The 144,179-nt window shown below is 38.6% G+C and overlaps 2 protein-coding genes and 1 non-coding gene across 3 annotated transcripts; 2 read left to right on the forward strand and 1 right to left on the reverse strand.

Moving 5' to 3' along the window:
• Window positions 1-25,253: 25,253 nt before the first annotated feature.
• On the reverse strand, window positions 25,254-43,527 carry PSKH2 (protein serine kinase H2). The gene is made up of 3 exons (XM_047073897.1): window positions 43,343-43,527; window positions 38,349-39,015; window positions 25,254-25,559 (listed from the first exon to the last, which is right to left on the reverse strand). The coding sequence occupies exons 1-3, from the start codon at window positions 43,525-43,527 to the stop codon at window positions 25,254-25,256; spliced, it is 1,158 nt and encodes a 385-aa protein (XP_046929853.1).
• Window positions 43,528-70,634: 27,107 nt separating this feature from the next.
• Window positions 70,635-114,156, forward strand: ATP6V0D2 (ATPase H+ transporting V0 subunit d2). Its single transcript, XM_047073785.1, has 8 exons — window positions 70,635-70,764; window positions 82,582-82,753; window positions 101,284-101,462; window positions 102,896-102,975; window positions 104,730-104,807; window positions 110,897-111,073; window positions 112,223-112,300; window positions 113,995-114,156. Exons 1-8 carry the CDS (start codon window positions 70,635-70,637, stop codon window positions 114,154-114,156), a joined length of 1,056 nt encoding a protein of 351 aa, XP_046929741.1.
• TRNAE-CUC (transfer RNA glutamic acid (anticodon CUC)) lies at window positions 86,016-86,088 on the forward strand. The gene has a single exon. It is a non-coding gene; the product is annotated as a tRNA-Glu (tRNA).
• Window positions 114,157-144,179: the final 30,023 nt, after the last annotated feature.

Raw genomic sequence — 144,179 nt, forward strand, 5'->3', positions numbered from 1 at the left:
AAAAACAATAATAAGAGAATTATATGAGCAATTATATGCCAATAAAATGGGTAATCTGGAAGAAACGGACAAATTCCTAGAAACATACACACTACCAAACTGAAACAGGAAGAAATAGAAAATTTGAACAGACCCATAACCAGTAAGAAAATCAAATTAGTAATCAAAAATCTCCCAAAAAACAAGAGTCCAGGGCCAGATGGCTTTCCAGAGGAATTCTACCAAACATTTAAGGAAGAGTTAACACCTATTCTCTTGAAGCTGTTCCAAAAAAGAGAAATGGAAGGAAAACTTCCAAACTCTTTCTATGAGGTCAGCATTACCTTGATTCCAAAACCAGACAGAGACCCCCCTAAAAAGGAGAACTATAGACCAAATTCCCTGATGCACATGGATGCAAAAATCCTCAACAAGATATTAGCCAACCAGATCCAACAATACATTAAAAAAATTATTCACCACAACCAAGTGGGATTTATACCTGGGATGCAGGGTTGGTTCAATATCTGCAAAACAATTAACGTGATTCATCACATCAATAAAAGAAAGGACAAGAACCATATGATCCTCTCAATAGATGCAGAGAAAGCATTTGACAAAATATAGCATCCTTTCGTGATAAAAAACCTTCAAGAAAGTAGGGATAGAAGGAGCATACCTCGAGATCATAAATGCCATATATGAACGACCCAACACTAATATCATCCTCAATGGGGAAACACTGAGAGCTTTCCCCCTAAGGTCAGGAATGAGACAGGGATGTCCATTCTCGCCACTGTTATTCAACATAGTATTGGAAGTCTTAGCCTCTGCAATCAGACAACACAAAGAAATAAAAGGAATCCGAATCGGCCAGGAGGAGGTCAAACTTTCACTCTTCGCAGATGACATGATACTCTATATGGAAAACCCAAAAGATTCCACCAAAAAACTGCTAGAATTGATTCGTGAATTCAGCAAAGTTGCAGGATGTAAAATCAATGCACAGAAATCGGTTGTGTTCCTATACACCAACAATGAAGCGACAGAAAGAGAAATCAAGGAATTGATCCCGTTTATAGTTGCACCAAAAACCATAAAATACCTAGGAATAAATCTAACCAAAGAGGTGGAAATTCTATATGCTGAAAACTATAGAAAGCTTATGAAAGAAATTGAAGAAGACAAAAATAAATGGAAAAAGATTCCATGCTCCTGGATAGGAAGAAGAAATACTGTTAAAATGTCAATACTACCCAAAGCAATCTACATATTCAATGCAATACCTATCAAAATAACCGCAACATTCTTCACAGAGCTAGAACAAATAATCCTAAAATTTGTATGGAATAAGAAAAGACCCCAAATAGCCAAAGCAATCTTGAAAAAGAAAACCAAAGCAGGAGGCATCACAATCCCAGACTTCAAGCTATACTATAAAGCTGTAATCATCAAGACAGTATGGTACTGGCACAAGAACAGACACTCAGATCAATGGAACAGAATAGAGAACCCAGAAATGGACCCACAAACGTATGGCCAACTAATCTTTACAAAGCAGGAAAGAATATCCAATGGAATAAAGACAGTCTCTTCAGCAAGTGGTGCTGGGAAAAATGGACAGCAAAATGCAGAAGAATGAACCTGGACCACTTTCTTATACCATACACAAAAATAAACTCAAAATGGATGAAAGACCTCAATGTAAGACAGGAAGCCATCAAAATCCTTGAGGAGAAAGCAAGTAAAAACCTCTTTGATCTTGGCCACAGCAATTTCTTACTCAACCCGTCTCTGGAGGCAAAAGAAACAAAAGCAAAAATGAACTACTGGGACCTCATCAAAATAAAAAGCTTCTGCACAGTGAAGGAAACAATTAGCAAAACTAAAAGGCAACCGACAGAATGGGAGAAGCTATTTGCAAATGACGTATCAGATAAAGGGTTAGTATCCAAAATCTATAAAGAACTTATCAAACTCAACACCCAAAAAACAAATAATCCTGTGAAGAAATGGGCAAAAGATATGAATAGACACTTCTCCAAGGAAGGCATCCAGATGGCCAACCGACACATGAAAAAATGCTCAACATCACTCACCATCAGGGAAATACAAATCAAAACTACAATGAGATACCACCTTACACCTGTCAGAATGGCTAACATTACCAACTCAGGCAACAACAGATGTTGGCGAGGATGTGAAGAAAGAGGATCTCTTTTGCATTGTTGGTGGCAATGCAAGCTTTGCAGCCACTCTGGAAAATAGTATGGAGGTTCCTCAAAATACTAAAAATAGAAGTACCCTACGACCCAGCAAGTGCACTACTAGGCATTTATCCACAGGATACAGGTGTGCTGTTTCGAAGGGATACATCACCCCCATGTTTATAGCAGCACTGTCAATAATAGCCAAAGTATGGAAACAGCCCAAAGTATGGAAAGAGTCCATTGATGGATGAATGGATAAATAAGATGTGGTGTGTATATATATATACACATACACAAACACACACACACACAATGGAGTATTACTCGGCAATCAAAAAGAATGAAATCTTGCCATTTGAAACTACATGGATGGAACTGAAGGGTATTATGCTAAGTGAAATTAGTCAGTCAGAGAAAGACAAAAATCATATGACTTCAGTCATATGACAACTTTAAGAGAGAAAACAGATGAACATAAGGGAAGGGAAACAAAAATAATATAAAAACAGAAAAGACTCATAAATATGGAGAACAAACTGAGGGTTGCTGGAGGGGTTGTGGGATGGGGGATGGGCTAAATGGGTAAGGGGCATTAAGGAATCTACTGCTGAAATCATTGTTGCACTATATGCTAACTAATTTGGATGTAAATTTTAAAAAATAAAAAATTAAATTAAAAAAATTTTTTCAATGGAAAAAAAAAAAACTCAGAAAGTCATTCTCTTGGCCAATAAGGAAATTTTCCCTGAGCTATGTGGGTTTCAGTGGAGCCAAATAAATATTTTCAAATATTCCCCTGGTGCCAAATAACCATTTCTTTTTTAATATAACCACAGTTGTTAGCTAGCAGAACAATTTCTTTAAAGGAGTAAGATTCTGGGGCACCTGGCAGGCTCAGTTGGTAGAGCACGAAACTCTTGATCCTGGGGTTGTGAATTCAAGCTTCATGCTGGTGTAGAGATTACTTAAAAAAAGTATTTTAAAAATTAAAAAAAAAACAATAAAGGAGCAAGATTCATTAAGGCCTTCACATAATAAATGTTTAGAGTACTTGCTATGTGCCAAGCACTGTGTGAGATCCTGGGAAACAATAGCTTCATAGTTTACAGTCTAGAGTAAAAGACATGTTTAATAAACAATCACTCAAATAAGTGTACATTTCCAATTGTGGAAGCACAATAATGAATAATATGGGTTCTCTGAAAAAGAACAGCAGAGATTCTCATCAAGTGTCTCTCAGAAAAGGACATTTAAATTGAGACAGGAAAAGTGAGCAGCAGCTAACCAGTCAAAAGGTGGAAGAATGTCCCAGGATAAGGGGCCAGCAGTAGCTCAAAGATGCTAACTGTACACGGCTCACATATATATTTAGCTCTATGTATAGACATGGCCACTAAAATGCCAAGAGGTATTTCAAAGATACTGAACATAACTCATTTTTAAAAAATTTTTATTTAAAGAAAATGTTTGCTACATTTAATTACTCCTTGGTTAGGTGATTATTATTCAAGGTAAAAGATAGTTACACATAAAAGGAATGTGAGAAAGAAACGTGGGAAAAGTGACTGCAGAGGTGATAAAGTAAAGGAAATTTTCAACTTTTCATGTCTGTGGGCCCTATTCCTGGGCTCTCAGGGAAGTTATACTTAACCATTTACCAAGGTCAAAATGACTTGCCAAAACCTCAAAGCCTGGGCTCTATTTCTGCCCTGAGCCTATACTGTACATTTGCTTCTTTAAAAAAATAATAATAATGACCAAGTAGGAGAATTCCAAACATAAAAAAAGAAAAAGAAGAAAACCTCCCTGGCTCCCATAAGATTTAAATGATACAGCCTTGCACATACTATAATAAACATAAGATAAAGTCTATAACTTTCTGGAATGTCCTTTGCTATGACAATGTGTAACCCTTTATATTAAAAAAAAAAAAAGTATATAATCCTGCACCAAATCTTCCTTCCCTGGAGCAGTCTCTTCTTTGTGAAGGTTGTGTATCCTGGGCAGCTGTCCTCACTTGGACTCAAATAAAACTCCTTTTCATTTTCTTCGAAAATTTCTAAAAGCTTTATTCATTTTGTATCAACATTTCCCAACAGACTAAGACTAGTGATTCTAATCAGGTCTTGGCTGTATGAAATCTGGCAGAATCAAACAGAATCTCAGTTTCTCAGAATACCAGTGGCTAATAAATATACAGAAGACTGGTTAGTGCAGCCAAGGAGATAGGGAACCAAGAAGTTGAAGGAGAGACAGGAGCTCTCAGCAGAGAACAGCAAGAGCCAATGCACAGAGAGGAACAGCCACCAAAACGGAAGGCATATGAAAGGAAGTGGCTCCTCCGAGGTTTTTTTAAAAATCCCCCACAAAACAGAAATAAAAATAGAACTCCTAGCTTCCCACCTGAGGAACCATCAGACTCAATCCCCCACCACCCCAGCCTCCTTACTTACCAGTTCTCATCTTTTCTGTTTCCTCTGGCTCTACATGTTGGCTGTTCTCCTTGTCTGTTTAAACTGAGGACCCAACTTTGGTCCATGTGGCTCTGACCCAGTCTGTTGGGGATGTTCTAACAATTTCCCCTCAGCTGCATGCTTTGCAGTTGAGATGAGAAACCTGAGCCCTATCCATCTCCCTGGAACAACGCCTGGTCAGACCCACAGAACTGGCCATTAGGAAAGGGCACAGATGGGCTGCTATGAGTCTAGAAGGGCCTTCTCACATGCAAAGCAGGTTAGCCTTGAGCCTTTAGGTTTGGTGCCACCATCACTTCAGAGGAAGACTGCTATCAGACCTGTGTTTTAGAAAGTTGTCTGGAACTAAGCGTGAAAAACGGATTTGGGGCACCTGGGTGGCTCAGTTGGTTGAGCGTCCAACTCTTGGTTTCAGTTCATGTCATGATCTCACAGTTTGTGAGTTCGAGCCCCGCTTGGACTCTGCTCCAACAGCACAGAGCCTGCTTGGGATTCTGTCTCCTCTCTCTGCCCTTCCCCTGCTTGCTCTCTCTCTTTCAAAATAAATAAAAATAAACTTAAAAAAAGAAAGAAAGGAAAATGGATTTGAGGGGGCAAAGCTGAAACCACGGAGACTAGTTAGGGGGTACTAAGTAACCCAAGTGAGACTGATAAAGCCTGAGCCAAAGGAAAAGCAATACAACAGGAAGATACATTCGAGAGGCATTTTGGAGTTGGTGGCATGCCTTAGTGAGCCCTTAAAAATGTACAGGACAATAAGGAAAATACTGCAGATGACTCTGAGGTTCCTAGCTTGGAAAACTAGAGGACAGGGTGATATTCACAAAGCAGGAAGTACAAAGCATAATGTAAAGAGTTATCCAATCACTGTGTTGTACACGTGAAACTGCTACATTGTACATCAATTATACTTCAATTAAAAAAAAAAAGCAAGTTCAATACAAAAACAGATGCCGTATATATGAGCAGAATGGTTCTACAACTAATTATCTCCAGTACCTTCTCTCAGCAGCTTTAATGAAAGCTTTGTTTTGGTTAATCTGACACTGCTTATAGCATCCTGTGGAATTTCTACATGAATTGGGAGGGGGAAGAATATTTCTGAGGGATAGTTTTAAAATACAAATTTATGTCATTGAATTAAAGATACCTTCATTAAAATGATTCTCCTACTAGTAAATTCCCAAAGAATATACTCTTTCTTATTGAGGTTATCATTGACATGGGAAAGAAGCTGTCCACATTTAATGTATACATCTTGATGAGTTGAAGCATAAGTATACACCTGTGAAATCACCACCATAAACAATACCATAAACATAACCATGACCTCTAAAAGTTTCCTTTCCTCTATCTTTCTTTGTAAGACAATTTCTATCTTAGATTCATAACTTTTGGAGACCAGGAGATCAGGCTATAGGGAATCAGAGCACTGTGAGGAGACTGGGGTTGGGGAGCAGACTGTTGAAAAGAAGGTGTAGGTGGCCCCTTCTGCCAGGGGTCCCTGAGTGAGTGGCAATAATGGAGACCATGTTGACATTATCTGAAACAAACGCATTCTTTGTAAGCCTCTTGCAAGCTTGGCAGCCACAAAGAACACACTCTGGGGACTCACAAATAAGACTTTGCCTAAACTAAGTGGTCATATCACTAAGGATGGGAGGCAGAATCATAGGAGGAGAATGTTTGAGGAAGACAAATCCTGCATTTTCCACCAACGTGTATCCATAGATAGGGTGGGAATTTCAGGGTAATTGCTTCACGTGGAAGAAGACAAAACTGCAAAGTAGCTGTCAGAGCCAACCCTCACACCTGACAACTCCAATTGTGATAGACCAGGCTGCAGAGGCCCTGGAAACCAAAGTTCACACCACCTCCTTCTCATTTATCTTTCTCAATGGAGAGTTTCATTTTCTTTTTTTTTCAACGTTTATTTATTTTTGGGACAGAGAGAGACAGAGCATGAACGGGGGAGGGGCAGAGAGAGAGGGAGACACAGAATCGGAAACAGGCTCCAGGCTCTGAGCCATCAGCCCAGAGCCTGACGCGGGGCTCGAACCCACGGACCGCGAGATCGTGACCTGGCTGAAGTCGGACGCTTAACCGACTGCGCCACCCAGGCGCCCCGGGAGTTTCATTTTCAAATGGTAAGAACGGACTTCCAGTCTCAATGGTAGACTAAGATAGTGGGGGAAAAAATCACTCTTCTGAAAATATGAAAATTCTGGATATCGTATAAGAATGGAGTGTTTGGAACACGTGCCTGAATGCAAAGGGTGTGCATCACTCCTCAGGCACATTTTAATCAAAGCCAGAAGAGGGTGCCAGAGCGGTGAGCAGAAGCAAAGCCAGAGAGGCCATTGAGTCTTTGAGCTAAAGCGCCAGGAAGGATGGAAGCTTTGCGTTTCTGTGAGATGATGGTCTCCTCAGTACGGAGGGGATGGTGTGTTGGACCCGGGAAATCCAGGAGCCGTGCAAAGCCACCCAGTCCCAAGAGCTAAGACTAGAAACTGACCCACCCACCTTTTTTGGGCTCAGAGACATGTGTGAAAGGACTTTGGGTGGAAGGAGACTCACTCCTAAGGAATCAGCCTCCACCCGGCATGAGTGTGGGATCAGAGGTGGCACAGACCTGCACAGCAAATGTGCACCCATCCCATAAGGATACTTTCCACAGCCCAGTGCCTTGGTGGGACATCTAAAATGCCTATCTAACATGTATGTCTATAATCCATTTAGTTTTTGAAGAATATATTAAGTCTTTATGAAAGTAAAAAAAAAAAAAAAAAGGTTGACTTTATAAACTCTGCCTTTTCCTTAATAAATGTTTGCAACCTCAAGCTGGAGTTGGAATTAGTTTCACTCCGGAGAGCCAAAATACTAACATATGAATATCTTATGGCGCCATCTAGTGCCCAAGGGTTGTATATCCACACTGCTTTACCATGAATAAGCATCTCTATCATAGGTATCTAAAGATTTCATGAACCACTGTTTGGAAGGGCCATGAATGCCTGCAGTGTTAGCTTAGCAGTTCTTTATCTCTGTTAAAATAATGTTCTGTACATATTACTTGTGGAGTCCGTGTGTTTTTGCTCCACACATGCCCATTTCCACGGTCTGGACATGTAGGAATCCATTCCCATTCATGTCTGGGACTGCCATGCTGTACACAGGACCTGGAACAAGCGAGGTGCTGAGTAAATCTGGATGGATGAGAATAGAAATATCAACAATTTGGTAGAACTACACTGTCATTTAAAAGGAAAAATTTTGATGCCCAAAGTGATTGCCTTATAAGAAAAAGGTGTATCTTCACAAAAAATGGCAAGTCTCTTGTAGTAAAACTATATACAACCATTTCTTCTGTAAATTGCTTTGAGACTCAGCATTTGGAGCTTAATGGGCTGCTTGTGTTGTCAAGGGTCCTCACTCACAGAAAATGCCTCCCATTTGTGTGGCACTCTAAAGGGATGAACTGAGGTCCATGATAGCATTTGCCTAATCAGAAGTACATGCAGGGGTCAGCTCTCTCTCGATCTGCATCCTTAGGGATGGCACCCCCAGCTTCGGTGAAGAATAAACACATTCTGTTTGTTTGCCTGTGTTTTTGCTGGTTTGTTTTTCAGGGGTAGGAACTGGTTTCCTAACTGTAAATTGAACTGTCTCAGATATTTCAACAAAATAGAGTAAAAAATTGGTATTTTCACCTCTTGCCAGCTACTGATAACAAGGGTTTTTATATTTTCCACTTCTTTGGTAAGCAAGTGCCTGTTAGAGATGGACAATTTCCCCAAACTGGGTAAAGCCCCTTGACTGGAGCTTACCTGAAAGCATAAACAAAATGTCAGAGCCACAAAATTTAGTGAGAAGAGTTGCAAACACTCTAGAGTAACAATAAGGGCAAGTTCCTTTCAGCTCACAGAAATGAACAGTCTAATCCTGTCCTTACCTCAAACTGAAGGTCATAAACCATCACTGCTAATGTTCCTTCAGGCCTCACTTTAAAAAAATTTTTTTTTTCAACGTTTATTTATTTTTGGGACAGAGAGAGACAGAGCATGAACGGGGGAGGGGCAGAGAGAGAGGGAGACACAGAATCCGAAACAGGCTCCAGGCTCTGAGCTGTCAGCCCAGAGCCTGACGCGGGGCTCGAACTCACGGACCGCGAGATCGTGACCTGGCTGAAGTCGGACGCTTAACCGACTGCGCCACCCAGGCGCCCCCAGGCCTCACTTTAGACAGGCCTCAACCTTGACTAGAAAGTGTCTCCTGTGGCCCTCTCCAGGCTCTGATGTGGGCAGGACAAGGAGGTCACCAAGAATACTTCATGAAAATAAACTATGTTATGTTATTTGTCAGTAAATTATAGAACAAGTTGTTTCAGCTCTGGATTTGTCTTATTCCTGGTAGGTTAAAAGGGGTGGGGGTTGAACTTAAAAAGCTTGTCAAAGGGAGCCTGGGTGGCTCAGTTGGTTGAGCATCCAACTTCTGATTTTGGCTCAGATCATGATCCCAGGATCATGGGATTGAGTCCCATGTCAGGCTCCGTGCTAAGCATGGAGCCTGTTTAAGATTCTCTCTCTCTCTCTCTCTCTCTCTCTCTCTCTCTCTCTCTCTGTCCTTTTCTCCCACTTGCACTCTCTCTCTCTAAAAAATAAAGATAAAAAGCTTGTCAAAATAACATAACACACTATCCTTGCATACATGTTTTAGTTCTGTTCTCTACCTTCTAATTCATCTTTGAGATCATTTGCAACTGGAAAGCAAAGGAATCCAAATTAAATCAAGATATTATTTTTCATCTATTTGAGTAGGATTCTTTTTAAACTACCAATACCCAATATTTGGCAAGGGTGTGGGAGGCACAAATTTATACAAACTTTCTAGAGAGTAAAAAGTGCATGCCCTTTGACTCAGAAATTCCATTATGGGGTTTACCCCAAACACACATGTAGAAAGAACACTGCAAGAATTTTTAATATACCATTTATTCACAACAGAAAAGCTTGGGAAATAATCTGAATCCTCAAAAGTAGGTTAATGGTTAACTAAGTTATGATATTTCCACATGATTAAGCATCATGTAATCATTTAAAAAGTATATGGAAGATTATTTGAAGAGAGAAAAATTCACAATATAAAAAATGGAAGGAAAAAAAACCCTACTACCAAGCAGTGTGTACATATTTATAAACTATGGTAATGTGAGAAATAGATATCTCTAGGTGTTGTTATGGGTAATTTGATTTTTCTCTTTGGGGTTTACAGATTTGCACAATGAGCATGATTACCTACACTAACCTCAAAAATAAACAATACATTATATACAAAAAATTCAAAAGAAGAAGAGTCATGTGTTGGATAGAGTCACAAGCCTGAATGAGGAAACAAAAATAGCCATTGTTCCTCCAAAATAATCATGACTCTGTAACTGCAACTCAGCAGTCATCACAGGGGCCAGCCAAGTGTCACTGCTTTTCATCATTGATGTGATGAGATTACATGAATCTACCTCGGATTTTATTTTCATAAATTATACTAGTATGGTTCTGTAGCAGGACTCTATTCTGCACATGTATAAGATATATGCTGAGACAATAAGGGGGCTCACACATTTGCAGCGAGACTTCACAACTGGAGTGGCTGGAAGAAGATGGCAGCACACACAGGTGTCTCCATAACCAGGAAGTTTTAGCACGACCACGACACGTGGGAGGAAGTGCAAGCTGGGAAGAGGAAGGAGACTGGAAAGAGGTCGTTAAATGTCTTGGAAGACTAGAAAGATGCTGTGCAGGGACTTTAGAGTTTGGGTATGTTCGGTAGGTTAGTGGCAGAACTTTTTCCCAAGCATCTTAAGCACACTGATGTCCCAATTAAGACCTGTGTTTTAGAAGTGTGTGTGTGTGTGTGTGTGTGTGTGTGTGTGTGTGTGAGAAGAGAGAGAGAGAGAGAGAGAGAGAGAGAGAGAGAGAGAGAGAGAGAGATGGAAGATGAATTGAAAGCAAAGAAGCCAGAGGCAAAGCTACCAGTACAAAAGCTGTTAGAGAGGCATTGTGGTGGTCAAGGGACCAGGGCTTGGTGATCAAATGGAAGGAGGAAGTGACTGAGGAGACATTTAGAAGGTGACTGTGATGGTGTCATCAGTACAAACCGTGGATGTTTTGCTCAAGACTGTCTATATTACTGTCTATATGAATAGACAGCTTTCTACAGACCCCTAGCCTGTTTCTCCTTTAACAAGTGATAATGTGCCACTCCACTTCTAGTTTATTACAGCAATAAAGAGCCCCTCTGCACCTTAGAGGACATGGAGTTTGTAACATTATGGTATGATATATGTTACCATATTTGTTACAGACACATGTGTTACTATATATATATATGTACCATGTGGTCCAGCTACCTCTTCATTAAGCACAAGGTTAGAAGAGCAGTAGTATAGATAACTTAAAACTGGATCTTTTTAAAATACAATTTTAGAAAATAGGAAATAGGTATGTTCATTAAAAAAGCAAATTTTGACCTGGACAAAACAAAAAGTTTGTTACATTTATATTTATAGCTTTTGTTGTTGTTGCTGCTGCTGGGGCTGTTTTACCGTTAAGTGATGTATGTGTGAAGCAGACATTTTCAGCTCTTCCTTGAGCCTCACATCATCTCCCATTGAGGTGCAGACCCTGGATAGGCCAGACAGAAGGGAGCTGAAGGACAGGGGTGCTGGGTAGTCACCACCCAGCAGATAAGCCACAAGTGGCGAGAGGTCATATGTCTGCCTCACTGGCTCCTCATAGAAAGGACAATCAATCCTCTAAGCAAAGTGTGTATTTTCTGGCCATTAACTTTTATAGGCTGCATCTCACTTCTCATGTTCCTCTTGTATGTTTACAGTGGAAATGTTCATTGGCTGAAACAAATTTCAGAATTGGAGTATCTTTCAGAGCACAGGTTGGTAGTTGCCAGAAGTAGGGGGTAGGGGATGTGTGAAAAGGATGTAGGTGGTCAAAAGGTACAAACTTTCAGTTTGTAGATGTTATCTTTATAACATCTACAAATTTGTCCCCCCTCTCTGCAACTAAAGGTGGTCTTTCCCATTTTTAAGAAAGCAATCTGTTTCCTAAGCAGAGAACGATTAGCTTATTAGATGGTGCAAAGAAAATAGCCATTTTCCATGTTCTCTTCTTGATAAATGTTAACAAAGCTGTGTTCATAAGTTTGTTCCTTCTTTGAGGGCTTGAATGGGTAGAAATTTTGAGGACTCAGTTCTCGACAAACTTTTGTCTATTTTTCTTTCTTTTTCCACACGGCAACCACAAAGTAGTTTTTAAAGACCTCAAAGAAAGCCCTTGTTTCAGAATCACCCATATTTGAACATAGAAGGCAGTTGGTTCTATCATACTGTCTCTCATGAAAAAAAAAGCTCCCACTGGGGCAACCCACTTTCCACTAAGAAGACTGTTCTCTGCACGGTCTCTGGTGTTTGGGTGCACAGCACGTCACAGCCGGCACTTGTGCACAGTCACATTTCCAAACTGCCACCTTCTTCCCTGGCTTTCCTGCCGAAAAGCAGTGAACATGGTCCCCCCACTGTTAGTGCCTCCTGCTTTGTCTGGGAACACCAATGAGATGGGCCATCCTCTGGAGAGATGCCAGTGCCGGGCCCTTTGTCTTGGCAGGAGCCTGGATTAGTGAAAACCTCCAACCCAAGCCGGAATTCACAAATCACTCTAGGACAGTTTCCCCACTTCGGAGGGAGGCTTTGCTTCAGCTTGACTCTGGCCGGGGAAGGAGAGTCCCTTGGTTTCCTTAACAACACTGGAGTGTATGCTAAGAAGGGACCCCATCCTTGCCTCCCTCCTCTTTTACTTTCTGTTTCCATTCTGAGCGTCAATCTCTCCTAAAAGGCCATGAAACTCTCTCACACACACCATCCACACCCTTCTCACTGTTCTCCTTGTCCCCAACCCACACTGGCAGGTGTGGGTAGGTGGTATTTATTGTGGCAGGGAATGTTCTTAGCACCCCAGGGATGCTAATGCAGGGCGTCTAGCACTGAGCTTCACTAATCACTTTTAAACTGAGGCCAGCTCTGGCGCAGAGTGAAGCAGAGTTCTTCTGAAGTTACTCAAAACTGTGGCCAGAGCCGCCACTCAAAGCTCATACCATGAGAACTGCCTGGGGCATGAATCTAACTTTAGACGGTTTATGAGAACAAACAGAACTCTGCCTCTAGATCCAGAGGAGAAATACCCAACTGGACCCTCCATTGATCCCTGGACAGCTCTGCAAACATGGAACAGAATCTGCACCCCCCAGCCCCAGGCTCTCTGCCCCATTTTTTCTAATGCTAGAGGTACTGGTTCTGAAGGGGGCAGAAGATGAGTGTGGTCAAGGACCCAACATAAAAGTCTACGATCCTTCCACCCATCCCAAACCTTTGGAGCATCATGGCAAGCCAATGGAATTGGCTTTTCTGTGCACCTGCTGTGACATAAAGCATCCCAAGAAAAAGGTTCTTGCTCTTTTGCTAAAACAAGGATTTTCACTTGTCAATGAGGCATTATTTTCTATCTATAGTTAAATTGCTTATTTTATCCAGAAAATGAGTTAATAAGTGGTAAGACATCCAATAGAGAATAAAATCAGGGGCACCTGGCTGGCTCAGTGGCTGGACCACACACACCCTCTTGATATCAGGGCTGTGAGTTTGAGCCCCATGTTGAGTGTGGAGATCACTTAAAAATAAAATCTTAAAAATAAAGAAATAAAGTCATAGGTAGTCACTTTTTAAAACGTAGCTTAAAAGGCTCTGTTGTCACAAACTAGATATGATTTTAGTAGATAAATGACTGATACCTGCTGGGGGAAAAAAGCTAGTGATCTTTTAAAACCAAAGCCGTCCCTTTTGTCAGATGATCCTCAACTTTAGCATAATGATATTAATTCTATACACCATGCTAATTAATTCAGTTGCCTTACAAATAGTCCTTGATGCCATTTTATTTCAGAAGAGGGGACACTGAGAAGTGATTCTACTGTCCCTTCTCAGTAGAGAGACTAAGTAAAGGTTCTATGGAACATGCTTTTTTTTTTTTTTACATCTGAGGTAAATATCTTTCCATAGACATTAAAAGATTTTTTTAAATAGAAAATTACCCACACCATTCGGGTGGAGTTTCGGGGACTTGTGGCCCTGTCCTCAGAGTAGTGTAGCAGGCTCCAGTCTCTGAAGAAAGTCCCGGTGGCCTCCAAAGATGTGCCTTCACCCTGTCTCCACGCGGGAGGCAGGTCCTCTCTGGCATGTGTGCAGCATAGCCTGTCTGCCCAGCCCCACAGGCTGTCAGCCGGAGCATATGACTGTGCCCAGAGCTGGCACCACAGGACAGCCACCCCCTAGGCTCTTGTCATCAGCACAGCCTGGAATCACTGCTGTGTGATACAAATCAAATCCGTGTTGGGTAACAATATTTTGGTATACCCATTCCTTTAGATTTTCTAAAAATCCCTCCCTCTGGTAACTCAGACCAACAAGCTTCACATGGTTTTTGAGCTCCCTGGAGCTTTTTTCACAAATTACTCATTGGCCTCCATTGAGGGACATTATGAACAAGAAACTTGTTGAATCTCACAGTGTGTTTACCATAAAGAACTTGCTAATTGCATTGCACTTGCTAATTACATTGCACATCCTCTCCAGGATTCCCACAAGAAATTTTACTTTGAGTCTCAGAGTCAGGAATGAATATGCTTCCTCTACATAACTAATTAAAATTAATTTGTTATAATTTTATTGTCACTTTGGAGCCTGTTACCTGCTTTCTTTGAATACATTGCTGAAAAGCTGAGAGTCAAATTTGAAGCTTATCCTTAGCAAACCATCATCTACAATATACGGTTTAAATTTTTTTAATATTTTCTGCACAGTGAAGAAAATATCAACAAAACTAAAAGCCTGAATGGGAGAAGATATTTGCAAATGGCATATCCGATAAAGGGTTAGAATAAAAAATATATTAAAGCGCTGATACAACTCAACACCCAAAAAGTAATTAACCCAATTAAAAAATGGGCAGAAGAGGGGCACCTAGGTGGCTCAGATGGTTAAGCATCCAACTTCAGCTCAGGTCATGATCTCATGGTCCGTGAGTTCAAGCCCCGCATTGGGCTCTGTGCTGACAACTCAGAGCTTGGAGCCTGCTTTGAATTCTGTGTCTCCCTCTCTCTCTGCCCCTCCTTACTCCCACTCTGTCTCTCAAAAATGAATAAATGTTAAAAAAAATTTTAATGGGCAAAAGACATAAAGTCATTTCTCCAAAGAAGACATACAGATGGCCAATAGACACATGAAAACATGCTCAACATCACTCAACATCAGGGAAATATAAATCAAAACTACAATTAAAAAAAACTGAAATATCACCTCACATCTGTCAGAATGGCTAAACTCAAAAACACAAGAAACAAGTGTTGGCAAGGATGTGGAGAAAAGGAAACCCTTTTCTTGCACTGTTGGTGGGAATGCAAACTGGTGCAGCCATTCTGGAAAACAGTATGGAGTTTCCTCAAAAGATTAAAAATAGAACTACTCTATTCTCCAGTAATCACACTACTGGATATTTACCCAAAAATACAAAATACTCATTCAAAGGGATACATGCAGACCTGTGTTTATTGCAACATTATTTACTATAGCCAAACTGTGGAAGCAGCCCAAGTGTCCATCGATATATGAATGGATCAAGAAGAGGTGTATATATATACTAAAATATTGCTTAGCCACAAAAAAGAATAAAATCTTGCCATTTGCAACAACAGGAATAGAGCTATAGAGTATAATGCTAAGCAAAATAAGTCAGTCAGAGAAGGAAAAATACCATATGATTTCTCTCATATGTGGAATTTAAGAAACAAAACACATGAACAAAGGGAAAAAAGAAAGAGAGAGAAACCAAGAAACAGACTCTTAACTACAGAGAACAAACAGAGGGGAGGTGGGTGGGGGTGATGGGTGAATTAAGTGATGGGGATTAGAGTGCACTTATTACAGTAAAACATAAAAAAATAAAAATTTTAATATTTTTGCATTTTATTTATAATTTAATATAATAATCTTACCTTCTAGTTTTTTCCTATTCCTTCTACTTTCATTTTAATTTTTTCCTGCTTTTCCCTTGCAATCAATTCAAATTAATTTTTACCTCAGTTATATCTACTTGTATTAGATAACTAAAAACCTTTGAAACAGAGAAAAGAATAAATAAAGACTGGAATATCCAGGACTTTGATTTAGTTATTTCCTAGAGGCAAATAAAATATCTCTTTTTTCCTGAATTGATATACCAGGAAATAGAATGCAATTATAGAGGAGTGCCTGGGTGGCTCAATTGGTTAAGCATCCAACTCTTGATTTTGGTTCAAGTCATGATCTCATGGTGTGAGTTCGAGCCCAGTGTTGGCTTCTGGGCTTCATGCTAAACAGGCAGAGCCTGCTTGGAATCACCTCTCTCTCTCTCTCTCTCTCTCTCTCTCTCTCTCTCTATTGCTCTGTCCCTCTCCTGCACTCATTCACTCACTCTCTTTTGCTCTCTCAAAAGATATAAACTTTAAAAAAACTTTAGAATTCAATATAGAAATGTAGTGTTAGAATAATAATTTATAGAATATTGTTGCAAACAAATCTACTAGTTAATACTCAAAGCACCACCTTAGAAAGGATTGAAAGTGGACCCAAAACTGGAACAAATGCAACAGAAAGAGGAAGACAATGGTTTGTGAAGCCAGATCTAAGGTAAGACATCCAATGTTACCTCCAGAGTCACAAACCATATGTGGGTTTTTTTTAAGATTTATTTATTTTGTCATATTTTAAGTAAGCTCTATGCCCAACACAAAGTTTGAACTCATGACCCCAAGATCGAGAGTCACGTGCTCTACCGACTAAGCCAGCCAGGGGCCCCAAACCATACGTGTTCATTTCTATCTGTACTGGATTAAATAGTGACCCGTAAAAGATATGTCCAGGCAGAACCTCAGAATGTGACCTTATTTTTGTTCAAATCAAACGCAGAGACCAGACTTGAAAATTCCCTGAGCAGATCAAACCAGTTGAGTCATACAAGCAAAGCTTAATTTCACTTATGTTGAAAACCAGCGAGGCTAACTTGACCTGTGTCCCTTCTTGCCTGTGCCTGTGAAAATCATAAGTGAAACTTAAGTTGTTCCCCAAAATTGATCTGAAGTAACCACTAAGCAAGTCCCTTCCATTTAAGAAAATTCTAATATTGTAACCAGTCACTGTGAAGAAAAACAGCGACTGCTTCTGCGTTGTGTCAACTGCTTTGTAACAATATACCTCTGAGCATCATTCCATGTTTCGGTTTGGGTGCTTCTGGTGTGCAAACTGTCTTTTTGGTGTATTACACAATAAACTTGTACTAATTACTACTTCAATGATTTATTTGTTTTATTTCTGGGTTTTTTTTCCCTGAATATTTGAAATAAGCATCTTTTAAAATGTAATGAAGGAAAGGATCTAGCAAGGAGATCATCCTAAATTAACATGGGGCCTAAATCCAGTAGAAATGGAAGGAGAAGACTCAGCGGGGAAAGCCATATGAAGACGAAAGCAGCGACTGGAGGGCAGCCAGCAGCTAAGGAAAGCCAAGGATTGCCAGCAACCACCAGAAGCTGAAAGAGAGGCACAAAGCACATTGTCACTCACATCCTCCAGAAGGAATCAAACCTGTCCTTACATCCACTTTGGATGTCTGGCCTCCAGAACCATGAGAGAATGAATTTCTGTTGTTTTTAAGCCACCCTGACTATGATAGTTTATTACAATAACGCTGGAAACTAATACACCATCTTAAGTCTCCAGATTCAAATTCACACTAATTCATGTTCTAGGTTTTAGAACCTATTATCTGTGAATTAAAGTCTTGGTTAAAGTAATTTTTTCAAAGTGTAGAGGCTTAAATATTTGGAAAAAACATTCCAAATACAAATCAGTAATTATTTGTCATATTAAGTTGAAGATGTTTAAACTTTAGCCTAAGTATTTTAAGTTTCCAGAAGTTTATACACTTAAAGACCATTCACCATCACATTTGTATACAACATATTTTAATAGACATGGTAAGATATGCAATAGAATGAAAAGAATACAACTCATATGTGCACATCTTGTCAATCGAACATAAATTCCTCAAAATATAGTTATCAGTCTTGTGCTTATGTCATGGAACGTAGATCTTCTTGACAAACATTTTTTAAATATGCAAGCAAAGAAAATAGTAAGCTGTTACATAACTACCAGGAGACAGAGAGAAAGGGTAAGAGAGAATTTATTAAGACAAGAAAACCCAGGACATATAATAATACAGGACAAAATCAAAATGGATACTAGACAGTGATGAAAGATATTATTGGGGCACCTGGATGGCTCAGTCAGTTAAGTATCTGAGTTCGGTTCAGGTCATGATCTCATGGTTCACAAGTTTGAGCTCTGCCTCAGGCTCTCTGCCTAGACAACTCAGAGCCTGGAACCTGCTTTGGATTCTGTCTTCCTCTCTCTCTGCCCCTCCCCCGCTTGCACTGTCTCTTTCTCTCTCTCAAAAATAAATAAAACATCAAAAAAATTTTTTTAAGATATTATTATTGTTAAGTAAAAATCTGTTTTTCCTATTTTAGAAAAAAATAAGGGTGCCTGGGTAGCTTAGTGGGTTAAACATCCGACTCTTGGTTTAGGCTCAGGTCTTGATCTCACAGTTTGTGACTCTGAGTGCCCTAGAGGGCTCTTGATGGCAGCGTGTAGTCTGCTTGGGATCCTCTCTCTCTCCCTCTCTCTGCTCCTCCGTGCTTGTGTTCTCTCTCTCTCAGAAATAAATAAACTTAAAAAGAAAAATAGAAATGATTTCATGAAAGTTGTAAGAAGGAAAAAGAAATTTGTGAGATTTCTTGTACGTTTTCACAAAAAAAAAATCTGGGTGTTCTATTTACTCAGTTCATATTGACCTTGGTGAAGTAAAGAATATCCAAATATTTAGAAATTAGTTTGCAGTACCTAATTTCACCAGAGGATGGTAGAATAGGGTCAAAACATATGAAAAAGTCTTTGCAACTTTATATTTTTCTCTCAGGAATTCATACAACAAAGTCATCTGATATATCTAACTGGTAGAATTATCAAAACCTTTTTATTCAAAAACAAAAATTAGCAGGGCACCTGGCTGGCTCAGTCGGTGGAGCGTGCAACTCTTGATCTTGGGATTGTGAGTTCAAGCCCCAGATTGGATGTAGAGATTACTTTTTTTTTTTTTTAATTTTTTTTTAACATTTATTTTATTTTTGAGACAGAGAGAGACAGAGCATGAACGGGGGAGGGTCAGAGAGAGAGGGAGACACAGAATCTGAAGCAGGCTCCAGGCTCTGAGCTGTCAGCACAGAGCCCGACGCGGGGCTTGAACTCACGGACCGCGAGATCATGACCTGAGCCGAAGTCGGCCACTCAACCAACTGAGCCACCCAGGCGCCCCAGGATGTAGAGATTACTTTTAAAAAAATTAAATTTTTACAATTAAAAAAATTTTAAGAAGATGATACATACTGTTGGTTGTTAGTAGGGAGAGAAAGGTGGGAAAAACTCCACCCTGGGACATCAAAATGTGACCTACAAGTTCTTTGTCACATCAAATCAGCATAACAAGAAATTAAGTCTGTGAAAGAACATCTTTCAGAGAGACAGTTAAAAACAAAATGAGTTGACTTGTAAGAACTTTACAAAAGTTGGAGAGAAGGGAACCTATTACCCAACCACAATCTTCCATTCAAAACCCATAAAGAGAGGCACCTGGGTGGCTCAGTCTGTTAAGCATCCAACTTCAGCTCAGGTCATGATCTCACAGTTTGTGAGTTTGAGCCCCATATCAGACTCTGTGCTGACAGCTTGGAGCCTGGACCTGCTTTGGATTCCATGTCTCCATCTCTCTCTGGTTCTACCCCACTCACACTCTGTCTCTCTCCCTCTCAAAAATAAAATAAACAGTAAAAAAAAATCATAAAGTGTTTAGGGACACATTGGGAGGGTCCAGCAGTAGCCAGCAAGAAAGAGAAGGCTGTTTTTTCCTACTCATGAAAATTCCTAGTGTGCACCTCGCTAACCATCTTACACTCTTCCCATCACATCCACCCAACTTCTACAAAAAGATCAAGATATTTTGATCTTCAACAGGAACTTGAGCTGCTCAGTGAGGGAAAACTTGGGGGCAAGTGTAGGCAGTGAATAGTCCACATTTTATTTTTAAACAGTAACTGAGTTCCTGCTAAGTACAAACTACCAGGTTCTGGGGATTTCCAAGATAAATATGGTCTGGTTCCTGACCCTGACACCTTAAAAATGCTGAGAGTTAAGTGCTATTGCCTGCCATTGGTCCTTCCATCCTGCAGACTCTCTCACTCCTGGTTTACAGTTCCCATGGAAACAAGCACTCCGACCCTGAGAAACCATGGGCTCAGTGCCAAGCTCCTCTCTGGGGACTCTGAGTCCTTATTGTCACCTTCTATCTGGATTCCTGACCTTTCTTGTCTGGTCCCTGCTGCCCCAGACAGCCTCCCTGAATAACTCCCAGCCTTTACTCATCTCTGAGACTTAACGCATCTTCCTAGCCCAGCCCTACCTCTCCTATACCTGGTAGACAGTATCCTCTGTTGGCCTGCAATAACCTAGTCCTGACTCGACTACAGGATGCATGCAGGTGGGCTTTTAAAGTTTGGCATTGATAGAAAAGCACCTGAGGGTAACTTGCATAAGCATAGAACGTGAAAGTAAATTACTATGGAAATGACAAATATTTACATCATAACTTCAGACAATATTTTATCTCACTATTTCTTTGTGTCAATATGGACAGAATTGAAGGCATCAGAACCTGCTTTTTGAATTCTTATCCCCTGGAATTGTTCCAACATAGAGACTGAAGGAGGAGTTCTGAGTTTCTAATTCCAGATCTGCTATTTACCTGCTGTGTGACCATGCAAAAGTTACCACACATCTCTGAGCCTAAATTTCCTCAACTGTAAAATCAAACTAAGAATAATACTTACCTCACAGGTTGGTCATGAGGAGTAAATGAGATAATATATGTTAAAGGTATTAGGCATAGCACATGGAACAATGAGTATTCAATAAATGTAAGGAGAGAATAACATTGCTACATGTTAAAGCTATTTTCCAGCTATTTAAGAAATCTGAAAGCATTAGCATTAGAATTTTTATTGCTTGCATTTTTATTCTGAAAGTTTCAAGTGGAAAATACATAAAATATCCAATTATATAAAGAACCAATTTTCACATCTGATTAGTCAGTCCCCAATTTCCCTAGGGTACATATTCAGGCTTCTCCCTTTTTTATTCTTTCCCCCCTGCCACTTGCATTTTTAACTTGACTTTCTTTTTACTATAGATTTATTGTTTTTAAGGATTTCTTTTTTTTTTAATGTTTATTTATTTATTTTGAGAGAGAGAGAGCAGGGGAGGGGCAGAGAGAGAGGGAGAGAGAGAGAATCCCAGGCAGGCTCTCCACTATCAGCACAGAGCCCAACACGGGGTTCAGTCTCACAAACACTGAGATGATGACCTGAGCCAAAATCAAGAGTCGGGTGCTCGGGGTGCCTGGGTGGCTCAGTCAGCTGAGCATCTGAGTTTGGTTCAGGTCATGATGTTGCAATTCATGAGTTGGAGCCCCACGTCAGGCTGCATGCTGACAGAGCCTGGAGCCTGCTTTGGATTCTGTGTCTTCTTCTCTCTCTCTCTATGCCTCCCTCACTCACACTCTGTCTCCCTCTCTCTCTCTCTCAAAAATAAAGGAACATTACAAAAAATTTTTTTTAAAGAGTCGGACGCTTAACCAACTGAGGCACCCAGGTGCCCATGTTTTTTTGTTTGTTTGTTTCTTTGTTTTTTTAAACTATAGATTCAAAGAAAATACATCAGCTTTAAAACTTTTAAGGTAGAAATAGATATAAAATGAAAAACCTTTCCCTCCCACCATGGACTTCCTATTCTTTTTTTTCCCCTCAGATAATCACTATCTCTATCAAATTCTTACAAATCTTCAAGCTTCTGAATAGATTTTGCACACAAATAAGACCATACTAGAACACAATAGCATATCATATACAAAAGACACAGACCTGCCATGTCATTTTTTATGTGAAGTAGCACCTTGCTTAAATGTAACATGTTTTATTTGAGTTTCCTCTTGATGGACATTTATTTGTGATTCCTGTTTATATAAATAACAATGTTTTCTATGCTTTTGCACACGTCTTTGCATACTTTGGTAAGAATATGGGTAGGACAAATTTCAAGAAATGCTGCTATTAGGCCAAAGGATCAATAAATTTTTAATTTGAATAGATGTCACTGCCACACTGTTCCCTTACCAGGTAGAACCAGATTGAACTCCTCAGTGGAGCATACAGTATCTGCTTTCCTGTCACCTTTCATCAAATGTATTATCCAGGTTTTAAAATGCATTAATCTGGGGCGCCTGGGTGGCGCAGTCGGTTAAGCGTCCGACTTCAGCCAGGTCACGATCTCGCGGTCCGTGAGTTCGAGCCCGGCGTCAGGCTCTGGGCTGATGGCTCAGAGCCTGGAGCCTGTTTCCGATTCTGTGTCTCCCTCTCTCTCTGCCCCTCCCCCGCTCATGCTCTGTCTCTCTCTATCCCAAAAATAAATAAACGTTGAAAAAAAAATAAAATAAAATGCATTAATCTGATAGATGAAAAATTATTCTTTGTTGTTTTAATTTTCTTCTTTTTAATTCGTGAAATTGAGCATTTTTCACATACTTATTAGCCATTTGTAATTTTGTAAACTACCTGCCAAAATAATTGCCCATTTTCCTATTTTTTTAATGACTCTGTAAATTGTTTCTATAGAAAAGGAACTAATCCATTGTTTGCCATATGTGATGCAACATTACAATTTATAGTGAAAATACTTCTGGCACTAATTGTATATTCATATTTATATCTCACATTCAATTGCTGCACTTATGAAACCTAAAAAAGAAAAATAAAACAAAAAACTAACACTGATTTTATAATTAAAGGAAATGTCACTCTAGCATTTTATTATTGTACTTCATTAAACAAATTAAATGATGTCAAACGATGAATCATTATTTACTATATCCATTCATACAAGTGTCCTACAGATAAACTTAAAAGTAATATTTCAGTCTTTGTATTACTTTACAAAAATTTACTGTACTAAGGATCAGACCATATGTGCCTTTCTTAGAGAACTGAGTTTTAGAGCTCGATTCTTTTAATATGCTATTTATAAATATTCCACGGTAGTTAGGGCCATCAAGATATTTGATTAAATGATTCTAAAAGAGGGGCATCTGGGTGGCTCAGATGGTTAATAGTCCAATTTTTTATCTCAGCTCAGGCCTTGATCTCAGGGTTGTGAGTTCAAGTCCTACGTTGGACTCCAACGTAGGCTGGACATGAAGCCTACTTAAAATTAAAAAATGATTCTGGAAGAAACCTGTGCTAACCAGAAAGAGTTGACAGTAGAAGAATGAAGCAAGATGATCACACCCTGCTTTGTGAGCTCTGGTGGGTGATAAATGCTAACACTAGAGGAAAATCACTACTGTCCGATTCTGCAAAACTCCCATATTCCAGTGAACAATGCCCAAATTAAACTGTGAGTCTCTTATGGATAGAAAATGTATCTTTAGGGTCTTTTTAAAAAAATTTTTTATTGTCATGAAACCTACCTTCTAACAAAACTTAGGTGTGCAATACATCATCATTGACTCTGAGTACAAAGTTGTATGGCAGATCTTTAGAGCTTATTCAACGAGCTTGATGAAAACGTTATGCTTGTTAACTAGTAACTCCCCATTTCCTCTTCCCTCAGCCCCTGGCAACCACCATTCCACTCTTTGATTCTGAGTTTGACTATTTTAGATACCTCATGTTAAGTAGAATCACATGGTGTTTGTCTTTCTGTGACTGGCTTATTAACCTTAGCATAATACCCTCCTGTTGATCCATGCTGTCATATATGGAAAATTTTCCTTATTTTTTAAGGCTGAGTAGTATTCTGTCACATGTAGATGCCACATATTCTTGATTCATCTGTCAGTAGACAGTTATCATATTTGCACATATTGGCTTTTGTGAATAGTGCTGCCATAAACATAGCCTCGCCAATATCTCTTCCAAATCATGATTTAAATTCTTTTGGACAAATACTCAGAAGTGGGATTTCTAGATCATGTGGTATTCCTATTTTTAATTTTTTGTTTTTTTGAATATGCTACATATTGTCTTCCACAGTGGCTGCACCATTTTGTACTCCCACTCACAGTGGACAAGTGTTCCCTTTTACCCATCTTCTCGCCAACATTTGTTGTCTTGTTTTTTTTGATAATAGCCACCCTGATACGTGCAAAAAAAAAAATCTCATTATGGTTTTGATTTGCATTTCCCTGATGTTTAGTGATTTTGAGCATCTTTTCCTGTGCCTGTTGGCCATTTGATCTCTTCTTTGGAAAAATTTTTGTTCAAGTCCTTAGTACATTTTTTAAATTGGGTTATTAGGGTTTTTTTTACTAGTGAGTCTTAGGAGTTTTGTTTTATATTTTGAAGATTAACTTCTTATCAGATATGTGGTTTACAAATATTTTCTCCCATAGCATAGATTGCCTTTTCGTTCTGTTAATTGTTTCCTTTGCTGTGCAGAAGAATTCTAGTTTGAGATAAGTTTCACTGTTTTGTTTTTGGTTTTGTTGCCAACCAAGTTTCTTTATATGCCCCCAAATTAACAATTTCCATTAATATTTGCAGATTAATATGAACTTACCAGATGTTTGCAATTGTTTTGAGTTTTACCTAATGGTTATTAACACCATACAATAGTCTTAAATATAAATCAGTAATTTCAGTATAAATATACTTATTCCCCATTTCTATCTATGCCTGCTATGTCTCTGATTCATCATTTCTTCACCTACATATCCCTTATTCCTATTATCTCACATTTTATTTAATCCATCGATGCTTGAGGGATTTTCTTCACCTATTTCTTTTTTTTTAAGTTGTTATTTATTTATTTTGAAAGAGAGAGAGAGAGCAAGGGAGAGTCAGAGTGAGAGGGACAGAGAGAATCCCAAGTAGGCTCCATGCTGTCAGCACAGAGGCCTCAAACTTACAAACTGTGAGATCATGACTTGAGCCAAAATCAAGAGTCAGATGGTCAACCGATGAGCCACCTGGGCTTCCCTTCTTCATCTATTTCCAATTATATAAATACATTTAGTATTTATTATACTACTTATCTTTTACAGAAGTATATTTTGGGGAATAAATGTAGACAAAGAAAAAAATTACAGACCAAAAAATGTTTAAAACGAAGGTCAACATTACCCAACAATAACCATTTGCTCCCGTTCCTGTGGAGCATTTTTAGGTGCTTTAATCATGATGAAATGGTCCCTACTAACCTAATGCATTTAATGAAGTTAATAGATCTGCCTTAAAGTTGTTTAAAGTCGTTTTGAAAGTTATCTGCTTACAAAAATGCAGACAGTGATGATTCTTCGACCTTTAAGTTTCTCATGCTCCACATCTGCTTTGATTTGTGATAAGACTGTGACTTAGAAGACTGTGCAGACTCAGGACTCTGAGGGTGGGGAGACGCCTTCCGCATGAGGTTCCTGGATATGACCCTCTGAAGATTCTTCATGGAACACCCTGCAGCCCTGGTGATCACCCAGGGGTGATCCAGGGCCTGCCCGGCTGACATGCGCTGACTAGCCTCCAAAATAAGTAGTTTGTCTATAAAGTCCTTCGCCAAGTGGGAAATATTTGGCCAAGGCTAGAAAGGAAAAAGAAATAAGATAGAATTAAATAAATAAAATAAAAACACACAAACACACATAGAGAATAATCTTCTTAATGACATAAATCAACGCATATCAAATCCAAAAGACTTTTTCAAATAAGCAAATTAAATACTATATTGTTAAATATATAGTGAACCTGAAAATCCACTTTTGAGAAAGGCAAAATAAAAAAAAATCTATTTGGCAAAAGGAAAAAACAAACACAAATTCTGTTCCAAAGTTTCTGTTCAGTGAACGAGAATTCCTTTCTAGAAATCTGTCCAGCGTGCTGCAATTAGCAATGTGAGTTTCCACATCACATTTATGTAAGCTGGACAAGGAAGAGCAGCTGTTGTACATGAAGTACACCAGTATCGGGTTAGTATTTACCACATTCTGGTCATCTCGTAGAGTCCCCATGACTCCAAGAATGAGCCAGAGTGGGAAGTGGGATGGATTGAGAAATCATCAACTTTTCTCTCCCTTTGAAAACTTATTCCAGACTTAGGATGCCTTCATCTCCACAGCCTCAAGAGAGAAGGAGAACAAAGAAGGCACTTCAGTGAAGACTCTGGCTGCACTGCATTTCCTCAACACACACAGGGCCCTCACTGTTCCAGCCAGCTGGCTCCAAGTGGGATCCAGCATGTAGCAGAGATATGGCAGGGCGCAGTATGTACAACCAGCTATTTGATGGTTCAGGGATTTATTCTGGCAAAATTACAGCTTTGGCACACACTTTAAATAGAATAGCAGCAATTCATAGTGACTTCTGTGAGGGTAAAGAGAGCTGTTGCTTTACATGTGTTTTCTGCATTACCTACCAATACATAGCATATACCTAGGAAAAAACTATAGTTTCGTATCCCTTGTCATCTACAAAGGAGAAACATTGAGAAAATTGCCAGTACATTTGCTGTATCTTTAGCAGCAATTTCTGATTGACATGTATTTTTAAAAAAATTGTATCTCCTGGGGCGCGTCGGTGGCTCACTGACTCTTAATCGCCTGACTCTTGACCTTGGCTCAGGTCATGATCTCACCGGTTCATGAAATCCAGCCCCGCACTGGGCTCTGCACTTACAGTGGGGAGCCTGCTTAGGATTCTCTCTCTTCCTCTCTCTCTGCTCCTCCCCAGCTTGCGCATGCACATGCGCATGAGCTCTCTCTCTCTCTCTCTCTCTCAAAATAAATTTTAAAAAATTATCTCACAAGAAAGATAAGGAAATCCTTACAACCTATTGTCTTTGTCCTCATGTAAGGAAAAATCAGAATCTAATCAGATATCACAGTCTCCAATCTCTTAACACTCTATTAACCTAGAATTTGAATCAAAAGAAACCAGTAGGGGAGCCTGGGTGGCTCAGTTGGTTAAGCGTCTGACTTCAGCTCAGGTCATGTCAGTGAGTTCGGCCCCCGCGTCGGGCTCTGTGCTGACAGCTCAGAGCCTGAAGCCTGCTTCAGATTCTGTATCTCCCTCTCCGCCCCTCTCCCACTTGCACTCTGTCTCTCTGTCTCTGAAAAATGAATAAACCTTAAAAAAAAATTATAAAAAAAAAAGAAACCAGTAAAAAGGAATTGCTCTTTTTTTTCCTCCAGTTTAGTTAGGTAAATGAGATGCAAGAGATATTTATGCCCAAAATAAAATGCATGAAATAAACGAATACATTTGCCAAATACTCAAACACAGGAAAAATAAAATGTAAACACTGCATGTCTAGACAAAGTACGTCAGGGGCTGACACTCATCCTCTGCTTTGGCTAGACATCTATTTGGCTCTGGGTCCAGACACATTTATCTAGGCTCAAGGTTAAATTAGATGTCTCCAATGGAACATTATAAGACAAGCAACTGAATCTTTCTGGAAAATGTAAAATACAGGTAGTGAGATTTATGGAGCGCTCATTAAGATGACCTCAAATGAATATACACTTAAAATGCAGTTGCAGAAAATAAGGTAACATGGAAAAAAAGTTCTTCAGCCAAAGTGCATTATTCAAACACGGGCTATAAACTACAGGACTCCTGAGCCATAAAGAACAACTGGAGAGTACCTAGGAGTGAATTACATATCACACATTAGAAAATGACAGGTATAGAAAAAATGTCAGAACTATTTTATTCTTATCTTTTTAATATAAAATTTATTGTTGTCTCTGTTGTACAAAGTATAAAATAAATACACACACATATATATATTCTATAAATGAATAAGAACTTAGTGTGCATGCTCACATTTCTTTAACGAATAGTGTTATCTGACCAAAAATGATTTAGAGGGGCACCTGACTGGCTCAGTCAGTAGAGCAAGCAACTCTTGACCTTCGAGCCCCACACTGGACATAGAGATGACTTTTTAAAAATAAAGATTTGGAGACCACACATTGAACCACATTCATATCCTGGATGAACTCTCAATGCCATTATTGGGTCCCTTCACCAGGCTGGACAGCCACTTTGCCATTTCCACTCTTTGCCTTGAAAATTCTTCTGTTCGGCTTTTCTCAGCAGTCTCAAGGAGACACTGTCATCAGTCAGCCTGTTAACCTATCTCAATATGGAAAAAGCCTGGGATTGAGGTAAGTGAGTCTGGACTAGACAGGCTGTCCGGCCCTCTATAGCTCTAAACAAAGGATCTCAGTCTTCTCATCAAAAAAATGGGAATCATCATATCTCCTTCATAAGAGTGCCATTCGAACCAAATTAGATCAAATATGTGAAAAATGGTTTTCAAAATATAAAATGTCATATATATTTGTTGTTCTTGTTCTTGTTCTTGTTACTATTAAACCACAATGTAACTCCTTCCTCAGTTCTTTTGTGGACACATCCACTGACTATATTCAGAGAACTGGAAGATGAAAATTATCTAAAACTTCTCATACCAGTTTCACTTACTATTATCATGATGAATGTGTGTCCTCAAAACACTGCTCTATGTTAAGAGGTAATGAACCAAATACAAAGAAAGGTAGTAAGACATCCAGATGGTTAACAGACACATGAAAAGATGCTCAACATCACTCATCATCAGGGAAATGCAAATCAAAACTGTAATGAGATATCACTTCACACCTGTCAGAATGGCTAAAATGAACAACATAGGAAACAACAGATATTAGCAAGGATACAAAGAGGCACCCTCTTTCACTGTTGGTGGGAATGCAAACTGGTGCAGCCACTCTGGAAAACAGCATGGAGGTTCCCCAAAATGTTTAAAGTAGAACTACCCTCTGATCCAGCAATCGCACTACTAGGTACTTACCCAAAAGATACAAAAATACGGATCCAAAGGGATACGTGCACCCTAATGTTTATAGCAGCATTATCAACAATAGCCAAATATGGAAACAGCCCAAATGTATATCGACTGATGAATGGGTTAAGAAGTTGTGGTATATCCATACAATGGAATAAAGCTTAACCAAAAAAAATAATGAAATCTTGCCATTTGCAATGACATGGATGGAGCTAGAGTGTATTATGCTAAGTGAAATAAGTCAGTCAAAGAAAGACAAATACCATATGATTTTACTCATATGTGGAATTTAAGAAATGAAACAGATGAACACGGGGGGGAAAGAGAGAGGCAAACCATAAAACAGACTCTTAACTATAGAGAAACACTAAGGGTTGCTGGGGGTGGGAGGATGGGTTAAATAGGTGATGGGTATTAAGGAGGGCACTTGTTGGGATGAGCACTGGGTGTTATATGTAGGCGATGAATCACTACATTCTACTCCTGAAACCAATATTACCCTATGTGTTAACTAACTAGAATTTAAATAAAAACTTGAAACTACAAAAAGAAAATGGTAGCACTTTGTTTTATCCCAAGGTCATTCAATTAACTTAGTTACAAATAAATTGTAAAATTTGTGAGCAATTCAGTCTTTTTTTCCCCCTTTGTTCTTTCTTCCTTTCCTTATCTGGTTCTTTGCCTATTTGTCCTCTTGAATAGAAATTGGCAGAACTGTGTAAATCAGCACTAACAAAAAGAAGGTATAAAACCAAAATTTAATACTAACAATTGCACTACTTACTCACTTTGGAAGAATAAAGGGAATTTAGAGAGATGGTAGCTTATAATCTATTGATGTCTTGATTCTTTCACCTTTAAACAGAGAAGTAAGGAATGATTTTAGTTTTGTGCTTTCCAATTTCTTGATGAATAATTACTCCTAATGTGGTTCCTTTGCAGAAATGCCCATAGAGAATCACTAGTAAAAGTCATCATTAAGAAGCTAGACCCTACAAACATACACACACACACACACACACACACACATAATATATGCAGTTCCTAAAATTCTAGATTCAACATCTTAAATTTTAAGGATTGTAACTGATGCTAAAATTTGATAAATATAGAGCTTACTGAAACAGGGTAATAACTATTCACAGATTTAATTACAGAGTTTTTAGAAAACTATAAATATATATTTTTAAGTATATAGATAAGTTGCCATTCAAATCTTTGAGCTAAGAGCACTCAACAGCAGCAGGTTTTAGAGGCACCTGGCTGGCTCAGTCAGAAGAACATGCAACTTTTCATCTCAGGGTTGTAAGTTCAAGTCCTACACTGGGTACAGAGATTACTAAAAAAAAAATAAAAACTTAAAAAAAAATTTTAAATAGTTTTTATTGGAAACATCTACTTATGACAATTCTCTGACTAGCATTTCTCTTCCTTTGAACTTTAGTGTATGGCCTTGGTAGGATTTCATTTAAGCTCTGCAATTAAATTTTATGTAAATGTGTCCGAAAGTAGCAATGAACTCTCCATGACCTTATTAGTTGTAGACTGGTAAAATCACTCTTCCTCAGCTCAGCAAGCAGGAGATTTTGTACATCATCCTTATGCTATAAATATTTAAAATTAAAACATTTTTCCTCTCAATCTACAAAGCAGACTTTAAATTGTGTTTTATCTTTGCCAAAACTAAAACTGCTCAGAGACAAAGCTAATTATGTCAGAATGCTTTAGCTATTTGTAAACCCTGGAAAAAGTCAAAAGATATACCCAAGTTTATTACAGGAAGCATCTAATAAAAAATAAAAGTGGAGAAAGAGCCAATCAATCTTACACCAGGCTCATAAAGTGAATATTTTTGTGAGTTAAGGGGTTCTTGACATGAGACAAGTCATGCTTCTGGTTCTTCTTATAAGGAAAACACTGAAATTTAAAGAGGATTGAATAGAGCTTAATTTGTTTGAGCACTTATCACATTTCAAAGCACTCAAGGACATAAGAGTGACAAAAAATTGAATTGGCCTTTGAACTCTGAGTCAATGGTTGACTTATTCTTCCACATATAATATATATTTAGAACTAGTTCCTATTGTAAACCTCATAAACCAGAACATAAACAATATAACTATAACATTAAAACCAAGTATTTCTAAGTTTCAGAAGCTTTATGTAAATAGTTATTTTCTCCTCAACTCAATGAATTCCGCTGATGATATCAAGGTCAAGAAGTGCAACATAATCAAAGAAACAGATAACTACTTTCCATTCTAATCACTATCCCTTATACCAAAGGTAACAACTACACAGTCAAAAAGGTAATGCACATGGTTTTGATTCCAAGAAACACTCACTGTGATTGAGTTTCTTTTTTTAATGTTTATTTATTTTTGAGAGAGAGAGAGAGAGAGAGAGAGAGAGAAGGAGAGGGGGATAACAAGTGGGGGGAGGGACAGAGAGAGAGAGACACAAAATCTGAAGCAGTCTCCAAGCTCAGCTGTTAGCACAGAGCCTGACATGGGGCTTGAATCCACGAGCCCTGAGATCATGACCTGAGCCAAAGTCAGACGCCCAACCAACTGAGCCACCTAGGTATCAATCACTGTGATTGAGTTTAAGGGAAGAATATATATATACCTGTCCAATTTAAGTCAAAGAAGAGATGAAGAAAGTGATAAGTAGAAAATGAAGTACATTATGACAGGTTTTACAACTATTGAAAGTATTTTCCATAAAACTACTTTTAAAGTAAAAATGTCATCTAAAAAGTTGAACACATTTTTGTGAACATAAGTTTTTAAGAACTAAACCACAGGAATGGGAACCAAATTACAGGAATTATGACCTAACTGAACTGTGGTTCATTTCATCATTGAAATTCTAGTCATGATGGAAAGAGAATGAAAAGGAATTAAAGAGCCAAATCTTTTGCTCTCCTTTCACTTTTTCCTACTTAATAACCTGCATGGAAAAGAAATATAGCAAAGAAAAAATAAGAGAAATAAATGGAGATGAGGATATAGAAAGAAAATTGGGGTCATGGCTGGTGACCAAAATCCATCAGATATGTTACCTCTCAGGGAGTGCATCAGTAAACTTTTTCCCTACCAGTATGGCAATCATAGGTGAATCCAAATATACGGGGACCATTTTTTATCACTATCCATGTGGGATTTTTTTTAACATGTTTTTAATACCAATGTCTATCTTTGTCAGATGGCTAACTAACATGGTTGTAAGACTCATTCTATTATCAACTTATTTCACACCGAAAAAGACTGCTGTGATATAGTTATAATATAATTACACAATAATATATGATTCCCAACTCATTGGCAAGAATGTGTAATTTACCATTAGCATTAAAATGTTAACACCACACTTTTCTCAATCTTCCATTTAAAAAATGAAATGGTGTACTTGGTAAGTACAGTGTGCACTGTAAGATATATATGTAACTCGTAGCTTATTTAAGCAAAATTCAAACTTGTAGTCCCTCTGTTTCCCATATTAATAGTAATAGTAACAGAAATAGCTAACACAAATATAGCACTATGTACTAATATGTTAAACTACTCCAAGCACTTGACATCTTTTAGCTCATCTGATCTTCACAACCACCTTGTTAGGTAAACACTATCATTATTACTGTTTTTACAAATTAAGAAACTGAGATACAGAGAAATGAAGAAATATGCCCTAAGTTACATGCTTAGTAAATGGCAGAGCTGGGAGTAGAACCAGGCAGGATTGTTCTGGATTGTGTCCTTAACCACTACACTACACTGCTTTACAAAATACCCACATAAATATACATTCACCTGCACACAAATGCTCTAAAATTCTTATTTTTTACTATACAACATATTCCTTTTTATGTACTTTTGTATATGTTGTTCTGTCTACTTGGAACATACCAGTCTCCCTTTCAGAAACTCCTACCCATCCTCTAAGACACAGCACACATGTCCTCTCCTTTGTGAAATCTGACCCAAATATGCTAAGTAGTAAGAGGCTGTCTTCCCTTCTTCCATGGACTCTGAGCCTTTGCTCCTACATGTATCAGAGCACTTAAATTTGAAGAGATACAAAAGAATACTTGGTCTCTCAGACAAGATCACCTGATTTCAAAGAGCAGGGTCATGGAGTATTTTCATATGGGTATTCCCAGAGCTGAGCATGATTCCCTGGCCCAAGGAAGGCTTGACAAGGAGGGTGGAGACCACACAAGGATGCTTTCCAACTATCTCTGGGAGAAATGGTGGGTGAGTCTTTTACTTACTATCTCCAGCATGAGCCCTGCCACCAAGCTGAAAGCCATCATGATGGTACTGGTAATAAAGTAGGTAAGTGAAGGCCTCCCTCACACAATAGATAAGAAGGTTTTTTTTTTTGTTTGTTTTGTTTTTCTTTTTGACCTGTGCTGTGTTTTTCCAACCTGGTTGCTCCTTGAGCATTGCAGGAAGTGACTGGAAAAGAGAACTACCCCTACCCTGCAAAGCCCAGTGAGTAGAGTAAATGTACCCTTCCAAACCACACTAATGTTCCAAAATGAATCTAATGAATTCAGCAACTGAAGGTATTAGTTATCTAAAATCCACCTTGCTATAAATTAAAATTTGTATTTTATGTTCAATGCAGTTACAGTTGAGATGCATTTACTCATGTTGTTATAAATCAGAATCTCTTTATAATTTTTAAAAACGATTATTTTTTGTTAAATGTTTCTCTATACTTAACTCTTCATGATATTTTATTGGATATAAAGTGGAAAATATGATAGAATCCCAGCCTTCAAAGAGCCAACAATGTCTTGGAAAGATGACATATAGATTAAATGTCAAAACAAAAGACATTTCTCATAATCCTAAACACTACTCAGAGAAGGGAAAGAATAACACAGGTGGAATGGTCATCAAAGTTTCATGAAAAGGAATATATTTCACACCAAAATCAAGAAGAATTAAACATTAATATCAGAGCTAGTTTTTTGCTTATACATGGGTGGAGTCAGAGTATATATCTGCCAAATATCTAGCAAAATATTTGCTATATATATATATATATATACACATATTTTTTAAGTTTTATTTTATTTATTTTGAGAGGGGGAAGACAGAGGGAGAGAGAGAATCCTAAACACTATCAGTGCAGAGACTGATGCAAGGCTTGAACCCAAGAACTGTGACATCATGACCTGAGCCAAAATCAAGAGTTGGACACTTAACTAACTGAGCCATGTAGGCAACCTTGCTATATATATATATTAAACACATCACTCCTCTTCATTATAAGAGATACAGCACTTAAATCTTTGGAAGTTTTGTCCTATTTGTTGCACTTCTCCACCGGACTTCTAGAGAAAAGAAATGATTCACACTATGTGTCATACATGGAATTTTAGTTATAGACAAAGGGACTTTAAAAAACAACACACATTTATTATCTTACAGTTCTGCAGGTGAACATGGGTTTTACAAGCTAAAATGGTCAGCAAAGCTGCGTTCCTTCTAGAGGTTTCAGGAGAGAATTCTTTCCTTGCCTTTTTCGGTTTCCAGAGACTGTCCATATTCCTTGGTTCATGACCCCTTCCTCAATTTCCAAAGCACATCACTCCAATCTATGTTCCTTTCATCAAATCTCTTCCATCTTTGACCATCCTGCCTTCCTACTGTAAGGACCCTGGTGATCACATTGGGTTCACCGAGATAATCCAGGATAATATCCCCATCTCAAGATCTTTAATTTAGTCACATCTGCAAATTCTCTTTTGCCATGTAAGATAATACACCTACAGATTCTGGATATTAGAATAGGGACACCTTTGGAGGGCTATAATTCTGTCTACCATACCTATTCTTCCAGAATCAATGGTCACCCTGGTATTTAAATAAAATTGGTACATTTAGAAATTACTAGGCTTGTTGTAAGTGATAGGTATACAATGATATGGGATGACAGAGAAAATGTGATGATATGCCTTTCTACCTCTATCAACATGTGTTTCCTAGATGTCATGGACTGAATGTTTGTGTTTCTCCAAAATTCATGTGTTGAAGCCCTAGCCTCTTATATCACTGTATTTAGCGACAAGGTCTCCAAGGAAGTAATTAAATGAGGTCATAAGGGTGGGGCCCTGATCTGATAGGATTAGTGGCCTTTTAAGAAGAGACACCACAGAGTTGCCCCCCCTCCCTCTCCGTATCCCCATCTCTCTCTCTCCACACACACAAAGAAGAGGTCATGTGAGTACACCATGAGATGGCAGCTGCCTACAAGCCAAGAGAAGAGGCTTCATAATGAAACCTACCTTGTTGGAATCTTGGTCTTCAACTTCTCAGCTCCTAGAGCTGTGAGAAATAAGTTTCTATTGTTTAAGCCATCCAGTCTGTGGTATTTTGTTATAGCAGATTGAGATGACTAAGACAGTTGGTAATATTGTAAGAAAATGTTAATATGATGGACATGGGTGCCTCACAAACACGGAAAAGAAAACCAAGGGAATATAAATCCAGTAACATTTTGCAAGCAGCCACAATCTTACTCTGTGTTATATGTTATCTGGGGCTACCAACAGGTATTTCCTCAAGAAATAGAGCGTGCACCATGGAGATAATGTCAGTGCTCCAAACGGAGCTTGAGCCCCTCTTTTCTGTATGTACCCACACCCCCTTCCTTTGGAGTGCTTTGCTTCTTTTGTTTTTAATGTTTATTTATTTTTGAGAAAAAGAAAGAGTGTGAGTGGGGGAAGGGCAGAGAGAGAGGGAGTCACAGAATCTGAAGCAGGCTCCAGGCTCTGAGCTGTCAGCACAGAGCCCAACGAGGGGCCTGAACTCACAAATGGTGAGATCATGACCTGAGCCAAAGTCGGATGCTTAACCGACTGAGCCATCCAAGTACCCCTGGAGTGCTTTGCTTCTAAAACCCAATACCTTGCTTTTTTCAGTGACCACCCTGGGGCACTTGGAGCTACTTGCCTCTGATCCCCAGAGAATATAAAAATTTACCACCAGCTCCCCACCACCATCACCCCCATTGACTAGCAGAGAGGGGTAGATGTGAAAGCCCAGCTCTCCTACCTCAGGTTGAAAGAATGCTGAAGAATTCTTCCCTGCAAAATGAGGCTGACCTTTATGGCCTTGGCCTCTTCACCTTCCTTGTCCTGATTTCCAGACTCCCTTACCTATCTCCTGGGAGTCTACCCTTAATAAGTCACTTGAACCTGAATCTTCTTCTCGGGTTTCTTGGCCTTTAGGGGAACCCAACCCTAGAAACCCTCTGAATTAAACCTGATAAAAGGACTTCTTAAAGAATATTTGCTTATTATTCTCACACATTAAAAAAGCAATGGTGATATCTAGTCCGAACATGGCTTAATAAACCACACTCCCAATAGTCATACTGTGTGCAGTCTCCCTCCACATTGAATCTGGGTTAGCCTAAGGCCCACAGAACTCACAATAGAATGAGGCAGAAGTAATGCAGTGTCATTTCCAAGCTCAGCCTTCAAGAGGACAGGCAATTTCCACTGTCTCCCTCTTGAATACTCCTTTTTGGAAAGCCTAAACTAACCTGTAAAAAGTCTGACTATTCTGCCGGAGAGACTCCATGGAGAAGCCCCCAAGAAGAGAAGGCCCTATGAAGCATAGAGAGTGGAGGGGGGAATAAGGGTTCCAGTGACCTAGATGACCCCAGATTTCCAGCCATCCCCATCAAGATGTCAGACATTAGAAGAACCATCATAGATATAACATCGCAGTCAGGCCACGATGACGGCAACTCCACCCAACAGTACATAGAACAGAAGAGTCACAGAGCCATAGCCAAAACAGAAAGACATATCCTTTATAAACAAAAGAACAACAGAAACACAAAGATATTCAAATTATAAAGAAAAAAAGCAAAATGATCCATAATCCCCAAACCAGGAAATGAGCTCTGTTAACATTTTACTGTATTTCTTTTAAGCCTTTTTCCTATGCATACATTTTCCCACATGATTGTGATTATACTCTATACATAGTTTGTATTTTGCATTTTTATTTTCACTTGGTAGTATACTGTGCACATTTTTCAAATATCTGTACAATTTTTAAGCATACACAATTTAGAAACTATCATACTCTATCATATGGATGTCTCATAATATGCAAACATTCTTTTAGGGTTTTTTTTCCAATTATCCACTTTTGTAACTATAGCTCTGATAACCATCTTTATACTGAAACCTTTGCTGCATCCGGGATTATTTCCTTAGATTGTTAGAAGTGGAATTACCAGATCAAAATATATAAACTTTTAAAAGTTCCAGATGCATATTTTCAATCTACTTTCCAAGAAATCTGTAAAATTTTCCCTCCACCAGCAGCGAATAAGATGGTTGATCTCTTAATACTCTTAGCAATGAATCAAGTTGAAGGTTTTTTTTTAATCTTTGATTGATTTAAAAAAAATTTTTTTAAAGACTTTGTTTTCATTTGCATTTTTGGGATATTAGTGAGGGTGCACATTTTTCAAACTTTTAATAATCAATGGTACTGAACTGTGTGTGAATTCCCCCCATCCTTTCCTACCTTTCTATGTAAGTCTTAGTTCTCAATTACCAATTTCAATGAGTTTTTTACAATGCATACATCTACAGTAAGAAATTAAAGCTCTGTCAAAGTACAGAAAATATTATATTTAAATTTCTTCTTTAGCTTTTGATTTTGTGTAAGATGTTATACGTACAGATATTATACCTTAAGTAGATATAATCAAACTACCAATATTTTTCTTTATGAGACAAAGAACCTTTCATACTTAAAAAGATAATGTATTTGGTCACTTGCTGAACATGAAATGAATTTCCCTTTTTGTCAGGCATCCTACACACAAACATTGACAACTTTCCTTCTCTACTCAAAACAATAAGAAGTGAACACTTTCACGAACACTGGGAGCTCCAAGTTTAAACAATAGATAAATATTTTACATAAGCTGTAAGGCTAAACGTTTCACTGAGGAAACATTATATCACAAAAAAGGCTTAGATTATCTAGATTCAAGGCAGAGAATCTCTCACCAAACACCCAAGCATCATACTGAGCTTCTGGTACACATTAGTCTACTCAGCTGATGGAAGAAAAACTACACACAAACTAACTTGTCTACTTAATTATTAATGTCATGTACTGACCACAGACAACTCAGTAATCGAGGCCCTTGCCACCTTCAGATCAATGGCTCTCATCCAGAGGTGGTTTTGCCCCAAAGGGGACATTTAACAATGTCTGGAGACAATTTTTGTTGTCACAATTTGGGGAAGGTGTTGAATCTAGTGTATTTACTAGATATTAGTATCTACCAGTAGTGTAGAGGGTGGAGTGAAGGCCAAGGATGCTTCTAAATATTCTGCAATGCACAAGAAAGCCCCACTCCCATCCCCTACGCTACCCCCCTGTAAAGAATCATCCAGCTCTAAATGTTAATAGTGCTGAGGTTGAGAAATTGCACTAAGCTAAATTAATAAGAATTAAAATTATTTCTTACCTCTCCTGTATAATTATATTTGCCTTTCAGAATCTTCCTGTAAAGTCTTGTATGGTTTTCATCATCGAAAGGCAGGACTCCACTAAGTAAAACATAGGTGATTACACCAAGAGCCCACATGTCCACGGCACTAGTATAAGGTTTCCTTAGCAAAATCTCGGGGGCTATGTATTCTGGGGTCCCACAGAGTGTCCTCATTGTCCAGTCTCCACTTTTGTTCCCAGAGTGTGCCAAACCAAAATCTGTGATTAAAATTTTCGACTCGGCACCTGGATGATAATATAAGAGATTTTCAGGCTTTAGGTCCCTGTGGGTTATTCGCAATGCATGCAGATACCGGATGCCATCTGCAACCATCTGGAGAATTCTGACAGCGTCCTGCTCTGTAAAGGATCCCTGAGTAATGAGTCGGTCAAAGAGCTCTCCTCCCGTAGCCAACTCCATCACCATGTAAACTCGATCCTGAGCCTCAAAGATCTCCACGAGCTGAACAATATAACGGTGGCTAACCCGCCTCAGGATGGTGAGCTCTGATTCACATGCTTCTCGGCCTTCTCTCACTCTGGTTTCCATCACTTTTATTGCAAAAGGTTTCTTGGTGGTCTTCTGCTCCACCCTGAGAACCTTGCTGAAATTGCCTGTCCCAATAAGAGCCTTGATGTCATATCTATTGGGAAGAAAAGCCAAATCTGTTATCCTCTGAATTGATGATTCTTAAAATTATTTAAGTTGGTGCTTTGTATCATCTTTTTATCTATCTTTATATCCCCTCATCCAATTCCCTTGCTCATTACAGCTTAATTGTATTTATTACTTTTGAAGTCCTCTCCAGATTCTTCTTTGGAATGTAGGTAAGTGATATGAAAATAATTAGTTGGTGGAAAGAGAACTATTAAAACAACAGTCTTTATAACAACAGTTACCATTTATTATACATTTATTGTGTGCAAGAAAATTTATTTTAAAAAAATCTTCTCACAATACTCTTATTGACTAATATGATACTATCCCCCTTTTATAGGTAAGAAAATTAAGAATAAAAAAAAGTTAAGTAATTTCCCAAGGCCACACAGATTGTAGTTGAAATGGATGGGAATTAAATCTAACCCCTTCAAATGTATTTCACCAAAATTTCATTGAAGAACTTTAGGATCGCCTTCTACCATTTTCTTTCTTCCCCACAACCCTTGTTTTTATTATTCTGCAACAACAACCACCAAACCAAGTGGAGAAAATAAAAAAAGAAGCTTAGTCCTGTTTATAACTTCTCATAAGAAGGAGGAAATCATATCACAAGACAGGGTCTTCTTCAGGTTACTTGACTGTGAGCTCTCAGTCTGAGCGAGGCACATGCCCTATCTCGTCCACAGTAGTGCTTTAATAGATAACCACTGATTAGGTAAATATGTCTGGTGGGGGTGGTGTTAGAACCACAGTTTCCTCCCACCTGACCCTCATCTCTTGCAATTTCTGCACTGGAAACAGAATTTTAACATGGGATATATGTTAATGTGTAAAGTAATTATCTCTCAGAAAGGCCAGGAAGTCAGCTAGGATTTCAAAGGCTGGTGACCTTGAACTTGAATTATCTGTGTAAATGTCTACGTCCATCTAAGAGTTCTATCAAATTTATAACTCTCATTTAAGAAATGTTGATGGGGTACCTGAGTGGTTAAGGTTGGTTACAGTTGGTTAAGTGTCTGACTTCAGCTCAGGTCATGATCTCATGGTCTGTGAGTTTGAGCCCTGCATCGGGCTCTGTGCTGACAGCGCAGAGCCTGGAGCCTGCTTTGGATTCTGTGTCTCCCTCTCTCTCTGCTCCTCCCCTGCCTGTGCTCTGTCTCTCAAAAATAAAACATTAAAAAAAATTTTTTTTAAAAGAAAGAAATGTTGAGAAAGTGCTGAACTTAGAATTATGATTTTACATCTGGAAAGAATATTAGAGAATGATTTAATCCAACCCCTCATTTTACAAATGAGAAAATTGAAGATCAGGCTAGCCAACTGGTTGTTTAAGTTCTAGAGTGAGGATGAGAACCCAGGTCGCCTTACTTGAATCGTAATTTGGTGCTCTTCCACTTTATTAGAACTTCTCCCAGGAAAGGATGCCAGCAAATGGAAATGTGCCCTGGGAGTATGCAGGGAAAAGGTAATTCTTTAAGTTGCATACTCAATACCAGAGATTCAAATGCAAATCTCAATCTGTGCTTTAAATAGCCTTATTTCTTTTTGCTGAGTTTATTCTTCCAGTAATTTTCCCCCCACCTATCTGTTCCTTATATTCCTGTGCTTACTGAATAAAAATGGCATTTGGCTGTACCAGCTTACTGAAAACAGCTTTGTTCTATGCAGTGCATTTAATTTTCTGGCCAATTACTTTATCAAAACAGATAGCAATTTACTCATCTTAAACAGATTCTGTCACCTCTTCTCTTTCCAACTTTGCTTTTATATTCACATGCACTTTCAGGTTGATTTTGAAGATAATCACAGGCATTTCAAATTCTATTGCTTTGCAAACCAACCAAGTTTTACATTTACCTCTAATGTGGATGAAAGCACTTTGCAGATACTAATTTATCACTATGCCCTCAAAACTGCAGGCGCAAAAATTCATTTGCTCGTGGAATTAATCATCAGCTATCAGACCAATTACCATCTCTGAGGAACTACACTCTTTTGCTTAAATAAAAGGAGCTTTATTCAATACTGTTAAGGGGCCTTCATCCCAAATATTTGAAAAACTGCTAGTAATTTGGCACTGAGGGAAACAGGCTTTAAGCCAAAATGTAGAGTAGTGGAAATAAATGATTGCAGATTGAATAACCAATGTCCCATAACAAATTCCAGTAACTGCAGCCTTGCTTGTGAGCCCTTGATGGCATGGATGGTGACGATTTTTATGACTTGAGTGGCTAGATCTTATGCAGTGCCTGGCACAGAGGGAACAGCAATAAATGTTGAATGAAAGAATCGTTCACTGAATACCTATTATTTCCAAATTATTACATATACTTTGAAAACATTAACGATCAAATCAAGCATCGGAGAAGGCATTTATGAGCCCATTCCATCCCTTCCACTCCTCTACTCTTACCCATCACCCAACAAAACAGCCTCAAAGTTAGTTTTGTAGGTGGTGCAATTGTACATTAGCCTAGAAATTATAGAAATTGAAATTATTCCTGTAACTTCAGCTGCTAGAACATGTATTTAAAAAATGACACATGGAAACAATAGTAATATCACAACCTATTTGATAGAAGTAATTGTAATGAACTCCCAAGAAGAAAGTGAATATCCTCAGAATTAAATTCTATCAGCTATAATCTGCAAGAGTTCTAAGTGGAATGACAAAGGAGAAGAAAGACAACTGTATTCTAGACTCAGTTCTGCCTCTAACTCAGTTAATCTTCTGGGGCTCAACTCTCCATCAGATAAAGAAGAGCCTTGAGTTAGTCGCTAGAGCCCTTACAGCTACAGCCCTTAGAGTGTCGTGACCCTCCACCTCTATGACCCTTTCACACCTACAGGACTGGGGACTACCCTGCCGATGGAGGTTATGAGAGCGGAAAAGCCGCAATTCTCTGGCTACAGATGACCAGAGATACCATCTAGCCAATTTAGTCATGATAAGATCCCATGTCCATTCTGATTCAAGTTCAGTTGGATCAGCCAACTTTGTCTCTAAGCTTCGCAGCTACTGGACTCATCCACAAGGTACCTTTGTATTTGAAGTTGCCAAGTAGGCCAGGAAATGGCTCAGCACAGACTCTGTTCACAGCACTGTGATGAAGTAAGCACACAATTCTAGGGCCAGAAGTGTCCCTGAGAAGCCAATGGAGCCAGCCACCACTGTGTCCCACCAAGCCCTGCAGAGTGGAAGAGGATTTCACGATTTTCTTTCTCTGCATGTCCAACATGGTACTCACTGAGGAAGTTATTTTTCAGGCCAACCAACCCGCGATCCTTGCTCATTTCTTGCAGAGTCAGCTAGGTCCTATGTGTGCCTTATGAAGACGAGAGTAAGTACTGCACCAATACCTAAATAAAGATTTGTGCCCTGCACTGTGCAGCATAATTTCCATATATTATTTTAATTATCCTCACAACACTCCTATGGAGTAGATACTATTATTATTCCCACTTTACAGAGGCAAAAACTGAGGGAGGAGAAAGGCTAAGGAACATTCTCAATTAGACATGCAAGAAGAGACAGGAGTGGATCTCGAGTCTGGCTGATTCAAAGACTTGTTTCTATCCTGTGAATTATAGGGTAGAATGTGGTAAAGATCCTTTTTCAGAATGCGGTAAAGATCCTTCGCAAACCAGGCCTGTCTGGACCCTGCCTCAGCATATCTGTGGCAAGGCTCTCATCCATCAGCCCTATAGGGGTTGAGAGGCCTTCCGCTTTCCAGGGCTCAGAGGCCCGGGATCCCCTCCCTTTCCTCACTGCTGTTCCTCCTCCACTTTCAGTCTGGAATCTGCTCAGAGGTGTCAAAGAGAATTTGTCCCTGACTCTTATTAAAACCACTGAAGAAGACTTTATTCCAGACTATTACAAATGAAGTCAAAACTATTGCAGTAGGAGAGAGAGACTGACTTTAACTCTTTAAACAAAAGGCAAGAGAGTTTCAGCACTGAGAGAGCTAGTAGAGAGATAGTAGGGCACATTAGCTTGGTGGGGAAGGTGGTCAACATGAGTAGGCCATCCGTGCTAATTGGGGCTCAGGCAAGTTAGGCTCCCCCTTCCCACAAAGACTGGGAGAAAGTGGCCCCATGATTACATTTCAAAGGGAATGACATTCCTTGAGAAAGACATTCCTGGTTGTGGAAGACTTACATCTCAAAGGGGCAGAGAAAGAATTTAGTGACATCAGGGGCCTAGCAGCAGAAAGCAGCTGGTCTAAAGCCATCTTGATCCGTCTTTAATCTACCTTCCTCCACCCAGCCCCAGGCCAGCCCCTTTGCCGGTGCTCAACCTGCCGCTTTACCTGGCAAGGACACGCGGATCGAACCTGGCGCGGAATCGGGCCACCTGCATCCTGCGAGCCGCCTCGGCCGCCGCCTCGGGCCCGGGTCCTACGCCTCTGGAGTTAGCGCAGCCTTGACCCTCCTGCTTGACCCGGGGCAGCAGGGGCGGCCCCGGGACCACCTTCGTGCTGACGCCGCAACCCATGCCCACCGCACTCCCGAGAGGGGCCTGGAGCACAAGGCGCCACCGCGCGTTTATCCGCAGACCAGCAGAGCAGCGGCGGGACAGAGCGACCCGCCCCCAGAGCCGACCTGGGAAGAAACCCCACTGTGGGTCTTTGTTGGGAAAATTACTTTCAGAAGGTCCCGCTGCCATTAGGTCGCCTTCATCGTCACTGACCACCTATCTGTGCGTGGAGTTCGACGTGGTAAAAGCAAAGTGGACGGACGAAAAGGCAGCAGCCTTAATTCTCTGGGCCTCAGTTTTCTCATCTGTAAAGTGAAGATGTGAACATAAAAAATTATATAAATCTATGAAACATATAATCTTTGTAAAGGACTTTGTCTCCAAGACTGAGCTCATATCCAGATGACATGAACATTAAATATATATACTTTGTGTATGTACTTTAAACTGTAAGAGCTTATATTTAAAGTATATAATAGTACTGTACTTTATGCATTAAATAAACACACTAGTCTGTTTCTGGTACGCCACTAACTCTCCTACAGCTGGAAAAGCCTCCCCCTGGATGATCCATCTGAAATAGAAAGGCTGGGAGCAAAACCAGATATCTAGAATCCAGTCCAACTCACTGTGCAACTACAAGAATAAAATATATAAAAATAAGAAGATTATATAATCCCTCTATATATTATGTAGAGATTGTGCAATCTTAATATATTAATTATATAATGAAACTATTATATTATTAATTATAATTATTATACAGTATATAATCTTATATATGAATGCTATATATAGTATACACATTATATATAGCATTATATATAATATATATAGCATTATATATAGCATTATATATTATATATAGCATTATATATAGCATTATATACATAACATATATATATGAATACTATATATAATCTTATATATGAATGCTATATATAATATATACATTATATATAGCAATATATATATAATATATATAGCATTATATATTATATATAGCATTATATATAGCATTATATATATAACATGTATTATATATATATGAATGCTATATATAATCATATATGAATGCTCTTTGCATTCATAATTATCCATATATGTATGAATATGAATATTTTATATATTTGACAAATATTTCTTTTGGTAAACGATATTTTATGTATGGATTTGATATCAGTATATTTTTTTTTTATTTTTTTTTTCAACGTTTTTTTTATTTATTTTTGGGACAGAGAGAGACAGAGCATGAACAGGGGAGGGGCAGAGAGAGAGGGAGACACAGAATCGGAAACAGGCTCCAGGCTCCGAGCCATCAGCCCAGAGCCCGACGCGGGGCTCGAACTCACGGACCGCGAGATCGTGACCTGGCTGAAGTCGGACGCTTAACCGACTGCGCCACCCAGGCGCCCCTGATATCAGTATATTGATTATATATAATTCACATTGCTAAATGTGGTAAGTGGTAGGTAAGTGGTGTGTGGGAAGTGAAATTCAGTCAAGACCAAGGAGTCAATATCAGGCACCTGTAGCAAGTTGTAGAACCAGAACTGGAGGCCTCGTCTCCAAACTTCCAGTCAGGTGCTCTTTCATTTGTGCCGTTGCCTTTATAATTTCATTTAATTTTTAGTTTGGTTTAACAGAATATCTGTGATGAGTCAATTAGTCATGGATTTGCCCAGAAGAACTGTATTTTGAAGGAAATTTTGAAATATGACTTGAGGGTAGTTGAGAGAAAAATGAACCTATCCTATGGAGAGAGCTTAGCTACCAAATAATGAACTTTTCTTGATAAAGAACCCTCAGAATTCTCCAAATCCTAGGAAACAAAGAGATGCAGCAGTGAAGGCATCAGGCAGTCAGTTATGAGGAATTCCTTCTGTGTGTCTGGGTGCTCCGGGCTGCACTAACTGCAGAAAGTTCTGGTGTCCCGGCCATGGCTGGCTGCACAGCAGGAAGAGCTTTGTCAAGAGCCTTTCCCTAAACCTGAACCACATTCCTTGAAAATTGGCTAATACAGTCACTGATTTGAAAGCCTTGAAAAATGAAACAGTAATGGAAACTACTGATTAGTTCCTTTTTGGAAAGCACCAACTATTAACTGGAAGTATTATTGGTCAAATAAATTCTGTGCCCGGAGAAAAAATTGAACTACTTAATGCATTCAAAACTTCGACTTTGAAGGCTTTCATCAAGATTTGAAATGTTGCAATGCTAAACTCACATCATAAGCATGTTCTTTTAGCCTAAGTGACCCTTGAGAAAGGGTGATACCTAAAAGTAACATGTAGAATAACATCTTACTACACAGAGTTTCCTATGTGTACTTTTCTTTATTGTGCATTAATTGCTTCATTATTTGGGAGGCCTCTCAAACTTTGTTTGGGACACATACTATTTACACATTAATTAACTAGTTATAGCTAGTTAAATTATGTATTTATCTGAGTTGAAGTAATAAAATTGTTCAAATGAGCTTTACACTTAAAAGCCAATTTTAAATGAATTTTTATGTTTACATCAATATGTGTTTAGTGCCCATAAGTTGCTTCCTATAACACTCACACTAGCTGAATAAATGGAAATGGTGTTTAGCATCGGTTCTGGGCTGAACTTAACTCCAGTGACATTTTCTGAAGAGTATTAAATAAATTGAACCTCCCTCCAGCTTCTGAAGGAAAAAACCTTACGTCATTCTCAACTCCCACTCATTGCCTAAAAGTCACAAGTTCTTATGAAATGGTCAGCCATAACATCCATAACAATATGCAATATATTTGCTCCAATCCCTCAGCACCGGGTTCTATCCTACACCTAGTTTTTAAAAAGCAGAGTTAGAAGTTGAATCCTGAAAATTGAGGATAAATCCTAAACATTGTTCTGGGCAATAGAGATTCTGAACCCATAGAAACTTCCTCAAATAACATTCTGGCTTATACTTCATAGATTGATGTAACTTGATTTGTGAGAGCTGCATTCCCCCATGTTACAATCCAACCCCTAAAGAGTATTCCACTGAGAGCACGTAAGGAATTATGCCAAATCAAAACCCATTAAAGACTTAGACTATAATTTAGAGAAAATTCATTTAACTCTTACATGAACAATATTGGTGGAAAACATGAAAAAATTATAGACATTTTGTATTCTGGTCTACTGTCAATCTTTAGGACACTTCAGTAAAAGAGAGCAACACAAGAAATTAGGGATATCACAGGGAGTGATATACTGGGAAGGCCTTCAATTTTATGCCCTCCTGTATCTTAAAAGCAATATATATATATATATATGTATGTATATGTATATATATATATACACACACATATATACGTATATACATATATATACGTATTACGTATACATATATACGTATATATGTGTGTGTATATATATACACGTATATACACATATATATACATATAACACATATATATGTATGTATATATGTATATACGTGTATACACACATATATATGTGTGTATATATATATCCAAAAGACATTTTTAACACATAACATAAAGAATTTGCTTCATTTAGAATTGGATCCTCTAGAATTGTGATTTTGTTGTGGAGGTTTTTCAAGTCTTACTTCTTTTTAAAGCCTCCCTGTTGGGATTCAGTTTCCCTAAAGTGATCTCACGCCTGAAACATCAGCTTGAAGGTGTTCATCTGACTGACTTCCTTTTACCCAAGGTGTGGGATTTGTGTTTGTAATGACAACTCCCATGGGGGCTCTTTTAAGCCCATTTCACATACACAGGGAAGTGACTGCATGCAAGCGACAGCACAAAGCTGCTCTCTGAGCTTTGTTCCCGTGAACAAATAAGAAGACTCTCTAAGTGGGATGCCTTTGTGTGAAAGTCAGAGATGGGAGAAACTTCCCTGCTTCCCTTGGCAGACTATTTCTCACTCTCATGACACCTTACAAAAAAAAAGAAAGAAGAAGAAAGACCATAATCCAGACAAGGCAGGAAGAAATTTTCAATGACTGAAACTGTTTTTCCTTCACTCAGTAATGAATTATTCATGTTAACTTGCATATCTCTAGATTTGGCACTAAGAGTACTTAGCTTTTATAGAACTTCAAGTTTTAAAAATTCTTTATCTTATAATTACAAAATAGAAGACAATATTAGTATACAGTACGAGGGAAGAGCTCTGTTGTCAAGTAAAAACACAAATTTCACTTTTTGTATAGAGGTGAATCAAAGAGGCTGACAATCATCGCAGTGAATGAAGTTTCTCTTTGTGCCTAAATTAAAGATAAAGTGGGACAGTATTTCACTTTTTTAGCTGATTCACCTAAAGAAATTCTGTCTTGTCAAGGTGGCAATTTGTATCCAAAGCCTTTAGAAAATGATAGTTAGAAATGTTTAGTTACATGGGAAAATCTTTACAATATGTTGGAGTGTGGAAAAAAAGAAAGCCCTATATAGTGTGATCTTATTTTTAAACTCACTAATGAGATAAATTCCTGTGGTGAGGAAGGAAGCCTCTGGCTAATCAACAGTAAGGAATTAGGCCTGCTGACAACTATGTGAGTGAACTTGGGAACAGATTCTCCGACCCCCACTGAGCCTTGAGATGGCTCCAGCCCCAGCCTACAGCCTGATGCAACCTCCCGAAAGCTTGGCTCTGAAAGGAGAACTCCCACATTCGAGTCCCAGTAGCACTATTTACCAGCTCTGTGACCTTAGGAAGGTTACTTAAACTTCTGGGCACCCCCCAAAACTTTTCTTGTCTGAGAACCTGAAATAAAAATATAAATGTCATAGGGTTGTTGTGAATAACTTAACACATGTAAGCACTTAGAACAATACTTGAAAGATTATAGATGCTCAAAAAATGTCATTATTGTTATATATTATATGTAATTATTGCACATTATATTAAAAAATAACATAAGTAAATGACTTTAAGGAGTTGTGTTAGTTATCTATTATTATGTAACAAATTTTCCCCAAATTTAGCAGCTTTCAAACAACAAGTGTTGATTTTTCCCCAGTTCTGAAGATCAAAGATCTAGGAGGGGTGCATCCTAGCTGGGTGCATCTGGCTCAGGGTCTCAGGAAGTTATAGTCAAGCTGTCTGATGAGGTTGCAGGCATCTCAAGGCATGACTGAGACTGAATGCCCTTCCAGTTTTATGTCTGTAATTATAGCAAGTCTCAGTTCCCTACTGGCTGTCAGACAGCCTCATCACTTGCACTTCTCCATGGGCTCCCTGAATGTCCTCTCTATACAGCAGACTGGTAAGGAGAACAAATGAGCATGCACTAGTGAATGAGTAGGAAAGCACCCCAAACAGAAGCAGCAGTCTTTTATAGCTTCATCTCAGATGTGACATCCCATCACCTTTGCCATTTGTTCTTGGTCACACAGCATCTCTGGTACAATGTGGGCAGGAACCACACCAGGCTGTGACTACCAGGAGATAGGGATTTGAGAGGCCATCTTGAAAACTGGCTTCCTCAGAGGTAGAACTAAGACCAGAGAGTGAAATTTCATTATAAAGAGGAATTTTGAAAGTCAAAGACATCCATGGGGGAGAGGGGAAAGTGGGTGATGGGCATTGAGGAGGGCACCTGTTGGGATGAGCACTGGGTGTTGTATGTAAACTAATTTGACAGTAAATTATATTTAATATTTTTTTAAAAAGTCAAAGATATCTAGAGATGGAATTGCAGGCTCTTTTTCTTACTGGAGTTAAGTAGTTTTGCAAACAGTTGGCCTTGCTGGGGAAGAGAACATTCAAGCACAAAGGTGATTGGACTTGATGAATATTCAAATCTCTTCCAAGCCTGGGCTTCTAGGACTTCTTCTCTTGTGTGGTCAAGTCTAATCATAACTGGATAGTAGGCCTCTTGAGGATCCAGACCATCGTGTCCATCCAACTCTTGAAAACAAAGGAAGATCTCTATAAATGCTTGTTCATTCAGTCTGTAGCCAACAGACATCAAATTATCAGACTGAATCAATATGAATTTATCTGTTGTTTGTATATTTTAAATATATTTGTATCCATCCCTTTGTAATTAAATTCTTGGATTTTACTGTAGTAAGTCCGTCGTATTTACTTTTGTTGAATTTCTCTAGGGACTTCTCCATTTTATAAACTTTTTGAAGGTCTAAGATAGCTACAGAAGTAATTTAAAAATTGAGATAACTACAAACTCATGTGATTTCAAATAAAACCTCTTGTAGGGAAAATGTGCAGTTGCTAGGAGGTAGAGAAATAAAAATTTCAAAAAGGATCCAAGATATTTAAGAGGAGAAGGGAAATACAAATGGAATCAATGAGTACCAGTGGCACCTCAGCAGAGTAGAACATTTTCTAATATTCCGCCACTGCAGTTAGATTCTAGCTCCATATTCTTCCTGTTTGGAAAAAAAAAAGTGCATCTCTACTGCACTTCAAATTCAACCACTTTAACCTCCCATCAGAACACAATTCTGAGATACTACCAGAGATACTGTGTTATTCCAGGCCTTGCAAGAAGCAGATTCCAAGATAGCACTAAATGTGCAAGGATTTCTCTCAGCGAAATGCCTCTGGGAAAGGAAACGGGGAGGGAGCCAAAAAACAAACAACAAAAAAACAAAAACCTTAAAGAGCCATTAAAAAAGGTTGAGTCCTAAAGGGTCATGCAGAAAGTCATCAGGAAATCCTTGAGCCAAAGTCATCTGAGATGAGTCCGGTGTCTCACGAAGAGGTCTGCCTTAGAATCCCCACCACATCAATGTATGGGGAGAAGAAGGTGGCGTCTGTGCAAAGGCAGCAGTGGATTTCAAAGCAAAGAGGCTGGACCACAGTCAGTCAAGTTCCTGGAAGTAAGGGTTCTCAAGGTGCAATTTTCATGGCCGCCACGGATACCAAGTATCAACCCAATTATTATGAAAAGAAAGCAATACTTGAATAGCTAGACAAACTAGTTAATTTTTTCTTAATGTTTATTTTTATTTTGAGAGAGAGAGAGAGCACGAGCAGGGGAGGGGCAGAGAGAGAGGGAGACAGAAAGTCCCAAGCAGGCTCAGCACTGTCACTGCAAAGCCCTGGGGGTGGGCTTGATCCCATGGCCCATGAGATCATGACCTGAGCCGAAATCAAGAGTAGGATGCCTAATCAACTGAGCCACCCAAGCGCCCCTAGACAATCTGTTTTCAAATGAGTGTTCTAATAAACAAAAATCAAAACATTTATTCAAAGAATTTTTGCAAAGTTTTCATAAATATTTCAAACCCCAGTGGCTTAGAGACTGACTAAATGAAGAGACTTAAATAAATCAACATTTTATAACTATTTACTGAAACGTGCCCTGGATTTCCTCACTGCAATATGTAAGCCACACAAAACTCTTCAAAAAAGGTTAACCGGGAAAAGGACCTTGGTTCTTGACTGCCTTGTGGTTTCGAGGCATCTGCACATTGTACAAGATACTGCTCATATACCTATGGTTCTCACATAAGCCTTTCTGTCCAAAGAAGTAGCTTTCTCTTCCTAGAGCGCCGTCCACTGCATTCTTGGCAATACTTTTCTCTCCAACTGTTAGTCTGTGACCGATGTTCTCGCTCCAACATTTAGGAGAAACCTGCTGTGGATTGAAATTGGAGGTCACAGTTGCCTTCCAAACATTAGACTCAGAATGTAGGACAAAGCCCTTCTGCCCAAGAGGAGCCTGTGGTCAAGCTGAAGCCAGCTGTGAAAGCTTTCAAGACTAATTTTCTTCACTCTATTATCAACTCTTCTGGTGTCCAAATGTGTCAGGTGCTGTTTGGCTTTAGGACTAGCAGAGAACGTTTAAATCCAGATTTTATTCCTCTATTACATAATGTTTTGTTTCTGAAACACTGTTTGGTTTTGTTTTTCAAGACATTGCGTCTTGGTTTATTCACTTCAATTTCCAAATACATGCTGGAATATGCTTCCAAATACAATACTTTAATGAAGTAGTAAATTTCTGGGGTGGGTAGTGGGAAGATCTCAGGTTATTTAAAATTACATCACTGGTTTGTCCCGATATGTTTGTGCCTTTAAAAATGTTGAGTATAACCATCTACCAGAAAAAGAGTTCAGAGAAGAAGACTAATAAATAAAATACAGTGCTTAAAATCATTCATTAGTTCAAATATTTTTATTCTCATTTTTCTCACCTTTGATCCCAGACATTACCAATCAGTCTTAAACTTTAAGACGCCTAAAAATGACTCGGAGGGGTGGGAACCTGGGTGGCTCAGTCAGTTAAATGTCCAACTCTCGGTCTCAGCTCAGGTCATGATCTCGGGGTTCATATGTTTGAGTCCCAGGCTGGGCTCCACACTCACCATACGGAGCTTGCTTGGGATTCTCTCTCTTTCCCTCTCTCTCTGCTCATGCTCTCTCTCTTAAAATAAATAAACTTAAAATAACAAAAGGAGTTAGTTAAAATGCAAATTCCAGAACACCATTCGCCAAATTTTAGATTTACCGAGCCTGAGGAAGAGCCCAAGAATCTGCATTTTGTTTGTTTGTTTATTTATTTTGAAAGAGACAGAGAGAGAGAGAGAGAGAGGAGGGGAGCAGAGAGAAACAGTGAGAGAGAGAGAGAGAGAGAGAGAGAGAGAGAGAGAGAGAATCCCAAGCAGGCTCTGTGCTACAGCAGGGCTCAAACTCAAACTGAACTGTGAGATCATGACCTGAGCCAAAATCCAGTCAGCTGCTCAACCTATGGAGCCACCCAGGCACCCCAAGAATCTACATTTTTAACAAACACCCGATGCAAATGGTCTACAAACCACAATGTGAAAATCCTGTTTTAGACGTTCAAATTTAAAAGTTATTAAAATGTGAACCAAAGATTCACAGGTATTTTCAGTGCTATAAATCATAAATGGCAAAACTGACCACCTAAACAGCCAATTCATGGACCCCAAATGCCTCACTTCCAGGGAAACAGGAATATGAGGTAGTCACAGGGAGAAAAAGAGAGAGAGAGATTTGTGTCTGGCAAGCTCTGAAAGGTTTAGACAGGCAGACGAATATCGTGTAGTTATCACTGCAAAGGAGTTGCTTTACCGATCTTTTCATGTTACGTTTACTTTTGCTGTTTTTTATTATTTTTTTAATATTTATTTTTGAGAGACAGAAAGACACAGAGCATGAGCAGGGGAGGGGCAGACAGAGAGGGAGACACAGAATCCGAAGCAGGCTCCAGGCTCTGAGATGTCAGCACAGAGCTTGATGTGGGGCTCGAACCCATAAACCCAGAGATCATGACCTGAGCTTGAAGTCGGACACTTAACCAACTGAGCCACCCAGACGCCCCTGTTTACTGTTGTTGTTTTTCAATTTCAGAAGTAATACACGCTTAGTGCAAAATTTTTGAAAACAACAAAAATGCTGATTATTAAGAAACTTTATAGATGTATATAAATGCCATTCATTTCCATGTTTATATCCTCTTAGTTATTAAAAATATCATTGTGTATGTAATGCAATGTAACATTTTTCTGCCTGCCAGTATCCTTATTTTCCCATGTCAAAAAATATACTTATCTAAGAGATAATTTTAAATAGCTGACCAGCATTCCATCATCTACATACTCCACAATGTAAGTAAACATTCCTTTGTTATTGAATATTTAGTTCCACTGTGTGGAGACACTGGAATGTGCCACCATCATCTGCTTCAACACACAAGGTTGGGGTTTTTTTGTTTGTTTTGTTGTTTTGTTTTAAGTAAGTGCTAAGCCTGAGATCAAGAGTCACCTGCTCTGTGGACTGAGCCAGCCAGGTGCCCAATTACATAGGTATTTTAAATATTTGTGTAGAAGACTCTCAGTTTTTTCCTGTATTGTTTCTGTCTTTTGCATTGCACTCAGAAAGACCTTCTACTTTGGAAATATTCTGATGTTCAAATGCACTAATCAGGCTCAGTATTTTTCGTTAATCACCTTCTCATTTTCTACCCACCACACAGATGTGAGATCACCAAAACAAATTATATCTCAGTTCAAGAGTCATTAGAATTGACTCTCACTGCTTTAGAAGTAAAGTGAAGAGGGGAAATGATGACCTCACTCTTAAGTAAATCCCACTCGCCTGAATAGTTACAACTTCCTATCTTTTGTGACTTTGCAATTCACCACTCTTCACTGAACCTAATTACCACTCCAGACCTGTAGGAGGTCCCATATTGTGTGTTATTTGGTCACCTGCTGTCTAGTGGTGTAAATAGAGAAGTATAGTGTATTTTGCCCCAGAAGAATAACTCAATTTCAGAATATAGCTCTAAGGTCAATTGGATAATAACCTCACATTTGTGTAAAATTATGAATAAGTTTATAAATTCGTTTTAAAATAGTGGGAAGAATTATAAACCTGAAGTCAGAATATCTTTGCTTTATCCCCAGTTCTGCCAGTCTTGATTTTTCATGTCTGTTTTAAATAAAAAATCCTAAACCCCTTTGAAGCTGAGTTTCCTTTTCTTTAAGAAGGCTTTTTTTTAATGTTCCTAAAGTTCTGTCATTTCACTCTTTTTTAAAATTCTATTCCATGAAGCACTCTCACATCAAGAGGTTTCTTTTACAGAAAAAAAAAATCATTTTGAGTGTTTTTAAAAGCCATTTTGTAATAATTTTTAAGAGAATTTGGTGAACTGAACAATCTTAAAAACAAAACCAAACAAAACCTAGGGGCACCTAGGTGGCTCAGTGGGTTAAGCGTCCGACTTTGGCTCAGGTCATGGTCTCATAGTTCTTGAGTTCGAACCCTGCATCAGGTTCACTGCTGTCAGTACGGAGCTTACTACAGATCCATTGTCCCTGCCCCCCACTCATGCTCTCTCTCTCAAAAATAAACAAGTATTTTTTTTTTTAATCTTGGGAATGCAAACTGGTGCAGCCACTCTGGAAAACAGTAGGGAGTTTCCTCAAAAAGTTAAAAATAGAACTACCCTACAACTCAGCAATTGCACTGCTAGATATTTATCCAAAGGATACAGGGGTGCTGATTGAAAGGGGCACATACACCCCAATGTTTATAGCAGCACTATCAACAATAGCCAAATATGGAAAGAGACCAAATGTCCATCAATGGATGAATGGATAAGGAAGATGTGGTATGTATACACACACACACACACACACACACACACACACACACACACTGGACTATCACTCAGTGATCAAAAAGAATGAAACCTTGCCATTTGCAACAACATGGATGGAACTAGAGTGTATTATGTTAAGTGAACTGAGTCAGTCAGAGAAAGACAAATATCAGATGATTTCACTCATATGAGGAATTTAAGACACAAAACAGATGAACATATGGAAAGGGAAGCAAAACTAATATAAAAACAGGGAGGGGGACAAAACATAAGAGATTCTTAAATACAGAGAATAAACTGAGGGTTGCTGGTGGGGTGTTGGGGGGTGGGAAATGGGCTAAATGGACATTAAAGAGGGCACTTGATGGGTTGAGCACTGGATGTTATATGTAAGTGATGAACCACTAAATTCTATTCCTAAAATCATTATTACACTATATGTTAACTAACTTGGATTTAAAATTTTTTTTAAAAATTTAATTAAAAAACCCCTATTAGGGTGCCTGGGTGGCTCCATCGGTTAAGCATCTGACTCTTAGATTCAGCTTAAGTCATGATCCCATGACTTGTAAGTTCAAGCCTCACATCAGGCTCCATGCTGACAGTGTGGAGCCTGCTTAGGATTCTCTCTCTCCCTCTCTCTCTGCCCCTACCCTACTCACTCTGTCTCTCTATTTCAAAAATAAATAAATTTTTGGGGCGCCTGGGTGGCGCAGTCGGTTAAGCGTCCGACTTCAGCCAGGTCACGATCTCGCGGTCCGTGAGTTCGAGCCCCTCGTCGGGCTCTGGGCTGATGACTCAGAGCCTGGAGCCTGTTTCCGATTCTGTGTCTCCCTCTCTCTCTGCCCCTCCCCCGTTCATGCTCTGTCTCTCTCTGTCCCAAAAATAAATAAAAAACGTTGAAAAAAAAAATTAAAAAAAAAATAATAAAAAAAATAAATAAATTTTTAAAAATAAAAAAAAACTATCTTGCTGAAATGGAACTAGTGGGTTTGAGTTCTATGGAAGAATCTTTTTCTTTACTAAGAAATAGATATTTTTATACTTGGAAATATCTGAAAATTTAATGATTAGCCTCCAAAAGCCATGAGTTCATCCCTTTTCTGCAGTTGATGTGACACCTAAGGTCCCATCCTAATCTAACATTGTAAGGTTTGTTAGTATAAAACCTTTTCTGATTGCAATCTTTCTTCTGTGACTTTTTTCTAGCCTCATAATAATGTAAAATAATCACCTTTCTATCTATAATAATTTACTTTTCTTAGTTCATACTTTCTCATAGAAATAGTATTCTTGTCATAATAATGCCATTTATTATTCCCAGTGGTGAATTTGCCATCATTAATTCATGTAATTACCATACAAGCTTACTGCTGTAGCAAGACAGGTCCTGGGATCTCTGCCATCAAGTTAGAAAAAAATAAAAATGGGAAGTACTTGTAAGAGAGAAGAAAACATTGTAAGGTTGTTACATTTTAGAATACATGTGAATTCAAATATATATATAATTTCTTCAAGTTAGAGATAAATCATTTATTTAATAGTGCAATATAAGTTTTATAACATTTTAAAATAATGAATGTTATAAATCAGAATTTCCCAAATGTTCCAAATACTACTACTCCAGGTTGTTAAAAGCATGAATTACCCAAAGAAATGCAGCCATTGCCCGATCAATTGTTTGAAAAATGCTATTTTAAAGTTAATCAGCTTTGGGGTGCCTGGGTGGCTCAGTTGGTTAAGCGTCTGACTTTGGATCAGGTCATGATCTCACGGTTCATGGATTCAAGCCCCAAGTCGGACTCTGTGCTGACAGTTCGGACGGAGCCTGGAGCCAGCTTCAGATTCTGTCTCCCTCTCTCTCTCTCTCTCTCTCTCTGCTCATGCTCTCTCTCTCTCTCAAAATAAATAAACATTAAAAATTTTTCAAAAAAAATAAAATAAAGTTAATCAACTTTAATCACCAAAGTACCTGTCAGAGACTTTTTATGTTAAATATGTATTTGTCCAAAATGGGATATACTTATCTCTTGCATTTCTCAAACCCATTTGTACGCAGAGATTTTCTTCCCCTCCTTCTCCTAGAACATCTCTCAGGGATGCTGAAAACACAATGAAACCAGTTTGTGAAATAACAGATGAAAAGGTTAAAAAAGTAATTTGTAGTCTAGAAAGAAGAAAAGGGCTTGCATTTATGAAGCCCAAAGATGGTTTAGGGAACGGAGTAAAAGATAGATCATGGCAAGACTCCCTGAACTTAGGGAGGTGTCTAAAAGGAATCTTTTAACATAAGCAACTGGAAGTCACTTGTTTAAGCTTTGATGTGACATTTTTCAAATGAAAAATCTACAGGCGAGGTGAAGCAAATCAAAGGAAGCTTACTATAATGTTATGGTGCCCTCTTGTGGTTCAAAACCAAAATGACCCTCCCTTTGCAAAATTAATTCTGGCACCATAGTAGCAAATATTTTGGAGCTTAAATAACCTTTTTCATTGTCCACCCAAACTGTTATCAGTGGTTATCTCTTTAGAGTAGTATTAGGGGCAATTTAATCTCATATATTTCTGTAATGGTTGAAGTTTTGCAAAAAGTATGCATTGCTTTGGTGAGCAGAAAACAGTAAGAACAAAATATAAAAATGTAAGAGGAAATGATCATCCTTCTCAGGTAATTTTTCAGAATATAGAATTTAAATTAAAGTACTAGTTAATGTCCTTAAGCTTTTGAAACAAATAGCCATCCCAAGATTTTGAAGTTTTTAATTTGCAGAGTTACACCTATGTAAATATTGTATCTGGAATTATGAGTGATGATTGATTTTTGTTCTTTTCTAATCCAGCTAAAAACTTTTGCCACAGAACAGATTTTGTGATGAGAAATCAAATATGGTCACTGAAGAACAATGAGATATTATGAAGGAAGATACATACTATATTAGGTCCAGGTTAAATTAGTATATGAAAGCAAAAATATTATTTTGTTAAAGTACAAAAGGTGAACCATTAGGGCAAATAGCACATTGCAAATCATTGACAGAAAAGGTTTCATAGCCATCCAACACCTGAAATACTTTTGGTTTTCTCCCCAGGAAGAAGAAAATATTAAAATACCCTTGAAACTTTGAATTCTACAAAATCAACAAAGTATAGACAGTCTCACGTCTAATCTCAAACATAAAGGATCCTTCTCGCTGAAGTAGCCCAGAAAGTCAGTGATTCTGATGACAGTTCACAAATTCTCCTGTTTCTAAGAAGCAAGTTAAACCAAAAGTGTACTTTGGCTGGGTAACCTGATAGCTGTTCTGAATCAATGTCAAGGGAGCAATCTTGGTTTGCCTGCAGCCTGTCTGTTCTGAATTCAGTCACATGCTTTCTGTTTTTTCTCAATGTAATCCACTCTAATCAAGTTGAGATTCTTGAAGAACATACACAGGAGTTCAGTTCATGTGGCTTTAGAACTCATTTTTTTCAGGATAATGTTCTTCTTGGAATGACATGGGAGGTTTGTTTTGTTTTGACAGGCTCTAATTAGAAACGCTGAGGTACTGGAAGGGAATGTTAAGGAAAGGTAATGGCAAACCCATCTACAAAAGTACTGCCTCTACTGAGCACATCTGCTCTTAGAAATCCCCCAACCCCTGGGTATTGACCTTAGCTTCCAGTGAACAGTGTGAGGCCTTCACATCACCTGCCGCACTGCCCACTACACTGAAGAAATTTTGCCTTTTTCTGAACACACGTTAAGAACTGCAATGTTAAACCAAAGCTTTTGGGAGAAATGGCTGATTGCAGGTCGGGGCAAAAATTGTACAAAATGAGCATGGACTATCCTGTCATTACAGAAGGCAAGGAAACTATCAAAGACTGCCAGAGTTATATCAAAAGAACATGCTATGTTTAGATCCATAAATTGATAATAATATTTTTTATAACAATAAAACTCTTATTGGTCACTTTTGAAGGATGCTAGGGAACAAACACATTATTTGGAAAACTGTTAAGTAGTAATTAAGCATTTATCCTGCCTTTCCATGTAAGAACTGTAAGTTAGGGTAACCAATAGTTGATATTAAAAGTTCCTTTTTTATAGACATATTCTAGCTAATAAATGAAGAAGGAATTGATAAACTAAAAAATAATCATTTTGTTACTCCAAATGAAATAGTAGACCTAGGTGGTAATACAAATGGCTGCTGACTTCTTTAAAAGGTGAGAGACAGATGCATCTGCGGGGCTGGAAGAAGATGGCGGCATAGGAGGACGCTGGGCTCACCGCGCGACATGCTGATCACTTAGATTCCACCTACACCTGCCTAAATAACCCAGAAAACCGCCAGAGGATTAGCAGAACGGAGTCTCCGGAGCCAAGCGCAGACGAGAGGCCCACGGAAGAGGGTAGGAAGGGCGGCGAGGCGGTGCGCGCTCCACGGACTGGCGGGAGGGAGCCGGGGCGGAGGGGCGGCTCGCCGGCCAAGCAGAGTCCCTGAGTCTGGCTGGCAAAAGCGGAGGGGCCTGAAGGACTGTGTTCCGACAGCAAGCGCGACTTAGCGTCTGGGAGGTCATAAGTTAACAGCTCTGCTCAGAAAGCTGAAGGCTGGAGGACAAAGGGAGGGAGAGCTGCTGAGCCCTTGGAGACAGAGCTCAGTTTGGTGGGGAACAAAGGCGCTCCCCAGCGCCATCTCCCCCGCCCATCCCCCAGCCAAAATCCCAAAGGGAACCAGTTCCTGCCAGGGAACTTGCTCGCTTCGCGCAAACACCCAACTCTGTGCTTCTGCGGAGCCAAACCTCTGGCAGCGGATCTGACTCCCTCCCGCTGCCACAGGGCCCCTCCTGAAGTGGATCACCTAAGGAGAAGCGAGCTAAGCCTGCCCCTCCTGCCCCCATGCACCTTGCCTACCCACCCCAGCTAATACGCCAGATCCCCAGCATCACAAGCCTGGCAGTGTGCAAGTAGGCCAGACGGGCCACGCCACCCCACAGTGAATCCCACCCCTAGGAGAGGGGAAGAGAAGGCACACACCAGTCTGACTGTGGCACCAGCGGTGGGCTGGGGGCAGACATCAGGACTGACTGCGGCCCCGCCCACCAACTCCAGTTATACACCACAGCACAGGGGAAGTGCCCTGCAGGTCCTCACCACGCCAGGGACTATCCAAAATAACCAAACGGAAGAATTCCCCTCAGAAGAATCTCCAGGAAATAACAACAGCTAATAAACTGATCAAAAAGGATTTAAATAATATAACAGAAAGTGAATTTAGAATAATAGTCATAAAATTAATCGCTGGGCTGGAAAACAGTATACAGGACAGCAGAGAATCTCTTGCTACAGAGATCAAGGGACTAAGGAACAGTCACGAGGAGCTGAAAAGCGCTTTAAACGAAATGCAAAACAAAATGGAAATGACGACATCTCGGCTTGAGGAGGCAGAGGAGAGAATAGATGAACTAGAAGATAAAGTTATGGAAAAAGAGGAAGCTGAGAGAAAGACAGATAAAAAAATCCAGAAGTATGAGGGGAAAATTAGAGAACTTAGTGATACACTAAAAAGAAATAATATACGCATAATTGGTATCCCAGAGGAGGAAGAGAGAGGGAAAGGTGCTGAAGGGGTACTTGAAGAAATTATAGCTGAGAACTTCCCTGAACTGGGGAAGGAAAAAGGCATTGAAATCCAAGAGGCACAGAGAACTCCCTTCAGACGTAACTTGAATCGATCTTCTGCACAACATATCATAGTGAAACTTGCAAAATACAAGGATAAAGAGAAAATTCTGAAAGCAGCAAGGGGTAAACGTGCCCTCACATATAAAGGGAGACCTATAAGACTCCTGACTGATCTCTCTTTTGGAACTTGGCAGGCCAGAAAGGAATGGCAGGAAATCTTCAATGTGATGAACTGAAAAAATATGCACCTGAGAATCCTTTATCCAGCAAATCTGTCATTAAGAATAGGAGGAGAGATAAAGGTCTTCCCAAACAAACGAAAACTGAAGGAATTTGTCACCACTAAACCAGCCCTACAAGAGATCCTAAGGGGGATCCTGTGAGACAAAGTACCAGAGACATCACTACAAGCATAAAACATACAGACATCACAATGACTCTAAACCCGTATCTTTCTATAATAACACTGAATGTAAATGGATTAAATGCGCCAACCAAAAGACATAGGGTATCAGAATGGATAAAAAAACAAGACCCATCTATTTGCTGTCTACAAGAGACTCATTTTAGACCTGAGGACACCGTTAGATTGAGAGTGAGGGGATGGAGAACTATCTATCATGCTAATGGAAGTCAAAAGAAAGCTGGAGTAGCCATACTTATATGAGACAAACTAGACTTTAAATTAAAGGCTGTAACAAGAGATGAAGAAGGGCATTATATAATAATTACAGGGTCTATCCATCAAGAAGAGCTAACAATTATAAATGTCTATGTGCTAAATACCGGAGCCCCCAACTATATAAAACAATTAATCACAAACATAAGCAACTTTACTGGTAAGAATGTGGTAATTGCAGGGGACTTTAATACCCCACTTACAACAATGGATAGGTCATCTAGACACAGGAACAATAAAGAAACAAGGGCCCTGAATGATACATTGGATCAGATGGACTTGACAGACATATTTAGAACTCTGCATCCCAAAGCAACAGAATATACTTTCTTCTCGAGTGCACATGGAACATTCTCCAAGATAGATCACATACTGGGTCACAAAACAGCCCTTCATAAGTTTACAAGAATTGAAATTATACCATGCATACTTTCAGACCACAATGCTATGAAGCTTGAAATCAACCACAGGAAAAAGTCTGGAAAACCTCCAAAAGCATGGAGGTTAAAGAACACCCTACTAACAAATGAGTGGGTCAACCAGGCAATTAGAGAAGAAATTAAAAAATATATGGAAACAAATGGAAATGAAAATACAACAATCCAAACGCTTTGGGACGCAGCGAAGGCAGTCCTGAGAGGAAAATACATTGCAATCCAGGCCTATCTCAAGAAACAAGAAAAATCCCAAATACAAAATCTAACAGCACACCTAAAGGAAATAGAAGCAGAACAGCAAAGACAGCCTAAACCCAGCAGAAGAAGAGAAATAATAAAGATCAGAGCAGAAATAAACAATATAGAATCTAAAAAAACTGTAGAGCAGATCAACGAAACCAAGAGTTGGTTTTTTGAAAAAATAAACAAAATTGACAAACCTCTAGCCAGGCTTCTCAAAAAGAAAAGGGAGATGACCCAAATAGATAAAATCATGAATGAAAATGGAATTATTACAACCAATCCCTCAGAGATACAAACAATTATCAGGGAATACTATGAAAAATTATATGCCAACAAATTGGACAACCTGGAAGAAATGGACAAATTCCTGAACACCCACACTCTTCCAAAACTCAATCAGGAGGAAATAGAAAGCTTGAACAGACCCATAACCAGCGAAGAAATTGAATCGGTTATCAAAAATCTCCCAACAAATAAGAGTCCAGGACCAGATGGCTTCCCAGGGGAGTTCTACCAGACGTTTAAAGCAGAGATAATACCTATCCTTCTCAAGCTATTCCAAGAAATAGAAAGGGAAGGAAAACTTCCAGACTCATTCTATGAAGCCAGTATTACTTTGATTCCTAAACCAGACAGAGACCCAGTAAAAAAAGAGAACTACAGGCCAATATCCCTGATGAATATGGATGCAAAAATTCTCAATAAGATACTAGCAAATCGAATTCAACGGCATATAAAAAGAATTATTCACCATGATCAAGTGGGATTCATTCCTGGAATGCAGGGCTGGTTCAACATTCGCAAATCAATCAACATGATACATCACATTAACAAAAAAAAAGAGAAGAACCATATGATCCTGTCAATCGATGCAGAAAAGGCCTTTGACAAAATCCAGCACCATTTCTTAATAAAAACCCTTGAGAAAGTCGGGATAGAAGGAACATACTTAAAGATCATAAAAGCCATTTATGAAAAGCCCACAGCTAACATCATCCTCAACGGGGAAAAACTGAGAGCTTTTTCCCTGAGATCAGGAACACGACAGGGATGCCCACTCTCACCACTGTTGTTTAACATAGTGCTGGAAGTTCTAGCATCAGCAATCAGACAACAAAAGGAAATCAGGGGCATCAAAATTGGCAAAGATGAAGTCAAGCTTTCGCTTTTTGCAGATGACATGATATTATACATGGAAAATCCGATAGACTCCACCAAAAGTCTGCTAGAACTGATACATGAATTCAGCAAAGTTGCAGGATACAAAATCAATGTACAGAAATCAGTTGCACTCTTATACACTAACAACGAAGCAACAGAAAGACAAATAAAGAAACTGATCCCATTCACAATTGCGCCAAGAAGCATAAAATACCTAGGAATAAATCTAACCAACGATGTAAAAGATCTGTATGCTGAAAACTATAGAAAGCTTATGAAGGTAATTGAAGAAGATATAAAGAAATGGAAAGACATTCCCTGCTCATGGATTGGAAGAATAAATATTGTCAAAATGTCAATACTACCCAAAGCTATCTACACATTCAATGCAATCCCAATCAAAATTGCACCAGCATTCTTCTCGAAACTAGAACAAGCAATCCTAAAATTCATATGGAACCACAAAAGGCCCCGAATAGCCAAAGGAATTTTGAAGAAGAAGACCAAAGCAGGAGGCATCACAATCCCAGACTTTAGCCTCTACTACAAAGCTGTCATCATCAAGACAGCATGGTATTGGCACAAAAACAGACACATAGACCAATGGAATAGAATAGAAACCCCAGAACTAGACCCACAAACGTATGGCCAACTCATCTTTGACAAAGCAGGAAAGAACATCCAATGGAAAAAAGACAGTCTCTTTAAAAAATGGTGCTGGGAGAACTGGACAGCAACATGCAGAAGGTTGAAACTAGACCACTTTCTCACACCATTCACAAAAATAAACTCAAAATGCATAAAGGACCTGAATGTGAGACAGGAAACCATCAAAACCTTAGAGGAGAAAGCAGGAAAAGACCTCTCTGACCTCAGCCGTAGCAATCTCTTACTCGACACATCCCCAAAGGCAAGGGAATTAAAAGCAAAAGTGAATTACTGGGACCTTAGGAAGATCAAAAGCTTCTGCACAGCAAAGGAAACAATCAATAAAACTAAAAGGCAACCGACAGAATGGGAAAAGATATTTGCAAATGACATATCGGACAAAGGGCTAGTATCCAAAATCTATAAAGAGCTCACCAAACTCCACACCCGAAAAACAAATAACCCAGTGAAGAAATGGGCAGAAAACATGAAAAGACACTTCTCTAAAGAAGACATCCAGATGGCCAACAGGCACATGAAAAGATGTTCAACGTCGCTCCTTATCAGGGAAATACAAATCAAAACCACACTCAGATATCACCTCACGCCCGTCAGAGTGGCCAAAATGAACAAATCAGGAGACTATAGATGCTGGAGAGGATGTGGAGAAACGGGAACCCTCTTGCACTGTTGGTGGGAATGCAAATTGGTGCAGCCGCTCTGGAAAGCAGTGTGGAGGTTCCTCAGAAAATTAAAAATAGACCTACCCTATGACCCAGCAATAGCACTGCTAGGACTTCTTCCAAGGGATACAGGAGTACTGATGCATAGGGGCACTTGTACCCCAATGTTTATAGCAGTACTTTCAACAATAGCCAAATTATGGACAGAGCCTAAATGTCCATCAACTGATGAATGGATAAAGAAATTGCGGTTTATATACACAATGGAATACTACATGGCAATGAGAAAGAATGAAATATGGCCTTTTGTAGCAACGTGGATGGAACTGGAGAGTGTGATGCTAAGTGAAATAAGCCATACAGAGAAAGACAGATACCATATGGTTTCACTCTTATGTGGATCCTAAGAAACTTAACAGAAACCCATGGGGGAAGGGAAGGAAAAAAAAAAAAAGAGGTTCGAGTGGGAGAGAGCCAAAACATAAGAGACTGTTAAAACTGAGAACAAACTGAGGGTTGATGGGGGGTGGGAGGGAGGGGAGGGTGGGTGATGGGTATTGAGGAGGGCACCTTTTGGGATGAGCACTGGGTGTTGTATGGAAACCAATTTGTCAATAAACTTCATATAAAAAAAAAATAAAAAAATAAAAAAAATAAAATAAAAAAAAAAAGGTGAGAGACAGGGGGTGCCTGGGTGGCTCAGTCAGTTGGGCCTCTGACTTCGGCTCAGGTCATGATCTCATGGTCCATGAGTTCAAGCCCGTCGTCGGGCTCTGTGCTGACAGCTCAAAGCCTGGAGCCTGCTTTGGATTCTGTGTCTGCCTCTCTCTCTGCCTCTCCCCTGCTCGCACTTTATCTCTCTCTCTCTCTCTCTCTCTCTCTCTCAAAAATACATAAGCATTCAAAAAAAAAAAAAAAGTGAGAGACAGACATTACATGCATCCTGATGGAAATAGTCCATATTGTTGTGAGTGTTCTTACAAAAATATCTAACATAAAAGTGATCTAGCTTCCAGATCTAACTGCCAATTTATAGAAATTACAGGAGACAGAGCAACAAGTTAAATGACACCTCAGAGGCAATCGCCAAATTCCTAACTGTGGAAAACTCTACAAAACATGCGACCCAGTCTCTTGTTTTCTTCTTTTTTCTAATGTTTATTCATTTCTTTGAGAAAGAGAGACACAGAGCACCAGTGGGGGAGGAGCAGAGAGAGGTGGAGACACAGAATCCAAAACAGGCTCCAGCTCTGAGCCCCACAGAGCCCGATGTGGGGCTTCAACACATGAACCATGAGATCATGACCTGAGCCGAAGTCGGATGTTTAACCGACTGAGCCACCAGAGCACCACATGACCCAGTTTCTTAAAGACAAAATAGCACTAGTGGGAGTGAAGGTATACCTAGAAGAAAGTTGAGAGACATATAAACCAATTGTAATGTCTTCCCATTCAAACGAACCAAATGTTAAAAAAAAATACTGAGAAAATTTTAATAGTGATATTTTTTTTTATAAATTTTTTTTTAATTTTTTTTTCAATGTTTATTTATTTTTGGGACAGAGAGAGACAGAGCATGAACGGAGGAGGGGCAGAGAGAGAGGGAGACACAGAATTGGAAACAGGCTCCAGACTCTGAGCCATCAGCCCAGAGCCTGACGCGGGGCTCGAACTCACGGACCGCGAGATCATGACCTGGCTGAAGTCGGACGCTTAACCGACTGCACCACCCAGGCGCCCCTTAACAGTGATATTTAATATTAAAATAACTTCAGTATTATAATAGAATTATAATTATATTGTAAAAGGGTCCTTATCTTTTAGAGATACTAAAATTTGTGAATAAAATAATATGATATTTGGGGTTTACTTAAAAATAATCCAGGGTTAGAAGGAAGTGGACAAGGTTATAGATCAAGGAGTGATAAACTATAGCCCAGAGGCCAAATCTGGCCCACCACTTGTTTTTGTAAATGAAGTTGTTTTTTTGTTTTTGTTTTTGTTTTTTAACATTCAAAGTGCATCGTCTTCTATTTTTCAATGTTTATTCGTTTTTTTTGAAAGAGGGAGAGTGTTCACGTGAGCAGGGTAGGGGCAGAGAGTGAGGGAGACAGAGGAGCTGAAGCAGGCTCCAGGCTCTGAGCTGTCAACCCAGAACCCGAAGCAGGGCTCAGGCTCACAAACTGTGAGATCAAGACCTGAAACGAAGTTGGATGCTTAACTGACTGAGCCACCCAGGCACCCCTGTAAATGAAGTCTTATTAGAATACAGTCATGCTCATTTATTTATGTGTAGTCTATGGTTGCTTTTCAGCAACAATGGCAGAGTTGAGTATTTGTGACAGAACAGTTTGGCCCTCAATGCCTAAAATATTTACTTTCTTGCCCTGTACAGCAAAAGCTTTCTGATAACTGGTATAGCTAAATCAAAATTGGCTATAAGTAAGTGGATTATTACTGAAACTGGGTGATGGATACATAGAGGTTATACATCATATTATGGGACATGTAATGTTTTAAAATTTAAACAAACAAACCAGTATATTGTGGTTGGTTTTAGGAAAAAGTTTTGACTTGGCCTTTGACTTTATCATTGAGGATGGCATCCTGGTTCCACTCCAGGGTGCATCTTACCCAACACTCTGCCTCTAAAGACACTCCCAGGGACTGTTCAGAAGTGGGTATGGCTGTCTACCTTGAGAACTACCTCAGAGGCCTTAACAAGGCCTTGACCTGCCTCAGTCAGCTTCATCAAAACATCCAGAAGACTGTCCATGGGAAGCAGCCTGGATGGATCTCCTTTGCTTACTCACTATCCTTTGAAGAGCTTACTACATCTAGAAAGAAACTTTTTGTTTTCAGGATAACACTGTACCTCTCCAAGAAGTATCTCTATTTCTTAGAAAAACAAGTTGCTCTTTCAATGCTATGAAGATAATGACACTTGGAGGCTCTTAAAATTGACAGAAAGTCACAATAAATCCTATATACCTTATAGATAAGCATACACACATGTATGTATCATGCTGCAAAACCCACAAAATAAACTCATTCCTCAAATACACTTACCAAATACAGGTTTTCCTAGAGAAACACACAGTTAACGACTTTCAGAGCAAGCTCGGTCATTTTAGAAGTCCAATTCTGGTTCCTCCAGCAAACACCTATTGAACATCTGCTCCCCTCACGGTGTGTTGCTAAGCAGTTGAGAGACAGAAAGATGCATGAAACACTGTTCCTGGTCTGAAAGATCTAGTGTTAAGGGATTAGGATTATAGTGGTTTGTAGTATAGGAGAGAGAGGAGAAGCCATTGCAATAGTTTCTTTTATTACATACTTAGCACACATGCCTACATGTGTTAAGCATTCTAAGGATTTTATATCTGTAATCTTTACAATAAACTATGAAGTAAGTGTTACTGTCCTCATTCTACACACTGGTACTTAGAGAGGAAATAACTTAAACCCACACTCTGTCATACTCCAAGCTGCTCTCCCAAACATCATTGGTAGTTTAAACACTGAAATGAACATTTTTATTTTGTTTGCATCATAGAGACGCATTTATAAAGAAGCTCCAACTACATGTCACTGTACTGGGTTTCCTCTCATCTCTCATGAGTTGGATCTCATCTTTGACCACCTTGAGCAGGAATGAGACATTTTTGTTTATGCCAAGTTTGAAGGACAATGTGAAAATTCTGCGAATTTTGTAATCGCAGAAGAAGTTGGTATCTATCATTTTTTAAATTGTTTTGTGGTCTTTTAACAATTTTTTAAAAGTAACCTCTATACCCAACATGGGGCTAACTCACCACCGCAAGATCAAGAGTCCCAAGCTCTACAGACTAAGCCAGCCAGGAGCCCTGGTATCTATCATTTTAAAGAAACACTGGGCCCTCCTCCGTTCATGCTCTGTCTCTCTCTGTCTCAAAAATAAATAAACATTAAAAAATTTTTAAAAAATGGGGTGTCTGGGTGGCTCAGTCGGTTAAGCATCCGACTTCGGCTCAGGTCATGATCTCACGGTCAGTGAGTTCAAGCCCCGTGTCCGGCTCTGTGCTGACAGCTCAGAGCCTGGAGCCTGTTTCAGATTCTGTGTCTCCCTCTCTCTCTGACCCTACCCTGTTCATGCTCTCTGTCTCAAAAATAAATAAACGTTAAAAAAAAAAGAAACACTGGAACTTGGCTCTACATATAAATATAAAAGATAACAAAAAGTCTTTTTGCACTCACACACACAATATTCTTTTTTGAGCACGTTGACATCAAGGCTAGCTCTGGGCAAAACTCTGAGGATTGTGAGTTATACTTCGAATGTTTAATAACAGCTTTCCCCCCAAAATGTGTGTATATGTTTATTATAAATTTTATAGTATTAAGGATATGTACCACCCAATTTACAAATAACAATAAAATAATACTCCAAACTGTAAATTCCATATAGTCCATTGATTTTCACAAAATGATTTCATTGATCTTTGTTCAATTCTACTCTCTGTAGCCAAACTTTGGTTGCAATTGACAAATAAATGTAGTTCCAACATTAATGGTGGTTGACATTTTTATTTACATTAAAGATTAGGATGAAACAAGAAAACCGTACATCAGAACTTCACTTGTTCCTCATTACGTGAGTGCCATCTTCGCTACATTGGATAATAGTTTTTGAATAATGAAAAACTATTTCTTCAAATTTTGCAGTTCACATTGTAATGGCTATAGATACCACATACTTTTAAGTTTAATTTGCATTGTTAACATTTTCTCCATCATTTTCTCAAGTCTGGACAAACGACCAACAATAATAAATAAAGCCCTGATTTGTACCATTTGCCTATTTCCATAGTATAAACACTCTCACCATGGTCAAATTCAAGCTACAATTATGACATCATTAAACCTTTACTTGAAAAGATAAGCATGGGAGCACACGATTATACAGAATATCTACCACATATATACAATAGACATAACCTCAAGTGCATTAATAGTAGTAATATGCTAATATGTCTAGGGAATGATGAGTTTGTTTTATAATTTATTTAATTGTAAGTTTGTATTGAATTGAACTGTATAAAATTACTGATATGCAACCATATATATATTTTTGATCTACACAAGTTGTAAGTTCAAATGATTCAACCTAAAATGTACTCAGGTAGTTTGGGGATGGTGGAATTATCGGGGGGAGGGTTGGATAATGATGACGGTGATAAAAAGAACCTCTATTTACTAAATACTGTGCTAACTCAAGTTTGGCTCTCTGATTTTCAATAACTAAAGCGGAATTTCTTGTGATTCAATCTTATCTAGCTTCTCCCAGTTTGAACATACTGAGACAGAGATCAGGAAATTTCTGGCACTTTAAATTCAATTAAGAATTTGACACAATATATAGAAAGTGAAATACTATCTATGTAAAATAGTGTTCAGGATATTTGACACAATTTTTGAGCTAAGTATAGGAGAGAACAAGCACTCTTTTTTGGAGCATGAAACTCAATAATTAAGTCCTGGCTTAATTAACTACTTACTGTATTATGAACTGTACATTTTGAACTGCCTCATGGATTCTGAGATCTGGTTTCTTATCTGTGATTTGGGTAATAATACTATCTGCCTAATTTATATGTTCTAGTAATCATGAGATTTAAATGGGAAAAAGAAAATAAAGAGCACCTTATAAACGGTCCAATTTTATAAAGGTAGTGGCTTATTATAGAATCACAGCTCTGTGTATTTGCCTCCAGGATTGTTTTCTGGGCTCGGATCCCAGACAAGGGGCTAGGGGAAGGCGGGGAGGTGGGGTGGGGGAAAACAGCTATCAGGCTTTGCTATGCGAAGACATTACTAAACATTTGTTGTACAGTAAACAACTGCATTGCTGAATTAGCTTCTCAGGATCCTTCAGACTGCCTGCTCACACCTGATCTATTTACAAAACTTAATTTTTAAAAGCGAAAAAAAGCCCTCTCCTCTTTCTGCCCCTTACTCGTGTTCTTTCTTTCTCTCTCTCTCTCAAGAAAGAAAGAAAGAAAGAAAGAAGAAAAACAAGAAAAAACCCCCTCTCTTTCTTCATATTAATAATCTTCAAAAAATTGAGGACAAATGTAATTTACAACTGAAAGCTCACAGGCTCCGAGGGAGGGAGGAATGTTTACCAAACATTCAGGTGTTTCAGGCCTTCCAGTGGCACAGCTGGGAGGGGGACCCTCCCTTTGAGAGGGATAGAGCAGAGCCCTGACCCTCCCTGTCTCCTACTCTCCATGGTTTGCTTCCAGGGTTTACTCAAGTTATCCAGCTGATTCACTGTTGCTGTGAAAACAGGGCTGAGCAGGCTATTGAAAGCCACAGAAACCAGAAGAAACTAGTCATGAAAACCCTGACTATCAGCTGACAGATTTCTTCCTGAGAACTCATAATTGAGCATTTTTTTCCAGACTAGAGCAAATCTTCAGGAGCTGACCAGGATCCGGAGCTGTTTCAGCCCAACTTGGCTCTGATCTCTTTGGTCATGCTGGAGGGTGCCGAGTTCTACTTTAACGTGGACCATGGCTACCTGGAAGGCCTGGTGCGAGGGTGCAAGGCCAGCCTGTTGACCCAGCAGGACTACATCAACCTGGTCCAGTGCGAGACCCTGGAAGGTAAGAGCTGCTCTTCTCACCATGTAAAAAGGGGAAAAGGGAATGACACCTCCCATTGGGAGCTTAAAGAACCGACTGTGTTCCCATGGCCTGAGAGTACAGAATAGGTTTTTATTCCCAGGGTCCAGACTTCAGGGGTCCATGAACTTGGAGGAGGAAAAAAAAAAAGCAACTCCATCTTTATTTCCAATTTTCTGTAAGTGAAATTTAGCATTTCCTTTCATTATGAATGTAGGCAACTATCAGTGGTTAGTGCTTTGTCACCAATAGAAAGTCAATATTTTCATATCCCTATACAATTCTTGCAGATACTTTGAAATATTTATATTTTCACAATTTTGCACTTATACTAGGTATTACACTTACTCTTTAATCTTGATATTTAATGTCTTAGTAAGTATGTTTTACACATTTTAAAACATCTTGATAACTGTATTTTAACATCTTTTGTTCACTCGTAATCTTATGTATTTTCATCCTACATATTTATCAATAATATTTGGAGAAGGACTCAGCAAACTGCCCAGGGACAAATGCCCTCCCCACCCCCCAACAAAATGCTAAGAAACTTGGTTTAGAGAATTTTATTCTATACCTAGTTTATTAGTATAAATTGGTATGAGAGTTTATTTCAGGTTTTTACCTTTAACTGAAGCTTAAGAAAAAAGTCAAGAGATGAGCAAGTGGTGAGGCTAACCCTGGATTCAAAAGTACTGACTTTGACCCCTCCCGGGGCTAGGTAGGTGGCCTAAGGCTCAAAACCTGAGCCTCAGTGTCCTCATTTGTAAAATATGATGGTAAAGCCTGCTTTGCCTGCTTTGTTTGGAGAAATAAATGAGATAATACATGAGAAATGTGTTAGAAACTGAAGCACTAGGTAAATGAAAATGATCTTGTTTTAAGCACTTTATTGAGGTGTGATTGACATGCAAGAAACTGTACATATTTAATGTATACAACCTGATGAGATTAGCGGTAGGTATACATCCATGAAATCACCACAATCTATGCCATAAATCAACCATTACCTCCAAAACTTTCTTCCTGCCTGTTATTATTTGTATGTGTGTGTGTGTGTGTGTGTGTGTGTGTGTGTGTGTGTGTACTACAAGGCTCTATGCTATACAGATTTCTAGGACTTATCTTGTGTTTCCAAAACTTTGCACCCTTTGACTAATACCTCCCCATTTTCCCCTTTTCTCTGGAAATTATCTTGAAGCTACAATACTTTCAAAACTTTCCCAAAGATTTTCATCTATAAAACATTATTTTTATTATAAAAACAACTACACTAGTTCATTTTGAAATGTACTTATAAAATCAACACACGTCAATAATAAGGTGCTTTAAAACTTCCAGATTTTTCTAGAAAAAGCAAGAAAGCAATAAGGATCAAAACTGCTAGGAAGGGTATTGAAAGCAAAAACAAAACAAAAAACCTGAAGGTGACTTTGCTGAGTCTGAGGGTCCTGCGTCACTTGTTTGTAATTCTGACCAGTTAAAGCCAGAGTTAAGGCGGAGCTGCCTAAGTTGAGATTAACCTACTCCTTTCATTAGCAATGGAGACAGCTAGAAAAATCTTTCAGATGATAAATAATTCTGTAGGCTACGTATAATTACAATATAATCCCAAACCATAAATCACTTCAGCATATTAGGAGTTTGGTGACTGAAGAATGTTAATCACGTACAGAAACTCTGCATAAATATTGTGATAATTTTGTGTAGTGACTGACAGTCACCATACACTTATCGCGGTGAGCATTTTGTAATGTATATCATTGGGTTGTTTTGTTTTGTTTTTTTAAAGTTTATTTATTTTTGAGAGAGAGAGAGACCAGGAGCAGGGGCAGAGAGAGAGAGGGAGAGACAGAATCCCAAGCTGGCTCTACACTGTCAGTGCAGAGTCCAACATGAGTCTTGAACCCACAAACTGTGAGATCATGACCTGAGCCGAAATCAAGAGTCAGATGCTTAACCAACTGAGCCACCCAGGTACCCCGATCATTGTTGAATCACTGTGTTGTACACCTGAAATTAATATAATGTATGTCAACTATACTTGAATAAAAAAAGAAAATGTGCTTAAGTTGAAGTAGAAAAAGTGAATGAACACAAGGCAGAATGAGTGTTTCTAACAGAAGCCACTTCAATGAATTCTTTTTAGTTTTCAGTCAAGCTTTTACTTTTTTAAGATTATTTATTTACCTATTTTAAGTAATCTCTACACCCAAAGTGGGGCCCAAACTCATGACCCCAATATCAAGAGTCACACGCTTCTCTGACTGAGCCAGCCAAATGCCCCAGTCCAACTTTTAAATAAGCTAAAAAATGCAAATTTTAACACAAACAATACAAAAAATACCTAAAATATGATACAAAACCAGATTTAGCCAGCTCACTAAAGAATTCAGAAAGAAATTACCATCAGCTTCAATTTGGGAGGAAAAAATGGGTTTCGGACCCTTTCGAAGATCTAGAGAGTGACTCTTCTTAGAAAAACACACCCAGGTAAAGGCACACAGAATTTTCCATGTAATATCAGGGGTCCTGGGCCACCCAAAGCCATCCTTGCACCCTCGTTAAGAGATCCTGTCACATCCATCAACACTTTGTTGTTCTTTTACCTCAGGTTTCTATCTTTCTTTCCTCCTAATATATTTTTTCAACCACTCATTTCATAACTATGTTTGAATCTGTGTGCCAATCTGTTTGGAGACCCCCAGGAGTGTCAAGTGTGGGTCATTAAACTATGGGTTATACTGGCTGCTGAGAAAATAAATCTAAATAAGGATTTCATGTCTGCAGTTAACAGTGGAGGATGCTGAGGCTTAGAATGGCTCTGTCTAATCTGACACTCTTGTCAGGGATGGAGTATAGACATATCCACAACTCTTTTTCCACTAAAATGTCTGTGCCTCCTGAGTACGAATTAAAGATAAATGATTATGCCTATGTTGATGTCAGCTCCTTTTTGATATGGATAATAATAAGGTCTGCCCTACCTGATTATTTCATAGGACGTTGGGAAATAAATAACTTGGGAAAAGCAATGCAGCTGTTGTATCTGCAAATACACTGAGAGAAACCGAGCCATCTTCTGAGTTGATGAAGAGTTGAAGAGAAGGGTGCCTGGTGGGCTCAGTCAGTAGAGCACGTAACTCTTGATCTTGGAGTTGTAAGTTCGAGCCCTGCAATGGATGTAGAGATCACTTAAAAATAAAATCTTAAAAAAAAAAAAAAAAAAAAGAGTTGAAGAAAAAAAAATCAAGGGCATTTATCAGGATCAATGTTAAGGACTTAAGGATTTCTGTTTACATTTGTACAAAATCTGCACTGTACCAATACAGGGGAAGAAGAGTGGATAAAACTGTCATTGTGGTACTATGTGCTGACACAGACACTTTCTGTAAAAGAAGAGCTAATTTGGCAGAGATTAAATTTGCCTTTAGTGTTATCAAGTCCTCTAGATGTCAAGAGTGTTCTGACATCAACAAATTGTTTTACACTTACTTAGAAAGAATATAAGGTTTCAGGTAAATTTAGAAGAGAAAATGAACATTGTCTAGAAAAACTTTGAAAAGTCCTAGAATTCATAATTGTGCTTAACTGCATATATAATTGTGCTAGTGTGACCAGAAATACTCATCTGTTCCAAGGTTTGCCCCTGACTAACAGTGACCTGAATCAGTTGCTAGGACAATCTGTGACTCTGCCGTTCCCAGAGATAGAAGGGGGAAGCTAGTTCACATGGCCTATCCCACTGGTAGTGCTGGAAGGCTGTACTACGTGGAAACTTTAAAGTCTTTAAAAGTGACTTTGCAGCAAAATAATAAAGTCAAAGTGGCATAAAATGTTCTTTTAAAGAATTAACATTTTGGGGGGGCATCTGGGTGGCTCAGTCAGTTAAGCTTCTGACTTCGGCTCAGGTCATGATCTCATGGTCTATGAGTTTGAGCCCCATGTCAGTCTCTGTGCTGACAGCTAAGGGACTAGAGCCTGCTTCACATTCAGTGTCTCCTTCTCTCTCTGCCCTTCCCTGTCTCACACTCTGTCTCTCTTTCAAAAATAAATAAACACTTTAAAAAATTTAAAGAATTAACACTTTTTAAAAAATTAAGACTTTTTTTTAGAGCAGCTTTTAAGTTAATAGCAAAATTGAGAGGAAATTTTAAAGATTTCCCATATGCCTCCTGCCTGCATCCACTCACAGCTTCATCTGTTGTCCACATTCCCTACCGTAGCCTGTTATAATTGATGAACCTACAATGACACATCATAATCACGAAGAGTCCATAGTTTGCATCAGGGTTCACTCTTGTTGTTATACATTCTATGGGTTTGGACAAATATATTGACATGTATCCATCATTATAGTATACAAAGTATTTTCACTGTCCTCAGAATCCTCTGCTCCACCTGTTCATTCCTCTCCCCCATCCCACTTCTGGCAACTGCGAATCTTTTTTGCTCTCTTGTAGTTTTCCCTTTTCCAGAATGTGATATAGTTAGAATTATACAGTAAGTAGCCTTTTCAGATTGGCTTCTTTCACTTAGTAACATGAATTTAAGTTTTCTCCATGTCCTATCATGGCAACACTGCTATTTTCGTCAGAATTTTTTATTTTTTTAATTTTTTAACTTTATTTGTTTTGAGAGAGCGCAAGTGGGGGAGGGGCAGAGAGACAGAGGGAGAGAGAGATCCCAAGCAGGCTCCACACCCCCACTGCAGAGCTCAATGTGGAGCTCAAACTCAGGAGCTGTGAGATCATGACCCGAGCTGAAGTTGCACACCTAACCAACTGAGCCACCCGGGTGTCCCTCATTAGAATTTTTTAAATTACAAGTAAGACTTTTGCATATATTCTTTCCTCTTCAAAAATGACAAGTTGGTAAAATTAGTATTTTAGATCTCTAGAATTTAGTAATTCATATTTTCTAAAATTTTTGGTGAAAAGTGTCCACTGGCTCTCTGAATTAAACTTTTTCCTTTTTTGAAAAGTAATTTTTTGAAAGGGAATGAGGAAAGTTGATTATACCTCACCATTTAGAGGACATGACCTTCATTCCTTTCCAATAAAAATTAATTTAACAACAACATATTAAACATTTCTGGCTAGAGTCAAGGAAGTAAAATTAAATAAGATACAGTCCCTGCCCTAAAAGGGCTTCCACTCTGGTGAATAAAAATACTGAAAAAAAAGATCTTTAAGGGGGCCATTGGGAAGTACTTATCAAAATTCCAAGTGCATATACACTTGGCCTGAGATTTCATATCGCATAGCAAAAGATGGAAACAAATCAAATGTCCATCTGCAGGGAACTAATTAAACAAATTATGTAACACTCACATCACAGAATATTCTGCAGCTATTAAAAAAAAAAGCATGAGGACACTCTCTTAAGAGAACTGATACAAAAAGATCACCAAGATCTATTAAGGGAGGAAAGCAAGGGGAAGAATTATGTGTGGCATAGTACTCTTTAGTAAAAAGGCAGACAAATTTAAAAATATTTTTTCTATATGATGGTCTAGATACAAAGAAACTGAAAGGATATAACAGAAACTAAGAATAGTTTCTGGGAATGAGTGGGTGGGGTGGTGGATGACAAGTATGGGTGACCTTTTACTTTTTACCTGTATTTATACCTACTATCTATTTTTAAACATATATATATATATATATGACTTAGTTCAAAAGACTTTCTTCATGCTCCCTTAAATATTATTTGTGCCTCTAATTATAGCACTTTTTTCACCTTGTATTAAAAGTGCATATCCAATACCTTCACTTTCCTGTTCAAAAATAGTTCAATGGTTTTCACCATACAGGATAAACTTCACCCTTGGCTCAAAAGACTGGAGCAGTCTTGCTGATCTCTACCTTGTAAGCATTTCCTCAAAATCGTTCTACCTTTTGTAAAGCTATTCCTTCAGTCACAGATTCCATTCTCTATCCTGTTTGCCTGGAGAATAGTTATTCCTCTTTAAAGTCTCCACTCTGAGTTACTTCCTCTGTAAATTTTTTCCTCCTGTACCCCTATTGGAGTACAATTGACAAGACTTAACTTTGTACTCTATTATGCCTTGTAACAGTCCTAATTCTGTGACACTTGCATAGATGCGTCATGCTGAGGGAGGACATTTGTCGCACTTGACTATCTTCTAGCTCCCTGAATTACCACAGTTAAGGGCTTAACTCATAATTGAATAATGAATCCATCTCCTCCTATATTCAAAGCTTCTTAAGGGCAGAGCCTATCAATATGTGAGGCCACTGAGGTGTCAGTTAAATAGGTGGGGGGGGGGGGATCCTTTCACAATGTATATGTGTATCAGATGTACACTTTATTGTTTTTTAAAGTTTATTCATTTTGACACAGACAGTGTGAGTGGGGGAGGGGCAGAGAGGGAGGGAGAATTCCATGCTGCCAGTGCAGAGCCCCACACAGGACTGAAACTCACGAAACCATGAGATCATGATCTGAGCTGAAACCAAGAGTGGGACACTTAACCTACTGAGCCACTCAGGTGCCCCATCAAATGTACATTTTAAATACCTTAAAGTTTGCGGGATGCCTGGGTGGCTCAGTCGGTTGAGCTTCCGATTTTTTATTTCAGCTCAGGTCATGATCCCAGGGTCATAGGATTGAGCCCTGAATGTGGAGATTTCTTATAATTCTCTCTCTCTCTCTCTCTTTGCTCTCTCCTGCTTACACACACTCTCTCTCTAAAATAAATATCTTACAGTTTTATTTGTCAATTGTACTTCAATAAAGCTGAAATTTAAAAAGGAAATATCCATTTAAAAAAAAAAAAAAGGGACAGAAACTATATAATTTTCTGTCCAAGATCCTCTAGCCTAAGGCTGTGTTTTGTACCTTGTAAGAATCTGAAAATTCACATTAGAAATATCTACATGTTTGGGTTCAAGTCCTAGCACTTCCACTTTCTGGTTCTAGGATATTAAGCCAGCTGCTTAACTTTTAGCATGGTGTTTTCTTATCTGATACTTAGATGGTATCTCCCTGGCCTAATCCTAAATCATCAGGAGCATCAGAAATTCCTGAAAATGTTTTGTAAACTGCATATCATAAGAATTCCTGGGAAATCATAAGCACCTCCCTGAACTGTAGTGTATACACAACAAGAATCAGTTTCCCCTCTTTTGCTAGACTTTTGAATTCCTGAAATAATTCTTCCCATCTCATGGTTATGATTAATGGTATTTAGTATATGGTTCTATGTAGCTGATTCTGTTCTTCAGAGAGCACCAGTTTGTTTGGAAACATTCATTCTGGTGAATAAGATTCAAAATGTGGAGTTTCAACCTTGGTAACATGGAATTGTATAATGAAGTGCTATATTGGTCCTGAGTTTGTTTGTTTTTTAATTTTTAATTTTTTTAAAATTTACATCCAAATTAGTTAGCATATAGTGCAAGAATGATTTCAGGAGTAGATTCCTTAGTGCCCCTTACCCATTGAGCCCATCCCCCCTCCCACACCCCCTCCAGTAACCCTCTGTTTGGTCTCCATATTTATGAGTCTCTTATGTTTTATGCCCCTCCCTGTTTTTATATTATTTTTGTTTCCCTTCCTTTATGTTCATCTGTTTTGTCTCTTAAAGTTCTCATATGAGTGAGGTAATATGACATTTTTCTTTCTCTGACTGACTAATTTCACTTAGCATAATACCCTCCAGTTCTATCCACATAGTTGCAAATGGCAAGATTTCATTCTGTTTGATTGCCAAGTAATACTCCATTGTATATATACATACCATATCTTCTTTATCCATTCATCCATCGATGGACATTTGGGCTCTTTCCATATTTGGCTATTGTTGATAGTGCTGCTATAAACATGGGGGTGCATGTGTCCTTTCGAAACAGCATACCTGTATCCCTAGGATAAATACCTAGTAGTGCAATTGCTGGGTCATAGGGTAGTTCTATTTTTAGTTTTTTGAGGAACCTCCATACTGTTTTCCAGAGTGGCTGCACCAGCCTGAATTCCCATGGTCCTAAGTTTTTAATCACAATTTAAATCTACTAATATTTGAAGTTCATCTATGCAATAAAAATTGCATTAGGTGATGTGGAGAAATGATATACAATAAGATATTATTCATTCCCTAAACACTATCTAGCTGAAAGGATATCATAAATAAGTAAAAACAATTAAAATTTAAAGATACAAAAACAGTTGAAACCTATAAATAGCAGATATACTCAAAAGCGAAACAGATCTTCATGGCTATAGGCTAGGAAAATGCCAATGAGATGCAGGGAAGCAGTTTTGAGATGGTTGGGCACTGGGCTCCAGCAGGGAAAATTAATAAAATACAGATTCCTGTATTTAATAAAAGCATATAGGTGAGGAGTAAACCAGTTTGGCTGCAATACTAGAATACCTAGAGAAAAGGCTAGAATTTAGACTGGGAAAAATTTTGAAGGACCTTGGAGGTCTGATTATGGAGCTTTAGAAAAACTAATGAGGACAAGAGACATGTCTGAATCTTCAGTCAAATACTTGCAAGCATAGAAAACATGAACATGTTATTTCTCTGAGCCTCAGTTTCTTAATCTATGAAATGGGAAATTTTGGTAAGGCTGAGAGTTGATGTCCATTAAAACCATTCTGTCAGTGGCAAAACACTACAAATATTATGAAGGTCATTCTTAATCTCCCTACAACTTTCAGTGACTCCAAGATTCATACAGGAGCATTACAAAATCAAAATAATTATTAGTAAAGATTAAATTTGATTCTTAATCTCCCTACAACTTTCAGTGACTCCAAGATTCATACAGCAGCATTACAAAATCAAAATAATTATTAGTAAAGATTAAATTTGAGGCAGGGAGTACATAAGGAGGAAATGAACTTGGGAGAATCAATTTAAGAGCTCACCACAGTAATCTTGATGTCATGTGGCCATTCTAAACCAAGGGCACACAGAGTGGAAACCAGAGAGGACATTAAGGAACAATAAAGGGGAACTGGAGTAAGAAAGTACCAGAGAGGATTTGAAGTTTTATCACCGGGAGAATGGAAGTATATTAACAAAAATGGAGGGAGAAGTTCTGGTTTTATAGATACTGATATATACAAATTAAAATCTGAGTAATTATAAGATGTGATGGCTGATGCCAATATATTGGCTGAGAATAGTCTGATTTAGAGAATAAAAACCAAAGTCTTCAGCAAAATGAATCAAATTATTTTTGAAATAGGTGGTAAAAGTGAGAAGAAAAAAGATAATATTAAGTAGTAGTTCCTATATGCTGGCTCTTCACCTACATCATCTTGTCTAATCCCCACAACAACCTAAAAGCACAAATTCTATATCCATTTTGCAGATGAAGAAACAATTCAAAAAGGTCAGATAACTTTTGTAAGTTCAGCTTCAGCAGGGTGCAGGGAAAAGGCAGGGGACTGCTCAAGGATAGCACCTTTTCCAGGTACCTCTTGAAGGTGCTTCCTTGGCATAAAACCTACCTGGGGGGGGGGGGCCTGAGTGGCTCAGTTGGTTAAGCCTCCGACTTCGGCTCAGGTTGTGATCTCACGGCTTGAGTTGGAGCCCCGCGTTGGGCTTTGTGCTGACAGCTCAGAACCTGGATTCTGTCTCCCTCTCTGTCTGCCCCTCTGTCACTTGCTCTCTCTCTCTCTGATATAAATATATAAATAGAAATAAACATTAAACAATCTTAGAATGAATAAATAAATAAATAAATAAATAAATAAATAAATAAATAAAACCTACCTGCAGTGTGAAAGGTCTGGACATTCACTTTTATAGAGAGCCCCAAATGGGAAACTGCACAGGAAAAAAAAAATTACCCTTCTCTAAAAATGATCTGCTCACAAGCTAATAGAAGATAATCATAATGTCCCAGATCATTATCCTGTCTCAGTAGCCAAGTGACCTCAGATAATTCCCTGAACCCAGTGACTGCAACCCACAGAAGACCCATTTTTACACTACAACCTGTACGCACACATATGTATATGCTACTCAGTGTTATATACTCTGATATTTGTTACAACAGCCTAATCGAATCCTTTTATTCTTTGCTGTTTGGGACCTATTAAACTGATTTAGTTGGTAGTGATCCCAGTTTGGAAAACATTCCATTGCCTCATTTGAATAAAAAAGAGAAATGTCACTTGCCACATTACTTCTCTGGATAAAAAAGCAGTGTAATTTTCCAGTCTGCTTTGTGGGTGGTTCCATTGTTTTCTAGTGGCTTGGGAGGTTCAGCACCATACTCTTTTCAAAAATCACTCAAATTAATGTGTTAAATGCTTTCAGTTCCTGCAGCTAAGAAGCCTGTTTATTCCAAATTTATTTGACCACAAAATCCTTTTTATCACAAACCTATTTAAATAAGCACTTGGGGAAATGCAGAGAAAAAATTATGTTGAACCCATTTTGAAAACTATAAAACTACACGCATTGTTGACCTTATTGGCAGTCATTCATCATCTCAGAGCAAACGGTTCAGATCCTGAGATTTTCTTAGAATCTGAATGCAAGTGTCCCTTGGATTGTTTTCATGCTGGGAAAAAAAGGTTCCTTCTATTTCAATTGCCTCTCCACTGACCACAATATTACAAGATTCCTATGGGGTCTGAAACACTTGAGACGTTGAATTTCAGGATCTCACTGGCAGCTGAAAGGTTTGGAAGTTATTTTACTTAGAAGAAACATATGCCACATGAGCAAAATATCATGGTTTTGAAAGAAATAACATTTGTGTTTCTTCTGTTGGCAAATATTCCTCAGTGCTGAGAATACAAACTGTCAAATTGTATAAAAATCTGAACTGCTAGAATAAAAGCCAAATAAGACATGGCAAAAAAGGGGGGGGTATAATTTTTAAAAATTAAGTTAATTAAATAGGTAATTGAGCAAATGAATTCTGCTGTCAGGTAAAGAATATTTCCAGTGCATAATATACTCCAGATACTAAGGAAGAGTGCCTGCCCTCTGAATCTCAGGTATGTTAAGAATCACTTGAGTGCCTAATTGCAAACCCACCGTCTCATCGGCTCCCAGAGCAATCAATTCATAGCCCACCGTGGCTGCCTCTTATCCTCAGGATGAAGGATGCCATTCAAGCCTTTCTTGGGACATCCCCTGCTTACTTCTCTGGCTTCATTTCTTACCTCTCCTCTCCCACTTAATGCTTCAGCAATCACCTGGCATTCAAACACATGGCCATTTACAGGACGCTTAGTATGGTCTTCTGGAAATGATGTTGGATTTTAAGATAAGTAGATCCATCTCCTAATTCAAGCCTTACTACTATCTGACTCCACCATTTAGCCCCAATGAGACTCAATTTCTTCATCTATAATAAAAGGGTATTATTGATGACTGCCCATTCCACCTTCCATAGCCATGGTAAACATCACTAATAAAGTTCTCTTTTCCATCAAGCTGAGATGGAGTCTTAGTATCCTTCTCTACAGTTTTCTGAACAGCTATTTCCAAATGACTACAACCGGCTAAGGTAAACTTAGAAGTAGGTGGTTGTTAATGTTCTTTTCAGCTGTGTTAAATAATTCTAGATTTTTTAGATAACTGAAATTCTTCTGTTGTATCAGAATATCTGTATTAACACTGAATTTTGTATTGCTTTAGAGAGTAACACTCAAGGCTATCTCATATAAATACCTTATGTTAAGGTCTAATAAGATAATTTAATATACATTTATCATAAAGTCACAATAAACTCGATTAACATTGTAAAAGCTAGATATGCATATTCAAGTTTTAATCTGATTTGAGGTTTCATTTAATTTCAGATGTGAAAATTCATCTCCAGACCACTGATTATGGCAACTTCTTGGCTAATCAAACAAATCCTCTTACTGTTTCCAAAATTGACACGGAGATGAGGAAAAAGCTGTGCAGAGAATTTGAATATTTCCGGAATCATTCCCTGGAACCTCTGAGCACATTTTTTACATACATGACGTAAGTGGTAGCAGGAAGCCTTATTTTTTTTTGATTTTTTTTTTAACGTTTATTTATTTTTGAGATGGGAGAGACAGCATGAACGGGGGAGGGTCAGAGAGAGAGGGAGGCACAGAATCTGAAACAGGCTCCAGGCTCTGAGCTGTCAGCACAGAGCCTGATGTGGGGCTCAAACTCACGGACCGCGAGATCATAACCTGAGCCACCCAGGCACCCCAGGAAGCCCTATTAATCCCCATTGTGATTGTGCAAACGACCCTCAACAGTTATAGGTGGGGAACTAGGCTGGCATGAGGCTTAAAACCTTTTCTCATTTGTAAGTTTGAAAAAATTCAAATTTTAGCAACTGATAAGCTCACAGAGCCACATATTCACTGTTAGAAAACAGATTTATTTATAAACATGATGATGTAGATGGTGGTGGCCCCCACATGAAGCAGTATTTTCAGGGGCACCAGCCTGGCTCGGCCAGTAGAGCATGTGACTCCTGATCTTAGGGTCATGAGTTCAAGCCCCACGTTGGGTGTAAAGCTTAGTTTAAAAAAAAAAAAAGGCAGTGTTTTCAGTTTTCATTTTAAAAAATGATAAGTGGTGCTGATGTTGAAGGATTGTGGCTGCTGGCACTGAAGGTAAATACATATGACATTTTTGGATCACTTGTCAGGGTGGAGCTGAAATATCACAAATTGATGTTAAGGCCACATCTACCTTTTTCTGATTCCCTTTGCAACAGCAAAAGTAGCTCCCATCATAGTTATATGTATTTTATTTCTATCATTTTCCATCACCAGTAGCTCCAATCTTTCATTGTGAAGGCCTTTCATTCTAAAAAAAAGTCTGAATTTCCACACAATAATAAATTGTACTTTTATTAACCAGTTAATAAATTATAGACAGTGCTCCAAACTTTGGGCCTCTCCAGTTTTTCTAACTGACAAGCTGGGAACAACCATCCGCAATAGATGAGCTATTTATCATGTGTATACAATTTCATTGTAATATACAAAATTGTGAATACTAGACTGGGCCCTAGACTGGTTTACAAATGTATAAAATAAAAATGTTCCTCTATTTCACATCTCCCCTTCTTCCCTTCTCAGTTCCTTTCCCCCAAAGTAAACACTTCTCTATTTCTTATGTATTTTCTAGAAAAATATTTACATCTGAGTATGTTTATTGGTACACACTCAACCCACCCCACTTCCACATTTCAAATTTATGCAAACGAATCACATTCCTTCTGCACTTTGTTTCCCACCTAATATTTCTCAGAAATACCCTTGTCAACACCATTCTCTTTAAATTACTGCCTAGAAATTCACGTTTGGTATGTATCATGACCCAATTTACATCTATTAACAGAGAATAATTTTTTTTCCATTGTAAAAAGTTTTGTGATTAGCTTATTACTGTGTCAGTCTGGAATTTATTATTTTTTTTTAAATTTTTTTTTCAACGTTTATTTTATTTTTGGGACAGAGAGAGACACAGCATGAAAGGGGGAGGGGCAGAAAGAGAGGGAGACATAGAATCGGAAACAAGCTCCAGGCTCTGAGCCATCAGCCCAGAGCCTGACGCGGGGCTCGAACTCACGGACCGCGAGATCGTGACCTGGCTGCAGTCGGACGCTTAACCGACTGCGCCACCCAGGCGCCCCTGGAATTTATTTTTAAGCTAAATTTTTAGCAGTGGAAGTAGTGAATCAAAGAAATGTTCTTTTTTTTAAATTTTGGTAAATTTTGCTAAGTTGTGCTCAACAAAAGTAGCACCAATTTGCACTCCCAAAACAGTGCATGAGAAGACCTGTGGACTGACACCATTACCAACATTGAATATTATCTTTTCAGTTTTTGCCCATCCAATAGGTTACAAATTATATTTTCTGTTTTTGTTTTAATTTGTGTTTATTAGCAAAATTGAAGATCATTTTGTATTTATTAGTCATATGGGTTTTCTACCTGACCAAATCCTTTGTCCATTTTTTTTATTGGCGTATCCAGCAGTTTTTGTTGATATGTAAGGGCTCTTCATAAATTAAGAAAGTTAGCACTTCATAATATATGTTGCAAAATTATTTTCTCGGGGTGAAGTAATTTTAACTTGTATAGCTTTCTTCCCTGTAGAAACACTGAAAATTTTTAATTAGCTATAATCATCAATCCTTTGATTTGTTGACTTCTGATTGTTGTATCCTACTTAGAAAGTCTTTCTCCACTCCAGATTCATAGGTAAATTTACCTGTCTTTCATTTCATTCATTCATTGTTGTTGATGTTTATTTTTTTTTCTTTTTAGATATTTCATTTTTTTACATTTAAAACCTTGGTTCAGGGGCGCCTGGGTGGCTCAGTCGGTTAAGCATCTGACTTCAGCTCAGGTCATCATCTTGCAGTGTGTGAGTTCAAGCCCCACATCCAGCTCTGTGCTGACAGCTCAGAGCCTGGAGCCTGCTTCAGATTCTGTGTCTCCTTCTCTCTCTGCTCCTCCCCTGCTTGCACTCTGTCTCTCCTTCTCTTCCAAAAATAAATAAACATTAAATAAATAAATAAATAAATAACCTTGGTTCATGTAGAATTTACTTTATTGTAGGGAACGAGACGAGGGATCCAGCTCAAATTGTTTTTAACCCAATAGCTGTCCAGCTGTTCCTATACCATGTCTATAAATAAGCAAGTAGAAGAAATGAGCATGGTTTGAGGCAAGAAGTAATCGCTGATATACCTGAGACTTGTGGTTAGTGCCAATACACCTTGTTTGTGCAATTAGACTTCCTATCACTGCTGTAGGTTAGGATTTTATTTATAGGCAAGACCCCAAATGCTGATTTTTTTAAGGATCCACAAACACACAGCTAGTCAGAGATGACTATTAGGTGTGAACTTGGATCTGACTCAGTGCAAAGCCCAAGCACTTTCTTTGGGAAGGGTTCTCGGAAGCCTTCCCAGGGGGTCTGACATTGCTGCTGAACCTGGAAATGGGGTAGAATTGGGGATGAGGGAGAAGGCTGAACATCTGGCGTTGAAGCATGTAGATGGGAGGGGCACTGCATGTATGTTGAATCACAGGTCAGTTTGGGCAGGAGTAGGCTGTGCCAAAAGGGGAGGAAAGAATGGGGAAGGGAGGTTAGAAAAGTAAGTTCCAGACAGACTATGCACACTCTTCAGTGGCAGAGGAGAGTATTTTTCAATCTGCAAGATTGAAAGAGAGTATTCTTTTAACTGCAAGATTCTTCCTTAAAAAAAAAAAAAAAAATCTGAAGCAGCACCTGGCTGGCTCAGTCGGTAGAGCATGTGACTCTCCATCACGGGGACGTGAGTTTGAGACCCACGTTGGGTGTGGAGCCTACTTAAGAAAAAAATAAAATAAAATATTTTTTTTTTAATTTTTTTAAATTTTTTTTTTCAACGTTTATTTATTTTTGGGACAGAGAGAGACAGAGCATGAACGGGCGAGGGGCAGAGAGAGAGGGAGACACAGAGTCGGAAACAGGCTCCAGGCTCTGAGCCATCAGCCCAGAGCCTGACGCGGGGCTCGAACTCACGGAACGCGAGATCGTGACCTGGCTGAAGTCGGACGCTTAACCGACTGCGCCACCCAGGCGCCCCAATAAAATATTTTTTAAATAAGAAAAATATGAAGCAGAAAATCAAAATGTAAAAGAGACAAAAGAAGAAGCCAAGTTTGTTCATAGGATTCTTACCTCCTTGCAAGGGTTGAGGTGAAGTACAAAGTGCATGGGCTTGGACTGAATCCGGTCCAGGTTCATATCTAATCTTCAGTGGCTGCCTGATAGAGAAGCTTTTTTCCAAGCAGTGATGCCTCCTGCAAAAATGTCTGGCAAGGGTAGTTATGGAGACACCATCAAAGATTCCTCGGCACAAAGACAAGATGGCCCTATCTGTGTGGAAGTAGAAATGGCAGTCAAAATACTAGACAATATTTATGGAATGTTACATATGCCAGGGCTCTGCTAAATGCTTTATAAACATTGTCTCCTTTAAACCTGACAAATCTTAGTTCTTATCATCACCATTTTAAGGATGAGGAAACTAAAATTTAAGTGCAGTAGCTTGCCTGGGTCACAGATCAAGTGGCGGAGTTATACTTTAAAATAAATGTTGGCAGTAGGCTTTGCAAACGTATTTTGCTCAGATTTTAGATGAATCGAGAAAATCTGACCCATGATAATGACAGAGGACAGTCCAATTTTAATGGAGTCAGAAAGCTGCCAGGTTGAGAGACAGAGCTCACGTGACAGAAACTTGCTCAAAATATATTAGCAAGTGCTCTAGCCCTAAGAGTGACTCTGAGTCACTTGGTCAATGTTTCCTCTTATGTGATGACTCCATGATTTAGTGCTTCCTAATTATAGAATCTTAAACCTAGACAAGGCCTTAACGTTAATTAAGCAAGCATGTTTATTTCACAACAAACATGTTGATCTAGTTAAAATGTACTCTGTTTCTAAAACAAAATTACTTAAAATTCCAAGTATTTCTAGTCATTAACAATGTTTAAAAACTATATATAAGAATATAGGTGGTCACAAAGCCCTGCATAGACTATTAATGCAAACTGAAAGTGGAGAGGTAGTTTGGGTACTATCAGTATTGTTAGTGGTGTTAGTAATGGACATGTTTTAATTTATCTACTCTCTTGGCTATAAGTTCTTTTTTTTTTTAGTTTTTATTTATTTATTTTGAGAGAGAGATACGGAGAGAGAGAGAGAGAGAGAGAGTGGGGGAAGGGCAGAGAGAGAAGGAGCGAGAGAATCCCAAGCAGGCTGTCCGCGCGGAGCCTGAAGCAGGGCTCGAAACTACAAATCACGAGATAATGACCAGAGCCGAAATCCAGAGTCAGACGCTCAATGGATTGAACCCCTTGGCTATAAATTCATTAAATTAGTTCTTTTAGTATCTCTATCTGTACTTCCTAGTATGTAATGGGCACTGAATATTTGTGGAATCAATATATAATTCCATATTTAGCAGCACCTTACACAGAGTTATAAAATACTTCTAGACAACTCAGGATTTTATATTTTATATTTTATATTTTATATTTTATATTTTATATTTTATATAGCACTTGAATATTGGTTATTTCCTGGCCAATATGTTAGGGATAAAAACCAGGTGTCATGCCTGAAGATACATTTTTGTATGACCAGGTGAGTGTTTAAAGTACTTTTTAAAAATATATTTAGTCGAGGCTTGCATTCTTTAATTAGCCACAGTCTCTAATACTCTCCTATCGCCTTATCATCCTCTGATCTGTCTTGTGTCTTCTCAATCTCATTCCATGATTCGTCCCACCACATCATGTGAGTTGCCAGGCTAGGCAGCATCCAACTGCTCTGTGCAGAATCTAGAGATGTGTTACCATAAAAGAGGTGTACATATGAAAAAGAGTACTAAAAAAAAAGAGAGAGAGAGAGAGAGAGTCCTAAAACTACTTTTCTTATTTCTCTTCTAGAATGTTTTGTGAAGTCAGGTGTCTAACTAGCACCCATGAACTTCCATAAGATAATTACTTCCTATTCTATCAGGAAATGTCCAGGCCATCCTTATGGAAATATTAAGTCAACCCTAATAGAGATAGTCTAAATTTAAGTTGTTTTAATAAATACAATCCAAGCACGGCACATTTGTGTGATATAATTACTGTATATGTGAAACTTACTTTGAAAATCTGGAATGGATATTTTTAAATACTTAATAGCAGGAAGATCTGGGGGTTTTGTATACTATAATTATACACAGTTTTGTGAAACAAAAGAATGAATCCATAGCGTTTTAATGAAGAGACTATTTAATATAGGACTGGATTGTTTTATTTTTCTTCCCTCCTACTCAATGCTTTCTGGCAGCATTTCAACCTCTCATCCCTTTTGAGATTAGCCATCTCTTAAAAATAATCTTTCAGTATTCAAAATATTCCACCTCAGGGGATATAAATTTTCTGAATATAGGATGACCAAGGAAATATGGTCTTAAGTACTTGGACTCATATTAGCCAAGAACTATAAGTTAAGGACCACACACTGATGAAATCTTTAAGGATTTCTTTATAAAGGCAATTCAATGTTCTTAACTATCCTGATGATGTATTATAAATCTTTTACAGGCTTTGCCCTACACTATACATTAGGAGGCTGTATACCTTGGTTTGCCCCGAGCGGTTTCTCAGGATGCAGATCTCTTACTGCTAAAACCAGGAAAGTCCTCAGCCAACCAGATGAATTGGTTGCACCATCACTCGTTAGTCACAAAATCAGTAACATAATTCTGGGTCACTTACATTTTTACATTCTAATGGAGCAAGCTGATGTGTTCACAAATGGTGAAAAAATAAGACAGAATTAAGCAACAGCTGTAATAGAGGCTTATGCATTCAACTGGAGGAGGCTAAAGGATGGAATAACTAACTTTGATTTTAAAAGATTTTGCAGTGAAAATAGAATTTGAACAAAATTTTAAAGGGGCATTAAGTTGAAAAAATAACTAGTGAGGCATTAGAAGATTTTGTATGTGGAAATAACTAGTCATCTCAGATGTGGCTGGAGTCTAGATAAGGGCTGGGAAAAGAGAGTAAAGAGCCTGGCCAGATTAAGGGCTTTGACCCTAAGTCTCTATGAGTAAAAGTCAATAAAGGAAGGCTTTTCAGAAAGGGTTCCACTATTGGCATGCTTCCTACATGCTGCTGACTGTACCCCTCACCAAATGGTCACCACCTTGTAAGGTGGGGAGTATTCTGCTGAGAAGCTATGTGGAAGACCAGTTGAACACTTACGGCTTCTCTGCCTAAGGCAATGTGACGTGGCTTTAGTTTCTCCTCTAACCAATGGTAAAGTATCTGTTCTTACTGTGTGTGCAGTGTTTGTTCAATAATGGCAAACATTATTGTTATAATAGTGTTATAATAGTGTTATAATAACACTCCTGTTATTATGCCTATTTCCTGGTGCATCCTTAAAGGATCTTGTAACTAGCTAGTAAATACAGAAGCTAAGGTATGAAATCAGGTCACTCTCGATAGCATTCCAAAGATGTTATTTTCTCTTTTTTGTTTGTTTGTTTTTACTTTTCAGCTCTTAAACTGCCCTGAAAAGTGAGGGGACTGATCTGATGTATATTTTAGGAAGATGATTCTGTTGGTATTGTGAAAGGTGCATTGAAGGGATAGGACTTGAAACAGAGAAAACAGAGACATATTTTAAAAGTTTATGCTGGAAATAGAGATAGTGAGGAGGGAACAGGGGTTGAACACATTTGGGAGCTAGACGTAACAGAATTTAGCATCTTGATTTATGATAAGAAAGAGAAATTCCTGGAAATTCTAAGCTAAGGAAAAAATAATTTGCAAGTAAGATAAAGGATTTCGGTTTTACTTTTAATCAAAAAGAACAGGAAGCCCACTGTAAATTAGAGAAAATTATATAAATAAAACACCCTTAATCTCATCATCATTTGGCATTATTTTCATATTCTTTTTTCTATACATTTTAAAAGAACTAGAATCACTCTGTAGATATAATTTTGAATCTTAATTTTTCTATGTATAGTATCAGCATTTTTTTTTCTATGTCAAAAATTTTTCTTAGCATTTTTAAATGACTAAATAGCTTTCCATCTGGTCATGAACATTTTAGAAGTGCTGAGTTTTGTGTCTTCCTTACATCAAAGTCCACAAAGTATTTAATTTGTTAAATCTTGATTTCAGTAATCACCTTCCCAATAATATCATGAGATTGACCTTTTGACACCACTATGCATTTGTGATTCTGAATCTCTGGCCAGAAAAGTCCTTCTGAAATCTTAAGAACTGCAACAACTTAACGGTTTTATATCCAGGGATTCCATGTGGATGTTCAATGGCAAGCAAGTATGTGGCAAAAATGTCTCAACTGTAGCTGCTGATAAGGCTTCCAGCATTTAAACTCTCAAGCACTTTGAGAATTGAAAAACCCTGGTGCTATTCTGCAATAGCAATGCTGGATCTGTCTATAACTGAATGACACTCACTTAGTCAGCATAACATGTACTAAGTGACTGCTGTGAGTGAAGGCCTATGCTAGGTTCTAAAATTAGAGATGAATTGAATATAATCTTGTTCTCTAAACCAGTGGAAGAGTTGCTTAAGGTGCAGATTCCAAGACCCTGCTTATAAAAATTATGTTTTATTAGGCCCTGGAATGTGGTCTGTGAATCTGCACTTTTAATAAGCCCTCCAGGTGACCCTGATGCAGGTGAGAAATTCTTGTAACTAGTCGGTAGACTCTAACCTGAGTCTACAATAGAGCAGTTATGGAACCTTGAAAAGAAGTTACTCATTCAAAGACTTGGTTTCCTCATCTAGAATAGTAATAATTACATACAATATAGAACTGCGAGTGTAATTTGAAAATAGGACCAGCTATGTATTTTGCAAGGCCTAGTGCAAATGAAAATACAGGGCCCTTGTTAAAAAAATGTTTAGTAATTTCAAGAGAGCAGCAGCAGAGAATTAAACCAAGCGTGGCCCTGTATGACTATATAGGTCCCACACCCATGAAACTGGATGAATGAAAAAATATATACATATTCAATATAAACATATACATGTACCAAAAAATGCAGCTAATTTTTTGCATTAGGGTGTAATATTCACGGGTGAAAGCGAGAAAAGACTGCATAATGAAGGTGATGCCAAAGCTGAAGACTTGAAGGACGAGAGTGTGTTTGTACACGGATGTGGCTGGGAGGAGGCAAAGCGCAGCCGCAGAAACACAATACATGAAACCACTACTAATGTTGGGCTGCCGATGGCAAGTGACATCAGCAAAATTAGTGTCTGAGGTTTAAGGATGTTAAGATATTGGATGTAAAAGAGCTTAGGATGCCATCCCTACGACACTTCTCTTTGAGTGGGAAACAAATCAGGGCCAAAAGAGACGTGTTTTTTCCTTCGCTCTTCGTCGACATTCTGGGTAGGGTAGCAACCAACCACCAGGGGCCATGACTGATCCCAGTAACCTGCTTTCCAAAGCCTTGCTCTTTCCCCAACATTTGTTGAGTAACAGAGGTTTGAGCCTGTCTCATAACCTGGAAAGACTGAAATCCACCCTGGTACTGATCCAGATATCCATTGCCGTCCTTGTATTTTACTTTTTCGTGTTTATTTTATTTTTTTAATTGAAAAAGAAGCCTGTGCCTATTTTTTTTAAAGAATTTTTTATTACATTTTATTTAGTGCTCACTACAAGGCAGCACTTTTATAATTACTTTACATGTATTAAATTCATTTAATTCTCATGACAACTGTATGGGTGGCACTAATATTATCCATGTTTTAGAGATAAGGAAACCAAGATTAAGTAGAGACTATATTTCTGAATATATTTCCCAAAGCCCAGAGGTTTTGATTTATTTTTTTTACTTTTAAAAAAAAATTTATTATTTGTTTTAGATTTTACTTCTAGGTAATCTCTACACCCAATGTGAGGCTCAAACTTTCAACCCTAAAATCAAGAGTTGTATGCTCTACCAACTGAGCCAGCCAGCCAGGCACGCCAACCTTCATAAGTTTGATGCATAATTTCTTCTCTATGAAAAAGTTTTATGTATATGCATGTTTATATGTAAGCAAACAAATATAAATATACATAGTTGGTTTTATTGTTTGCTTTAGAACAGTGAAATTATATATATTACCTATAAGTTATCTTTTACATAATCTAGTCAGAATTTTCTTTTTTTCAAATTTTTTTTTCATTTTTTAGTTTATTTTAGAGAGAGAATGAGTGGAGTAGAGGGGCAGAGGGAGAGAGACAGAATCTTATGCAGGCTCCATGCTCAGCTCTAACACTGGGCTTGATCCCACAACCCTGGGATCATGGCCTGAGGTGAAACCAAGACTCAGATGCTTGACCAACTGAGCCACTCATGTGCCCTGAGAATTTTCTGCATAAGCACATAAGATCTATCTTATTTAAAAAATATTTTGTATCTCACTGTGTTACATCTACCATTATTTATTTAACTATTCCCCTTTCATCCATCTACGTTGTTTCATTTCTTTGCTTTCTCAAATAATGTCTCACCAGGCATCATTGTACATATATCTTTGCTTTCCCATGCCAGAATTTCTTTAGCATGAATTCCTAGAAGTGAAATTACTTTTTCAATAGATATGCAGGTCCTAGATTTTGATAGATATTAGTAGATTATTCTCATACTCCAACAGCATATGAAAGTTTTGTTCCTTTCCTAGTCTCTCAGATCTTTTTTTTTTCTTTTCTCATCAGAAGATATAAGATGCTCCAACATCTTCTGTGACTGGTTTGTTGAATATAAGAAAGATGAGATCCACCTGTTAACTGTTCTTGACCAAATGTACAGGCTATGATAGATACAACTTGTTTAACCTCTCTAACTGACAAGAAGAATCACTCCACTGGTGTTTTCCTGTGAATTACCATAGTATTTACATGCATGGCTAAAGAAGGGGTGACATAGAATAATCTCTCTAATATTATAAATCTCCTCAATGGAAAAGTATTGAAAAAGCAAGGAATAGGCAGCTATGACCCTAGAAAGGCAGCTCAGGGTAAGATACCAGGTAGTCAATTAAGTCCTTCACCTTTGTTTACCCAGTGACGACAGAGTTAATGTACTTGAATGAACATAAAGAAAAACTTATTCATTGATTGAAAAAAATCATCATTGTGTCTGTATTCTGTACAAGTATGGTTCAGGCTTCTTGGAGGCCACAAAAAATGTACTGAACAAACTCCTATAACTAATAAAGATTGGTAAGAATTATCTGTAAATAGCTGTATTTGAAATAAATATGTAAAATGACTTACCCAAAAGCACACAATTGAATAGGGGCAGAATTAGCACTGGAATCCAGTTCTTATGTCCTCAGATATGCAACAAATATTTGTGAACGAATGAGCTAACTATTCTTTATGTTCACCATTGATACTGCCAATATATATTGAAAATTAATTTCACCCCAAGATAAATATAAATACAAACATTTAGAGACAGAATCAAAATAGCTAGAGAATGGAGAATAATAGGAACATGGGCACTGATGTAGAAAAGGACAAATAAGTTTGAAGAATTTTTAAATCCTCACAGATGGGTTAGACCAAGATTGTAGAGAAGTACCAGAGAAAAGAGTCTTCTAAAGATTCCAGAGCTACCAAGAGTTTGGGAAACGCGTAGTGATCAGCAGTCTTGTTCTAAAATATGCTATTATAGGCAGTGCTGACTTCTGAGCAATTTTTTACTATTTTATTTTGCTAGAAGGAAAAATTAGTGTGACAGCACAATTAATTGCTTTTTAAAATTATTTTAATTTTCACTTCTTCTATTTAAAAAAGGGAAACTTTAGGGGAAGTAAGATTATGTTACCCAAAAGAAGTCAAATTTCAAGAAGGGGCAGATGTTTATGGGGATATTCTAAATCTCAACATTCTCTTTAGCGAGTCAGACTAAATAGCAGAACTGCCCTATGTGAGGATATGGAGTTAGCACTGGATTAAATGAATCTGGAGTAAAAGAGATGTTTCCCAATGTGATCAAGGAAAACTTCCATTTGAAAATTAATACATTGGGGGGCGCCTGGGGGGCTCAGTCGGTTGAGCGTCCGACTTCGGCTCAGGTCATGATCTCACGGTTCGTGAGTTCCAACCCCACGTCGGGCTCTGTGCTGACAGCTCAGAGCCTGGAGCCTGCTTCAGATTCTGTGTCTCCCACTCTCTCTCTGCCCCTCCCCTGCTCGTGCTCTGTCTCTCTGTCTCTCAAAAATAAATAAACATTTAAAAAAATTAATACATTGGAAAATACTTCCAATAAGGCCCTATTGTCCATGTCACAATAAATATTGTCAGGCCTCTTAGCAGTGGATCAGCACATTTCATTGACGAATTGCACTGAGGAATGAAATAACTTACAGTACACCAAGTGTATTTCAGACATCACCTAATCCTGTCTATGAACAATTACTCTTGATTATGCATTTCATGTCCCTGTCCCTGTATTCTTTGTAGGTACCAGTGTGACCTAGCAAACATCACAGTTCTGGTCACCTAAGCAGAACTGTCATCAAGAATGCTGTATCAAGTGTTGCAGATGGAAAGATACTGATTCAACCTCTTGGTAGAAAGGAATGTATGGCAATCAAGTCCTGATATCAGGATGTGGCTCTTACGATCAAGTCACAATGCTTTTAGATAATGAAACTGTTGTAATCACCACGTGCACTAAGTTACTTACTATCCAAATGCACCCAAATGGAGAAGTTCAGACAGAGCCCTGAAGATTCTCCAGCTAACAAAGGGATTCAGGCCTTTTTATATATAAAAGCAGTTGTCATTCATGACAGCTAGTTAATCAGAATTGTTTTCAGATTAATGATTACATTCCCAAAGAGATAAACATTAAACTGTTTGAAGTTCCAGTATCTTATAGGAAACATTGTGAAATAATGACCATGCAAGGATCATTCTAGGGTTACAATATGCAGAACAGGATGGTAACAAGTTTTATAAAACAGGTATAAATCAGATTTAATGTTTAATAAATATCCCAACAAATAACATAATTTATGGTCTTGTGGATGTTCCAGTCTTCTAAATGACTACCTCTCAGTTGTTGTCTTTACACCGTAAAGGGGTTAATAATGTCTGAGAAAATTTTGAAAAGGTTCTATTGGCTAGAACTCAGTGTGAAACTACAGAAATGTAGAAATCTCAGACCATAAAAGAGTTTAAACATTGCAAATTTTTATACCAAAGATGATGTGGCTTATAATTTTCTGCTCCCCTTCCTCCAAAGTCTGGTTTATAGGAAATTATCTTCCTCTAAGAGTGTATGACTTTGCCTTCCTTTATCTGAGGCACTCTGCTTGTGCTTTCATTTGTGTTACTAATACTAATGCCAACCATTCAAAGTTGAATAAATATTTCCATTTTAAGACTGAGAAAATGGAGCTCTTGTTAAACTGGTTTTTAAGTGACAGAGTTAGGTTCAGAATTAGGTTTCTTTGTTTCAAAGCCCGGGCTCTTTAAGGGACAATTTAAGATTGACAAAATGTCATATGGATGATTTCATTAGTTTACACAGTGACTATTTGAAGACAGTGATATTCTACCTTTCCCACACCTTGATGCTAAGCTTCTTAAAAAGGATAGTCTAGAGTCCTCTATTTTCTCACTTGTTTACTCAAACCACTTCAGTCTTGTTGTCTATGCCACAGGGCCACCCAAACCACTCTAGCTGCTAGGTCCAGTAGGATATATTTTCAGCCTTTCATAACTTGCCCTGGTATTCAGTTGTTGATGTCCATGTCCCCTGCATTCTGTGATGACACTTTCTCTTCGTGCTCCTTTTCCCATTTTGGCCCTTCCTCAGTCTTCCTTGCAAAGTTTTCTTACTGCCCCTTAAGAGTTTTCTTTTGCAGGGTGGGGGAGGGTGGGGTTCTGTTCTATTCACTTTTCTAAAATGCACACTTTCTTTTTAATGATATTTTTCACATTCATAGCTGGAGAAGTAATCAGAAGCCAAGTAATAAAGAGCCTTGTGTACAATAATGAGAAATTTGTTCTTTATTCTAAAGGCAAAAGGAAGCCATTGACAGATTTTTAGGAGTGAAAGTAGTGATGTTGCTGATAGCAATTACAGAAGAAAGAGAAACATTAGGAGCATTCAGGTTTTGAGATAATATGACTGTGATGTCTATGAGAAGACCAGTCAGTCATAGCCACAAAAAGGAAGTGAAAGAATATAGATCTGAGGCTGAGCAGAGGTTTTGACTAGAGCTGAAGAATAATTCCTCTAACTCGCCAAATTATGGCTCTACATTATCTGACCATTCAGCAACTGTTATGACAGCCCAGAATTTGGTAGTTAGCATATAAGAAATATATTTTAATTAGCTTCAAGACCCTTAAATAAGTTTGGGAACAAAAAGAGGAAAAATAAAGGTGCTTTGCTGGATCAGTCAGAGAAGCATGCAATTCTTTTTTTTTTTTTTTTTTTTAATTTTTTTTTTTCAACGTTTATTTATTTTTGGGACAGAGAGAGACAGAGCATGAACGGGGGAGGGGCAGAGAGAGAGGGAGACACAGAATCGAAACGGGCTCCAGGCTCTGAGCCATCAGCCCAGAGCCTGACGCGGGGCTCGAACTCACGGACCGCGAGATCGTGACCTGGCTGAAGTCGGACGCTTAACCGACTGCGCCACCCAGGCGCCCCGAGAAGCATGCAATTCTTGATCTCAGGGTCATGAGTTCTAGCCCCACCTCGGGCATAGAGATTACTAAAAAAAAAAAAAAAGAGAGAGAGAGAGAGATAAACTTTAAAGAGAGAGAGAAAAAAATAGCACTAAGACCAAAAGGAAATGTGAAAATATCATTTGACTTTAGCTGTTTTTTCTGAATCTAATACAGAGTCAGAGGTTTGGTTTTGGAGTACCAACTCTGCCTCTTTCTAGCAGTGTTATCTTGGACAAGATATTTAAATAAAGTGGTGGTAGTGATGGTCCTTTCAGCATTGACTCATTGACTAGTGCGGCTTGAGTGAGAACATGCATGCACCGTCTGACACACAGTAAAAGCCTCCAAGAGGGCACGTATTTTAAAAATTATAATTTTTACAACCTAAAATTTTTGAAATTAAGTCGTTCACTATATCACAATTTTTGGTGACATCATGGTTTTCGTAGGTGCCAATATCAGAGTTATAGAATAAAATATTTAGGAGGGGGCTAAAATGAGGATGTTTGTCTAGACTACTAGAAGAAAAGTTAACCCAACTCATCCTGGCTCTGTCACTACTTATGAACACAACTATCTAAAACATGAGAACATTGAACTAGGTGAACATCCAAGTGTCTTTAGGCTCAGAAATTACTCAAGCAATATCAGCAGTGATTTTATTCCCTACCACTATATCACTGTATGCACGGCCCTGAAGGTCTATAAAGATTAGAGTCTGGAGAATATAAACTATTTCTAGGCATGCCATTCCCCCTGCCACCCCAGAGAGCCAATGATAGTTATATACCAGCATATGTGTGATAGGGATGAGGGAGGGGACAGGAAAAAAGTCCTCTCCCTTCTGCCCCCTGCCATGGACCAAGTCCTGTGTTCTGTCTTCATTTCCTGAACAACTAGGAAAACTGTGCTACTGTTCCATCTTAGAAACAAGACCATTTAAATAATGAGTTGAAATAAAACCAATCTCTATAGCCCTGCTCTTTGCAATATAGGGCTTAGACTATTAGCAAAAAAAAAAAAAAAAAAAATTAAATTAAATTTTTAGATTTTTTTTAAGCAAACTCTACCCCCAATGTGAGGCTCCAATTCATGACTCTGATACTACAGTCATGTTCTACCAACTAAGCCAACCAGACATCCCTAAAAGCAAGTAAGTTTAACTCAATACACACATGAGCACACCTACTGCACAGGCAAAGGCTTGAGTGTTACATGTCGCCTAAATCCTTACAGCACTGACATTGGTTGCCTGTCAACGTTGGTCTAATAGTCCTCTGCAAGTTGGGAATGTTAGCAGCTCATATGTTTTTACATTACAGAGGTGCTGTGGGGAACAATTAAATGTCTGGAGCCTGCTAAGGGTTATTAAGTGCTAGCAATTCCCCTCTCAGGTAATAGTTTTTGAGCCATAAAAGGACAGTTAAATAAGCACTTCCATTTTAATATCATTTTCAAGAGATAAAAAGGAGTCTAAAATTCTATAATGTCTAAATTTAGTACTGCTGTTTGGGAGGCGAAGAAACTTTAGAGTCATGTGCCTTTTATAAAGGGATAATTGCCTGCTTCTAAACTTCTTCAGATAGAATTTTTATTGGGGTAAACTGTCAAAGCTTCACAATGAAGGAGATTCTCTTCCAGCGGGAAATGCACTCTTGCACAGGAAGTCTTGTGACCACTGCAGCCACGTTCCAGGGACAGTGCTTCTAAGAGACTTGGCTAATTTTTATTCATTTACTTTTCAAGCCTGAATTGTGGCAGGGGTTAGTCCCGTCACTGTCAAACTTGGAGAACCTCAGCTCCTAAGTTGGCTGCCCCTTCGCTCTCCTGATTCAAAACCTCACCCTCTCGGCTCCCTTCTTCGTTTCACCACTGGACCATGTTCTTTTCTCTCCCATCTTAAAAAAACAAAAACCAAAATCCAAAGCCCCTTGGCCCCTGGGTTTCCATTGAACTGTCTTCCCCTTTTAAGGTCAATTTGTTGTTTGAAATCTTTTCTTTTTAAACCTTTTTACTTCCCACTCACTTTCAACACACGTGATCACATTTCTGCCACCTTCTCCTGTGTCCCTTCCACCAATAAACTCCACTGGAAGTTTTTTCACTGTGTTGCCAGATAACCACTTAGTTGCTGCATCTTATGGACACTTCAATGTCTACCTTGACTTTCTTGTGGCCTTTGATGCTCTGACCACTTCTTCCTAGGACTTGTAGAATTCTCTTTACTGGTTTTCCCCCTCCTATTTGGTCATTCTTTCTGAGATTCCATCGAGGTCCTCAAATGTTGAGTTTCTCCAGGGTTCTCAGGGCAGAACACTATATGCAGTCTAGGATGTGATCCCAACCATACCCAAGACTTATGTTTCCACTGTTAAACTACCCTCCACCCCCACAAACCCCCCTCAAATGTCTGCTCCCAGCTGTCTTCAGGACTCATATTTCTGAAGCTTACTTAGCATCTCCTCTTGGATATCTCCCGGGCATCTAAACTCATTCTGTCCAAAGCATCTGCTCCCACAACAACCTACTCTTCCTCCAATGCTCTCATCTCAATAAATGACTCCACGATCTTGTAAACCTAGAAACCTATGTGTCATTCTTGACTATCCTTGACTGCTAAACACAGCATAATATAAAGGCTAAGAGAAAGATCCCAGAAGCAGACTGCTTTTGAGTTCCTCAGTTCTTTCATTTGTTAGCTGTGTCATCATGAGTGAGATTTTTACCTTCCTTGGCCCCTCTGGCTCCTCATCTGTAAAATGGAGATAATCACAGTACACCTTGTTATCATGACAGTGTTGTTATCATGATTAAATGATGTAACTTTTGTAAAGCACCTCACTATCTGTTTGTTTACCCTTCTCTGTTTTAATCATCATTCTACATAAATCATAACACCCCTTTCTGCTTGAAGGCATTCAGTATCTTCCATCGCCCCCCACACCCAGATTCTTCATTTTGTCTGTCAAAACCTTGCTTGTTCAGCCACAGCCCCACCTCCAGCGCCCAGCTCCAGGCAGAGAACTCCTTGTATTCTCTTCTCTGGGGCTTTTCACATACACTTCCTTCTGCTTTGAAGTGCTCTTTTCCTTAATTCCTAGCCACTGTTGCCTGGATAGCTCCTACTCGTTTTGCAAGTTTCAGCTTGAATAGCATTCCCTAGAAGTCCCATCCCAGGCTGTTTTGGTGCCCAGCTCTGAATCCCCTCACTACACTATAATTTGCCTGGCATCTGTGCTTGGTTACAATTTACTGTAATGGATTCTTTGTCCAGTTCCTCCCTCCAACTATATTCTCTGTGAAGTAAGGGACTGTGTTTCTTTTACTTCTCAACCTCATTGCTTGGAATATCTTGGGTGCTGAGCACATGATTGAACAAGCATATGCATCCAGAATATCCTGGGCAGAGCTTATATTTAGCCATGTAACCATATAAAATATGAACCTATGGGCTCTTGGGGATCTAGGGAGAAAATGGCTAGAAAGTCCACTACCTGGTCTCATAGGAGGAAAAGAATACAGAATATTTTAATTTTTAAATAAATAAACAAACATTAAATATTTTAATATTAAATTTAATAAAAAATTTTTCATTTTGGATCAATGATGGGCTTTTTTTTAAACAGGCAGGAAATTGACATTTTGAGAGAGAGAGAGAGAGAGAGAGAGAGAGAGAGAGAAAGAGAGGATCTTAAGCAAGCTCCACACCCAACATGGATCCCAAGGTGGGGCTCAGTCTCTTGCCTGTGATATCATGACCTGAGCCAAAATCAAGACCACTGGCCACTTAACTGACTGAGCCACCCAGGCACCCCTCAATGATGGGCTTTACTACAGATTTAAATAGTCAGTTTTTAAGATAGAGTGAAATGCTCCAGGTCTGTGTTCCTCAACTTTTTAAGACCATAGCCCACTCTGAGAAACCACACAATTTCACACTCACCCTCATACCACGTTCACCAATTACAATGTAGGGGTCATTTTCTGCAAATTTCCACCAGCCTAGGTTTTATTTAGCTTTAGTTAGTTGTTACAACATTGATTTTCAAACTATGATATCCCAGAGAGTCAGATATTTTACCCCATTCACATCTCTCAAACCCCAAAGTTTAAAATAAGAAGAGACTCCTATATTTCCTTAATGAAAAAGTATATGCCTGAACTATATTTTTGTTTATTTATTTATTATTTTTTTTTATATTTTTATTTTTTTACTGGTGGTATGCTTCTTATTCTCATGCAATTGATTTCTTTCTTCTAAACAGGTGCAGTTACATGATAGACAATGTGATTCTATTGATGAATGGTGCATTGCAAAAAAAATCTGTGAAAGAAATTCTGGTGAAGTGCCACCCACTGGGCCATTTCACAGAAATGGAAGCAGTCAACATTGCTGAGACACCTTCGGACCTCTTCAATGCTGTTCTGGTTGAAACACCATTAGGTACAAATGCATAAGCAGTTGTATAGCTGCGTGTGCACATCATCATAGTCAGTAAAAAATGCACATTCAATTCATCGTTTTCTCCATGAATATAATATCATACTATACAGATTCATAGACATGGAAGGGACATTAAGGAATCATCTAGTTCAGCTCCCTCATTTTTCAGATGGCAACAAATGAAAGTAACCTTCCTAGAGTCACATAAGATCCATTTGTAGCCCAGTAGGAGCTGGGGCTACCTCTCGACCTCCACATCTTTGTACTTTGTACCAGATCATAGTAAATAAATGATAGAACTTGTCATTTTTCAAAAAATTAATTTTCTAACTGGTTCTATATGATTAATTCCTTATCCTTTCCTTTTAAATTTCTGTCTAAATAAGGCTGTGTACATTTTGTTTAGAAAGTTTAGGAGTGCCATTTTTCTGAGACGCTCAGGGGTGCCTGTCAAATGACCTGAAGCAATGAGGAAACAAATGCTAATTTCATTATAATGTAGCACTGATAATAGTTCTAGCATTCAAAATGCTAATGGGATAATTTTATATACATTATTGTCAGGAAACCTGGATAGTAGCAGTTCATAGCAATTCACTGTAGATCATTTATTAAAATAGTTGCTGTTGAAAACAGAAATTTTAAAAAGAAAAAAAAAATGGTGTCATTAAATGTGTGGTGCTAAGGGAGTGTGAAAGAAAGACGGTAAGCCTATAATCATGGATGTTTGATTCCAGGCTCTGTCTGGTCCCAACATGGTGACTTGGGGCAATTCAGTGCATCTCAGTTTCCTCATTTTAAAAACAATAATGGGGCGCCTGGGTGGCTCAGTCGGTTAAGCGTCCCACTTCGGCTCAGGTCATGATCTCACGGTTCGTGAGTTCGAGCCCCGCGTCAGGCTCTGTGCTGACAGCTCAGAGCCTGGAGCCCATTTCAGATTCTGTGTCTCCCTCTATCTCTGCCCCTCCCCTGTTCATGCTCTGTCTCTCTGTCTCAGAAATAAACGTTAAAAAAATTAAAAAAAAATAAAATAAAAACAATAGTATCTTAGTATAACAGAGTTTTGAAAACTAAATATGACACAGTTTTAGCACAGCTCAATCCTTAGCATATAGTGAGGTTGGAAGTGATAAATATTACGATTAGATGAGGGGTAGGGGCACTTCAAAAAGTAAGGCATAAAGTGAACAGGTCCAAGGTGTTGTGAGGATCAAATACATGCAATGTTTAGTGAACAGCTTGCACAGAGTAAATGCTAAATAACTAATCACTCTCACTGTCACCATTACTGGTAGCTTTATCCAGTCTGTGGATTGCCACTCTACAGTGTCCTGGTCAGGAATGAGCACAGGATGGTATGTGCAGGAAATCTTTCCATAGTTGATAATCATGCTTTTGATGAATTTATTTTGTGTGATCATTTCCACTTTCAGCTCCATTCTTTCAAGACTGCATGTCTGAAAATACCCTAGATGAACTGAATATTGAATTACTGCGCAATAAACTGTACAAGGTAAGTGTTTCCCAAAATATTATGGTTTTCTTTTTTACATAATACATCTTAACCAGAGTTCTTTATCAAAAGTTACTTTGCCCATTAGCCAACTTCTGCAATTATGAAGCTATACATGGTTGGAATACAGCTTTTACAGTCTTGGTCTTTTGGTTAAATACGTACACGTCAGCTTCCCCTGAAGCAGCAAGATTCTTGAGAGGAAGTAATGCGCCCATCTTTCTCTGTATTCCTAGCTCCTTGCCTGGTGTGCCTAGAGCATAAAAGGTAGCAGCTGGATGGGTGAATGGTAGGTGGGTGGATAGATGAGCAAGATGAACCATATCCATTTTAAAACAACCAGCATACAGGGGTGCCTGGCTGGCTCGGTCAATAGAGCATGCAACTCTTGATCTCAGGGTTGTAGGTTCGAGCCCCGTGTTGGATGTAGAGACTACTTAAAAATAAAATCTTTAGGGGTGCCTCGGTGGCTCGGTCAGTTAAGTGACCGACTTCGGGGTCATGATCTCACAGTTCGTGAGTTCAAACCTCGCGTCGGACTCTGTGCTGACAGCTCTGAGCCTGGAAACTACTTTGGATTCTGTGTCTCCCTCTCTCTGTACCCCACCCCCACTCATGCTCTGTCTCTCTGTCAAAAATAAATAAAGATTAAGAAAAACTTAAAAAAATAAAATCTTTTAAAAAATTTTAAGAAAAAACCACAAAACCCAGCATACACAGCGAGCCTTGTGTCATGTAGCATCCATCTCTATCCTTAATCCTATTATAGAGTCTTTGAGTTTCACAGTTAACCTGTCCATTTACTGACAGTGTGCAGCATACGAAGATGACCAACTCGTGGACACTACAACATAGGTACCACCTTGCATGATCTGGCCAGCTATCTGCCTATGCTGCCACCATTTGAGTAGCTCTATGTCATATGCACTGAGCAAACTCTGTCCATTTACACTCATACAACAATAGCATCTTTGGACAGACACTCTCACAGAGTAACTGAAGGAATATATACTGTCATGCCATTTACATAACTGGTATGCTAAAACATAAGGTCCTTTCAAAAGCATTGTGTTGCAGGCAATTTTCCTCTTTATAAAGAAACTTATGGACTTAGAGCAGCCATCTTTGAGATATAGCTAACAGAAGGCACTGTTTTAAGTAAATTATAGGCATTAATTCACTTAATCCACACAGCAAAACTATGTGCTATCCCCATTCCTTGGATGAGAAAACTGAGACATGGAGAGGTAAGATTTACTTGGCAGAAGTCAGTTAAATGGTAAGTGATTGAGTTGGGATTCAAACACAGTCAGTCTAACTGTACAGCCCAGACTCTGCCTTTCCAACGTGTCTTCCATGTTCAAAGCCATCCCAAACGTGTCTCCTGAGCACCAAGAGAGATTAAATGTCGGCACAGGACCAAATCTAGAATTATTTGTTGAGCTCATAAAAGAGTTTGGCACTCTAATTAGAGTGCCAAACATTAATCATGTGAAATAAACCCAAGAACCATGCAAAAAAAAGTGCTTGTTAAGGAATCATAAGGTATGATAAGTACAATTTTGTTCTTTTTTAAAGCTGTGCAACATACTTCATTGTGAAAGTTTGTACCAAATTTTTAATAAAATATCGCCCTATGGGACAAGTAACTCAACCTCCATTAAAGTATTTAATAAGCCATGAAAAGCTGATCTACAAATTTCCAAAGGAAAATATCTTCATTTTATTGTTTTATGATCTTTCTTCTTTTTAAGTCTTACCTCGAGGCATTCTATAAATTCTGTAAGAATCATGGTGATGTCACAGCAGAAATCATGTGTCCCATTCTTGAGGTAAGAAAGTCCTTGAATTTCTTTATGCCAAATAATATGCTTACACACTTTTCACTTGCATAGTCCTACTTATCTTTCTTTATCTTAGAAGCTCCTTTATATAAAAATAAAATAAACAACATATTTTATCATATATATCATTTGATGCTTTCAGTTAAGAATGGTATTTTGCAAGTTTTCTACATTGAAAAGTTGTTTTGGAATTAGAAAAGAAAAATGCTTACAAAATTTGGTCATGATTCATTTTTATGTGGTATGAATAGATTATAATTAGTTAAAAATTTGGTATACTATTAACAATTGGTGAAATATGAGTACTTGTAATAATCACTCAACTTCCCTCCAATGAGGGAACACTGGGCATCTGGGAATTCTCACAACTTGGAACCAAAGTCCACTCTGGGCCTTGTTCCTTATATAAATCCTAAAATAAAGGAAACTCAAACGACCCTCGGGCATTCCAGCTCTGGTTAGGAAGACTTTTGGGGTTAGGTGATTCACGGTTGGCATGCTCACTTAATTATCTGTCAGATGCCACCATTGCTTTCTACCTCTCTAATTGATGCTATAAACTTCCTAATTTCCCTTTCTCATCACAAATTTCATCTGTGCTCAGAGATCTTCCTGTTCGCACATGTTGATCTCAGAGATGAGAAGGATCTGGGAACATGCTGGGCATATTTTGTACTGTGTTTCCTATAGATCTCTTTTTCTGGCTTCACATGAATAACAAAATGGTGGAGGAGGGAGGCAGGTACCATTCTAGACTTAGAAAAGCCCTTTGCTTTGTCCTGTGAAACTAAGTTTTGCCTAAAGAATATCCTTAATCATTAGATTATCTGTCACAGTGACTTCGTTGGTAGGTAGATTAAATAGTTCAATAACCTGATTTCAAGAAAAGCCTGGTAATGGGGTACCTGGGTGGCTCAGTTAGTTGGGCGTCCAACTTCGGGTCAGGTCATGATCTTGCAGTTCATCAGTTTGAACCATGCATTGGGCTCTGTGCTGACAGCTCAGAGCCTGGAGCCTGCTTTGAATTCTGTGTCTTCCTCTTTTTCTGCTCCTCCCCCACTCCTGCTCTCTGTCTCTCTCTCTCTCTTTCTCAAAAATAAGCTTTAAAGTTTTTTTAAAAAACATTAAAAGAAAGAAAGAAAGAAAGAAAGAAAGAAAGAAAGAAAGAAAGAAAGAAAGAAAGAAAGAAAGAAAGAAAGAAAGAAAAGCCTGGTAAGAACTGCCTTATAGCAAAAAAAGGAAAAAACAAAAAACTTGAATAACTTCATCTGCATGTATTTTAACCTAGTGTTCTGAAACTGCATATGATAAAATTAGTTCCCCTCAAAACATTTAATCTTTAAAATTTTACAGTTGAAGTTACTTTGCTATCCCCTGTTGAAACTCTTCAAGCAAAAGCAGTCCTTGAAGTAAAAATTTTTCACTGGAGAACTCCAAAAATTCTTTTTTGCCTTTATCTATATTACACAGGAAATGGGCACTGATAAATAAATAACATTTTTTATGGCATACTAAATGTCAGAAAGTGAGCTAGTCTCTTTCAGACATTCTGAACATAAGTAATCTGCTGGCCCTAAGAAGCACTCCCCTTTCTTGTCATAAATTTTTAACTACTAGCCACACTATAAGAAGCCACATTATCCATGGCTCAAAAGTGTAATTTCAACATGGCATAATTCCTGTGGTTTAGAAATGGCTTGTGTGCTTTATACCCACAAACTATGTGCAATAAGAGCTATGGCAAAACTCAGAACATTTCAAGAGGTATACAATGACATTACCAATAGTTAACATGTATTATGTGCCAGATGCTATCCTAAGTGCTTAATGTACATGAGTTCACTTGGACTTCAAAACAGCACAACAACAACAAGATGGGAGTTTAGCATCTATTTTTCAGAAGGGGAAACTGAGGCACAAAGAAGCTAGTAACTTGCCTGATGACACACACCTAAGAAGTGGTAATGTCAGAATTTGAACTCAGGCAGCCTCTCTCTGGTTCCTCTATGTTCATCCACTATTTTACTTATACATTAAAGTTAGCATTCACAATTCTTGTATAAAAGTAAGTACTAATTCATAAGCAAGATCATACTGCATGTGGTATAAAAATCAAAAATAGATAAGAATTATGTCTTTGTAATCCTCAGTAATGCAGAAAGGACAGCATAGTAGTAGAAGAATCCTTGTCACTGGAAGGGTTTGATCAAAATACTATATAATACCCAGTGTTCTCATTATCCCTTTCCTATACCCATGATACTACCATATTAGATTAGGTTCTTTTTTAAGCTGCGTTAAAAATAAAAGTCCGCTTGAGCCACCTGGGTGGCTTAGTGGGTTAAGTGTCTGACTTCGGCTCAGGTTGTGATCTCGCGGTTCGTGAGTTCGAGCCCCACGTTGGGCTCTGTGCTGACAGCTCAGAGCCTAGAGTCTGCTTCAGATTCTGTGTCTCCCTCTCTCTCTGCCTTTCCCCTGCTCACACTTTGTCTCTCTCTCTGTCTCTCAAAAATAAATAAACATTAAAGAAATTTTTTTAATTAAAAATAAAAAAATAAAAGTCCACTCAACTACCTTTATACATTACACTGAAGTATTAGTTACACAGAGCATGCAATTATAATGTGTCTAATGATATGATCAGAAGAGATTTTTCAGATTTATATAAATATATCAGATCATGTAATTATCTCTCATTTTATTTGTGCAACATTAGAGCACCTCAGTTATCACATTCTTCCATCTATGTTCTTATTTAATCTGGGTTGACAGGAGACTGAAAAAGACTTAATATGGTGAAAGAGAGCATTAACCTGGACTTGCATGCAAACATTTGACCTAATTACAAGCTTGTGAGTTCCTATGGGAAGAAAAAAAAAAAAAAAAAGAAATTGACTTATGGTCAAGGGAAATACACTGCAATGTACTGTTTGCCTTTATGCCTTTTATTATTTGTCTTTGCTCTCCTGACAATCTATATGTTTAATGAAACAGTGAAAAACAAGCACAGATGAATAAGTTTGTTTCATCTTCCCTGGTTGGTACACATGCTAATGAGGCCGGGCTTGATTCCAGTTCACTCTTCCATTGTCGTTGACTCTTCCACCCACTGCCCCCACAAGGTATTCCTTTCCTCGAATGATGAACCGGCAAAAATGTGTGATCAGCCCACCTCCATCATGTGCAAGTGATAATGACTTTGAATAAGTCAACAGTATACTTAGTTTTTGCAACAACAACAAAAAATAAGTTATGGTTTTAAAATGAATGAGCATAAGGAAGGGTGAAAGGACATAGGACATCTGGCATCCTCTATGCCACACAGGATGCCAGCCCTCTAAAAATGACAGAGAGGGCTTAAGTGAAATCTAATACCACCCCATTTACTCTTCCATAATCAGATGTTGTGTCAAACTGTCTGCTTAGGGATGGTCAAACACAGGATAGCCCTTTTACAATTTCAAGATTATAGTCCTTTTCACTAAGAAAACACACCCTCACACACAAAGAACCTCTAGATTAGAAAAGGGTGCTGAGGTAAATATACAGACTGTTATAATAAAAGGGAAACTGAAGTATAATAAGGAGTCAAAGGAAATCATACCCAATTGGGAAGGAAATAGAAGGACTTCTTGTAAAATAAAAAAAAAATAATAAAAGCCATTTAATGGGACCCTTCAATGTAGGTAAGATTTCAACATGGAGAGTTCTGGAATGAAGTACACACATTGTAGGCAGAGGGAAGAAGTATTTACAAGAACAAGAAGTTGGAATGTGTGTGGTGTTTCAGATAACCAATTGTATCAACCAAAGTCCTCTCCTGGCATGGCACGCGAAGCCTTTCCTGTTCTCTTCCTAGCTACCTGTCCAGCCTTCTTCTTCTTCTTCAACTGCTTTCCCAGTGCCTGAGCCATGACCATTCCTCCACAATGTCATGCTTTAACTTCACGCGGCGTCCTCCTCCAGAATGGCCTCTGCTGCCGGGCCGTCTGCAGTTCTGCTGCCCCACCCTACTTCTCTCTGGAAAATCCCAACATCTTACACAGCAATGCATGTCAATTATTTCTCAATAAAAGTGGGGGGAAACAGGAATAAAAACCAACATCTTAGAACTAGGAAGCACCTTGAAGGGCATGTGGGACAATTGGCTCTATTGTTGCTCCTCCTGCTCTAATTTTTATTTCAAGGTTTCTTATTGCCATGAAATCTCCCTCTTACATTTCTTCTCCTGTCCCTGGAAGGTCTAAACTTACTGCTAGGACTGGTGACATTCAGAGGCCAGAGGCAGCTGCCTTTGCTTCCAAATGAGGCCACTCCCTGCTTCTGGGTCACCCACACTTTCCATGAGATCAATCAAAAGGATCAGAAGGAACTAAAGCTCACCCTCTTGATAGGAAACACCTGTTCTAACAGAAGAGTTCCAGCAATATCTGTTGCAAGTCTAGATTCGTTAATTAGTCAAAAGTACGCTGATCAAAGGCTATTGCGGAGCAGTTTATTTAAGCTATTGTGTTCGTTCAAATAACCTTGGGATACTGTTAAAATGTAAGCCCTGGATCAGGAGGGCTGGACTATGGCCTGAGACTCTGCATTTCTAACAAGCTTCCAAGTGACATCAAAGCTACTGAACCATGAAACACACCTTGAGTAGCAACATTGTAGAGAATATTATAGAAATTTGAAAATAAGAGACTCACAGACCATCCTGTTGGATTCAATGATTCAATGAAGATTCATTGAAGATTCAATGAAGATTCATTGAAGATTCAATGATCTTCTTATGCACTTCCAGGCACTGGATATTAAGAATAAAAAATAAAAAGAGTGACATGATTTCCCTCAAAGATTTTACAGTGGAGTAGGAGAGAAAGAATTTCCAGATTTTAAAAGAATGCAAGTGCAGGGTGTTTTAGGAATGTAGAGTTTTGTAGCTCAAGGACACTATGATAAACTCCCATGATAAGCAGAGAGGATCCCAGAAAGGACAGACTGAGATGGAATGGTCAGAAGAGGTAGGAGAAGAACCAAGAGATAGAAGAAACATGGAGACCAAAGGAATAGTAAGAAATTTCAAGAAATACAGAGTGGTTACAGGAAATAGGCCTGACTTGGAGCTGTTTGCTCAGTTGCCTAGTGGTGCTGAGCACAAAGGCAGGCCATGAGCATACATGACCCACCTGAAAGATCATGAGGTCAAACCCTATCATCTTACAAGTGAGGAAACTGAGGCCAGAGAGAAAGGTAACTTGTCCTGGGCCATGTAATTCTTAGCTACTGAGTTAGATTTATTGATGTCCAACCTAGGACTTTAAAGAAGAAAACCGAAACTATTAAAGAGCAAACAAATGGTGGGGTGCCTGGGTGGCTCATCGGTTAAGCATCTGACTCTTGATTTCGGCTCAGGTCATGATCTCACTGTGTATGAGATCGAGCCCCTATCTGGCTCTGTGCTGACAGCACAGAGCCTGCTTGGGATTCTCTCTCCCTCCTCTCTCTGCCCCTCCCCCACTCACATTCTCCCTCTCTCTCTCTCTTTCTCTCTCTTTCAAAATAAATAAAACATTTTTAAAAAGTATAAACAAATGGCATATAGCATAAAGTTTCATTATGTAAAAAATCCTACTGACATCAATAACCAGAAAGAGATGTTAATATTTATTTCGTGCACTTTTTGCTCCAAACACCCCCCAGGCACTTCCACTTACATTATCTTGTCCTATTCTTGAACAGACCCCAACAAGTAGGTTTATTCCCATTTTCATGGAAGAGATATTTTAGACTCTAGTGGCCTATGTGACAGAGACACATGAGTAACTAATTGCAGAGTTCCTGGGAACTAAAGTTTCGTGGGGTTTCAAGAGTCCTAACCTATTATCACTAGGTGATCCTTTTCTGGGAAGCAAAATTACTCCATTGAGACTAAGGGGATATTAATAACACATATTTGTATTAAAATTAGACATAAATCCAGAAAAGAGAGAGAATCACTCTGGACATAAATTTGTCTACTTAGGGTTCTGTTTACAGCAGTTAGTACATGGTTAGATTTTGCTGATACTATGTCTTTGCAAATTCAGTTTGAGGCTGACAGACGTGCTTTTATCATCACTCTTAACTCCTTTGGCACTGAACTGAGCAAAGACGACCGGGAGACCCTCTACCCGACCTGTGGCAAGCTGTACCCTGAGGGGCTGCGCCTGTTGGCTCAAGCAGAAGACTTCGATCAGATGAGGAGAGTAGCAGACCATTATGGAGTACGTGACCACACTGGGGACCCTGAAAGCCTCATGCTATTTCATCACGTGTACTTTAGAAGTTCACACATCAAAATTACACATCTTATCTAGAGCAGTTATAATGTTTGTAAGGTAGAAAGCAAAGTCATTCTGTAACTGTGTCTCCCAAAGAAATACTTGAAGTTTCTAACCCATACTAGTGTTTTTTTTTTTTTTTTGAGGTTCCTGCCAAGCAAGTACTTGTTTAAATCTCCAAGGAGCAGTCATTTGAGTACTTCATTTGAAGTGCTTGAGAAAGCAAGTTCCCCAAGGGACTGGTGCAGTGTTCTGGATATGTGAGCTCATGTCAAAGTTATATAAAATAGCCTGACCCAGTAGTCCTTTCAAGTGCCCATTGGCGAAACAGGCTCAGGTACAGAATGTCTACCGGAAATACAAGGGAGAATATGGACATATTGGTTTATACCTTTTCAGTGGCCAGAAATAGGCACTGGAATGAAGGCTGCTATGTCCTGCCCTTAATCCACATCCAGGTTCTACACCTCATCCCCAGATCCCATTCTTTCTAATTTACAGAAACATGATTTCCTCCAGGTAACTTTTCCAGAACTGGAATGACACTCTTATCTTTTCCTATGGGTTTCTGAAGACTTCCAGAAAAGAGAAGCCAGTAAACTGCATAAAACTTTGTAGTATCTCATGTCATTGCAAGAAGCTTTTGAGCATAATATTAAATTTTGAACGTTTCCCCAATCTCCACCCCTTCCACACCTGAAATTCCATGTGAAGTTTATCAACTGCCATGCCAAAGAACCCATGAACCTGTGATGGTTAAACCTCAAGCATTCATTTAGCCTCTATAATGTGCCCAACTAGCCCTAAGAACTGAATGTAGAAAATAGCTCATCCGATGTACATTGAGAGTACAATTGCTTTTGCTGCTTCTTCTAAAGACCTGAATAAGCCAATGGTTAGAATTCCATCCATACTTTTTTATCTGGATTTTTGGGGTATTTTTTCAGGAGGCCAAAATCCTACAAAAAACCATTCAGCCCTTCTGGATAGATTTTTTAGAACAGACAGATACATCATTTTCTATATAGCCAGGAAAATATCCTCATATATAAGAAATGAGAATTCATTTAAAATAATCTTTTTGTTTTTTAGGTATATAAGCCTTTGTTTGAGGCTGTGGGTGATGGCAGTGGAGGAAAGACGTTGGAGGATGTGTTTTATGAGCGTGAGGTATGATATAAATGGAAATGCTATTAGTTTATGTTCTCTTGCTCTGGGATTTAGATGTTTTCTTACTTCGGATTTTCTTTTTGTGTGTGGCGGGTCTTTTTACAGTTGATCAGTTCACTTGATTAAACACATTCACAATTTGATGGCCAAATGGGTATTAGCATCCCTGGAAGGCCAATGGTTTTCATATGATGGCTTCCTGCGCAATTGTCCTACCCAGAAACACATAGTGTGCATAGTGATGCTCTGCAAGGAAAGCAGCAATTCCATAATTCACCAGAGAATCAGAGCTAGGACATTCCCATGATCATATATTGACTATCCTCATGCTGTACACTCTGTTAAGTGCATCTTACTCTCTGATCCATTCCTTCTTCAAGAAGGATTTGTCTACGGTTATAATATAGCTTATGAACACAATTGCAACACTTACTAATTATTTGTATAGAAATCCATCCAGAGAGTCTAAATGATTCTCTTTCCTAAAAAGCAGAACACTTAATTCATTCATAGTCAATTCCTGGGCTACTAAACCATTCAACAAAAAGGCCTTTTTTGAGGGGGATAATAAGGTCTCCCAAATTTAGAGAGTTTTTCTGGTATATTCTATTCATTTCTCTAAAACCACTGGCTCTTCCCTTTTAATTGATTGACAGAGAACCCTGAAATCTATCCAAATTTTAGGGTAAGACTGGCTCCACAAAGCAGTATGGGACCCTTCCTGTAAGTCCTACTGTACACATTTTCCAACAGCTCTCTAGTGCCTGTCACAGAAAAAGTAAAAACAATGCAAGTTATCCCATATCTTAGGGATATTTTTAAACTTCCACACTATTGCACAAGTGCTTCAAAGAAAGCTGCCCTTGGCAGGAAAAATAAGTGTCTGTTCCTGCAAGCAAGGACGTCCACTTCCTGAATACTTGGCTTGAGGTTTTCAGAGCCGCACGAGGGACTCAGTACCTCTCATCCTTTTTTTCAAAATGGAAAAGAATAAAAGAATTACTCCATTTCAGACTTCACCCCAGTTAAACAAATTTTCTTTGAAAATTTTCTATTACTGATCTACCTTCTGCAGAAACAAAACAAAACAATTCAACCATATGTCTTGTTGCTGCAGAGCATCTTAAGAAAGCTCATAATGTCACTCATTCCAAATCCCAGGGGCCTGTGACATTGCCATGGAGGAGAGTTAGATAGCCTACAAACCTTTTTAAAATGTTCAAAGTTGTGGCCAAGGAAAAGTAGTTTACCTAAGTGAAACAAGCCTCTGGCTAAAAGCCAACTATATTACTACAAAGTTCCACACAAACACCAAGATTTTCGTTATCTTTGTGGTAGCAGTGCTGCTCAGATTTGGAGTTCGTCTTGCAATTCTAGAAACCTACTTTGTATTTATTTATTTATATTTATTTATATTTATTTATATTTATTTATATTTATTTATTTATTTATTTATATAAACTTGCCTTTTTAAAACTACTATTGTCTATCTTCATCTATAGAGTGACATTAATGCTCCCTTTAGAACTTGATGAGTTGTTACTGTTTTCTTCTATTTGACCCATTTTGGACATTGCGTATTTAAATACAAATAAGCACCGCACAAACACAAGTTAGTCTGTAGCTTAATGTTACTTCATAAATGTAGTATGCTCCCAAGAAGTGATGGTCCGTATTTTTTTTTCTTTCCTCAGGTACAAATGAATGTGCTGGCATTCAACAGGCAATTCCACTATGGTGTGTTTTACGCATACACAAAGCTGAAGGAACAAGAAATGAGAAATATCGTGTGGATAGCAGAATGCATTTCACAAAGACATCGAACTAAAATTAACAGTTACATTCCAATTTTATAACCCACTGAGGGACCTCACATGCGGAAAATCTTACATAGTAAGAAGAGGTTCTGAGGGGAAAAAAAATAATTGTGTTATATTATCTGGGTTATATAAAAATAATCCACACCATTGCGGACCCACTAGAAACATAGTAAATCAGCCCTGAAATAGTATTTCTTTTTTTTTCCAGCGGCCTTAAATTTTGTTTCCCCATTTATGTCTCACTTTTTACCAGATCTTAGACATTAATCCTAATTAACCTATAGTACTTTTCCTATTCTTGTTTGGTTGTATTAACAATCAGATCTAACTAAAGTGTTTTACTCTTGCTTTCCTATGCTTCTCCACAGGCCCAAGTACTGTCTGCTTTTCTTTTTCCTCCCCTATGTCCACAAAAATCCAGGGCTATATGAGGCCAACATGGACCACATGTGATGAAAATATTGTATTTTTTTTCCTAATACACTTTTACTGGTTGTCTTGGGAAAGCTACACAATTCTGAATCATATTCCTTAGATGCAAGTAGTATTAAATTTGTTATTAAGGCTCCTGTTTAAACTTTCCTCACAATTCCCTTTAAATCTCTTGCAGTTCCTTCATGCTTTGCCTGAGAAGAAAGTAACCCTGCTAATTGTATTTCATTCATTCAGAAGAATAAATCCCACATTCAGTTTACAAGATATGGATTTTTTATAGAATTTCTTTAGAATTTCTACCCAGGAAAGGAAAAATCAACAAACACTGGTCAAGTTCTTTCTTTAAAAATAATAGATTCCTAAGTAGAAAATCTGTATTTACTATATTTTAAAATATAAACATATAGGGACGCCTGGGTGGCTCAGTCAGTTAAGTGTCCAACTTCGGCTCAGGTCATGATCTTGCAGGTTGTGGGTTTGAGCCCCAGATCAGGCCCTATGCTGACATCTCAGAGCCTAGAGTCTGCTTCAGATTCTGTGTCTCCCTCTCTCTCTGCCCCTCCCCCACTTGCGCACGCTCTCTCTCTCTCTCTCTCTCTCTCTCAAAAATAAATAAACATTAAAAAATTATATATATATATATATATATATGAAACTCTTTGAGTGTATGTACAGGGAATCCACATATACTTGTATCTAAAATTAGGCACCTGGGGGCGCCTGGGTGGCGCAGTCGGTTAAGCGTCCGACTTCAGCCAGGTCACGATCTCGCGGTCCGTGAGTTCGAGCCCCGCGTCGGGCTCTGGGCTGATGGCTCAGAGCCTGGAGCCTGTTTCCGATTCTGTGTCTCCCTCTCTCTCTGCCCCTCCCCCATTCATGCTCTGTCTCTCTCTCTGTCCCAAAAATAAATAAACGTTGAAAAAAAAAATTTTAAATTAGGCACCTGGACCAAGGAGTAAATGTATTTTTCTGCCAAATCCAACTTTTTCATAGAATATTTTGGTAATTTTATTAATAGAGATTTTTAAGCATAAGGAAAAGCAGTGGCTCAGATTCCTGAAAGGAAAGTCAAATACCTAGATTTCCCAGTGCAAAAAGCCTGGCTCATACCCATGTCATGGTGGCTAAAGTCCAGTGCCTTGTAAAGGGCTCCACTGCAGACTTGTCAGCTGGCCCCAAAGAGCCTGGTTCCCACATGTGGCCTCTGGTCTGGGAAGCATCCTCCCTGACTTGCTCCTGGCCGTGCATGAGTTTCCTGGACCAGGAAACGCCTATATTTTACATTTTAATCTATGGTATCTGCAGTGGGAAGGTCTAAGGTTTCAAGCTGAGAGCAAAGATGATAATAGGAAAGAGGCAGCTTAGAGAAAGTTACTGTGAGAGGATTCTCAGCCCAACCCTTGCCCACTCACCTCTGCATGGTATGTATGGGGGGGCCCTAAAATGGGCCATAATGCAACAGGCTGAAGTTATCCAAAGGGCCGCAAGTCCCTTTCCTTCTACACAAATGAATGGTTCCAATTCCCCAAGCCCCTTCCCCAGTCAAGTGTAACCATTGTGTGACTATATGAGCAGGAACTTCCCTACAACCCTGTGAGGCAAATAGAACATGCCCCCATTAGGAAGATACACACGCTGCAAAGAAGAACTTGCCTTGAAACAAAGCAAAACAAAACCAAAACTATGAAGAACTTGCCTTGGATTTTAATAGCTTTCAGATGTCTGAGCTGGGATCTGACTTCTCTGTCATGCCCTAGGAAACTGGTCTACAGTGGAGATCATGGACCTTTGAAAAGCATTTTATCTTATGTAAAATGAGGCCAAAAGTCAATTATATATGCAGTGTAGAAAACAATGAGGCTAAAAGCCTTTTTCTAAGCAATTGAGACTCCTTACCATCCCTTTCCCACATTCTTCCCAGCAGTATTTCATCAATTGCTCCGATTTCCACCTCTATAGTCTGCTGCATGGCTGGTCTTGGAACACTGTATTCTAATGAATTCTATACCCAGAACTGCATGCAGTCTACAGCAGTCCTGCCTATACCCTAGTGTAGACTTCTGTCCATTCCTTACCCTTTTGTGTCACCCCTCCCTCTAGCCTTGCTCCCGTTTCCTTTTGTATCAGTTCACATGCCCTTCTTTATCAGTCTACCCGTGGACAGGAACTAAGTCTCTAATGAGGTTTTGCAGTTGGGAGAATTTGTGGTGCTCTATGGGATTCAAAATAGCAGTTGCAATTCTCAGGATATTTAGAGAACATCTAAGAAGAAATGCAGTCATTTTATCTGTTCCAGATGCCTTAAGAAAGAGCATGGGCTGAGGGCAAATGGAAATGACCATCCTGGATCTCCTAGATCTGGAAGAGTTTGGCCCAAGGCTAAGTAAACTATTGCTGGACAATGAAGGAATTCATGTAACCATTCTGACGTGTCCACCTCCACCTCCATCTCAACCCCCCAGCATGGCAGCAATGTAGTAAGACATTGAGAAGGTGAAATAAAAGAAAACTAGAGTGAAGGAAGACTTGATGATGATCAGATCTGAGGATTTCATTAGTAGTAACTCTTATGTTTACCACTATTTAAAAAATGCTGTTAATAATGTCAGATCTCACAGATAGGATGTAGGTATGGGAAGGATACAATTACAGTTACTGTTGTGTCTTAGTTTCAGGAGCAGATAAAAGTCTCCTTATTGTTTGACTCATTTCAGCTCCTTTGAGTCATTTTCTCTTCATGTCAGCAAATGGAAGCATTAATACATGTATGTATAGAATAGTATTGGGAGGAATATATGTGACATTATCAGAGGATGTCATTCTTGGTGATTTCATCTGACTTGTCACAAATAGCTGATGCCAGGATTCTTGGTGTCACTTTGCTATGTTGTCATAAAATGTATAAGCTTTATACATATGAAAATAGGATCTAGGAGATATAATAAGGTCCAAACCACCTGCCTTAAGCAACCTCCTATGTTCTTTCTTCTCATTTACATCTTCATTAGTCTATCCAGCCCCCCATTGATCACTTTTCTACCCCTTTCCCCTTCTCCTCAGTTACCCCATGCTGTAGGTTTTGGCTTCCACCGACTGAAGACTTGATCACTGAGTCCAACTCAGCAGAGCCATCCTCAACATGGACACCTGGCTGTTTAGGCACAGGAAGGCAAGTTGGGATTATCTTTGGAAAGAAGAGAGAATAAGTAGATGCATGTAGAGACTAGTGTAAATCAATATATTAGAAAGGAATTGTCCCCAAATAATTATGACTCTGACCCGATCCACAAATGCCATTTAAAAGTTAAGATCACTGGAGCACCTGGGTGGTTCAGTCGGTTAAGCATCCTACTTTAGCTCAGGTTATGATCTCAGCAGTTCGTGAGTTCGAGCCCTGTGTCAGGCTCTGGAGCCTGTTTCAAATTCTGTGTCTTCCTCTCTCTGCCCCTTCCCCACTCACACTGTCTGGCTGGCTGGCTGGCTGTCTCTCTCTCTCTCTCAAAAACAAATAAACATTAAAAAAATTTTTTTAAGTTAGGATCATTGACAAACTATAAAAGTATATCAGTAGCTCTATGACAATGGTGACTTCTGGAACCCCTGAGACTATTTTTATTTGCTAGATGGTGTGGATCTCTTACTGACAAAGTTGGAAATAAACTTAAAAATGTAAATGAGAAAGAATGAGGTCTCAATTGCAGTTAGCAAAGAATAGGCATCCAATCACTAGAGAGGATTGCAGTGGTTTAGCATGTGTCTGCTCATTCTTTGACATGCCCCTCTCCAAGAGATGGAGCCTTTGTCCTTTTTCCTAGAATTTGAGCTGGCTTTAGTGACTTGCTCATAACCAGCAAAATCCAGACAAAGTGGTGCTGTATGACTTCTTAGACAATGCAGTTTCCTTTACCTGCTAGTTTGCAGTCCTGAGCTACAGGTAGATAGTCCAGCTCTTTTGAGGTTCCCATACTGTGAGGAAGCCAAATCAAGTGTGGACACTCAAGTCACATGAAGCCAAATATAAGTAAATATGGCAGCCCCAATGGAGCTCCAGCAATAGCATCAACTACCAGCCATGTGAAGAGAGTCATGTTGGAAGTGTGTCCCAGTAAAATCATCAGATACGAAATTAAAGGCCAAGCCTAACACCAGACCACAACTATATGAGAGGCCCCAGCTGAAAACCTCCTAGACAAGTCCTTCCTAAATTTCTGACTTGAATCCTTGAGCACAATAAAATGGTTGTTGTTTTAAATCACTAAATTTAGAGTACTTTTGTGCAATACTACCAAGTAGGACAATGGTGCTTAGTGACCATCATTGGATGTCTCCAACAGGTTTTTCTGGCTACTCTGAAGTCCTTTCTAAGTCCTATATAAGCCTCTCCCTCTCCAGTCATCTCTGCAGGTGGTCCAGACAAACATTGTTTCTGGACATGTCACCTACAAGTGAGTCTTGGACCTGGAAGGACTACCACTATACCATTTGAAGACAGAAATGCCATTCCCAGAGCCAGATATGAATAAGCAACTCCAGTTGACAATGTACCCGTCTTGTTTTCCAAGAAGACTTGGCAGCACCAGATTCACTGATATTGAATCTAGCTCTCCGTAGGTAAAAGCCATTATCACCTTGGTCATTTTTTGAACAAACAGCAATTCTAGAATTTAAATAATTTATACATTTTCATATCCTATTTTTGTTGGTTTTTAAAATGAACTATTCTCTTATTCGTGCTGAGATATACATTTTTTTGTATAAGATGCTTGCAGCTTTTCATTTTTGGTTTCAATGCGGGATTTCTTTTTAATTTTCTGTTTTTACTTAAATACAAGAGTGGAATACTAATATATTTCAGTTTATTTCTGCAACATCAGGAATTTTTAAAAATTAAAGATTTTGTTTTTTCAGCTTTTGTTGAAGTATAATTGACAAATAAAATTGTAAGATATTTAAAGGGTACAATGTGGTGATTCCATATATATGTACATTGTGAAAGAAGTCCCCCATTGAGTTAATTATGCATCCATCTCTTCACATAGTTATCTTTTTTCCCCCATGAGAACATTTAAGTTCTGCTGTCTTAGCAAATTTCAGTTATACAATACAATGTTATCAACAATAGTCACCATGTTACACATTAGATCCTCAAACCTTATTCATTTTAGAACTGAATGTTTGTCTCCTTTTACTAACCTCTCTATATCTTCCCATATTCCAGCCTCTAGCAACTACTTTTCTACTCATTATTTCTAGGGGTTAATTTTTTTCTTTTTTTAGATTCCACGTGTAAGTGAAAATTAAAAGGAAACATATGGCTAAGATTTTAATAATCTTCACGATTAGATTTTTTAATTCAATAATATTTTACTTAAGATTTTCAGAGCCCATTGGGCACCGGTGGCTCAGTCGGTTAAGCATCCGACTTCGGCTCAGGTCATGATCTCACGGTCGGTGAGTTGGAGCCCCGCGTTGGGCTCTGTGCTGACAGCTCAGAGCCTGAGCCTGCTTCAGATTCCGCGTCTCCCTCTGTCTCTGCCCCTCCCCCGTTCGTGCTCTGTCTCTCTCTGTCTTAGAGATAAATGAACATTAAAAAAATAAAAAAAATTAAAAAAAGATTTGCAGAGCCCTGGAAGAAAGATGGCCATAATTCTCAGCTCCCAGTGTCCAGATCATGTGATACTGCAAAAGGATTCACTTTTGTGATGACAGTGATTTACATGGATAAAACTTTCAAAGCCTCAAGGTTTTTCAGTAGGAAGATCAGAGGAAAGTTATTTAAGATCCACACATGCAAATACATAAACATAAATCATATTATAAAGAATTAATACTTCATAGTTTAATTGTCCCTTGTGCTAAATATAATTCTGTGAAATACTGGGCTTATCTGAGCCATAGAACTTAACATGAGTTGTTAACAGTGACTTGAATCACTTGGGTTCACATAACCCTTTAAGAATCTGATGAGCATTATGGACACCTTCCCTCAGAATAATAAACATCTGCACATTGACCCAAAATTTTGCATAGTTTTTGAAAAGACTACAGACCCTTTAAAATCTATTCACGTGCAGCCTAGAGTTCCATAGACTCCAGGTTAAAAACCTCCATTGATTAGGCCAAGGAATGAAAGGAAACAACAGGTTATAAAGTAATGGGTGGGAAAGAATTTAATTTAGAGAAATAAAATATAAATATCATATACCCTTCCATCTTTTGGAAGGGCATCCTGTTTAGCTGAGCAAGCATGTTCAGAATAGAGAAACATGCTTTGATAGAAAGGGCTCCTCACCTGGCCAGCAAGGTCGGTCATGTCAATCATGGAGATGATTGAGGAACAGAGGTCACAATCAGTTTGCTCTCATTCTAAATTAAAGTTATAGTCCAAAGCATCCAACTCTACTTTTTGAAACTATTGATGTTCATATCCATCCAATGCATTAACCAATGCTACTTTTTTTGCAAGAAGAGTAGATGAAAACTTTGTGGACTGGTTAAAAATAAATGCTGATCTATAAATATAGTCAACTGATCTTTGACAAAGACAAAGGCAATACAATAGAAAAAAGATAGTCCTTTCAACAAATGGTGCTGGAACATCTATATGCAAAAAGAAAAAAAAAGACACTAGAAACAGACCTTATACCCTTCACAAAAATAACTCAAATGGATTATGATCTAAATATATGGCCTATATAATGACCTAAATATAAAACAGGAAACTATAAAGCTCCTAGAAGATAACTAGGAGAAAACCTATATAACCTTGGGTTTGGTGATATCTTTTTCAATACAACACCAGAGACACCATCCAGGAAAGAAATAATTGATAATCTGTACTTCATTAAAATTAAAATTTTCTGCTCTGCAAAAGACAATATCAAGAGAATTATAAGACAAACTATAAACTAGGAGAAAATATTTGCAAAAGACAAATCTGGTGAAGTGCTGTTACCCAAAATATATTAAAAACTCTTTAAACTCAACCATAAGAAAGCAAACAACCTGATTAATAAATGAGCCAAAGACCCTAATAGACACCTCAATAATGAAGATATATAGGTAACAAGTAAATGTATCAAAAAATGTTCCATGTCATATGTTATCAGGGAAATACAAATTAAAAACCATAAGGTTCTATTACATACCTATTAGAATGGCCAAAGTCCAGAACATGGGCAACTCCCAAAGCTGGCCAGGACACAGAGCAACGGGAACTCTCATTCATTGCTGATGGGAATGCAAAATAGTACAGCCATTTTGGAAGACAGTTTGGTGATTTCCTCAGAAGTTAAACATACTCTTACCATATAATCCAGCAATCACACCCCTTGGCATTTTCCCAAAGGAGTTGAAATTTATGCCCACAAAAACCTGCACATAAATCTTTATAGCAGCTTTATTCATTACTGCTAAAACTTGGAAGCAACTAAATGCCCTTTAGTAGGTAAATGGATAAACTGTGGTACATGTAGACAAGGAATATTATTCAGCACTAAAAGGCAATGAGCTATCAAGCCATGAAAAGACATAGAGAAACCTTAAATGCATATTGCTAAGTGAATAAGATAATCTGAAAAGGCTGCATATTGTCTGATTCCAACTCTATGACATTCTGAAAGAAGCCAAACTATGGAGACAATAAAAAATTTATGGTTACCAGGGGTGGAGGGAAGTGGAGGAGGAGATGAACAGGCAAAACAGAACTTTCAGTGCTATTATAATGGTGAATATATGTCCTTATTCATTTGTCCCAACCCCTGTAATAATCGACACAAAGAATAAATTTTAAGGTGAACTATGGGCTTTGGGTGATTATGATGTGTTAGTATAGATTCACCCTTTGTTAAAAAGAAAAAAAATGTACCACTCTGGTGAGTTATGTTGATAATGGGGGAGGTCATCTATGCATGAGTGGAAGCAGGGGTAAGTTGGAAATCCCTATACCTCCTCTTCAATTTTGTTGTAAACCTAAAACTGCTCTAAAAAAAAAAAAGACTTAAATTCTGACCAGCTGATATTTCCTGAAGCTTATCTTCAGGATTGAATGATCAAATGGGAAAAATTACTTTTAAGGCTTCATCTTTGGTGAAATAGAAGAAAACTGTGCTCTCAGATTTCCTCATGGCACCTAGAAATGAATCATTTCTATCTCCTTAGTCACCTTTTATTGCTTAAAGCCAAATAAAAGTAAGTCAAGTGGAATAGCAAAGAGTGGGCAGGACAGATGCATAAGCCCTTGGTAAATATTATAAATCCCGGAAGAGCAGGTGGAAATTTAAATCAGTATATTTCCTAGAAGTAAACATACAACTTTATGTTCAGGAAGTAGCCTCTGCTATCCTGCCTTGATGAGGCCATTTTCAGGCAAGACTTTGGAGAGAGGAGTTGTATGTAAATCAAAAACAGCTGGGCCTGGGCTAACCCCCTCCTGGGCCACATGGAAAGCATAAATTGACTTAAGACAGGAGTAATTGTAAAATATGGAGGGCAACAGCAAGGAGAAAAGGGATGCCTCTGTAAAAATTAAGCAGACCTCAGCACTCAGTTCAGAGAAAATGACTTGTTTCAAAATTAGCTCTCCATTGAAGCTATAAGAATAGCCTCCTTTGAGAGATAACTTACCTGAGGAAAAATAAGTAAAAACAAATGTCGTGAATGTTGAATGAGGAGCATACTCTTCTTAAGTCAAATTAATGCTTTAACCTTTTCTCCCTTAGTCCTTTTAGGTTTTCTCTACGTAATTTCCCAGCAGGGTATAACTATTAGAAAGCAGTAAATTAATTAGGAAAGAATAGGCTCAGAACAAAAAAAAATAAAAGCCAATTTCAAATATAACTCATAGGCACTATGGAAACAACAGGGTTTATTTAACCTCTCAGAGACCAACATAAGGCAGCACCACTGCTTTTGTTGAGCATCAAAAGGACCCAACCTAATAGCTACACACAGGTTAAGAGGCTCATCTCAAAATCAGCAAGCAGTTCATGGAAAGTGACCCCCAACCTCTGACATTCTATGAATGTGGTTGCAGATACAAAGGAAAAGCTCTCTTTTTATTAAATAAACATTATAAAAAAGACTGATTTTTGTACAAAGCTGATGTAAACTGAGGGTCTTTCTTTTCAAGATTGTGAAGTGCTAATATCCCTATTAAACTATTTTAGGGATCCTTGATTCCATACCTGATGTAAGCCCACAGCAAGAATTTAAGAGGTTTGGGAACATTTATTAAGAAAAGTAATAATAGGGGCTCCTGTGTGGTTCAGTCGGTTAAACGTCTCACTCTTGATTTCAGCTCAGGTCATGATCTCATGGTTTGTGAAATCGGGCCTCTCATGGGGCTCTACACTGACAACGCGGAGCTTGCTTGAGATTTGCTCTCTATCCTTCTCTCTCTCTGCCCCTTTCCTGCTTTCTTGCTCTCTCTCAAAACAAATAAACATTAAAAAAAAGAAAAGTAATAATAACGGGGACATAGAAGTTACATATGTTTTTTTTAAACCAGAGTTTCTCAGCCAGTATGTCAAAGCACATAGCTATACCTCGCATGGGTGATGGGGTAGAGATGATTCCAATAGCCTTGGGGTACCCATGGTCCCCAGTCTCCTCTGACCCTTGGCAGTCTTTCCTGCTTGCTTTCAGATGCCAAACAAATGCTATCATTTTATATGTACAAAGGGATGTGGAAAGAAACCAAACAAGACAACAGATGAGTAACTCATGGTTCCTCCAAGAGATATAAGCAAGAGTAGCAGAGCCCATTTTCATATTTTTATGATACGCTTTATGGGTCTTAGAACCCCTGATCAGCACAATTTGGTTTCTATGTTCCCAAAAGATTAGAATTCTCCACATTCTCAGCAGCTAAGTCTATGTCTTACAGCACAAATTCAAACTAAATATCAACACGTCTCCAAAAAATATTAACTTATATGGATGATCCATTAACTTTTTACAGTAAATCTCTTTACTTTAATGGTCATATCTTGATCTGACAACTTTAGTAATTAGGCTGAATATTCCTTTGTTTCCTTATTCAATATGGCCATCTGAGAAACACGTTTCTATTTTGTCACTGGTGTATCTATCCTAGAAACACCAAGAAATAAGATAGATGATTTAAGTTGGATACTGAAACACTAAAATGGGTACCATGAAAAAGAATTTTTTCTAATTATTTTATTTATTTGTTTGTTTATTTGTTTGTTTGATTAGAGTAGGCTCCACACCCAGGGTGGAGCCCAATGTGAGGCTTGCACTCATATCCCTGAGATCAATACCTGAGCTGAGATCAAGAGTAGGACACTTAAGCAACTGAGCCACTCAGGCATCCCAGAGCACAGAATTTCAGAACCAGAATGGACACTAGTTCAAATAAGGGAACTATAGTCAGAAGAGCTAAGAGTAGATGAATCAAAACTAGATCTCACCCAACACAGCCCAGTAACCATCTACAACTATTTTCCGATGGCTCTTTTAACATCATAGCTCTTTCCTGGTTTGCACCACCCCCTCCCCCACCAACCCATTTAAAAAGTTTCTGAACATTGCTCAATGAAATGAGATAGAGCAAGTAAAAGAATAGAACTGAACCACGCTGTTCACTAGGGGGATAAATCTTTTCTTCCATGTCCAATGAGGACAGTGGTCCATTCTGGTGTCAGGGCCACCTCTATCACCCTATATTTCCCTGCTAGATGCAGGCCAAACTTGTCAGCTATTTCCAGTCCATCTATGGCTTAGTGGTCTTTTGTGTACTTCTTCAAAGCCTGTGTGTACAGCCTTGGGGACCTGAATCCTTCTGCCTACTTGTGTTTGTGACAGAAGCTAGAAAATTGCTCTGTATTCTCTTTTAATCCTCCTTTACTTTCAAAGGCTGCAACCACTCATTGCTGGGAGAAGGTTGTAATCTTTAGTTATCAAAATTTACTTGTTTAAAAAAAAAAAAATGTTGGGGCGCCTGGGTGGCGCAGTCGGTTAAGCGTCCGACTTCAGCCAGGTCACGATCTCGCGGTCCGTGAGTTCGAGCCCCGCGTCGGGCTCTGGGCTGATGGCTCAGAGCCTGGAGCCTGTTTCCGATTCTGTGTCTCCCTCTCTCTGCCCCTCCCCCGTTCATACTCTGTCTCTCTCTGTCCCAAAAATAAATAAACGTGGAAAAAAAAAAATTAAAAAAAAAAAATGTCAAATGCCCTGACTCTTCTATTTTGTACATGTGTGCATTCTACTTTCTTAGTGGTGGTTTCATTTTTTATTTTCTCCTTAAGTTATATTTGAGCCCCAGGTTGAGTGTAGGGATAAATAAATAAATAAATAAATAAACAAACTTTTAAAAAATGGCAGAAATCTTATCAAACTACCTTAAAATCCAAAAAGGAAACATATTGCTTCGTGTCATTGGGAATTTGAATTGCTCATGGAACTGGATCCAGAGCTTCAGAGATTTCATTAAGAATTGTCTTTCTAAGACAAATATCATATGACTTTACTCATATGAGGACTTAAAGAGACAAAACATGAACATAAGGGAAGGGAAACAAAAATAATATAAAAACAGGAAGGGGGAAAAACAGAAGAGTCTCAAAAATATGGAGAACAAACTGAGGGTTACGGGAGGGGGTGTGGGAGGAGGGATGGGCTAAATGGGTAAGGGGCATTAAGGAATGATTGATGAGTTTATGTTTGTGATTAGTTGATTTATATATTTGGGTGCTCTCACATTTGGTACATAAATGTTTACAATTGTTAGGTGTTCTTGGTCTATATACCCCTTGATTATGATATAATGCCCTTCTGCATCCCTTGATACAGTCTTTATTTTAAAGTCTAGATTGTCTGATATAAGTATGGCTACTCCAGCTTTCTTTTGTTGACCATTAGCATGATAGATGGTTCTCCATCCTCTTACTTTCAATCTGAAGGTGTCTTTAGGTCTAAAGTGGGTCTCTTATTAACAGCATATAGATGGATATTGTTTTCTTATTGATTCTGTTACCCTATATCATTTGATTGGAGCATTGAGTCTATTGCCGTTTAGAGTGGTACTGAAAGATATGAATATATTGCCAGTATGTTGCTTGTAGAGTTGAAGTATGTTCGTAGTATGTTGCTTGTAGAGCTGAAGTTTCTGGTGGTGTTCTCTGTTCCTTTCTAATCTTTGTTACTTTTGGTATGTATGTATGTGTGTGTGTATGTATGTATGTGTTTATATTTTCATCTTTTCTCCCCTCAAAAAGTCCTCCTTAAAATTTCTTACAGGGCTGGTTTAGTGGTCACAAACTCTTTTAATTTTTGTTTGTTTGGGAAACATTTTATCTCTCCTTCTATTTTCAATGACAGCCTTGCTGGGTAGAGAATTCTTGGCTGCATATTTTTCTGATTCAGCACATTGACTATATCCTGCCACTCCTTTTTGGCCTGCCAAGTTTCTGTGGATAGGTCTGCTGCAAACCTGATCTGTCTTCCCTTGTAAGTTAAGGATTTTTTTTTCCCTTGCTGCTTTCATGATTCTCTCCATGCCTGAGTATTTTGTGAATTTGACTATGATATGCCTTGTTGATGGTCGGTTTTTGTTGAATCTAATGGGAATCCTCTGTGTTTCCTGAATTTTGACATCTGTGTCTTTCCCCAGGTTAGGAAAGTTTTCCACTATGATTTGCTCACATAACCCTTCTACCCCTATTTCTCTCTCTTCCTCTTCTGGGACCCCTATGATTCTGATGTTCCTTTTTAATGAGTCACTGACTTCTCTAATTCTTAAATCGTGCCCTTTTGCCTTAATCTCCCTCTTTTTTTCTGCTTCATTATTCTCCATAAGTTTGTCCTCTGTATTGCTGATTCTCTGTTCTGCCTCATCCTTCCCTGTCACAGAGGCATCCATTCATGATTGCAGCTCAGTTATAGCATTTTTTATTTTATTCTGACTAGTTTTTACTTCTTTCATCTCAGCATAAAGGGATTCTAATCTATTTTCAACTCCAGCTAGCCCTCTTATTATCGTGATTCTAAATTCTGGTTCAGACATCTTGCTTGTATCTGTGTTGGTTAAGTCCTTGGATGTCATTTCTTCCTGTTCTTTCTTTTGGGGTGAATTCCTTCGTTTCATCATTTTGAAGGGAGAAAAGGAATTAATGAGGTAGAAAAAATTAAAATTAAAATTAAAAAATTAGGGGCGCCTGGGTGGCGCAGTCAGTTAAGCGTCCGACTTCAGCCAGGTCACGATCTCGCGGTCCGTGAGTTCGAGCCCCGCATCAGGCTCTGGACTGACGGCTCAGAGCCTGGAGCCTGTTTCGGATTCTGTGTCTCCCTCTCTCTGTGCCCCTCCCCCGTTCATGCTCTGTCTCTCTCTGTCCCAAAAATAAATAAACGTTGAAAAAAAAAATTTAAAATTAAAAAATTAAAAACACACACACACAAAATTGAATAAATGATGCTAGATCCTAGGTGTGTTTTTGTCTGGGTGTTGAAAGTGGCTTGATAGATTAGAGAAAAAAGGGGAAAGAAAAAAAAGGAAACCGTTTGAAAATTTGAAAAAAAATGAATACACTTTAGTAGACTAAAATAAAATGATGGAAGTAAAAAAGAATTCGAAAAAATTTACACAAAAGTAAAAAGTATAGTAAAAAAATTAAAGAAAAATATTTTTAATGAAAATTGAAAATAAAAATGAATTTTTCTGTATTCAAGAAAAAGAAAAGAAATGAAAAAGAGAAAAAAAGAAAAAAGAAAGGAAATTGAATAGATGGACCTAATAGACTGAAATACGACTGAAATTACTTTGTTTTTCCCCTAGAAGTCAGACTATGAGTGCTTTGTAGTCCATAAACTAAGCAGGAGGTGAGACTTCTCTTCTTGAACAGGGAGGTTGGCCCAGTTGGGCGGGGCTTAGTGTAACAGCTCCGTTCTCCACTAGATGGCGCTGCTAGCCTATTGGGGTTGGTTGTTGTGGCACTTGTAGGTGTGTACGCGCATGCACGGGATTGGTGAAAATGGCGGCACCCAGTTACCCAGTCTCAAGTATCAAAATGTTCTCCCCAATCAGCAATCATGCATCTGTCCTTTGTCTTCAGCTTTCCTCCACTCCCCGCTTTTACACTGCCCATGACCAAGCCCCACATAGTACTTCTCTCCTGAGTTTTCTCTCGGATGTGGCTGTTTTCCCCGGCTCCTTACATCTGAGGGAATGTGGCTTTGACTCGTTCCGCCCCTCTACAGAGAGTCTCATGGAGCAATGGCCAAATGCCGGCCGCACCCAGGAAGGTTTACATTACTGTGCTGCTGCTGCTGCTGCTGCTGCTGCTGCCCAGAGGCTGCAGCCAGGTGCCACCCCACCCCAGAAAAAGTTTGCGACATAGTGTAGTAGCAGCTTTTCAGGGATTATGGAAAATCACAACACACCTCTAGCACCAGGCTTCACCCTTAAGGACCTTGTTCCAGCACCAGCGAATGTGGCCGTTCTCTGGGGTCTGCTGGGCCCAGGTTGCCTCACAGCCTCTACGAAATGTCCTCCCAGCAGTGGAACCGCTTCTTCCCGTGTGGCCCGAGAACCTCCTGGACCCCACTCTCCTGGGGATTCGCCCTTCCCACCAGAGCACCGCCAGGTACTGAGCTGAGGAGTTGCAGACTTTGCGTTCCCCTTGTTTACAGTCTTAATGTAATTTAAACCCTCTCCTTTCTCCCTTTTAGTTCAGTCCCTGCGGCTGTTTCCAATTTTCCACTTTCTCTCCAGCTGCTTTTGGGGAGGGGTGCTTTTCATATATTCTCACCACCATCTCCGTCCTCTCTCCACACGCAAAAGCTCCTGCCTGTCCTCCGCAGCTTCTCTCTCTCCAAGTTCAGCTCTCTGCGCCGTGTACCTGCTGAATTCTGTGGTTCAGGTTGTGCAGATTGTTGTGTTAATCCTCAGATCAGTTTTCTAGGTGTGTAGGATGGTTTAGTGTTGGTCTGGCTGTATTTCATGGACATGAGATACACAAAAAACTTCCATGCTGTTCTGCCATCTTGGCTCCCTACCTCTCATTCTCAAGAGCACTTTAAAACCTAAGATCTTATCATTCTCTTATTTAAAACTCTTCCATTGCTTTGGAAATAAAAGCAAAATGTTACTATGACCCATTAGGCCCAGAATGGTCAGGTCTTCGCTACTTTTCTGGTTTTTTTTCCTATTGACTTCTCTCTGTCCAACTATTACACTCTCACTGGCCTTCTTTCAGATTTCCAATACCCCGTACTTGTTGCCATTTTTAAGTCATCATACCTGTTCTCTCTACGGAAAACTTTTTCACTGGATTTTGACATGGTGGGCTCCTTTCCATCAGGTTTTAATGTTACCATCTTGCCCAACTCCAGTGGGCAATTTTCATAACTTTAGAATTGTGCAAACCACCAGTATACAATAATAATGCATATTCATCTCCTCAAAGAGGTCTTCCAATCTTAATGAGATACCTCACATTTCCTTTTTTTTCCTTTTTTTTCCCACCTCACAATTCTTACAACAATTATAACCATAAATGTATTTATTTGTTTGTTTTGTAATATTGGTCTTCCCCATCCAACTATGCTCTATGAGACTAAGAAATTTATCTTTTTATCACTACTGTATACTTAGTATTTGGCACAGAGGCTGACACATGGCAGCATTTAATATAAATTTCTTTAATAAATTAATGAGCAAATTCTTCCACCTGTAAAATTCTATGATTCAAATTATAGAACTGCTAAAAGATAAACTATTACAAATTTCAAGAGTTTATTTAAGGGACACCTAGATGGCTCAGTCAGTTGAGCATCAGACTCTTGATTTCAGCTCAGGTCATAATCTCATGGTTCTTGGACAGTGCAGAGCCTGCTTGGGATCTCTCTCTCCCTCTCTGCCCCTCCCTAGTCACGTTTTTGCATGCACACACATGCACACTCTCTTAAAATAAATAATAAGCAGCACTATAGACAATAGCCAAAACATGGAAAGAACTCAAATGTCCATTGATGGATGAATGGATAAAAAAGATGTGGCGTGTATGTGTATGTATATATATGTATACACACACACACACACACACACACATATATATATACATATATACAACGGAGTATTACTTGGTAATCAAAAAGAATGAAATCTTGCCATTTGCAACTATAGGGATGGAACTAGAAGGTATTATGCTAAGAGAAATTAGTCAGTCAGAGAAAGACAAATATATGACTTCACCTATATGAGGACTTTAAGAGAAAAACAGATGAACATAAGGGAAGGGAAACAAAAATAATACAAAAACAGGGAGGGGGATAAAACATAAGAGAGTCTTAAATATGAAGAACAAACAGAGGGTTACTGGAGGGGTTATGGGAGGGGGGATGGGCTAAATGGGTAAGAGGCATTAAGGAGTCTATTCCTGAAATCATTATTGCACTATATACTAACTAGCTTAGATGTAAATTAAAACAAATAAATTAAATTAAAACAAAAAGTCTTCCCAATTGTAACTTCAAATCTAAAGATTCAAGGCTACCACATACTCTCTTGATAAGCCCCACCTGATCTCAGAGAAGGTAATAAAAATGGAAACATGTAATACTTTAAAAAAAAAGTAGTATTTTTAGAATAGAATAAATTTAATTCTTGGACAGAATTAAATACTGTTCATTTGAAAAAAAAACCAACACATATATATGCAGCCCCCAAGAGGAGGGCTATGGTGTTTGCATTTGGGTTAATTCTGGTGTGGGGACTCGCCTGTAAGTGTAAAGCAAGAGTCTCAGGACACAGCAGGGCATACCTATGTAGTAGGGCACATTCAGGGTGCTAACTGCTCTGTGGGCACCTTCATCCCTCCTGGTGCTGAGAGGTGCCCCATGTCCCTGAGGACTAGGTCCTAAAGGAGCAGGACCTCTCTTTAACTCCATCTTTGTGGCCCTGCAGATACTTTCTAAAAAGGCAAATCATAAAAATATAAATTCTGAAAACAAACATAAAACAGGGTGATAGAGGAAAGTTTCTTGAACCATCAAGAAGGGTTTATATCCAGCGTGGAGGTTTCCATTTAAGCAGGTAGGAACATTATTTACCTAACTTTCTATTAGAATTTACTGTATGACTGAGTTGAGGCATGGGGAGGGGAGGAGACTGAAAAAGGAGGAATGAGTTCCTAGAAACAAAATAGGAGACATGACTGTGGGCAGCAGTGTAGCAGCAGACAGTGTGATGAAGGACTTGGGGAGGAATGGGAAAGGAAATGGGCAGAGTAACTGGAGCTGCAAGACAAGCACATGAGCCACTCTAGGAGATTGGGGAAGGGAGGCCTTGGGTTGGAAGCAGAAGAGAGTACTGCACGAAGGGCACCATCTGGTGATGTGCAGGTTGATCTGGGAGGCGATGGTCCTCATTTATTTTAATTAATGAATCTTTAGCCAAATGTAATCTGGGAATAAGGTAAAATTATTTTAGTCATATATCTATACCTGTCAATATCAAATAGCAAATGTTTGATTTTGTTTAAAAAGAAGTATAATTTGTTTTAAGCAAACACTGTGTTGTGAATGGATAGAAACTCAAAGACAATGAAGAGATGGTTTTCACTTTCCAGGTGCTTTCAGTCGAGTGACTGGGATAGTCACATGCACCAGTCAATCTAATGCAAGTCTGTCTAAAGAAGGTATGAATGGGGGCGCCTGGGTGGCTCAGTCGGTTAAGCGGCCGACTTCGGCTCAGGTCATGATCTCGCGGTTCGTGAGTTCAAGCCCCGCATCGGGCTTTGTGCTGACAGCTCAGAGCCTGGAGCCTGTTTCAGATTCTGTGTCTCCCTCTCTCTCTCTGATCCTCCCCCGTTCATGCTCTCTCTCTCTGTCTCAAAAATAAATAAGTGTTAAAAAAAATAAAAATAAAAAAGCATTAAGAAGGTATGAATAAAACAATTGAGCTTGTACTTTGTGCCCAGCTGCATATTACTCATTTAACTAAATTATTTTACCTATCCTATAGCAATCCTAAGAAGTAGATATAATTATTTCACTTTCACAGATGGGGAAACTGAATCTTAGAAGTTCAGTTAACTTGCCTAGGGACACAATGTTCTGGAAAGTAGGGAAGATAGATTCAAATTCCTCTGACTCATACTCATTCCTCAAGGCTTTTCTGCTCTAACCAATTAATTTCTTAGAGTCAAAGTGTGTTTATTTGATACCTGACAAGATTTAAAATATTTATTTTTGAGGCTTTCATCTACTGGGTTCTATCCAGCAGAGTAAAGAGATTCTGTCGTGGAGGGGTGGAACAATAGTAATTCAGCCATTATCCTAAATTTTCGGGTGAATATGGAGAATGAAGCTCAGCTCTGAAACCATTTTACTCCTTGATTTTTTAACTCTCCACTCCCACATACTATCAAAGCAAGTAACAGTGTTTGAGTTAGACTTGTCTCATAATATTTCACCATGACTGTGAAGCAGGTTCTGGAGAAAATACAAGACAGGTTAGAAAAATAGAGAAATAAAGACTAGGATGTCCAAAATATCTACATCTTTGATTACTTTCCTGCACTTTGGTGTATATTTCACATCTTCCTAAGTGTAAGTCAGTTAAAGTCTTAGGACCATTGAATGGCTAACTTGGGAAGTGTCTCCTTTGAAGCTCTCTTCTTTTGGAATGATGCAGTTGAGAAACAGTTAGCAATTTGATTTATTATAAGTGCCTAGGAAGAGTGGATGGCACTAAGGAAATACAAGGCTATTCCATAGTGAGTGCATTTTTAGCATTCCTTATCTCGAAAAAAATTGTAGAACTACAGAGGTTTCATAAGATGCCATGAATTTATGTGGCTTTTAGTCTGTGTTTGGGCATGGTTTACTTAATCTTAACCTCCACCTGAAGGAGTTTATTGTGGAATAGCTCTCCCTCTCTCCCAAAGGGTTCCACATTTAAGTAAATTGTTTGCTTTGAACAGATGCCTAAATACTTCCTAATATCAGGAGATCATACTAAGAGTATGTAATAAATATGAAATCTCCAGAACAATTATTTCAGAATAGCTCTGATATTCCTTTAGTTCAAAGTACAGTGGCCTCTCTGTGTGCCTTTCTGTTCCTGATAGTGCAAAAGGGGTATGGCTTGGTGCCTGGTAGACAGGCAGACACTGGTTTAAGTAATGTTGGGGACTTTGCAATTAAAGTTAAATGCCATTAGCAGATGTTTGAAGTAATTTCTATCTCTCTCTTTTTCTTTATTTAAAAAAGTTTTTTTTAAATGTTTATTTTTGAGAGAGACAGAGAGACAGAGTGCAAGTGGGGGATGGGAGACACAGAGAGAGGGAGACACAGAATCTGAAACAGGCTTCAGGCACTGAGCTGTCAACACAGAGCCCCATATTGGGCTCAAACTCCGGAATGGCGAGATCATAACCTAGGTTGAATGAAGTTGGACACTTAACCAACTGAGCCACCCAGGCACCCCAATCTCTCTTTTTCTAAATATCATTTACCTTTTACTCCCATAATATACCTATTAATTTTCATCACCAAAGTGGAATATTCTGTACTTCTGGTTTTATTCACATGCTTTGAACCATTTGAAGGAGAAAGATAACATAATTAGTTGAATAAACAGTGCAATGCCGAGTAAATCTCGCTTGATAATTCAGTCCATTGTTTTTCTTTTGATGTACTTCATAACCAGGGGAAGTAACCAGTTCTTTATATATTCTTAGACTCCTATGAATTTCAAGGTAGATGTTAAGTGTTTGAGCAGGCAGGCAAATTGGGCTGAGAATCATTACCCAGGTTTATCTTGGTGTTCAGAGAACACCATGGAGCAACTTCAGTGAATTTCCCTGTCCTTTGGGTTTGTCCTTTGTAAACACCTGTGTTTGTGGACCATGGGAAGTAGGCTCCATTTAGTTAAGTAGTTCTTGGCATTTCTGTGATCAAATTGGCTTGGCTTCTGACTGTGAGTGCTATGCCAGCTGTGACTGCAGGCAAGAATGACAATCTGGCTGCTCCGCTCTCTCAGCAAATGCTGTGCTCGAACAGATCCCATGTCCCCTTGTGCTGTAAGGGTGAGGTACTGCTGCAATACTTGCCTCACATGTGGGTTTATTCACTCAACAGATATGTGCAGTATGCCTCTTATGTGCTGAGCATCACAGTGCACTCCAGAGATGTGTCCGTGGCTGAGCCATCAGGGTCCCCACCTTTCAGCGTGTTTCCGTATTTTCACGGAGTGAGACTGTGGCAGTCTCTCAGTCTAGTTGTTTTACTTTCTCTATCTTCCGAGTACTGAAAATATCTGTGCCGAAAGAAATCCATGGGTCCTCTAGCCTAGTTATGTTTTGGTCTTTCCAAATTCTGTTAAATTTATTAAACAGGCCATTAGACTGAAGTGGCTCCAATACCTTAGCAACCTAGGAAAACAGAACCAAATCTAGGCTTGTAAATGACTCGAAGTTAAGAAATCAAAAGGACAACCCGTCATAAATAGCCAATGGGCTTTTCCAAATAAGACAAATGCTTAAGCCATAGCCAATTGAATAATTTCCTTTCTTTGCTTCAGCCTTTTCTCCATAAGTCTTTCTCCTCACTCCCAGCACTGGAGCACTTTTAACTACTTCCCATGTGCCCAATTGGAATAGATTTTTACTCAAATAAGTTTTTTTTTTAATGTTTGTTTGTTTGTTTATTTATTTATTTTTATTTATATCCAAGTTAGTTAGCATTTGGTGCAACAATGATTTCAGGAGTAGATTCCTTAATGCCCCTTGCCCATTTAGCCCATCCCCCCTACCACAACCCCTCTAGTAACCCTCTGTTTGTTCTCCATATTTAAGAGTCTCTTATGTTTTGTCCCCTTCCCTGTTTTTATATCATTTTTGTTTCCTTTCCCTTATGTTCATCTCTTTTGTCTCTTAAAGTCCTCATATGAGTGAAGTCATATGACATTTGTCTTTCTCTGACTAATTTCGTTTAGCATAATACCCTCTAGTTCCATCCTTGTAGTTGCAAATGGCAAGATTTCATTCTTTTGATTGCCAAGTAATACTCCATTGTGTGTGTGTGTGTGTGTGTGTGTGTGTGTGTGTATAAAACATCTTTTTTTATCCATTCATCCCTCAATGGACATTTGGGCTCTTTCCATACTTTGGCTATTGTTGATAGTGTTGCTATAAATAGCATACCCGTATTGGTTGGATAAATACCTAGTAGTGTAATTGCTGGGTCATAGGGTAGTTCTATTTTTAATTTAAAAATACTACTGTTAGAAATTAAATATCTTTCCTTATAATTTCAGAATATACAAAGGCATTAAAAAGGCAAAATAATAATACAGTGTTCCCTGAGGGGCTGCTGAACTGAATAAGCCCACTTGCCCTTTTTTTGTTTTGTTTTGTTTTGTTTTGTTTGTTTGTTTGTTTGTTTTAAGTAGGCTCCATACCCAACATGGGGCTTGAACTCAGGACCCTGAGATTAAAAGTCACATGCTCTACCAACTGAGACAGCCAGGCCACCCTGCCCTTGTTTGAAATGACTCCAGACAAGAACGTGTTTTGCAGTTTAGGGATTACTTTTTCTATAACTTTCTTTTTCCTCCTCTCACTGTCAGTGTGATAGAAATTATTTTTTATTCTTCTTCTCTAGTTTCTTTCTATTGAATCTGATTTGCTGCTCAACTAACTGAAAGCAATAAAACTAAACTTTTATACCAGCTCAGTTAAGTCTAAAAGAAGAGTAAATAGAGCTCAATGTAAACTTTAGTACCTGGAATCGTGATACAGCTTTGAATTCTCAGTAAGCCCTTTGACTTGATGGATTATTTTCTATTTCCTGAGAGCTGAGATTACTTTGTTAAATAACCAGTGGGTACGTGAAGAGTTTTTATATTAGTGTTCTTGTTGACAGGAAGTGGTGGGGCTGAATCAGAGGACTGATATGTCCTCTAAATCAGTATTAAATAATGTCTGTGTCCGTATGCAAAGACCGTGGGTAGTGGAGATGCCAATTGCCAAACTGCATTACAAAACCAAGCCTTTAATTCCTTCTGATTATTAAGTATTCCACTGAGTGTGTGTGATAACAAAACAGGAGAAGATATTTTCTTCCCAGGGTTCTGCCAATTCTCAGCTTGGATTTAACACTTTGGCTGAACACATTTCCCCTTTCTGTTTCATCTGGATACATCTTGCTTTTTTCGTTTCCTGTCATATGAAGTTGTGTTTACAAAAGGGCCATATCATCTTTGGGTAGAAGGTATTTCACAGGGCACTGTCAGGCTAATTAGCAAGGAAAGCTGCTTAGTGCAAGCTGCTATGGAAACGCCAGATACTACATTATGTCAGACCGTGTCATTTTAATTGGCATTGAGGGAAAGTAGACCTAATCTCTAGGAACAATTTAAGCCCAAGTCCTTTACTAATTTGACATGACATTTTATTATATTTTATTTTATTGTATTCAATTCTATTCTATTCTTCAGCCCAATTAAAAATGTTTTTTATCTTTTTTTAAGTTTTTTATCCAAATTTTTATTTAAATTCTAGTTTGACATGGCACTTTAAATCTGAAGTGGAAATTCAGTTTCTAGAAGGGGGAAAATAAAATCTTTTTATAAACAACATGAAAATGGGACACCTGAAAAGGAAAAAAAAAAAGGACACCTGAAAAGGAAAAAAAAAGATTTAAATTGTGTTAATATGGTTTGTAGAAAAGATTATTGTGTATTTGCCTACCTTTGCTTCTGCTAAGTCTAATCTCTTATAAGGCAATCAAATCCGTATGCTCAAAAAGCTTCACTGTGTGGGTTTATGAGAACCTAATCATTAACCCATGGAATAGAGAATCTACCAATAGTGTTTGCATCCCTTTAGTACTTTTCTAATTGGTGCTTGGTTAAGATTTTTTTATTTGCAAGCAAAAGAAACTGACTGGCTAACCCAACTGAAACAGGAGAATAGGTTAAAAGGTTTGCTCTCAAAATCAAAGGAAGGGCAGGATTCATAGACCTTGAAGAGGACAGAAATCAGAGCAGATGCAGGGAAATCGTCATAACTGGTTGTTCACGAACCCTCTCTCTGGGATACTCACGTCAGATGACTCAGCTCTGAGAACCTTCAAATTTTACATATCTCAATTTATTTTCAAATGTCTGGAGAGGGAATATCCGATGGGCCCAGCTAGATTTAGCATCTCTAGTTTTGGATGAACAGCCAATGCCAAGGATAAGGGGAAGAAAGTGAAAGGGAAGGCAGTACAGTCAGGGCCACTTGGAGAATCATTGTGCACTGAGCAGCAACCCCACTTTGCATCTGTTATTGGTGAGCTTATAGTCAGGCTTTAGATTCATGTAGTTATAACTGAACGAACATTGATTTTCCTATATTTTTATCTTTTAAAATTAAAAAATAATTGCAACACTTTAGTGAGTACCTATAGTATGCCAGGGAGAAGACAAATTCCGGATATAAAAAGGCAAGCTTGTACTCCAGAGAGAGATGCATATGTGTAAGTAATGTAATTTGTATTATAATGGATATAATTCAGGCTTGTGCATATTTAGGAAGTTACTAGAAGCTTTGAAGGAAAGTGTCAATCTACATACACCTGAAGATGTCAGGGAAATCTTTCTAGAGGAAAGACTATTTGAGTTGCATCTTATAAGATAAGTGGGAATTTGCTATGTAACAGGGGAAGAGAGGCATGCCTTACAGAAAAAGAGCATTTTTAAAACATGCAACACCTACAACGGATAGAAGAAAAAGACATCATGGTTCATTTAGGAGCTGTGAATAGATTGGTATTGTTGGAGTTTCAAAATCTGAAGGAGAAGTTGCTGAAAATAAGTCTGAAGAGAGAGGAAAGTCCCTGAAGTTTCTATTATGAAACATTAAGGTGAATAGACTAAATGCTTTAGATAATGGAGAGTCTAAATGATTTATGGTTTGGTGAAGTGATCAAGGTTGGTTTTAGAAAAACTACTTCAGCAGCAAGGTGGAGGAGGGTCTCAATAGGAGAAGAATACCAGCTTGAGGACTGCTGCAGGAGAGCGGAAAGGGAGGTCCATAGGAATTCAGTCTTCTTTCTCTGGCAACAGCCTAGATGGTGGGCTCACTAATGGAGATGGTGGGCTCACTACTGAAGAAAATGTTCCAACTGTTTAGAGGTCAAGTGCTTTATGAGAATATAGAAACACTAGAGACTTGTATTTCTGAGTCAAATATACAATTTAGCTATCAAAGTGTGGATATTTATGAGGTTTCACATATAGAATATTTAGAATAAGCACAGTCCTTAGGATGGAACCTTGGAGAAAATTAAGGAGGATGGATCAAGGAAAAGACTGAGCTGGAATTCAAGAATAATAGGAAGAAGATCAGTAAGGGGCAGAAATCACAGAAAGTAACAAAGGAAAGGGAGGGGAGTTCCAAGAAAGTATATATTGGTTAGGATTAGACTTAGCTGCATATTACAGTTCTTTCTCATCCAGACTAGATGTGGAGTTAGGCAGCTGGTGCTAGTGCAGGGGCTCCATTATCATCCAGTTCTTTCTATATTCTACTCAGCATCTTGAAAGTCTAAGTTTATTGGCCACGGTTCAGCCTGGTACAAAGGAGGACATATTGAAGATGGGGGGGAGCACCAATCTTTTAAGATAGCGGTTTACTCTACATTTTGTACACTCTTCTACTTCCAGTCCATTAGCCACATGGCCACATCTGACCTCAAAGGAGCCTGGGAAATATACATCATATTCTGGGCAACCATGCGGCCAGCTAAAAATGGGGCTCTGTTTTACTAAGGAAGAAGGGGGGAATAGACCCTGGGAAGCAACTGGAAGTCTCTGCCACAAAGGAATTGTAAATAATGACATAAAGTGAAGAGAGTTCTTATAAGATAAGGGCTGAAAAGTGTTTATTGTGACAACCTTGGCAAAATTAGTTTCTTAGATGGTGAAAATGTAAGTCAAATTATCAAATTGCAGTTGATGGAATCCTGGCTTTACAATCAGGAAAATGAAGATGAATATAGATTCCTCTTTCAACAAGCTGGTCTGTGAAAAGGAAGGTAAAAGGTAAGATCATAGTTAGCCCAAACCTCTCAAGAATGGAGCTGATGGACACTCAGGGCTAAGACTTTGATGGCCTATGTGCAAGCTGGAGTGCAGGAAGCCAGCCATGAGAAACAAGACAATGGCACAATCTTCTCCTGGAAACTGAGTCCTCTTCCCACCTTATCCCAGTTTTTCTGGTTTTTTGGGGAAAGGTGTATTCTTATATGACCCATTTTCTGGTCAAGATTAATTGGTAGAGGATAAAATTGGTCCAAAGAACCCTACCTCAAGAACCAGTTGAATAAATGAAGAGTGGTTAATTTACTTAAATGAACCAAAGTATCTCTACCATAGGATTTTTAGATTTCGTACCAGAGAAAATATTGAGTCAATTTCATTCCAGTGATTGAAACTATAAACTTTAAAATAAGTTTGTGGTCATGTGGGTTTTTGTTTTTTGTTTTTGCTTTGTTTTGTTTTGTTTTATCATGTGTTGAAAAGCAAACTGCAATGAAGAAGACAAATGAAGCCAAGATTGAGAGGAACCCAAAGGTACAAAACTGACAGAAAGAAAGGAAAGAAGATCAGAGTCCTAGCAACATTTAGATCCTTGCTTCTGGTTGCTCCTGAGATCCAGCAACATTCTTTCCCTAGAGATCAATGAGATCGTTAGGATCCTTATAATAAGATTCCCCCTTAAAAAAAAAAAAAAAAAAGGATTACCCCTTTCAGCTTAAGTGAATTCTAACTGGGCTTCTGTCATTTACCATCATAAGTGTTCAATTAATACTGAGAAGAACATGTTTATATGTTTAGGAAAGAGATCCAAGAGAAAGGTTGAAAATACAAAAGACAGAATTGGAGTGTAGCCCAGACAACAATCTGGTTTCTATATAGCTCCCTTTGAAGTAAAAGTCCCCTGTCCCAAATCCCTCTTGTCGTTGTGACCTCAATCCCTGACCAGAGCTGTTTGGATCATGAGGGGGTACCTGACTTCCCTCTATGTCCTAAATGAGCTGGTCTGATCAGATTCTCTTGTATGGTTTGGAATTGAGATGTATAGAGACTGAGCTCATAAAGAGTCAGGGCTGAGACTATGTTGGGCCATGTGCAAGCTGAAACTGAGGAAGCCATCCGTTGAAAAGAAGTGGAACACTCCTATAGAGAGAAGCAGAAGTGACTGTGGGACCCTGAAAGAAAGGGCAATGGAGGGAATAACTGCCTTGATTAGTGTTAACTCGTATAATGTTCAGGAGTGTGAGTTTCAGAATCAGAACTAAGTTGGAGCTCTGGCTCCATATCAACTATTGTGACCTTGCAGAAGTTACTTAATTTCTTCAAAGCTCAATTTTCTCATCCATAAAATGGAGCTAATGGTAGCATCATTCTCATAGGGTTGTCGTTAGAATCAAAAGAAAGATGTGTATAAAGTACCGAGCAGTGTCTGACCTATGGTAAACTTATAATGTTAATCATATCTTAAATATAATATGATAATCATAATAAAATGACAATAAAAATTCTGATTCCCATCAATCTCAGGTCCTATCTTCATTTCTCAATGAAATCTATGTATCCTCACAAAAATCTCTTTCTCTTTGATCTGAATAGATTGAGATTGTGTTCGTAACTAACACAGAATTAAGAATTCTTGGCTCTCAATCCCCAGGATGAGTTTGGACAAGTTACTCCCTGAATTATCATTTAGCAATATCTTCCCCCTCTGCCCATCCTGAAGCACTATTGCTCTTGGCTTCTGTGATTCTACTCTACTGGCTTTCCTCCTACTCCTCTGGCCATGACTTCTCCCTTGCTGGCTCAGTCTCTTCTGCCTGCCCTTTAAATGCTATAAATCCTCAAGGTTTATTCCTAGGTGTCCTCATTTTTTTCACTCTGTATTTTCTTCCTAGGCAATAATATAAGTGCATGGTGTCAATGATCATTTTATTGAACGCTTAAGTCCCAAAAGGTTATCTTTAGCCTGGACCTCTTCTAATCTCCAAATCTACATATCTCACTACCCACTCAGCATTTTACTTGGAGATCTGAAAGGCAACTCACAATCTACATGTCCAAAACCAATCTCATAATCTTTTTTCCTCCAAACCTGCTTTCACCCCAGTGTTTTCTATCTTGACCCACCCACCCATTCAGTTCTGCAAGCCAGAAACCTGTAAGTTACGTTCTCTTCCTTGTGCCCTGGTTCATCACTACGTCCTGTTGATTTTACCATCAAAATATTTCTTGAGTTTTTCTACTTCTCTTACTCCTTGCCATCACCCTTGTCCAAATCATCATCTTTCACAGGACCCTGCAACAGAAGCTATTTCATTACATCCTATCATATTTTTCTCCAATCTTTTCTTCATATTATAGCCAAATATGTATTTTTTTTCAACGTTTATTTATTTTTGGGACAGAGAGAGACAGAGCATGAACGGGGGAGGGGCAGAGAGAGAGGGAGACACAGAATCGGAAACAGGCTCCAGGCTCTGAGCCATCAGCCCAGAGCCCGACGCGGGGCTGGAACTCCCGGACCGCGAGATCGTGACCTGGCTGAAGTCGGACGCTTAACCGACTGCGCCACCCAGGCGCCCCAAATATGTATTTTTAAGAATACAATCCCTTCAATGATTTTCTGTTGTTCCTTAATATAATAAGCTACTTATCATGGCATATAAAGCTCTGGATGATCTGGCCCTTGTGTGAGAAAAGGGGTGTGTCTTAGCAGGCTCATACTGGGTGGCAATGGCATACAGATGGTTAAGTTTTGTGGAATTTTGTAAATTGATTTTTGAATGGTTGGTAGTTTAAAGTTGGATACGGTAGGAGAAATTGGCAAATGTTACAAAACACAGCGTCTCCCCCACCCCCCCCCCGAGAACCAGTTTACCAGCACACCACTGCTTATCTCTCCCCTGCAGCCTCAGACTCCCTTTAGCATTCTGTGCTTTCACCACACCAACTAACTTTAAGTTCCTCTAATATGTCAGACTTCCTCCTATTTAAGAACTATCAAATATACTGGCCTTTCTTCCCCAGGAAACTATAAATTCTAAGAGGTTAGTGACTCTACCTGTTGGCCCAACATTGTATTCTCAGTGCCTACCAGTGCCTGCCACGTGGTGAGATGCTCAATTAATACCCGTTGAATAAATACCTGTTCTCATGTGGATTTTATAAACCTTAAAACAATGTGGTACCAGTGATAATGATTTGAAAATGATATAATAATATTTAAATATCATTCTGGATGTTTCATTTCTTGAACAAATGTATTCCTATTTTCACTAGCTTTTTTTATTTTCCACTTGATAGTATCACAATTCATCTGTTAAATGATGAATTTTTATTTCTATAAAATAGTCATCGTTGAACCAGGATATTAATGTTTATTTAACTTGAATTAGGATTTTTATTATCATAACAAAATTACATCAGAATAGAGGAGTGTGATATTTTACAATGAATTCTTTGAAATTTCTTCTTTCCTATTTCAAAAGTCAGCTTTCCAGAAACACATATTCTTCCTCTTTATACAATGAGGTAGTTAAAACATAAATGTTAAACTATTTCCTCTCAAAAGAGATTGTTTAAATTATCAGAACTCTCTTGGAAAACATTTCCAGTAACTTCTAATGAGGTGAAAATTGCATCATCATCGTAATTACTAAGATTATATCTACGGGTAGAATTTTCCATTTATATGGAAAAGAAGTATGTTCATGACTATTTCCCTATCAATACTTTTAACCACTCATGTATTTTCCATGCTACTCTCTTCCTTACAATGAATATTTTTCTTTTGTCCTTAAGGCACTGTATGCAAATCAAAGTTGGAGCACCTTGGTGTCTCAGTTCGCTTAGGTCATGGTCCCAGGGTCATGGGATTGAGCCACACCCTGCATTGGGCTCTGCAACTGAACATAGAGCCTGTTTAAGGTTTTCTCTTTCTCTCTCTGTTCTTCTCCCCAACTCGCATGCTCTCTTTCTAAAATAAAATTAAAAAATGAAAATGAAAAATTTAAATGTAAATTGGATTGATTTTACCATATGAGCTAATTAGCCAAGGCAATACTTTTTTATAAACATCATAGTTTTTTTGGATATATTATTTCTTCCACATAATTGCAACTTAACTTGGGAAGACCATTGCTCCATCATAGAATAATATGGGATAACATTGTAAAATGTAAAGTAATATGGAGTAAGTAGCTATTCTTTACCATAATCACTGGTTTTTGTTGTGTTTGGTGTTGGTACTAGATGTGATTCAGTAATTATCTTCTAGATTAATATTGGGGATCTGGTCAATCTTCTCTGGTTCCAAGCTCAAATTATCCCCATGTTAAGCATAACAGAAATAAAGATTCTATATGGAATAATCATCTCAAGTTCACATGGAACATTGAGCAAGATAGAACACATTCTGGGCCATAAAATATATCTTAACAAATTTAAAAGAATAGAAATCATACAGTATCTCCTCTCAAACCACAATGGAATTAAACCAGAATAATCAGATATACTCAACTCGTAATCCATGTGTTGGCCTCTCCCCACTGGTTTTCTTATTCTTGTATCTGGATGTGAT

This window comes from Lynx rufus, unplaced genomic scaffold (assembly GCF_022079265.1).
Source record: "Lynx rufus isolate CCGP_SWC_20201006 ecotype Redwood Valley unplaced genomic scaffold, mLynRuf1.p SCAF_12, whole genome shotgun sequence".
NCBI lineage: Eukaryota > Metazoa > Chordata > Mammalia > Carnivora > Felidae > Lynx > Lynx rufus.

Coding starts and splice junctions, on each gene's coding strand:
- PSKH2 (XM_047073897.1), bottom strand. CDS start 43,527: ATGGGTTGCGGCGTCAGCACGAAGGTGGTCCCGGGGCCGCCCCTGCTG. Junction 39,016..43,342: donor GATCCGCGTGTCCTTGCCAG/GTAAAGCGGCAG, acceptor TCTTCCCAATAG/ATATGACATCAAGGCTCTTA. Junction 25,560..38,348: donor AATATAATTATACAGGAGAG/GTAAGAAATAAT, acceptor TTTCCTTTCTAG/CCTTGGCCAAATATTTCCCA.
- ATP6V0D2 (XM_047073785.1), top strand. CDS start 70,635: ATGCTGGAGGGTGCCGAGTTCTACTTTAACGTGGACCATGGCTACCTG. Junction 102,976..104,729: donor TGCGCAATAAACTGTACAAG/GTAAGTGTTTCC, acceptor CTTCTTTTTAAG/TCTTACCTCGAGGCATTCTA. Junction 111,074..112,222: donor GAGTAGCAGACCATTATGGA/GTACGTGACCAC, acceptor TTTGTTTTTTAG/GTATATAAGCCTTTGTTTGA.